A 144,179-nucleotide genomic window follows, 5' to 3' on the forward strand; every position below is an offset into this window, starting at 1 on the left:
CGTACCCACGCCCTCAAAGCGTGGGTACGGCCCGTACCACCATTGTAGTGGTGATGTAGGTGTACGCAAGGTACCCACGCCCTCAGAGCGTGTGTATGGCCCGTACCACGCGTACCCCTGCATCACCACTGCAATGGTGGTACGGGCCGTACCCACGCGCTCAGAGCGTGTGTACGGCCCGTACCACGCGTACCCCTACATCACCACTACAATGGTGGTACCGGCCGAACCCACGCCCTCAGAGCATGTGTACGGCTTGTACCATGCTTACCCCTACATCACCACTACAATGGTGGTACGGGCTGTACCCACACCCTTAAAGCGTGGGTACGGCCCGTACCACCATTGTAGTGGTGATGTAGGTGTACGCACCGTACCCACGCCCTCAGAGCGTGTGTACGGCCCGTACCACACGTACCCCTACATCACCACTACAATGGTGGTATGGGCCATACCCACGCCCTCAGAGCGTGAGTACGGCCGCACCACGCGTACCCCTACATCACCACTACAATGGTGGTACGGGCCGTACCCACGCCCTCAAAGCATGGGTACGGCCCGTACCACCATTGTAGTGGTGATGTAGGTGTACGCGCCATACCCACGCCCTCAGAGCGTGTGTACGGCCCGTACCACGCGTACCCCTGCATCACCACTGCAATGGTGGTACGGGCCGTACCCACACCCTCAGAGTGCGTGTACGGCCCGTACCACGCATACCCCTACATCACCACTACAATGGTGGTACGGGCCGTACCCACGCCCTCAGAGCGTGTGTACGGCCCGTACCACGTGTACCCCTACATCACCACTACAATGGTGGTACGGGCTGTACCCACGCCCTCAGAGCGTGTGTACGGCCCGTACCACGCGTACCCCTACATCACCACTACAATGGTGGTACGAGCCGTACCCACGCCCTCAAAGCGTGGGTACAGCCCGTACCACCATTGTAGTGGTGATGTAGGTGTACGTGCCGTACCCACGCCCTCAGAGCGTGTGTACAGCCCGTACCACGCATACCCTTACATTACCACTGCAATGGTGGTACGGCCATACCCACGCCCTCAGAGCGTGTGTATGGCCCGTACCACGCGTACCCCTACATCACCACTACAATGGTGGTACGGGCCGTACCCATGCCCTCAGAGCGTGTGTATGGCCCGTACCACGCGTACCCCTACATCACCACTACAATGGTGGTACGGGCCGTACCCACGCCCTCAGAGCGTGTGTACGGCCCGTACCACGCGTACCCCTACATCACCACTACAATGGTGGTACGGGCCGTACCCACGCCCTCAAAGCGTGGGTACGGCCCTACCACCATTATAGTGGTGATGTAGGTGTACGCGCCTTACCCACACCCTCAGAGCGTGTGTACGGCCTGTACCACGCGTACCCCTACATCACCACTACAATGGTGGTACGGGCCGTACCCACGCCCTCAGAGCATGTGTATGGCCCGTACCACGCGTACCCCTACATCACCACTAAAATGGTGGTACGGGCCGTACCCATGCCCTCAGAGCGTGTGTATGGCCTGTACCACGCGTACCCCTACATCACCACTACAATGGTGGTACGGGCCGTACCCACGCCCTCAAAGCGTGGGTACGGCCCATACCACCATTGTAGTGGTGATGTAGGTGTATGCGCCGTACCCACGCCCTCAGAGCGTGTGTACGGCCCATACCACGCGTACCCCTACATCACCACTACAATGGTGGTACGGGCCATACCCACGCCCTCAGAGCGTGTGTACGGCCCGTACCACACGTACCCCTACATCACCACTACAATGGTGGTACAGGCCGTACCCATGCCCTCAGAGCGTGTGTACGGCCCGTACCACACGTACCCCTACATCACCACTACAATGGTGGTACGTGCCGTACCCACGCCCTCAAAGCGTGGGTATGGCCCGTACCACCATTGTAGTGGTGATGTAGGTGTACGTGCCGTACCCACGCCCTCAGAGCATGTGTACAGCCCGTACCACGCGTACCCCTACATTACCACTGCAATGGTGGTAGGGCCGTACCCACGCCCTCAGAGCGTGTGTACGGCCCTTACCACGCGTACCCCTACATCACCACTACAATGGTGGTACGGGCCGTACCCACGCCCTCATGGCATGTGTATGGCCCGTACCACGCGTACCCCTACATCACCACTACAATGGTGGTACGGGCCGTACCCACGCCCTCAAAGCGTGGGTACGGCCCTACCACCATTATAGTGGTGATGTAGGTGTACGCGCCGTACCCACACCCTCAGAGCGTGTGTACGGCCTGTACCACGCGTACCCCTACATCACCACTACAATGGTGGTACGGGCCGTACCCACGCCCTCAGAGCATGTGTACGGCCCGTACCACGCGTACCCCTACATCACCACTAAAATGGTGGTACGGGCCGTACCCATGCCCTCAGAGCATGTGTATGGCCTGTACCACGCGTACCCCTACATCACCACTACAATGGTGGTACGGGCCGTACCCACGCCCTCAAAGCGTGGGTACGGCCCATACCACCATTGTAGTGGTGATGTAGGTGTATGCGCCGTACCCACGCCCTCAGAGCGTGTGTACGGCCCGTACCACGCGTACCCCTACATCACCACTACAATGGTGGTACGGGCCGTACCCACGCCCTCAGAGCGTGTGTACGGCCCGTACCACACGTACCCCTACATCACCACTACAATGGTGGTACAGGCCGTACCCACGCCCTCAGAGCGTGTGTACGGCCCGTACCACACGTACCCCTACATCACCACTACAATGGTGGTACGTGCCGTACCCACGCCCTCAAAGCGTGGGTACGGCCCGTACCACCATTGTAGTGGTGATGTAGGTGTACGTGCCGTACCCACGCCCTCAGAGCATGTGTACAGCCCGTACCACGCGTACCCCTACATTACCACTGCAATGGTGGTAGGGCCGTACCCACGCCCTCAGAGCGTGTGTACGGCCCTTACCACGCGTACCCCTACATCACCACTACAATGGTGGTACGGGCCGTACCCACGCCCTCATAGCGTGTGTATGGCCCGTACCACGCGTACCCCTACATCACCACTACAATGGTGGTACGGGCCGTACCCACGCACTCAGAGCGTGTGTACGGCTCGTACCACACGTACCCCTACATCACCACTACAATGGTGGTACGGGTCGTACCCACGCCCTCAAAGCGTGGGTACGGCCCGTACCACCGTTATAGTGGTGATGTAGGTGTACGCGCCGTACCCACACCCTCAGAGCGTGTGTACGGCCCGTACCACGCATACCCCTACATCACACTACAATGGTGGTACGGGCCGTACCCACGCCCTCAGAGCGTGTGTACGGCCCGTACCACGCGTACCCCTACATCACCACTACAATGGTGGTACGGGCCATACCCGCGCCCTCAGAGCGTGTGTACGGCCCGTACCACGCGTACCCCTACATCACCACTACAATGGTGGTACAGGCCGTACCCACGCCCTCAGAGCGTGTGTACTGCCCGTACCACGCGTACCCCTACATCACCACTACAATGGTGGTACGGGCCGTACCCACGCCCTCAGAGCGTGTGTATGGCCCGTACCACGCGTACCCCTACATCACCACTACAATGGTGGTACGGGCCGTACCCACGCCCTCAAAGTGTGGGTATGGGCCGTAACACCATTGTAGTGGTGATGTAGGGGTACGCGTGGTACGGGCCGTACACATGCTCTGAGGGCGTGGGTACGGCCCGTACCACCATTGTAGTGGTGACGGGTACGCGTACGCGGGGATTGGTGGACACGCCCCCCGAAGTGACAAGACCCTGGAGGTAATGTATGGACAGTATATGGTATTTTTAAAATTAGGTAGAGGTTATGTTTCCTGCCCCTCGCCCCCCCTTTGCCCCTGGGTGTTGTGCTGACCTTCTGCGGCGTGCGCGGCGGTTTCGGTGCACCAGGTCGTAGGCTAGGAGGGCCAGGATGACACGTAGGATGGGGTCCATGGCTGTCCATCGCGTACCGCTGCTCCTTCTTCGCGTCGGCCTCAATTTCCCGGGAGTTTTTGGCTGCCGTAAAAAATGATCCGTGCGAAGTGACGTAGGCACAAATCGTACTTGCTGGTCCGTAGAACGCTGCCTGACTCCGTCCGGACGTCACGTACGCGATGTCTCGGATCGGAATATTGGGTATTTTTTCGCCGCACGTAGTTTTTATGATTTGTACCCCTACATCACCACTACAATGGTGGTATGGGCCGTACCCACGCCCTCAAAGCGTGGGTATGGGCCGTACCACCATTGTAGTGGTGATGTAGGGGTACGCGTGGTACGGGCCGTACACACTCTGAGGGCGTGGGTACGGCCCGTACCACCATTGTAGTGGTGACGGGTACGCATACCCGGGGATTGGTGGACACGCCCCCCGAAGTGACAAGACCCTGGAGGTAATGTATGGACAGTATATGGTATTTTTCAAATTAGGTAGAGGTTATGTTTCCTGCCCCTCGCCCCCCCTTTGCCCCTGGGTGTTGTGCTGACCTTCTGCGGCGTGCGCGGCGGTTTCGGTGCACCAGGCCGTAGGCTAGGAGGGCCGGGATGACACGTAGGATGGGGTCCATGGCTGTCCGTCGCGTACGGCTGCTCCTTCTTCGCGTCGTCCTCAATTTCCCGGGAGTTTTTGGCTGCCGTAAAAAATGATCCGTGCGGAGTGACGTAGGCACAAATCGTACTTGCTGGTCCGTAGAACGCTGCCTGACTCCGTCCGGACGTCACGTACGCGATGTCTCGGATCAGAATTGTGGGTATTTTTTCACCGCACGTAGTTTTTATGATTCGTACGTAAATGGTATTTCTGTACGAATCGTACTTGCTGGTTTGTAAGGAGGATTTCCCGGGTACGAGTCGTACGGAGAATACGCTCCGTACAACCATTCGTACCCGGGTTTTACCCGATCAGAATCGGCACCCAAATCAAGTATATTTTTTTATGGTGCTGTAGCACTGTAGCCAGAAGGTGGTAATTTAAGGGGGTACGACAAGTCACACTTGATGCAGTTGACTGGCCCTCTTCCAACCCAGCAGCAGCATAGCATACTCTTTATTCAATAAATATAATCATGGAAAGTACAACAACTCTTAGTGTTATTGAACATGATGAAGACAGTTGATATTCCTTCATGACAAAAGGGAGAGGATGTTGCAGGGCATACATTGCGTCAGCTATGGAATGCTGTGCAACCTCGTTATGGCTGAAAAATAAGAGATTTTATGTTGATTTTTTTGACTCATCTATTCATGATGCAAATAATATAGGAGAAAATGTGTCAGGATGATGGCACACATTTTTATAGACTGAACAAAGTGAATTTTCTTCCTCAGCAGAACATGCTAAGCTACAAAAGCGTATTTCAAATGTAATCTGTTGAACGCAGCCTTGGCACCAAAGCACTTGATGCTCCTACTACATATATTAAACAGAAGAGAGACGCCCTCCGAAGCACTTGATCGAAACAGATTGTGCCCATGTGCAAACCTCTTTATTACATTTTAGGCAAGATACTCTTTGTAGTCCATGGAAACCCGACCGTGGCATGTGCTCAAGTTGACCATGTGTACCGAGACCGAAATAAAATCTCAAAATGCATCTTTTGTGACTTCTTTGTGCACCTACTCCAAGACAGACATAATTTAAGGCAAGCTAGTTTTCAAGATTCTGCTAGACAACTCTTCATACACAGGCATCAGGCTTGCATGCTCTTTAGAATGGCCATATGACCAAGCCCCGAACCACTCTTTTTCACTTCCAGAACCCAGTCAAGGCAGAGATCTTTTACCAGATCACAGTTATTACATGGTGGATGAAATACTTTCCACAGGTGGCTAGAGTAGACACAGAAGCCTGTGCTATGCAACCACATGCCCAAAAATAGCATGCATTGTGTTTTATTCTTGGGACAGGGGGACAGAAACCACAGCAATGTGCAAAAAAATGATTGCCAAATGACTATCAATGTTCTTTCTTTATTTCTGGCACTGAGTCAGCTAGCCCCGCCAGCTAGCCCCTATCAAAATGTTCTTGTTGCACTGAGCTAGTGACTCAGGACAAGTCACTGTGTAAAGTGAGTTGCATAGGAGTAGACATGAGTTATCGTTACTAGTACCAGTATTTCCATACGTGTTTTCCCAAACCACACTGTTTTCAGCTATTCTCCCTTTTGCACCCCAGAGATCTGGGAATGGAATTACAAGCATTTGCACCAGAGCAAGGCCTTTGAACACCCAAAGATGAATCATTAATGTCGGAAGTTTATTTAAAATTCCACAATGGCATGTAATATTTATCCGTCCCATGTAAAATTCATGCCTGTAACTTGATTTAGTCTATTGGTGCTCGGCATAACATTCAATGGCATAATTAGATGCAAGAAATTCCTTCATTCTCGAGCTTACATCCCCATACAATCGGCACACAGGCTCTATTAGACTCTTAAGACTGCATTATTAATAGGTGACAATGCCAGCCCTCTCGGGTTTCCCAGTGTTCACCACTCGCCCTTTATCACCAAGAGACATGTTTATATAATTCCACACTTGGAACCTGCTTCAACCAGTCACTCATTTGTTTCACTCACTCATTTATTTCTTTAAATTTGAAGACTTCACTCAATGTATATTCAGTTGCAACGTCTCCACTTTAACATAACATGCAATGCATAGGCAGAGGTGAAGGCTGCCTCGCCAGGCCACATTACATGACTGGGACAGATGCAATTCTGCACTGTAATTTCTGGATTGCACAGATTGGGAAAGCGAGTTCCCCAGTATTGGAAGGGTGGGCGTTGCAGTGACCAAGCTTATGCAAAACATTCCAGCTTCTTCCACCATCTGCAATGCGGCACTTGTCCTGGCAGCGATGCCAAGGCTTAGTTTCCATATAGGGCTTACCCGCTTGTAGATATAGGCAGGTTTCGCAGGGTTGCTTACGGTATGCAGCACTTGTGCACCAGGCTTTGAACCCCCTAGAGACGTTTGTTCACCCACTCTTTTGTTGGTATTTATTTGTTGTTTTTTACTTTAAAATGGCTTTTTAAAATGTTGTCGCTGATCAGCCGATTTTTGCAGAGAGAGCTTTTATCCTTATTAGATTGAACCACCATTTCTACTCTTGATTGCCACTTTAAAGACAACATTTTTGGAGGATAGGCTTTAGTGGTCCTGGAGTTACGGGGAATGCAGGGCAGGGAGACATATTTAAAGAGACCCACGGGGCGGATGCGCAGCTTCTAGCAAAAGTACTGTCTGACTATTTCTTTACACTCAATAACTTTTGTGGGAAATTAGTTATGGGGTCATTTTAAATGTTTGTTGTGTTTTTTCCTTAAAAATTCCTTTTTAAATTGCTCACTGGTGTGCTTATTTTTGGGAGAAAACTTTTATCTTTATTAGGTTGACCCACCATTTCTGCTCTTGATTGCCACTTTACGCCATTTTGGGTGGAGGCGCTTTAGTGATCCGAGAATTACGGAGGGAGAGAAGGGAGACTCATTTAAGGAAAGGGAGACACATTTAAGGAGACCCACAGCATGGACGTGCAGCTTCTAGGAAAAGTACTTTATGACTATTTCTTTGCACTCAATCCCTTTTGGGGACATTTAGTTGTAGGGTAATTTTAAATGTTTGTTGTGTGTTTTTTACTTAAAATTGGCTTTATAATTGCTCTTTAATCCGCTAATTAGCGGAGAAGTTTTATCTTCATTAGTTTGAACGCCATTTCTACTCTTGATTGCCACTTGCAAGACGTCATTTTGGAAGGAGGCATTCTACTGGTCTGGGAGTGGCGGGAAATTGAAGGCTTGGAGATACATTTTGGAGACAGGCAAAGTTTAAACCCTGGCTTACCTGAAGATTTTATCAAATTTTAGACCTGTTTTACTTTTTCCTGTCTATAATATTGGGACGCTCATTAATTCACAGCTGTTAGAGTATTTGGACCAGTTTAGGCTTCTTAATACCTCCCAACATGTTTTAGTGCGCATCATTCTACAGAGGCAACTCTTCTTGAATTCCATCAGAATTGTCCTAGGTAAAGGTCAAAACCCTGCCCTGATACTTTTGGACCTGTCGGTGGTGTTCGACACAGTGTTATACGCCCTGTTGCTACAGTGCCTTGCTGACACTGAAATTTGTGGCACTGCCCTGCAGTGAGTTCAGGCATTCCTTGCTAACACAAAACAAGTATTAACTGCTTCCTCTTTTAGTTCAGGAGACAAGCTGCTCAAGTACGGGGTCCCTCAAGGGTCATCTTTGAGCCTGGCTTTATTTAAAATATGCATTACCCTGTTAGCCTCCCTCGTAGAACCTTCTGGGATCACAGTTATCTCTTATGCTGATGATATGCAATTGATTCTATCTCTGGATAAAGATTCTTTGGGTTCAGAGCAAAATTCTTTTTAACCCAAGTCATAGATTGGATGGAATTCAACAATTTGAAATATAACACCAATAGACTGGAGATTTTACTCTTTGGAAAAGACAATATGTTCAAGGTCTTGGATTGGTGGCCTGGAGGACTTGTTGAAAGTCCTCCACCGGCCTTGGCAGCGAGGATCTTGAGTGTGAGATTTGACAAAGACTTGTCAATTTGCCCACAAGTTTCTGTGACAGGAACCTTTCCCTACCTATAAAGTAATTGAAGAAGCCCTTCAACTTTCTACCATTAGAGGCCTGCAAGAGTGTGGTACATGCACTCATAACATCAAGGATGGGCTACGGCAAAAGTCTCTAATTAGGTTTACCAAATACTTAAATAACAGGCTGCAAGTGGTTCAGAATGCAGCTGCAAGACTGGTGTACGAGCTCCCCTGCCAGAACTCTGTCTCTGACCACTTGAGGCAAATGCACTGGCTTGCTGTGCATCACCCTATTCAGTTTTCAGAGCTTTCCGTGAGACTGACCCTAAGTATCTGAATTGGAGAGTTAGTCATTACTTTACCCACAGATCACTCAGATCGACAAATGTAAATCTCCCTAACATACCAAAGCTTAGACTCGTCTTGAGAGGAGGTAGTTCCTTTTTAGTGTTAGCTCTTGAAGAGCTTGTAATAGGCTTCCTTTTATCATGAGACAGGAAAAAAAACAAGCGTAAGTAGGAAAAATGAAATACTTTGATGTTTTCATTGCCATTAGGCTGCTGCATTCTTCTCATCTTACTCTCAGACTCTAATAGTCTTTTTTTTAATTTCAAATAATTGTAATTGACATTTTATAAAGTAAACAGCACACGAACAATACTGAAGGAAATGATGAAATAGTCTCATAGTGGGGTATAATAAATGAGAAAGGGTATAGTACAATTTGTAAAAAGAGATGTGGCATCGAGGAAGCATTGATAAATCCTGATGTGCATGCAGTAGTTTCATAGTACCTAAGTATTAGAGGTAATTGGAGAGTTATGAGGTTTCATTAGAAGTCTTGTGTTTTGAAAATGCCTCAAAGTATTATTATGGTATGGAGGTAGTGAATGGAGAAACCAAAGGAAATGATGGACGGAGTGTTGAACATTGCAAGCACTCACCCCCAGTCAACTGATCTGGGTTTAATCCATCACCATTCTTTAGCCCACTCTGCCACCCCAGTTCAGACATGGCCATATGCAAATCAGTCTGACCCTGTGCCTCATGGGAACAGTCCAGCCCGAACTGCCAAGCCATGTCTTCCCTGGAAACAAGCTAACTAGGACCGGTTTCTGGCATTTCAGCCGTCTTCAGCCAGGCTTGCTTGAATCCAGTGGCAAAGTGAGCAAGGGACTCGCGTCTGAACATACCCTGCCAACTTATGGCGAACAAAGCAAAAACCAAAGGAGAATGGAGAAACAGAAGAGACAAAGGATAGAAGAGATATAGAGGCACGATAGGTTACAGAAAGAAGGAGAGGAAGTGTAGGAGGGAGGCTGGAAGATGGAGGGAGTGGGGGGATGGAGTGGGACAGGGGAAGGTGGTTGGGGGATGGGAGGAAGGGAGGGTGATATTGATGAGGATGATGTGGTACTGAAGATGGTTTCACCAATTTTCTTTTTTTCAGGGGAGTTTTTAGGAAGTTGTTTAAGGAGTTGTTAGCCCCCTGGTGAGTTGGACCCATTCCCGCTAAGTATGAGTAGAGTGTATTTCCGTTCGGCCGGAATAGCTTTGAATCCAATTGAGATTAGTATGTCCCATAATATACAATCTTCACAGTCTATGCAAAGTGATATGTCAGGGGGAGAATACTCAGTGCAATAGAGGAAAGGTTGGAGGTCCAATTTGTCTGAAGGATCTGCGAGATGATAGGCTGAAGTTCAGCCCAGTAGTTTTTAGTGTAGGTGCATTCAAGTAGCATATGGGGTGTGTGTCTCGTTGCATTACTGCAGCTCCAACAGGTATCTGAGTCTGAGAGGCCTATCTTATATAGTTTGGCGGAGGTACAGTGGGCTATGTATGTTGTCCATATTCTGCATTGGGCTTCTGAGGGTGTGATCTTTTTGGTTTTTAGGTTGGACCAAATAGATGTTCAGTTTAAGACCGAGTTCTGTATGGTATTCATATTGCTCAGAGTAGATTCCCATTTAGCTTTTAGCGGTTTAGTAAGGGAGGAATTTGTGAGAGTCAGTAAGGAGTAAAACCTGGAAGCTATGTGACCTCCCTTGGCTATGTTCTCCAGCGTGGATGGAAGGTCAGGTGTTCTTGGGGGTTTAAGTCTGGCAATAATAGTTTTAATCTTTAAAAATTGGTAGAAGACAATTTCATCAAGTTGAAATTTTGATTTCAGGAGTGATAAGGGAATGGGGTCTGAGGTTAGTCCAGGTCTCCTACTAAAATAATTCTCTTGTGTGCCCATTTTCCATGAAGACAGTTTTGCCCTGTGGTTTGAGGTTATTGTTGCGCAATAGTGATGCAAGTGTGGAATCGCGTGTTTTTCGTTTGGGAGTTTATTGTCGATTTCCCTTAGGGCCTGTTCTTTATGGGAAAGATTGTATGTGAAGAGTTTCATTCTTAATTTCTTGGTGGTTTTAAGGGAAATGAGAGAGAGTGGGCAGGCTAGATTTCTCTCAATATTAAGCCAAATTGGGAGAGGGATATTGGGTAGAGAAACGAGAAAAGCCTCTGTCTTGCTAGGTATGTTATTTAGAATCTATGACAGTCTGGGAGGTTTAGGCCTTCGAGTTTCCTTGTAAGGTAATGTTTTTTATAGCTATTCTCGGTCTTTTGGATTGCTACAGAAAGTTTTTGAATATAAGATCTATCTTTGTGAAGAAGTTGTCCAACAACTGAATAGGTGACATGTTGATTAGAAAGTTGATGAGAGACGAAATCATCATTTTGATGGCTTCAGTACTACCCCACCAGCTGATGAATCTGGTCGACCATTTATCTATATATTTTTTATGTTGAAAAGGGTGACGTTCTCATTATGGCCAAAGGATTCTCTGAGGTTTTGATTGAACCCAATGCCTAGGTATTTTATTTTGTCTAGAGCCCATTTGAGGCTGTGGCCTCTGATAATAGAGCTGTTGCAGTGAACGTTCAAGGGTAGAACTTCCATTTTGTCAGTATTAAGTGTGTAACCTGAGACTAAGGCATAGTCCATGGTAGTTGACATAATGTTGGGAATGGAGGAATCAGCTTGAGATGTGAATAGGAGGCTGCGTGGAACACAAATGTGTCAGTAATCTAAATTCTGAATGAAGCACCAGCTGCAAACAATTCACACCTCTAACTAACATGTAAATCTGGAGGAGATGCTAATCACCAACCCTCCGCCAGTCCCTCCAACCAAGGTCCCAAATGGCCTCATCAGCCCACTCATGACTGAGTTCCCTCAGAACTCTGGCTAGCCAATAGGGGTGCCTTAGCTGCGACGGAACCCTAATCTTCCCTTTTCTGTCCCCTCAGGAACACACAGATGCAGGTCCCCTTTGGACCAGAAATAAAGCTTGGCAAAGAATGCCCACACAAAGGGCAGTAAACAAAATACACAGAGCCACTGTGGAGACATAGGCAGCAGGTGAAGTGAACTGAGAAAAAATATAAAATAGCGGAAAAAATCTTACCAAGAAGTTGACAGCCAGTGCCGAGTGGAGCGTTTCCCCCCCCCCCCCGCGCTATGAGAGTTACGGCAGGCAGGAGGAGCAGCATTTTGCCCACTCTGAACCATCCTCAGAGTGTCACTGCAGGCTGAAACAGGGTCTGGTGGCAGATATCTGCCATCTCATAGGGGGGCAAAAGACACACAATTGATGGACGGAATGCAGAACAAATCAAAACTTTCTCCCCCAGTCAAGAGATCTGGGTTAAATCCATCATTCTTTTGCTCACCATGCCACCCCAGTTTAGACCTGGCCATATGCAAATCAGTCTTGACCCTGTGCCTCATGGGAACAGTCCAGCCCGAACTTCCAAGCCAGGTCCTCCATGGACTGGAAACAAGCATCCTAGGACCGGTTTCGGGGTTTCACCCCTCTTCAGCCAGGATAGCTTGATTCCAGTGGCACAGGGAGCCCGGCAACAAGATGGTGCAGCACTGGCCAAATGCCAGAAGTGCAAACCAGGGAGAGACACAGTCACCAACAGAGCCGTCATTGACAGCGTGGCGACAAACCCGAAAACACAAGAAAGCGAGGGGCCAAGACTCCCACCAGCAGGGCAACAACAGACATCAAAGCTGGCTCACAAAGCCATCATTATGTGCTGAGAGAACCTGGGGAAGCATGGAGCAAGAGCAGCTCAGAGATGTGACACTACTCACAGCTATTGGCAGCATCCAGCCTAGAGCGGAGGAAGAGAGAGAGACCTCGAAGGCAGGAAAGCGTTGTTGTCGGACATCAGACCTCCGCATGAGGGGGAAGGCAGCAGCCTGCCGCAGCAGAAGACATGCATTCTGCCCGCATTCTCCACCAAATGTAGAAACTGAAAAGATCTTTAGAACCCAAAATCATAACTCCGTTACAACCACCTGAGTGAAATAAAGAGAATTTACTTAACGTGCACGGGAGCCTCAGATCGGTGCTGAGTGCTCGAATAGCAAAAGTAAAACACAAGCATTTATAGACGCAGACCATAACATTTCATTATATTTGTCTGCGTAACAGGTCATGTCTAGGCCCTCATGTCCCGGCAGGTGGTGAAGAAACATTTTGTGCTTGGAAACTTTCAGTACATTGTTACACAAGAATACATTGGAAATCACCTTATGTGCACATGAAAAGTCCCCTGTATCTAAAGCCAGACAGTTAACTACTACATTTACGCCCAAATGCAATCACAGTGGTCTACATTAGCTGATGTGGCTGAATACACTTTTGAGGCCTACAGGGCCTGTTGCTAATGCAAGCAGGCTGAAATGGAATAACATGGAAATGTACTCTTCGTGTAAGCCTTGCAATGTGTCGTGTTACAGGCAGCTTACTAAAAGCAAAGTTCTAACTCTTATTTAAGACTGTCACATGATATCAAGCAATTATTATATTTGTATATAATTCCCATCATCATTGAATTATCACAATGTCAAATTATACAAAATGGATGCCACCATTGTTATCTAAAGTTAGCTTCCACACCATCTGCCACTTTTTGTAGACCAGTTTGAAATGGGATGCAGGAGATATAGAGAAATCTCGCTTATTTCTTATGAGGAGTGGTTCCAGTGTGAGTAGAAAAAGAAGAGGGGGCATCCCTGTGTAGTGCCTTGTTGCAGGCTGAAGCCGGTTTCCGTTGATGTTAATACAGCTTTCAGGATCCTTGTATAGTGCTAGAATCATTTTAGATAGATTGTGACCGAGATTGAATGCGGTACAGGTAGCTTGGTAGAAAGACAACAAGGCCTTATCGAAGGCCGCGTCTAGAGCAATCATGCAGACTGGTTGGTTGAGTAGTTGAGCTTTCTCGATGACATGACTGAAGAGTCTGATATTATCATCGCTGAACCTACCCTTAATAAATCCATACAGTGACGGGTGTATTAATGTACGGAGGATGGTTTATATTCTAAATGGCAAGGATTTTTGCGTATATTTTGCAGTCAGTGTTTATTAGTGAGTTTGAGGGGTAGTTCTTCAGAACAGAGGGGCCTTTGCTTTCTTTGGGAATGACTATTATTGTGGCTTTTGGTGCAGTTTCTGTGACCGTTGATGAGAAGTGAGAGAAGAGGTCTTCCAGGGTTGTGATTAGGGAGGGATCCCAGGTTTGGTAGAGGTAGGCTAGAAGCCGTCCGGCCGTGGTGCTTTCCCACCTTTGAGTAGTTTGATTGTACCTGTGATCTTGCTCTTGTTAATAGGTTTTTCTAACTGGGATTTATTTTTATTGTCTATTTTTGAGATGGGGATCGCATTAAGGTCTTGTAGGCAGGTTTCGTATGGAGTATGATTGGATTTAGTGTAAAGGTTGTGGTAAAAAGATTCAAAGGTGGCAAGTATATCCTCTTCCTTTGTGGAGTGTGTGTTGTCTGCATTAGTAATGGAGGTTATCCTGGGACGGCTGTAATTTTGTTTAAAATAGGAGGCTAGTATGTTTCCTGCTTTGTTAGGTGCAATTGCCCGGGAGCGACTAATTTAATTAGAGATCTCAAAACCCTGCACCTGCTCCAACTAGTATCCAAAACCACGCACACCAAAGGGCATACGCTAGATCCCATTTTCTCCAATGTTACATCTCTGTCATTGAATCCCCCCATCATTCTGTCCTGGTCGGATCACTATTTGATCACCTTCTTTTTTCCTGTGACTAAACCGTCTCTTGGTGCTTAGAATAGTCAGACCCTCCTCGCCAGAAATGGGCCAAGGCGAATTCTGAGAGCTTTACAACTACCTTGGCTACTTCCAATCCAAAAATTAATGAGGACATAGACTTAGACCTAGCGGCTCACAATCTTTACTCTTGGCTAACTGCGGCTCTTGATGGTATAGCTCCCATATCGTCCATACGCAAACCTAGAATGTTCTCTTCTGCACCCTGGTTTATTGAACAGTTAGCAGCAGCTAAGAAACACTGCAAACGCCTCAGACAAGATTGGTGGATAGATTACAGTCCGATCAGTCACTCTCATCGCAAATTAGCGCTGAAACGGTAACACAAGCTCATTAGAAGTTTGCACAAAGTGTTCTCAGCCCCAAAAATTGACCCAGAGGTTAAACCCACTAAAGAACTCTTCTCCCTACTTAAATCTTTATCCTCTCTTGAATGCATGTCTACTATTGTGACCTCGTCCCCACAAAATTGCAAAGTTATAGCTTCTTTTTCTCCTCTAAAGTTGCCAAGATCTGTGACACTTTTCCTATGGTGGCCCAGCTGGCAGGTTTTCCATCAGTCACGGACAACCCCAGCTGAATGGTGAGTCTTGACATCCCTTCTCTTGAAGAACTCCATACTCTTTTTCTGCTAATCAAGTCGGGTTCACCTCTTGACCCTACACCGATAACAATTATTTGCCTGGGCTCAGCAGTTATCCTCCCTCATATAAAGAAACTGATTACTATGTCCAATAACTCAGGCTTAGTTCCCAAAAAATGGTAACACGCTATGGTGCTCACCATTCGTAAAAAACTTGCTGGATCCATCTGTCTTGGAGAATCTTAGACCCATATCTCTTCTGCCCTGTTTGCACAAAAATTCTTGAAAAACATGTGACATGTGAATAACTTACTAACTGGCTTCATTGAATCTAACAATGTGCATCACTCCTCCCAATCGTTTTTTTAGGGCCAATCACTCTACTGGGTTGGCCCTACTCCTTTCTGGGGAAACTCTCAGACAGAATGCTAACAAAGGTCAGACTTCTGCCCTAATACGGCTGGACTTGAGTGCAGCTTTCGACACCGTCTCCCATGACCTCCTAATCTAGAGACTATGGGAATGCGGGGTCAGTGGCAAGGCGCTCATATGGTTTAAATCCTTTCTCCAGGATCGTACCTTCCAGGTTGTTCAAAAACCCTGCGCTTCTGAGATTTTTACTCTGCCACAGGGAGTCCCACAGGGCTCTATTCTGAGTCCTACGCTGTTCAATATATACATTCACCCATTGGCAGAAATTATTGACAGACACAAGGTACAAATGGTGTTGTATGCTGACAACACCCAACTAATTGTCACACTCTTAGAATCCAAAGGTACTTCAGCGTATCAATTCAAATCCTGCTCGGCAGAGGTCGCCACTTAGATGGCTGACAGTGGTCTGAAAACTGAAATCCTGATAGTAGGCAGAGCTCCCTCGATATTTACCTCAGCCTGCGGGCCTGACCCCCTTGGCTAGCTCCCGCAACCCAAACACAAAGTCAAAAATCTAGGAATGTGGTTTTACTCCAAACTCACCTTTGACAATCAGATCAGTAGCACTGCGGGCAAATGTTTTGGTACCCTGAAGGCCCTTAGGAAAATCTTATCCTGATGAAATCACGTAAAACCATTGTGCCCTCATAGCCTCTCAGCTGGACTATTGCAATGACCTGTAGCTGAGTGCTACTAAGAGCAGCCTGAACACGCTTCAGAGAGTATAAAATGCAGCAGCTCGGCTAGTACTCAATCTTCCTAGAAGATCTTCCGCCTCGGCAGCCCTAACCCAACTTTGCTGGCTCCAGTAGCAAAAAGAATCGGGTTCAAAGCCATGTGCTTTTGTCTTAGAATACTTCATCAGAAAGGTCCTAAATATCTTTGCTCCTTGATTCAACCTTATGTCCCTTGTCATGCTCTCAGATCTTCTACAGCAAAACTAGCCAGGGTGCCTAGGGCATTCAAAGCCAGACTCGGAGATCGCTCCTTCTCCTTTCAGGCTTCCAAAATCTGGAACTCTCTCCCCCACGATTTGACAGCTGAACCCTCTGAGAAACTTTTCAGAAGCAAACTGAAAACCTGGCTATTCTGTTCTTTCTAATTTTCCCTCCACATCCTCTCCGTCTGCTTCATCGGCGATCTTCTCTCTGTTGGTCCTTGGTCTCAGAGCGGGGACACACCCTCTGGTGTAATCTAGGCACTTTATAAATCACTTATTATTATTATTATTGTTACGTCCGCAGAAGGTGATACCTTTGATTTTTGTACACTAATGTGTGCTTTGATGTTCAATATTTTGTTAAATTCACATTTCATCTTCGTAAGTTGATTTAAGTATGATTTGTCTGGGCATAATTTAAGGTCATTCTCTGGAAAGTTTATTTGTTGTTCCAGTAAAGTTGGAGTTATCCTGTTTGTTTTTCCAAGACATTAGTTTTGTCATATGACCAGGTATGGTGGATTTCACGGCATCCCATACAATTTTGGGATTGGGACCTGGGTTTTTGTTCATTTCTAGGAAGTGAATAATTCAATTTTTAAGCTTTTTCCTAAAGGTGTGGTCTTCTGTTAAAAGATTGTTCAATCTCCCAGTTTTTGGCTTGTTTATCGGTATGGAGATGTTGTATGGTGGGATATGTAGGCATGGTCCGAAACCAGGATTAGTTCAATGGTGGGGCTAGAGGTGCTGGAGATGTGAGCCTCATCTAGTGGGATATAGTCTATTTGAGAGAAAGTTGTGGGGGTGGGAGAAGAATGAATAATCTTTGCATGTAGGGTTAAATAGCCTGCATACATCTTTCTGTTAGCGGTCCTTGCATAGATTTCTCATTTGTTCGTGAGATTTGCTCATTCTAAAGGGGATGGATGAGTTCCTATCTAGGGTTCTCTCCCATGGAAGGTTAAAGCCACCACTGATGAAAAGTCTACTTTTTGGAGGGATGTGTGGTTACTCCCGGTGCAACTGTAAATAGAAGGATGGAGGTTGTTGTTGGGAGCGTATTTTTTTTATATATATTTTGTAATTTTATATATTAATTTTCAGTCAACATAACACTGATACATTTAGACAGCTTCAAAATACGATTACAGTTGTAAATATATTGGTTACATACTCTAGTGCACAGGAATCAGAGCTACATAAATTTGCAAAAGTCATATGTATCGCAACCACTTTCCTCGTTGCATGAACCATGACAAAGGAGACAATCAGACTATTACTTTTCCTGAGTTATACATGTGCTGTTTCCCCTGTCCCTGTTATAGTTGGATGCGCACCTGATTCATCTTCCCCCGTGCCTTCAGGTTCCCCCGTCTCCTTGCCTACCAAGTATTGTTGAAATAGTCTCCAGTAGGACTTAGGCCGGTTCTGTGAAGGAAGGAGTTCGCTATATGTGTTCGCCTGAGTGTTGCATTATACCATTTCTTTGAGCCACTCTTCTATAGTAGGTATCGGGCCTCTGGCCCAGCACATTGCCACCCTTCTTTTGGCTAGTTATGGGCCTATTGCAACAAGCCAAAGCTGTTCCTTGCTAATTCCCTTATTATATCCCAGTAATGCAAGAAACGGATCAAGAGAGAGCGAAAGACCAGTGATAACGTTAAGAGTCTGAAAGATCTTTTCCCAATACTGCAGCACTCTTAGGGCAGTACCATGCAACATGCATAAAAGTGGCTTCCGTCTCTGAGCAGCGATAGCAGGCTGCCGAATCCCTTAGTCCATACCTATGCAACCTATCTGGATTGTAGTATATCCTATTTATGTATTTGAAATGAATAAGGTGGCGTCTGCCATTTAGTGAGATTTGCTTAGTCACTTCGCAGCAGTAGCATCAACTTTCGTCATCTATCACTCGGGCTAAGTCTTTTTGCCAGTCTTGCCATGGTTTTGAAAGTAGTGGCCTTCTGTTTTCTTGTTTAATACTGTATATCATTGCAACCACCTTAGATAAGGAGGGGTTCGTATACAGTGGGTGAGGGCCAGCATCTTCTCTGGCTCTTGCAGACTATCGCCTAGCAGACCTTGCATTGCATGTTTGACTCTGGTATTGTTTTAATGGCGAACGTGCTTGTCCCTCTGCTGTGATATCTTCCCACTTGCGCAGTTCGCCCTCCTTGAACAGATCGCCTACTTCCTCAATGACCACTCTTTTCAAGGCTTTGGATACTACCCTATCTTACCCCGTCGGGAGCCAGGTGAACCATTCTATTGGAATCCGGGGGTAGTACATAAGTTCTCCCACTTGTCTGTCTAGTAAATTTCATCATATGTGTATAGTAGAGTTAAGGGAATCTAAAATGCTGTGCATCCGTGACAGTGTATTAAATATTACTTGCGGTAATGTGATCTGGCCGGCAGCTACTTTTTCTATGTGTAAATGTGGGAGGTCCTGCGGGCCGTTCATCCATGCATTGGCGTGCAAACTTAGTGTTGGCCTGTAATATAATTCAAAATCTGGAGTGTTAAGTCCTCCCATGGAGTATGGAAGTGTGAGCGTTTCCCACTTAACCCGAGGTTGCTTACCTGCCCAGGCTAGCTTAATCAAGAGCGACCTGAGTTTGGCAGATATGTACGCCGGGAGAAGCATGGGCATATTGTGAAAGAGAAATAGAAACCGTGGGAGGATGAGCATTTTCATTAGCGAGACTCGTCCCAACAACAAGAGGGGCAATCTTATTCATTTAGTAATATCTTCCCTAAGCTTACCCATAGCTTTACTATAGTTGTCCATCAGCACTACTGCAGAGTCAGTGTGTACTTGTATACCCAAATGGCGAACCGACTCTGTGATCCACTGCAGTGGGAATTCCAGATGTACTGGGACTGTCGCTGGGGTTAACGGGAAAATTAGAGATTTAAACCAGACAGCTGCCCAAACCTGACAATTTCTGCGAGGACCAGGGTAAGGTGAGTCTCAGGTTTCCTTACATATACAAGCATGTCATCAGCGTATGCTGAAGAAATTAGTTGATAGCCTGGGAAACGCATGCCTCTGTGTCTGTGATACTCTCTTAATGTGCACAGTGAGGGTTCCGCAACTAGTGCGTACAGCCTTGGGGAACAGGGGGCATCCCTTGCGAGTACCTCTGGAATTGGAAATTGGGAATGTGACTCTATTCCCCAGCCTAATCCGCGCCACCGGGGCTTCGTATAGTACCTTAATTAGCTGGAGAAAGATTTCACCCACTCCGAAGCGTCGCAGAACCGCCTCCATAAATGGCCATTCCACAGAAGCAAACGCTTTCTCGGCGTCTAAGCGCACAACAACCACCTTGACTTCCGGGTTTATATGCTGGACCATGCCAAACACAGTTCTGAGGTTAAGGGTTAAATTGCGACCCGGAACAAAGCCAGCCTGCTCTGTGCCTACCAGCATTGGGATCAGGGGGGCCATGCGGTTAGCAAGTATTTTAGCAAAGAGTTTTGTGTCCACATTCAGGAGGTACAAGGGCCTGTATGACGAGCATCCAGTTTGGGTTTTCCTGGCTTGAGGATGGTGACAATTATAGCCTCTCGCATCGACTGGGGCATCTTTTTCTGCATTACCATCTCCTCAAATAGAGTGACTAGATGAGGTATGATCAGGTCATGATAAGCTTTTTAGAAGGCTACAGGTAGGCCGTCTGCGCCAGGTGCAGATCCCGATCGCATAGATGCCAGCACTACTCATATCTCTCTAGGTTCCAGTGGGGCCATAAGATGTTCTCTATGCGCGTCAGTGAGTCATGCCATCTGTATATGCGCCAAGTAGTCTTCCATGGCAGTATCATCTTGCGCTATCTTAGACTTGTATAAGTCTGCGTAGTAACGGCTAAACCTTTCAGCTATCCCCTTTGCATCGCGGACCAGCTCGTCCTCCTTGTTCACTATTTCCACCACAGTATTGTTGTCTCTTTTGGGGGGTTAATGGTTTGTCTTGCGGACAATATCACATTTTGAGGGGATAAGTGTGGTTCCCGGATCATTGCCACATCCACCTGGTGCTGCTTTAGGGAGGTTACTACATTGTGTAGCTTTCTATGGTCATTAAGACCACGAACATTCCACGTTCAGAGCCTTATTTTTTTGCTCGTTTCTTTCGGGTTCTTAACTGCGAAGTTTTGTTTCTTGATTTAACGCGTCTGCTTCCTGTATAGTGTGCTTCATTTTCATAATCTTATATGTACGTACCCCTCGGTGTAGGATTGGAACATGTACCCCCTAACCCCCCCACACTATGCCATACCAACCTACCCTAATCGAGATAAATCCCTCCCTCCCTTCATAAACTAAACACGCCTCTAGGGCGAAACAACAAATAACAACAATGACATCTGGTGTAATACACACAGGGCAGATGTTGCCGGCAGTCTAACTTGCACACCGCCGGTCAAGCCTGTGTCTAAAGGAACAAATTGTGCTTCCCTAGCTTGTTACATATAAGTATCTGCACCCGCCATAACATTAATCGGCCCCCCTCTCGCCTCGCTCTTGCACACAGCTGCATTTCTGCCGCACTGCCAGGTGAGTCAATATGGATGGGGGGGAGCCCACTAAAGCCCCCCCTGAGATACCCAGTCATTGCAGACTCTGCTTTGATCCATAATTGCTAGGTTCTAACCAGCCGGGTTTGCCTCCATTAGTCCTGAGGCGTCTCAATCAGAGGAGGAGACGGAAGAGAATAAGGCTGTGAGTACCTCCATTGTCCTTGGTAATCAGCAGCGTCAGTGCCCTCTGGCTTATTTTAGACATTTTTCACCTTAGCCACAACTTTCCCCCTTCAACGTGTGAAGACATCTGCATGGCACCCACTACCTGTCCCCCTCAGCGCAGCTTGCATCGTGTATCATTGTTCCTCTGGGTCCGGAGAGGCACTATCCCGCACCACCTGGGACCTCAGGGAGCCCCCATGACTTTTTTTTCTTCAAACTAATTTTTTATTGTTTTAGAATATATAATTGTACAGGCATCTCCGAACTATGCATGCAACAATATGCGTCTTATAGCTAGAAATTGGTAGAGTGACCATGGCCATGCTGGCGACATAGCTAACATATACACATGCATTTGTTTCATTATTCACAACAAGTGAAGCATCTATTAGGACAGCTAGACCCCCCTCTGCCCTCGGTCTCTTAAGGACATTCAGAGCCACCCGTCTCCTGCTAGTAACCCACAGAAACCCTGTGATCATAGATTTGAGTTGTGTAAAAACTTTCGCCGGTATCCAGATTGGTAAGGTCCTAAAATAATATAACAATCTAGGGAGGGTCACCATTTTGAGCAGGGCCACTCAGCCAGCTACTGAGAGAGGCAATGTGCTCCAGAAATCAAAGTTGCCTTACATTCCCCTGATGGCGCTACTAATATTTCCCTCCAGTAAGCCATTTTGTTTATGGTATATTTGCGTCCAGAGGTACGTCTAGCAGTGTTACTCCAATTTCACCCCGTCAGCAGTTTGGGGGGCACTATCAGTCGCAGCTGTGGGGAAAAGACAGGATTTCGCCCAATTCAACCTGAGACCTGCCACAGTGCCGAGATTATGGAGTGGGCGCTTCGTCGGGGAGCCCCCATGATGACCCTCGTCTTCCCGTTTTTATAAAAATTGCAGAGCTTGCTTGGGTTTGGTAAAGATATGTGCCTTTCCATCTGCACGTATCCTCAGTTTCGCTGGGTACACCATGTTGTACTCTAGATTGAGTTTCCCCAGGCGACGCTTCACCTGTAGAAATTGGCGACGTGCTTCTTGCACCTGCTGCGTGAAGTCTGGGTAAATGGATACGTCCATTTTCTCATATCTCAAGGTTCGTAGCTCTCTGGCCTTCCAAAGGGCCACATATCTGTCTCTGTAGTTGAGTACCCTCGCAATGATGGGACTTTGAGGGGGCACCCGGCACCGGTCTAGGGGCCAGGGATCTGTGTGCCTGTTCTATGATGAAAATTTCCAAAAATGTATCCCTACCCAGCAGTGTTACCAGCCGTCTCTCAACGAACAGTTCCATATTCTGGATATTAGTGGACTTCGCAATTCAGACTAAGGGAACATTGTTTCTCCTAGAGCGCACCTCCAAATCTTCCGCCTTAGCTTGCACACTGAGCAGCTGTTTATCTATTCTTGTGGTTGAAAGCAGATTAGAATTCAGGCAGTCTTCCGCATCCGAGGCCCTTTTCTTCACTGTGTCCAGCCAATCCGTGTGCTTGCCTAGGTGTTCAGATATCTGATCCATCCGAAAAGTGAGAGCGTTTATCTTCCCATCTATGTTGGTTAGGCTGACTGCATAGCCGAAAGAATTTGCTTTAAGTCCGAATCTGCCGCCGAATCCCCCACCTCAGATCCTGATTCCGAGGCATTTTTTTCTGTGGATTCTCCCGGGCAGACGCCGCCCTTCAGGCCAGGAGATGTGCCCCCATGCCCCCATTCTCCGCTCTCCCACCACTGCTTTCACTCGGATTTTCGGCGGCAATTGTCACCCCGGGCAATCTGCACTTCCAGGCAGGGGGCAAAGGAGGGTAATTATCGCCTAAGAAGCAGGATGATTAGTGATGTGTTAGTGGGCTCTCGGAGCTACGCTAAGCTGCGGCCATCTTTAAGCCAGGCAAGCTCCGCCCCCCTCGGGAGCATAGATATTTACCACAAAAAATGTATAATCATCCTTTTGGAGATTTGTAATTAGCCCTCTTCTTTCTCGATTTGCTTCACTGGATGTGATCTGGAGATCCGAGGAATTAGAGGTAAGGGTAAAGAGTCAGTTTTTCTTTTTTATGGCTGGGGCACAAGATAAATTATTCACCCAAGTTTTTATGTAAAAATATGGCTTCTTTCTCAGCTACCTTTGTTTCTTGTAGGAGGATTAGGTCACCCATAATCTTATTGAGGTAGTCTAGAATTTTCTGGTATTTAGTGGGGTGGTTCAATCCCTTCACAATAAGAGATAATATATTTATATTATGCATGTTTTGGGTACAAACAGTTCACAGTGAGAGATTTTAGTTATATAGTGATGAGGTAGGTTGGAATAAGGGTATCAATACCACCTAATGTACTGAGGGGGAGTTGGGGTTAGGAAGGGTTGGGGATGAGAGAGCAATATAGGGATGGTGGGTGGGAGAGTGGAGAGGCGTGGGAGAGGGAATGTAAGGGTCTGGAGGTATCTGGAAGGGTAGATGGTGGAGAAGTGAGAAAAGCAGGATAAAAAAGAAGGACACACTATCGAAGAAAGGGAGAATACGAGCTCAAAACTATGTACCTAGAGGTGGTATGCAGGTCTTAACAGGAGTTAAGGTGGTAGATGCCACGAAGGGTAGTGCCTAGAATCAGAGAGTTAAACGCCACGCCCTAGGTGTGGTATTAGGCTGTGGAGTAGAAAAGGTGGGCTTATCCTTTAGAGTGAAATGTGACGGGGTGTTGAACAGTCCACTGGATAGGTTGACACTCTTGCACATTTAATTCTGAAGACAGAGTGGGCCCTGGTGTTGCCTGGAAAGTTATTTCCATAGACAAGTAATATTGAATTATATCCATGTTATAGTATTTTTACATGTGCAAGTTTGAGTAACAATGTGTGTGAATTAATAACTTTGTGATTAATATAGTCATAACTGATTAAATAATTATGTTGCACTGGAAAAGAATTAATAGAAATGTTTATAAGTGTGATTAATAATGTACTTTAGTAATGCTTCATTGTCTTTTAGACACCATTTTATTAAAATGGATCCAGTTTCTGGTGTTATTGTTCATCCTGCTCCTGCTCATTCCCCCTCCCAATCCATGCTCCCTTGCGAGTCTTCTCTCCCTACAGTTTTCCACAGAGCACACTGCAATGTGACATAACTGATAGTTTCTTTATAGAGCATTTATTGTGAGTGAAACCTTCCATAGTGTTCCTGATGTAACATTTTGAAGGACACTTCTGCTGGAAATTCCGATACAGGCTTGCTAGCACATTACTGCATTTGGTCTTTGTTAGAGGATGTTTCGTATAGTCTTTTGGATCTCCGAATTCTGTAGCTGCAGAAGGAAATGGAAGATTCTTGATTATTTTTAGAAGTGGGCTAGTGTTATAGGTTTTATTGTGACGATCCATTTTCTGATTTGTCTACAAAGTGCTTTCGATAATCATTCTATGCTGAATCTGCAGTTTTCCCTTATTTATGCATTAAAATGTATATAAATCTTTGGTTTTATGTGGGTGGTGGTGTCTTTATTTTTCCACATGGAACTCTGTCCATTTGGGCAAGACTTTCATTTTCTCACAACTCAGTTAAATTAATGAATGACTACTTCCCTTATTAGAAATGCTGTAATGTTCTTGATGAACCTGACAATTATAGTACTTGAAATGATTTGTACTTTGTACTCTGTACCCATGCCTTCAGGACCTGTACTGAATTTACTTTGTATTGCCTATTCTAATTTCTTTTTGTAATAAATCTCTTTAACCTTTCATTGATCTAGAACTCAGTTCTTGAGTGGTTCCAGTCACTTTTTTGGTTTAATTCTGTTAATTTGTTGGGATTGATGTCGAGGTAGCTAGATTAAGTGTGCTGAAGTCGAATTGCTAGAGGCAATTGGAGTGATCAGAATATTGGGGTTCAGTAAATTATTCAGGTTCAGGCTACCATATCTATATCAAGAATTTTCGTCCATTGTTTACAAAACAGAAAATGTTAGAAATAGCTGTTCTGAAATATTCTGTAACTTGATGAATCTTGCGTGCTGTGTTATGTGTTCATAAATAAGACCCAAAAAAGAGCCTTTTGCTATATAGTTATTTGGCCTGTGGCAACTGCTCCTCACCATGTCCAAGCACTTTGTCCTGGAGTAGGTGTAATTTTGTACTGACATTTGCTCCAAGTAACCTTTGCAAAAACATTTTACAGAACGTTGCTTCCAGATTTCTAATGGACAGTGTAAAATTGCACCAGTGAATTTGATGTAATCCATAATGTGCGTGCATAATTGCTCCACCATTTCAGTCTATGTATTCTATCTCAAAAAGTGATCTGGCATGTAGATGCTAGATGTTATATGTGCACACCAACAAGAGCTAAGATATCGGAGTAATTCACATCTCCAACTATAAATCAAATATATATTGAATCTTAATTGTTGTATTTTTGGTGGTCCAAGAGGTAATGCTCCGCCACTTAGCCAACACTTTGCGAACTTTGCAATTAGACTTTAGAGTTTATTATTTTACGAGCTACTTCACTTTACAGGATTGCACAATAGTTTGCACACTTGAGTGCATACTCAAATTGTAGCGTGTTGGCCTGGGTTTCTGAGTCCTTCTTCTCAAGTAGGAGGACTATCGCTTAGGGGTAGTTTGTGTAGAGAGACATCCTGCGCTACAGGCTGAGGAACGTGAGGGTGCATGAAGTACAAGAGCCGCGTGTTCCTGCATACAAACACGTTTCTTGACAATGTAAACAGTTGCAGCACCAAGGTCACATTTGTAGCAAAGGATGAGTCGGCATGTCCTGAAGTCTGGAGATGACAGCATAGCCAGGATCAAGTGGAAGCGCAGAGCACAGCAATTTGTTAGATTTTTTCAGAATCCACCTCAGATATTCTTGGACTGTCAACATGAACTCTGCCCTGAAAGTTACTAATCAATAATTTGGCGGATCCCAATTAAACAGGCGCGGCACATTCAGCATCTCACAGATCCACGCACATTTGTTTCAGATTTGATGACACACTGAATCAGTTGCTGGTACTTTCTGGTCGATCAGAAAGGTCACGTCTATATATAGTTCCAAGTACTGGTGTTTTGTTACTTAGCTTTGTTTCAGTACACAACACTGTTATGTGTGAACCTTTGCAAAAACATTTTACAGAACGTTGCTTCCAGATTTCTAATGGTCAGTGTAAAATTGCACCAGTGAATTTGATGTAATCCATAATGTGCGTGCATAATTGCTCCACCATTTCAGTCTATGCATACTATCTCAAAAAGTGATCTGGCATGTAGATGCTAGATGTTATATGTGCACACCAACAAGAGCTAAGATATCGGAGTAATTCACATCTCCAACTATAAATCAAATATATATTGAATCTTAATTGTTGTATTTTTGGTGGTCCAAGAGGTAATGCTCCGCCACTTAGCCAACACTTTGCGAACTTTGCAATTAGACTTTAGAGTTTATTATTTTACGAGCTACTTCACTTTACAGGATTGCACAATAGTTTGCACACTTGAGTGCATACTCAAATTGTAGCGTGTTGGCCTGGGTTTCTGAGTCCTTCTTCTCAAGTAGGAGGACTATCGCTTAGGGGTAGTTTGTGTAGAGAGACATCCTGCGCTACAGGCTGAGGAACGTGAGGGTGCATGAAGTACAAGAGCCGCGTGTTCCTGCATACAAACACGTTTCTTGACAATGTAAACAGTTGCAGCACCAAGGTCACATTTGTAGCAAAGGATGAGTCGGCATGTCCTGAAGTCTGGAGATGACAGCATAGCCAGGATCAAGTGGAAGCGCAGAGCACAGCAATTTGTTAGATTTTTTCAGAATCCACCTCAGATATTCTTGGACTGTCAACATGAACTCTGCCCTGAAAGTTACTAATCAATAATTTGGCGGATCCCAATTAAACAGGCGCGGCACATTCAGCATCTCACAGATCCACGCACATTTGTTTCAGATTTGATGACACACTGAATCAGTTGCTGGTACTTTCTGGTCGATCAGAAAGGTCACGTCTATATATAGTTCCAAGTACTGGTGTTTTGTTACTTAGCTTTGTTTCAGTACACAACACTGTTATGTGTGAACCTTTGCAAAAACATTTTACAGAACGTTGCTTCCAGATTTCTAATGGTCAGTGTAAAATTGCACCAGTGAATTTGATGTAATCCATAATGTGCGTGCATAATTGCTCCACCATTTCAGTCTATGCATTCTATCTCAAAAAGTGATCTGGCATGTAGATGCTAGATGTTATATGTGCACACCAACAAGAGCTAAGATATCGGAGTAATTCACATCTCCAACTATAAATCAAATATATATTGAATCTTAATTGTTGTATTTTTGGTGGTCCAAGAGGTAATGCTCCGCCACTTAGCCAACACTTTGCGAACTTTGCAATTAGACTTTAGAGTTTATTATTTTACGAGCTACTTCACTTTACAGGATTGCACAATAGTTTGCACACTTGAGTGCATACTCAAATTGTAGCGTGTTGGCCTGGGTTTCTGAGTCCTTCTTCTCAAGTAGGAGGACTGTCGCTTAGGGGTAGTTTGTGTAGAGAGACATCCTGCGCTACAGGCTGAGGAACGTGAGGGTGCATGAAGTACAAGAGCCGCGTGTTCCTGCATACAAACACGTTTCTTGACAATGTAAACAGTTGCAGCACCAAGGTCACATTTGTAGCAAAGGATGAGTCGGCATGTCCTGAAGTCTGGAGATGACAGCATAGCCAGGATCAAGTGGAAGCGCAGAGCACAGCAATTTGTTAGATTTTTTCAGAATCCACCTCAGATATTCTTGGACTGTCAACATGAACTCTGCCCTGAAAGTTACTAATCAATAATTTGGCGGATCCCAATTAAACAGGCGCGGCACATTCAGCATCTCACAGATCCACGCACATTTGTTTCAGATTTGATGACACACTGAATCAGTTGCTGGTACTTCCTGGCCGATCAGAAAGGTCACGTCTATATACAGTTCCAAGTACTGGTGTTTTGTTGCTTAGCTTTGTTTCAGTACACAACACTGTTATGTGTGGACCGCATGTTTCATACCATCAGACTGTATGCTATCTCAAAAAGCCTCCCACATTATAAATCTAAAACCCTGCATGAAATATTCACCTTGACCTAAAACTATTGATTGTTTCCTCTCCTTTTTTTCCTTCAAGTGACTGTCTAAAACTTTCCATCCTCTGCATTCCTCTTTCTGAGTATAGCATATTCTGTTGCACGCCTCTCTACCTTAATCTTTGTTATTGTATCTCTGCAGATTGTCCACAACTTGTTTCATAGATCACAACCTCTCCTTTGAAACCATATCCCAGTAACCTGGGATTACCTAATTTCCAATAGCCCATCTGGTTATTTTACCAACTACTTGCATTAACCTACACCGCACCCAGTAATGGTCACACTTAACTCCTATTAATTGACTCTGCTATAAAGAAACTCATGTACGTTCATAAAATAATTTCCTCGAGAGCAAAGGAATAATCCAACAAACAAAAATATCTAATGGCCTTTGGATTAACTACCAAACAGTACAATGTTACATTATCAGATCAAACTGAGACAGAGGGAGGTGAGATGATTCCACCAAGATCACACAATGTTGTTTAAGTGGGGTAGCTGGGATGAACATTCAGGCCATCTGATTGTGATATCAAACACTTGGGCAATGTTTCATACAAGGACATTAGGATTTTATATGTGGTAGAGTGACAGACCTACTGGAAAGGTATACATCACTATGGGAATGTTAGAATGGAGAAGATGACTTCACAGGAACACCATGCAACAGAGCTGCAACACGGCAAACCAGTCATTGGGGTTCATTTTGTGTTTGCTCATAGTTCTGCCCAAGAGTGCTGCTTTAGTTTTCAATGTGTAAGAGTCAGAGTGAGATTGTAGACATATAACTGAAATGAAAACCCTGAGGAATAGAGACAGGTACACTGTACCAAATTCTGTTTGAATGTGAGGAGGAAGAAGTGTATTTGGGATTGCATGGAGCAAGTTCTGAGAAGCAGACGAGCACTTCACAAAGAATATTGTATTAGAGTAGGTACAAAGAACAGGCTGCAGAGTGTAGATGCAATTTGCTAATCTGGAAACTAAGTTCTCCATGACAGCTTCGCATCCAGCTCCTGGAATTACTAAAGATGTTGGGTTTCATAAATCCGCTATGCAAAATTACCATATGATTACCTTTTACCTCTGAGAGGGATATTTAATTCAGAAATTGGTGTTTCTTCTTCAATGTATGCAGTTTTTCTCACATTTTATGAGATAACATTTTGCAAGTTTTTACTTGCGAAGTGTGCTTAAGAAACGCCGGCTTCCGGCACCACTTTAACAAGACTGTGTTCATAACAATGGATCCAGTACATGGGTGTACTGACTAGGGGTGGGCGGAATTTGCGTTGTCGCGCTACGCCAAGCTCCGCGAACCGGTAAAAAATCTCCGCGAGCACACAGAAATTCCTCGAACACGCGGAAATACTTGTTCGCGATGCTTTATTCCTGTTCGCGAACGCTGTTTGCGTGCTCGGGGGAAAATATCTCACGAACACGCATTTTGAGAACACGAACAAGCAAAAAATTCCATGAAGCCGCAGAACGCAGAATTTTGGGCAATTCCGCGTTCTCCGCGGTATGCGAAATTACCCAAATTCCGCGAGCGGAATGGAATTTACCGCCCAGGCCTAGTACTGACTAGAGTTTCATCATTGCATCTTCGGGATGCAGGTCTGCCCTGCTTGTAGAGGTGGTGATACCTACACTCAAAGAGGGAGCTTTGTGTTAGTAAGGTAACCTTGTGGTTGTCAATAGGAGGGTGGCTGAGGGGGTAGCAAACCTTTGGTACCCTTGGCAGCATCTTTGCTATCACTGGTCTCAGGGGTCAGTGGCAGGAATAGAAAGTAAGTAGGGACATGAGAGCTGCTTTCTGCAGTTTTGATACATTGTCTTTCACGTTTTCTCTCTGCAATGTATAGGAAGATGCTGACATGTGGCAAACCCTGTGACGCCATCGGCTGCATGATGCCACTTCTGCCAACCCCTGCCATTTTGGTGAATGACCTCCGTGGATATGGTCCTTTAAACACAATAGCTTTAAATCTCAGGTGGTGATCATTATAAAGGGTGCCTCGATTATATACGGCCCACACAATATCAACCTACGGCTATATCGACTCTACAAGGTCACCTTATGTTTTATAAAGCTTGTCACTGAAGTTCTGTTTTTATCATATTCTAAATTGGACCAACGGCCAACCCTTTGGCCAGGCCTTGCACCCAACTGTGCTGTGTTGTGCCAACCCCTGCTGCACAGGGCCTTTGGTTGTGGACACACAACCCACTAAAGGTTAAAGTGGCATTCTGTTTAGGCGTTGGAATGATGCTTGAGCTAACAGTAAAAAAAATAAAAACCACTGAAGTATAACAGTTATAGTTTAGTGAAAAAAATTATAACGTGTGCCCCTATAATGCGCCACTTAGGACTTCATAATACATTACATATGGCATGTTAAAAAAAGTTTTTAAAAGGGACGAGAATGTAGGTTGGGCATTTGCGCAGGGGTGGGTGCAGGGTCTAGCGAAGGCAAGTGCATGATGGGGTTGCAAGTCAGGGCTTTAAGTGGGAAAAAAACCGGCGGTGCTATAAAAGGGGCGGGGCAAACCTCTTAAAGGGGTGTGGTCTATCCTAGTAGGGTGAACATGTGATCACATTACCCCCATTACAAGCGCACACGTAATGAGAATGGTAGGAGTAAAAAAAACAATAGCTAGATGAGAAATGCTGAAATCAATTATTTCCGCGACCCCTCCAATTATCCTACCTTCGAAAAACATGGCGTCCAAATCATTAAGTGAGGTCGGTTTCAACTTCTAAATTCCTGGTGCTGTTAGGGCTGGGGCAGGATCATGCAGTTCCTTTCTCTGCACTTCACTTGTTGCTGGATTGCACTGCAGTCTTGACACTCAGTGTGAAAGGTCAGAGCAGGGTTGTACTGGAGCAGGCTGCCTGTGGCCGTCTCTCTCCTAATCATGCCACGATGTCAAGGCTGGCACCACGACAACGTTGCTCCTGCGCTGCAAAAAGAGAAGGGAAATCCTAAGAGAAAATGGCTCTCTTGAAAGGATTTCCCTTCCTCCTACAACGCGGCTCACCTGGCATGACGTCATGCCGTGACCCCCACTACTCAGTAGTGAGCAAAATAAGCATGCACACATCGATGTGCATGCTCTCACTGCAGTCCAAGAAAAAAAAAAAGAAAACGGACTACATTTGCAAGGCCCGAAAATAGAGCCCGATAGAGACCCGTTTCGAGGCCCCCTGAAAATAACTGCCGATGCTCAGTCCCGGACCGACCCGGCCCACTTAAAGCCCTGCAAGTGATAGTTATGGCATGAAGCATATATACAGATGTGCAGATTGTAATATGCTATTTGGTTACTAGAGTTGAGAGAGTGGAGGGTGTAATGTCCCACTCAAGGCTTCTCCTCTTGTGATCCCCCCCCCCCTCCCCCACATTCAACAATGGAACAATGGTTATAAACAGCATAGAGGAGATTTTTATTGGCATCTTCTCATCGGTTGTCAACTTCTTTAAACACGCTTATAGTGCATACACCGTCTGCCATTCAAGAGTTGACAGAGCCATGCCCGTACAGGGAGTTTTTTGTATGCTGGCTGTGTATAGCTTATGTATACCCGTGTGCATGCTACTGTGACGTCCGGTTTCCTATCGCTGCTATGGGGGACTAATCCCTTTTGCACTCGATTTCCCAGGCCTGGAGGCTACCAGATTTGTCACCCACAGTGTGTTTCCTGGCCAAGTTCGCCCTGTAATTATGTGGTTTTAGCGCGTCCAGTAGTTCCTCCTAGTCAGACATTGCGCTTGTATGATATTCGGATCTGTAACACTTGCTACCTCCGGGCCATTCAGCCTCATGCTTCATGACCTCTTTGTCAAGTACTGTTTTAACCTCATTAAGTTACCCTAATACACACACACCTCCCACTCAACCAGCACACTACTAGCAGATGCTTTGCTGTCAGTAAAGTACTTTTGAATTGAAGTTCTGAGGTAACCCATAAAGGCAGCATCCTGTAGGGTTGTACCTTCCAAGAGGGAATGCAGGTCGGGCACTTGCCCCACTGCAGGGTTAACAGCAATGGGCTGTGATCTGATTTTGTTTTGCTCCAGTATTCTGTGGTCATTATACAGCGTCCCAGGAGTATGGTTTGCAGGAATATGTCTATTTGAGTGTGTTCTGAGTGTGCATAAGAACAAAAGGAGTAGCCCCTCTACTCGGGGTGCCCAGTCCACCACACATCTGTCTGTTCCACCTTTTGTTTCCAGGTTGCTGATCTCACTGGCATGGTGCTGGTTACTGTCCCAAGTAACTGGTGGATGCAGTCTGTCCAATTCTGTGTTGAAGACACAACTGAATCCCCCTCACTCTACAGTAAAGGGACATATTGAAGGTGAAATGTCAGGATGGACAGGTTGTCTAAGAAGCCTGTCTGCAAGGTGTTGGGGCATGGATGATGGGCAGTCTTAAAGGTTTTCTATCTAGAAGGCCCTCCACTATCACATGTCTGCTGCATGGGTCGACTGCAGACTTCATTACAAAAGGGACACCCAGCCTAACCAACAAGACCCCACCTCTAGCGTAGCTGCAATGGCATGTATGATATAGTTGTCAACTATATTGTTTTCTTGAAATGCTCTCCTTCACTGTCATCATCTTTTGATGTATGCTTATATTCTATGGCGCTTGGACAAGTTACCCACTCACCTCACATTTCATGTCATCGTAGTGCATTTCATATTTATGGACCTGGTGTAAGTGTACCAGCAGTAGGGTGACAGCCTAACTAAGTCAGTCCCTAGCACGCTCTTCCAATACTTGGCCAGTGGGTGTCCAGTCGAGGTCGCCATCATCAACCCAAACCCCTCCTGAGAAGTGATGTTTCATGATCTTGAATCTGTGGATCCCCAGCCACACCTCCCTGCAGCCTCGCCTTGCCAGTTCCAGTAGGCCACCCTCTCAATCAGCCTCACAGGCAATGTGTTCCGTTCAACTGCATTCCTTCAGGGTTTCGAGAGGCAGACTGGTTTAAGTAGCTACACTCGCTGTTCTCGCCCAGCTCCCTGAGGGTGGATGCCATCTTGGGTTCAGGCCTCTGGCACCATTTGGGGTCAACAGCATGTTATTCTTTTCATGCTGTAACAATGGAAGCTCGTTGTAGCTAGTCATACGGCCCATGGTTTTTTGTTCTCTCTTAAAGATGATGATGGAGGGGGAATGCAGGTGTATGACAGTTCCAATTTCCGAACTTTGAAGCAATTGTTTTAGTGTTAGTGTATTTTTTTTCATTCGGATATTCCACTTTGTTCCACAGTCATGGACCCAACATAAATGATCAATTTGTTTGTCAGGCTTTATAAACTCTGAGTGCAGAAAGTTCTATTAAAAGCTTGTAGGGTGTTATCAGGACATGAGTGATATGGTCATGGTTGTTGATTAGCCAGTTTGCCTCATGTGTCGCAGTTTCCTAAAAAGCCAGACTAGTTTTTGGGAGGCTGGTGAGAAGGACGTTTCTGTAGCTCAGTTTTAATAGTGCTAGGGATTATTCTAAGGTAACATTAGGGATTATGCTAGGATACTTATAGTTAGCACTATCTTTCCATAGGAAATGGGTTTTTTGGTATGCTAATAACGTTGGTGCCAGTTGACAAAACTTCACAAAACTTTCCCAAAAAGTCTCACCCACCTCAGCTCCTTCCTGGAAAGATTTTGGGGGATATGTCAAGCGGGGTTGAGAAAAGAGGGGTCACAAAACACATTTCCCCTCATGCAATTTGCCATAGGAAAATTGAACAGCGACTAAGAAAAAGAGGCTGACTGAATTACACCAAATTTGGCAGAAAGCTAGATCTATACCTAGAAAGTGTGCTTTTTAGGTCGAGCATGGGCAGCGCATGAACTGCTCTGTGAGGCATGCTGTGTTCAGGTAGAGACTTAAAGCCCTGCCCACTCTCCGCCCATATTTGCCATTGGCTTGTGTCATTGTCCACTGTAAACTGTGGCTGTTCATTGGCAATAGGCTTAGTAGTCCCTCCTTAGTACCGTCTTGTCTCATTTTGTAACCTCCCATGGCGACACCCCCTGTTACGAGTGTTGTTGCAAGTATTACTTGGTAGGCTTTAATTACAGCCTTCAAGCACTATTTCTCAAATAGCTTTGTCCTCCCTGCTGTTGCAGGCAGGTCACGCTCTCTCCTAACGCTTTTTAAAAACTTTTATAGCACAAATGCATTTGCAATGCAATAGGTCTCGTATTTGTGAGAGTTTAAACTATTGGCATTGTAAATGATAATGCCTTTTATTGATCTGCTTTAAAAACAACACATAAATGAAAGGCATTGTCATTTACAATGCCAGTAGCTCAAACTCTCGTAAATGCAAGACCAATTGTATTGAAAATGCTTGTTGCGATTTGCTGTAAATCTGCTCAGTAGGTTTTGAGAAATTAAGGTACAAAATGTATGTATATTTCATGCCACGAGGATTTGCGGATCCACAAACTCAGACTATGGGATCTGATTGGCTGGCTCAAAATGAGGAATAAGTTGTGAATGCCATTTTAGGGCTCAGGAACTCGGTCCCCATGTCATAGGAAATAAAACAAAATGATATGTATAGTGCTTCATTTGAGCCAGTGGCTCCGGTGCTCGGCACCGACACTTAATTGTGAATACTGGCACTATACCAGTCTGCCACATGGTGGTGCTATACGTTATTTAGAGATGAGCAAAACAACAGTTGTTTATTCATTCAATATTCATTCAAAACGATTAATTCCTGACACCTAAGCCAATCTTATAGCTTTGGGGGCCTGGAATAGTCTGAATAATCACACTTCTAGGAGTTTTATGTTTGGTCGTTACATAGGTATTGTTGTTGGCGGTGATGGCAAGGCAATGGGTGGCTAAACCTGCAGTGTCCTACTGGTGAGGGCCCTGGCATATATTCTATTACAAATTAAGTACTGGGGTAGGGGTACCCTAACGCCCCTGGGCCTTGATGGCGGGGGAGTCCCAGCAAAAAACATTTGTTTTGTCCTGAACTAGTATGAATTTGAGCCTCCCTTCTTCAAGGTGATATTCTGTGATGTCCTTGGCCTGTTATGGGCAACACAGGTCCCCCATGTCTTTCACAGAAATAAAAGGACAGAGGCTGGACAGAAACTGTTAAGAACTTTTGCATCTGCAATTGATTTCTTTAGCATTTGAGTGAATTTGTTTATTTTAAGGCTTCCTCTGGAAAGTGCCTTGTTCCAAAGATGAGTAAAATCTGGAATGATTCCCTTACAGAGGAAGCAGGCATTTCAGAAAGGTTGTTGGTTTTGAGGAGTTCCCCTTCTTTTTTTGCTTTTTTGTTTTGTTCAAAGAATTTGGCAAATACTGTATATTTTTCCAGAATGTTGGGTATCTCAAAGGGGTACTCCAAGGGTGTCAGAGTCATTATTTTTTGTTTTACAACAATAAGTTCTCAATTTGGAAGCTTGTTTTTGCTGAAACAAACTGCGGCGGTTCCTCTGAAGGCATTGGGGTCTCTGCCATGCAGATTTCTGAATACATCAGATTGTAAGTGTGCCAGGGCAGCATAGTGCATGCATCCGCTGCTCAGGTGGAACAGAGCTCAGCCTGCCAGGGTCTAATAGACCCTTGGTCTTTTTGAAGTTGAGTGGAATCAGCTCATCTGCGATCAGAGTTGCAGAGGGTGGTGGGCTAATTTGGGACAAATAATGAGGTCAAAGTTTCTGAATTTGGTTTGGGCCATACTTTATGTGTACCATCTAGATTTTTCGGATATTGAGTTGACCCTGGGGCTGCAAGTAGGTGAACTTAAATTATATGTATCTTGTTGCTATGTACAGTGCTTTACTGCTTTCCAGTGATAGGTTTGAACTTCACAAATACCACAAATAAAGTAAATTAATAATAAATAAAATAGAAGGAGATCTGGTGGTAGTTAACCTAGTCAATTCAAGTATGGCTGTTCACGTTCAGGGTTTCCATTTTATGCGCCATGTGCATCCTTGTTGTATGTTCGTTTGGGGAAGTGTTGTATTAAGTTGTCATTAAGGAAGGCAAGAAAGGTGCACACTGTTGGACCCGAGGTGTTGCCCCTGTTAGAGTTACGATTACAAAAGAATGGTTTGCCCAAGAATTTGATCATCTGGTTTGTAAAGAGACCTATGCATTGTTATATGTTTTTTTGATGAAGTGTTGTATTAAGTTGTTATTAAAAAAGGTAAGAAAGGTGCAGACTTTTGGATCTAATGTGTTGCCCCTATAACAATTACAATTGCAAAAGAATAGTTTGTCTGAGGATTTGATCATCTGGGTTGTTAGATGACCTATGTATTATCCTATACAGTAGCTTGTCTATCTTTGGTTGATGGTAAATATTTCCTAAACTTGTTTATTTAAATGGAAATATTTACAACTTTATAAGTAGACATATGAAATTAGGGAATAGCCGAGAGAGTATCAGTTTGCACTGCAAAGTCTTTCTGGGTATTACTGCGATTCCACCTCCCATTTTGTCTTTGCAGTTGAAATGGATGATGTTCAAGTCATTGTGAAGCACTGAGTGCATGATTGTTAGAGCAACGGAATTGAACAGGTTTTTTTTAGGATGAAAATTTACAGAGTGCATTCTTGTCTATGTCAATCAGCTTGATTTATTAAGCTATAGTGGGTCTGTAGTGGTTTCAGTGGTATTGGACAGGAACGCTTTAATGGGTATTTTTTGTATTTGGATCAGCTCACTTTGCTGACTGTAGGAGAGTAGGGTCTGCTATCCTATGGTCACCCCAAATTTTTGCTTTGCACTCGATTTCCCAGGCCAGGAAATGCTCTCCTTCTCTGTCATCATCTTTTGATGTATGCTTATATTCTATGGTGCTTGGACAAGTTACCCACTCACCTCACATTTCATGTCATCGTAGTGCATTTCATATTTATGGACCTGGTGTAAGTGTACCAGCAGTAGGGTGACAGCCTAACTAAGTCAGTCCCTAGCACGCTCTTCCAATACTTGGCCAGTGGGTGTCCAGTCGAGGTCGCCATCATCAACCCAAACCCCTCCTGAGAAGTGATGTTTCATGATCTTGAATCTGTGGATCCCCAGCCACACCTCCCTGCAGCCTCGCCTTGCCAGTTCCAGTAGGCCACCCTCTCAATCAGCCTCACAGGCAATGTGTTCCGTTCAACTGCATTCCTTCAGGGTTTCGAGAGGCAGACTGGTTTAAGTAGCTACACTCGCTGTTCTCGCCCAGCTCCCTGAGGGTGGATGCCATCTTGGGTTCAGGCCTCTGGCACCATTTGGGGTCAACAGCATGTTATACTTTTCATGCTGTAACAATGGAAGCTCGTTGTAGCTAGTCATACGGCCCATGGTTTTTTGTTCTCTCTTAAAGATGATGATGGAGGGGGAATGCAGGTGTATGACAGTTCCAATTTCCGAACTTTGAAGCAATTGTTTTAGTGTTAGTGTATTTTTTTTCATTCGGATCTTCCACTTTGTTCCACAGTCATGGACCCAACATAAATGATCAATTTGTTTGTCAGGCTTTATAAACTCTGAGTGCAGAAAGTTCTATTAAAAGCTTGTAGGGTGTGATCAGGACATGAGTGATATGGTCATGGTTGTCGATTAGCCAGTTTGCCTCATGTGTCGCAGTTTCCTAAAAAGCCAGACTAGTTTTTGGGAGGCTGGTGAGAAGGACGTTTCTGTAGCTCAGTTTTAATAGTGCTAGGGATTATTCTAAGGTAACATTAGGGATTATGCTAGGATACTTATAGTTAGCACTATCTTTCCATAGGAAATGGGTTTTTTGGTATGCTAATAACGTTGGTGCCAGTTGACAAAACTTCACAAAACTTTCCCAAAAAGTCTCACCCACCTCAGCTCCTTCCTGGAAAGATTTCGGGGGATATGTCAAGCGGGGTTGAGAAAAGAGGGGTCACAAAACACATTTCCCCTCATGCAATTTGCCATAGGAAAATTGAACAGCGACTAAGAAAAAGAGGCTGACTGAATTACACCAAATTTGGCAGAAAGCTAGATCTATACCCAGAAAGTGTGCTTTTTAGGTCGAGCATGGGCAGCGCATGAACTGCTCTGTGAGGCATGCTGTGTTCAGGTAGAGACTTAAAGCCCTGCCCACTCTCCGCCCATATTTGCCATTGGCTTGTGTCATTGTCCACTGTAAACTGTGGCTGTTCATTGGCAATAGGCTTAGTAGTCCCTCCTTAGTACCGTCTTGTCTCATTTTGTAACCTCCCATGGCGACACCCCCTGTTACGAGTGTTGTTGCAAGTATTACTTGGTAGGCTTTAATTACAGCCTTCAAGCACTATTTCTCAAATAGCTTTGTCCTCCCTGCTGTTGCAGGCAGGTCACGCTCTCTCCTAACGCTTTTTAAAAACTTTTATAGCACAAATGCATTTGCAATGCAATAGGTCTCGTATTTGTGAGAGTTTAAACTATTGGCATTGTAAATGATAATGCCTTTTATTGATCTGCTTTAAAAACAACACATAAATGAAAGGCATTGTCATTTACAATGCCAGTAGCTCAAACTCTCGTAAATGCAAGACCAATTGTATTGAAAATGCTTGTTGCGATTTGCTGTAAATCTGCTCAGTAGGTTTTGAGAAATTAAGGTACAAAATGTATGTATATTTCATGCCACGAGGATTTGCGGATCCACAAGCTCAGACTATGGGATCTGATTGGCTGGCTCAAAATGAGGAATAAGTTGTGAATGCCATTTTAGGGCTCAGGAACTCGGTCCCCATGTCATAGGAAATAAAACAAAATGATATGTATAGTGCTTCATTTGAGCCGGTGGCTCCGGTGCTCGGCACCGACACTTAATTGTGAATACTGGCACTATACCAGTCTGCCACATGGTGGCGCTATTCGTTATTTAGAGATGAGCAAACCAACAGTTGTTTATTCATTCAATATTCATTCAAAACGATTAATTCCTGACACCTAAGCCAATCTTATAGCTTTGGGGGCCTGGAATAGTCTAAATAATCACACTTCTAGGAGTTTTATGGTTGGTCGTTACATAGGTATTGTTGTTGGCGGTGCTGGCAAGGCAATGGGTGGCTAAACCTGCAGTGTCCTACTGGTGAGGGCCCTGGCATATATTCTATTACAAATTAAGCACTGGGGTAGGGGTACCCTAACGCCCCTGGGCCTTGATGGCGGGGGAGTCCCAGCAAAAAACATTTATTTTGTCCTGAACTAGTATGAATTTGAGCTGCCCTTCTTCAAGGTGATATTCTGTGATGTCCTTGGCCTGTTATGGGCAACACAGGTCCCCCATGTCTTTCACAGAAATAAAAGGACAGAGGCTGGACAGAAACTGTTAAGAACTTTTGCATCTGCAATTGATTTCTTTAGCATTTGAGTGAATTTGTTTATTTTAAGGCTTCCTCTGGAAAGTGCCTTGTTCCAAAGATGAGTAAAATCTGGAATGATTCCCTCACAGAGGAAGCAGGCATTTCAGAAAGGTTGTTGGTTTTGAGGAGTTCCCCTTCTTTTTTTGCTTTTTTCTTTTGTTCAAAGAATTTGGCAAATACTGTATATTTTTCCAGAATGTTGGGTATCTCAAAGGGGTACTCCAAGGGTGTCAGAGTCATTATTTTTGTGTTTTACAACAATAAGTTCTCAATTTGGAAGCTTGTTTTTGCTGAAACAAACTGCGGCGGTTCCTCTGAAGGCATTGGGGTCTCTGCCATGCAGATTTCTGAATACATCAGATTGTAAGTGTGCCAGGGCAGCATAGTGCATGCATCTGCTGCTCAGGTGGAACAGAGCTCAGCCTGCCAGGGTCTAATAGACCCTTGGTCTTTTTGAAGTTGAGTGGAATCAGCTCATCTGCGATCAGAGTTGCAGAGGGTGGTGGGCTAATTTGGGACAAATAATGAGGTCAAAGTTTCTGAATTTGGTTTGGGCCATACTTTATGTGTACCATCTAGATTTTTCGTATATTGAGTTGACCCTGGGGCTGCAAGTTGGTGAACTTAAATTATATGTATCTTGGTGCTATGTACAGTGCTTTACTGCTTTCCAGGGATAGGTTTGAACTTCATAAATACCACAAATAAAGCAAATTAATAATAAATAAAATAGAAGGAGATCTGGTGGTAGTTAACCTAGTCAATTCAAGTATGGCTTTTCACGTTCAGGGTTTCCATTTTATGCGCCACGTGCATCCTTGTTGTATGTTCGTTTGGGGAAGTGTTGTATTAAGTTGTCATTAAGGAAGGCAAGAAAGGTGCACACTGTTGGACCCGAGGTGTTGCCCCTGTTAGAGTTACGATTACAAAAGAATGGTTTGCCCAAGAATTTGATCATCTGGTTTGTAAAGAGACCTATGCATTGTTATATGTTTTTTTGATGAAGTGTTGTATTAAGTTGTTATTAAAAAAGGTAAGAAAGGTGCAGACTTTTGGATCTAATGTGTTGCCCCTATAACAATTACAATTGCAAAAGAATAGTTTGTCTGAGGATTTGATCATCTGGGTTGTTAGATGACCTATGTATTATCCTATACAGTAGCTTGTCTGTCTTTGGTGGATGGTAAATATTTCCTAAACTTGTTTATTTAAATGGAAATATTTACAACTTTATAAGTAGACATATGAAATTAGGGAATAGCCGAGAGAGTATCAGTTTGCACTGCAAAGTCTTTCTGGGTATTACTGCGATTCCACCTCCCATTTTGTCTTTGCAGTTGAAACGGATGATGTTCAAGTCATTGTGAAGCACTGAGTGCATGATTGTTAGAGCAACGGAATTGAACAGGTTTTTTTTAGGATGAAGATTTACAGAGTGTATTCTTGTCTATGTCAATCAGCTTGATTTATTAAGCTATAGTGGGTCTGTAGTGGTTTCAGTGGTATTGGACAGGAACGCTTTAATGGGTATTTTTTCTATTTGGATCAGCTCACTTTGCTGACCAGCTCGAGATTAATGAGATCTACCTCTTAACCTCTGACTAACAGTCCTGGAAAGCATGTTGGGTAGAAAGGTGGACCGTGGACCGAGGTTTGAACCTCTGAGTAATTTGTTAACTAGTCATTCCTTTGTGATAGAAAGTTGAAATCTAAGTTTTGAGTTTCTTGGTATTTTTTTAGGTTCCAGGCCTCGTCAGTGGGTGCTAACGCATATTATAGTTACCCTCTTCTGGGAGTTTGGTGCTTGGATTTGGATTATTGGGATCCCTGGCAAGCTACAGGGCCAATATCTTGATAGTCATTGTATAGAAAAGTCTAGTTTCACAACTTTGTACAAACTCTGTGTTACAAAAGGCTTGTATCTTCAGCCCTCGTGGATGGATGTCTGCCTTTGTGCTGTAGATCATATGTGTATTCACTTAATGAAGGAGCTTTCCTGCTATATGTTGAAGGTGGTTGTTGTGGTATGGTTGCTGTCCAGAGTCGCCCCTACAATGTGAGCTTTGCTAATGTTTGGCATGGTCTACCCAGTCAAGGGACATGAGGTGTAGATTTCATCTGATAGCCGGTGCTTGAAGGAAGAAAACAGATGTGTTTGTAACCAGAAGAGTTCATGGAGAGAGGAGACCAAGGTACCTCCATTGCTATCAAGTTCCTTGTTTAAGTGTGGAAGTTTCTTCTGTATTTTGTACGCCTTTTATGAGGTTACAGTGTTTGAGTTTATCCCTTTGTGTCTTCACTGTTCGTGAATTTATATTTGTACCTGTCCGTGCAACAGTATATCACAAAAGATACACTATACATTGTATAAACGTTCACATTAAACAAAATCAAAATGGCAAAAAATTACATAAGTAAACATTTTTGTAATCCTGTGCCAGGAATAATAGTTTATTCATAAGAGGGAAGAAAATATACCAATTGATGATGGATTGAAACAGTACAATTATGCATGTTTTCTTTGAGCTCAAGCTAGTCATGACTACTGAGTCAGGAATTGGTTAAAGCTTCGACTGAACGCCCTTTCGGTTAACAGGCTTTATCTCTGGCCTCTGCCCACAGCGTGTGCAAGGACAGCATAAAAACGTGCTTACATATTTTATGCATCACTTACAACACATAGAAACGTCAAGAATACTTGACCACCGTGGAAATATGTAACTTCTTCAGGCGCCATTTCTCCAGTTAGGGCTCAATTTTGGCCTGGAGATATATTTGTCCAAGGTTATGAATAGTGCTTTCACCCATATAGGCACTCTGCATAATCCCAGAACGTATCGGACGTGTTGTTCCAATTCTACACTTTTGTTAAGGTTTTCGAGGTACACACATCTTGGTGGTAGGTGTGAGTATTCTAGGATTTTTCAGTGCATAAATGTACATTTTTGTGAAAATGACTTGAAATATGCTTGGGTGGCTGTTTGCGTAAAATTTGTACGTGAGGTGGGCCCCCACATACAGAAGCTACAAAAGATACCTTCTCAATGTACTCAGCAGTTGACTGCATGAATATTATACCCGAGGTGTGCCCTAAGGTACACAAATCACTTGAGATACCTACTCAGTGATTTAGGTGGTGCAATATTGGACATTTTTAAATCAAACCAGAGATTCGTGTTAAAAAAATAAGTGAAAATTGGAAGTGTAAAAAAAAGAAATTATGACAAATATATGAAACCCAATAATCAGGAGTGTGCCAAATTGAAAAATAATTGTTGGCCTAGATAAATCTGTCCATGGGTGTTAAAATACAGGCGAAGTCAAAAAATGAGTGCGGGGAATCTACAGGGTCGACATGCTTACTTAAAATTCAGACCTGTGGGGTACATTTAAAATAATCCCAAACTCTGCCCCAGGTAAGGGTCTAGCAAATGATCAAATCTAAAACACTCACGCCGTTATTAGGAGTTCCCCGTTAACTCTGCAGGGAGATACCAGGACTGGAATTAACTACTTGGAATGGAATCTCCTTGTGAATCAATAGGGATTATACATTAATTCCCCCCCCGAATGGGGAATAACACACGGACCCGGGATTACCGGTCCAGTTCTGCATGTTTTCCCATACAGGGGGAAACAACATATCTAAATATGCCGACATTTACAGCCGACTTGTAGCAGGTGGTAACTGGTGCAGAGGTCTTTTTTCTTGGCCGGGGGTGGGATGATGGGAAGACAGAGGGCCGTTAACTTCTGATTGGGGGGGAGCTATCTCTGCTCCCCCATACAGATGTATCTAGGTAGGCTGCGGCGGGCATTTGTACATCTCTACTTGGTACTGCTGCACAAATGTAAGTTACAGGCCAGCAGACATACAGAGGTGATGCACAAATAGTGGCCAACCAAGCTAAGCTATCAGACTGGTGAGTCTTGAGACATGAGCTCTAATTCTGACATTCCTGTAGCATGTTTGCTCTATTTTAGGCACATCACCATATCCACGTGGGTCTGCTAATTTGCCAACGGTGCTAAAAGAAAAACTAGATCAGATTATTAAAAAAAGGAGAAAAAAAACTGTGGACATTGCTTCAACATATGGAAACTGAGGCCTTCCATACCATATCTGCTTGGCATTTTTTCAGCCAGCGTTTCATAAAGACAGCTCCATAATTTATAAGCCTGAGCCTCATGAATAAGGCAGCATTAGGAAGCTCGCAGACTGGCAGCTCTATAACATAGCGCATTCATAATTGATGAAATGTTATGCAGCGGTGCTGCAAACAATAGGGTGAAGGTCAGCCTGCTGGAAGGGCAAGCCGTACTGTACTTCCGCAGCCATGCAAAAATAACATACCTGGCTGAAATAAAACAACCAGCCTCCATCGCCGTTTAAACGTGGCCTGCTTTGGTTTGCCGAATACGCCGCCGTAAGTGCAAACCATGCCGCTAATTTGCCGTTCAGTCACACAGGTCTTTGTAGGGTACCTCACATCAGCTAGGAGCCGAATAGGACTAAAAACCAGTGGGGTTCTCGCTTCTCGGGGTATCCCCTATCCTCGCCGCCTATAGCTATTTTTTGTCACCTCTTAGCGCATCTCTGATCATCTGTGCATTTTTTTATTTTACAAAGTTTTGTATAGCGCGAACATGACACGAATCGGGTATCGGAGCGCTTTACATAGCACCATTTGCTTCACATGAAGACATTTTTGTTAGGCACAGGGAGATTAAGCGATTTTCCCAGAACGTTTAGCGTCATTGCCGAGACTCGAACCGGTTCCCCAGCTTCAAGGACAGACGCCCTAGCCGTTAGGCCAACTCCTCTTCCTAGTTCTTTTCCTAACAAAGTCGTTGTACCACAAGTGCATTCACAGATTGCTCGGTATATTTAACTGCAAATATTCTTCAGATTAAAAATTCTTCAGATGTCGCACGCTATGACAGGGCTCACCTGTAGCCATAAAATATAAAATAAGAAAAGGTATCTCCTAACCAATCGATATACATATTTACACATTTAGTATAGCTCTCAGTCTGAACTCTAAGCCTCTAGGCACTTCTGTCCTGTAACATAACTAATTACAGAAGTTTGCAGTGACATGCAGACTTTTAGACGCGTGTTCGCTAACCATTTCATTGAAACTCTTGATTGTTTTGTCTAAAAGACAAATGGGGCAGAGTTTCAGAAGACACCGCTGCGATTCAGTGTCAGCCTCTGGGTGAAAGTTGGGCTCCAGAGCAGAAGCTGGGAATAGCAGAAAGTCCCGGAATGCGGGCATTGCCAGCTTTAAGATCAGAAGTAGGTTGGTACCTGGCCAGAAACAGGCTTCTGGAAGCAACAACGAGCAGGGAACTGTTATGGAGTCTCAGTCTATGCCTAATATCATTGCGCCATTAGCTGGTGTGGAAAACAAATGTCACCCGTTTAAACCGAGACACTGTTTCTTATTTTTACTCGTGTCCTTTCAAAGATTATGACAGTTTTCAGCGATGACAACACGTGGTTCGCGATTGCCTCGTGGTGGTGAGGGTAATCTCATTTTAAAATAATATTTGTTTGTTTACATATGAATTTGAAATATTCTGTAAAGTGCAAACAAAAAAATAAAAATTTGAAAAGCAGTAAAGTGTACAAAACAAAACATCAAAACGCCAAAAATCTTCATTATTTTAATCAATGGTTCCCTCCAGAGACAGGTGCTACACTAATCCATTTTTAACGCTAGTAAAGATAGTATTCATGTTTTTTTTTTTAATATAAAACATGTTCTTAGGTTTTTATATTTTTTTGCAATCATAAAACATACGGTTCTGATAAAATCCTCAAACATTACGTACAAGTAGCATGTCATCCACTTATAAAAAGCTGGATCGCTGTTAACCATCTGTTCTGTCTACCCAATATGAAAGTACACCACCCCCCACAGGCTTTTCCGTGAATTGTCTATGTTCCATAGGCCTTAATTTCATCATCCAGTATCTGGGATATCCCACCACTGGGCTCAATGAGGATACCACTGTATTGCCACCAATTGGACCATATTTTATATTGTTTCTTAGGGCATCCTCCGGTTGTATATATGGGCCGTTCCAAACTAAAGTAGAAGTCTAGGCTCTTTCTCCACCCTCCAACATGTAGGTTCAACATCTTCCCGTGCTCTAGCAATGTCCCTCTTAGAATTCACGTTAATAACACAGCGACAGTAATAATTCATTGATATGAAACACTTTTCAATCTCAATTTATCCGTGATCTTAAGGGAGGCGTTCTTACAGATGATATCTTCTGAAATTAAACTACACTATGAATCGTTTGATTAAATGGAGCAGTCGCTAATGCTCGTGTTGTCGCATCAGATCCTAGGTAGACTAAGAACAGAATAGGGAGCGCTCTCCAAATAATTACTGGGACATTGGAATAATATCCATATTAAGGTCAGAAAGAGAATTTAATCATATTAAAGTTGATCCAGATGGGTACAGAGATTCTTCAATTTAGTTCATAAAGACACGACCAGACGCAGATGTGAGTCTTCAAAACACTTTATTCTTCACATATTGAACATCCTGTCCAGCCAATGTGTTTCTCCCTTCAATTCCGGAAATACAAATCTCTTTCTAATAATGTCACCATTTGCAGTATTATACTTGTAAGGTATAATATTTCAGATCAGTGATGGCCATTGGAAATAAGACCTCCGTAGCACGGTCTGGCTCCTGGCACGTTCACTCCTTCTCTCTAAACCGATCTACCGGATCTGGAATATTGTACTTTACGAGTATAATACTGCACAATATGATATTATTAGAAAGGTAGTTGTATTCCCTGAGCCACCTCTCTTATCTTTTCTATGGGGAGAACCTCACACATGCAAGTTTATTATTTAGTAGAAAATATGGATGAGACCAGGGAGAGTGGGTGGAAAGAGGGCATAATTACTACTAAATGGGAGAGGTTTAGCGAGGAGTAATGTAGGGTTTAGGGAAGATTAGAGAGGGGTTTGGAGACGTGCACACTGCATTTCTAAATTTACTACAGCCAAAAAGAAGAGGTTGAAAGGATGTTAGTGGAAATGGTAGAGCGTGGAATAATAGGACCCATAGAGACTTCCAGTTGGATTTCTCCGGCTGTATTACAAGCAACTCTGATGGTAGTTTAGATTCTGTGTGAACTTGTGCTCCCTGAACCAAAACATCATAGTTGACAATTACTCTCTTCCCAATATCAATGAGTTGGTGTTATTAATAGGCGGGTGGGGGGTAGGGAATTCAAAACTTGATTAGGCGCACCTACCATCAGATTAAGCAGCACGGAGATGCGAAACACCTCACAGCATTTATCACAATGGAATGGGAGTCCCAGTTTCCTAGAATGCGTTTAGCTTCACATTGGCGCCTAATGTTTTTCAAAGAATGATGGGTGAGATTTTAAAAGGTGTAAAGGGAGTGGTCTATTTTCAGGGCGATATTTTGGTCTTTGGGGAGACGATGGAGGGTCACAGTATGGTTCTAGAAAAAGTGTTGGATAAGATTGTGGATGTTGGTCGGACACTAAAGAAAGAAAAATGCTGATTCTGTGTTGAAGAAGTGGAATATTTGAGGTACACACTGTCAGCGTTGGGTGTCAAACCCAAGAAGGATCTCCTGAAGGCCATAAGGAAAGCACCCATTCCAACGAATAAAGACCAGTTGAGGTCCTTCCTTGGCCTTATTGAGTACTATGCGAAATTTATCAGGAATTTTGCTGAGAATACAGAACATATAAAGAGGTTATTGAGGAAAGGGTGCAAATATGTTTGGGCAAAGTATCAACAAAAGTTTTTTACCAACATTAACCCCTTCGCTGCGGCGGGAATTCCGCCGCAGCGCTGGGGGGGGGGGTTTGGGGGCAGCGCGGTGGCGCTGTGCTCATGACGGAGCCACTCCGTCATGAGCCACGGTTGAGCTGTGCTCATGACGGAGTGGTTCCGTCATGACTCCGCCCACTGCGCTAATCGCCCGCACAGGCGGGGAATCAGTGCAGCGTGGGAGGAGCGGCGGCCAACGGCCGCAGCATGACGGACCCACTCCGTCATGAGCACAGGGCACCCGTGGCTCATGACGGAGTGGCTCCGTCATGAGCGCTGAAGGGGTTAAAAAATCTGATTTGTTCTGCTTAGATTTTGACACCGTTTGACACCAGGCTCACGTCCATACTTACTGTGGATGCTAGCTCAGTGGGTGTGGGGGTGGTCATTGAGCTGGCGCGGAAACGTTTTGATTTATTTTAATCAGTTCAACCCGTAACTTACAATTGGGGTCTCCAGCTCATCACCAAAATCTTCTTCTCTGCAGTGGATCTTTGCTACCGTTTTAGAATGGTGCAGTCATTAGTTCAGTCAATAATGAGAGTTTTGGATCAGTTCATAAATATTTATTTACTGATAAGAGTTTAGTATATAGTTTTGGTCTCGTTATTCAAATTAGTAAATCAAATAAATCCGTTTACAGAAATATCAAATTCATGGCTGGAGTCAATTAAGTGAATTACAGCGTGTTTCATAAAGGAATTTAATCATTACTCTACTCTAAGCAGATCGCAACCTACCAGAACCCATAAAGAGTCCTTTTGGAAAAGAGCAACATTTAAAGGAGCATTGAAATAGAATCAGATTGAAGCCAAACTCCTCTTGAAGAGCAGTTCCAGAAACTCGGCCGAGTCTCTTCCCTTAAAACAATATAAGAGCTACAATTGTTCAAGGAATTAATTTGTACAAAAGAATACAAAAATCAATAATACTACCGTGGCACAATCACTCCATACAAATAGGATAAGAAGTTAAGACACAAAAGAGATAATGATGATACTGTGCCCACAACAGTTCTTTGAAAAATCATTTGTTATTGCAAAATATTCATAAAAGCATACCTAATACAAAAATACAACATAAAATATATAATTGGTGTTCACAGGTTGCACAAAACAAACAATTACAAATACAGTTCACAGTGTAAATGAAGGACAATGGCAGAGGGAAAAGAATACAAGAATAAATCAGTCTAACAACAGGAACAAAATCCAGTATATGCTTGCTCTTTAATTTGCCTAAAGAAGGCATTGACGGCGTTTCAACCTTATTGATTTTTTTGGTCATCATCAGGACAAAGAATAATTGTTGGGAGCAACCAGCACATTCAATCTGTAACTAGAAACAACTGAAATTGTTGGGGTGCCAAAGCATAAAACAGACCACGTTGAATTGAGCATAACCGAAAACTAAGTCCAAGTGTCATGCATACTGTTATAAGTGTGCAAAGATAGTAAAAAATCCATCACCAAAAATATACTTGTAAATCAACCAATATTGCCATAAAATGTCATATCCCCGAGAGTGTATACTAGATCAGGGTATCAAGTAGTGCACCCCAAATGCCACACAATACATTGGTGGTGAATTAACCTACTTGTAAAGACTTAATCAAAAGTAGGTCAGGCAAGAAAAACTCTGGGCCAAATATATCTTTCCATGATCCCTGCAACGCAAGTGTATCATAATTACAAGACAGCCCAACTGGACCAGTGGGCAGTCAGTGTCAAAAAGAAACTTTAAAACACAGCAAAGAACTACAATGTCATAGCGATGTCATAGTGATGTGAGAATTGAAAATGAATGAGAGTCCTAATAACAACTTATGGGACCTCCTCCAAGCGCTAGTTACTTCACAATATATGAGCCATTTAAAAAAATAGATAAATTATATAATAACCAATTTGTTTAGTCATAGCTTAAGATAAAACACTTCAGAAAAAGAAGCGTACAGCCATCACAGTTACAGAATCTCTTACCTGTTGAATGAATCAGACTGTCACTAACAGAATTCTCAGACCATCTCAGTAGATCTGAACTCGGAGCAGCGTCTAAAGTAGCACTGCTCCCAATAGGCAATGATGAAAGACTGCGTGTGCCATAGCGCACCCAGTCAAAATGAGCTGTTCACACATAAAAAAATGTAAGCAGCAATAAATGCCAAATAATAGAAAGGATTATGGGAACCACTTCAAAAATGAAAAATTGTGAAATAGATTGAAAGTGAATATCATGAGCCGTGGCGCAGTGCCCATGAACGGCAACAGGAATGCTACCATAACACCTACAATAGTGTGACAAGTCCACTGTATCATAATATCAATATCCTAAAGGAACAATAAACAAATACTTAAAGTTAACCCTTTCGCTGCGGCGGGAATTCTGCCGCAGCGCTGGGGGGGTTCGGGGGCAGCGCTGTGGCGCGGTGCTCATGACGGAACCGCTCCGCCATGAGCCGCGGTTGAGCTGTGCTCATGACGGAGTGGTTCCGTCATGACTCCGCCCACTGCGCTAATCGCCCGCACAGGTGGGGAATTAGCGCCGCATGGGCGGCGCGGCAGCCAACGGCCGCAGCATGACGGAACCACTCCGTCATGAGCACACGGCGACCGTGGCTCATGACGGAGCGGTTCCATCATGAGTGGGGAAGGGGTTAAAGGGAACCACATACGCAACGCATATGCACCACATAAACACTGTCATATGCCCGTGTCAGATGTAACAACAAGATATTGGAGCTCGATGTTTGCAAGGGGACACCACGGCAAGGTCTCAGAAGAACCCAATATAATTTAATTTACTAAAAACGAAGAAGGGCTGCTTCATGCTTAGTTGTAGTGAGCATATTCTAAATAAATTCCCCATAAGAAAAAATACTGGAAGTAATTATCGCGAGCCGCGGTGGAATGTGCATGCGCGGCAACATGCGTGCCACAATAACGCATGAAATTGCGCCACAATTACAAGAGTCTTATATTGTGAAAATCCTGAAGATGCCCAACTAGTTAGGTGATACAAAAAACATTCCTTAAAATAAAAAGGACAGCAATGTGCCATGCTGTACCTAAATTTACTAAAAACGGAGAAGAGCTGATTCAAGCCTTATTATAGAGTAATAAGCATGTTATTATTAGAATACTCGTGCATAATAGAAGAAAGAAAAGCATTCAAGAAATAAGAAGTCAAAGAGTAATACAGACCTGTACATATTTTTAAATAGAACAGAGCTTAGTTAGCCATGTAATTTGTGTTATGTTAGGCTCATCAATAATGATAAGTAGGGGAGGGGTGTATATACAGAAAATTTGACATTTCATTGGTGCGGACATGTCTGTATGCATTGTAAAAAACAATATATCAGTGGCAGTTTAGTACATTTCTAAACCTTGGAAGAACTATGTACCCAATAACATCTATAGAAAACATGCTAAAAACATGCAGCAAACATATATATGCAATCAGAATATACTTCGTAATAATTCAGTGCAGAACAGAATTGCATTCCTCCAGTGTGTTTAGACCTTTATTAATGCTGTCACATTTCAAGATCCAGCGACATTCTGCTATATTCAGCATCATTTGCATATCACCACCCCTAGAGGGGTTTCTTATCAATTCCATAACCTACCATCTAATCTCATTCAGAGAGTGGGTATGGTTAAGAAAATGTGACTCCAGAGGTGCATTAGGAGTTCTACACCGTATGCGACTCTTATGTTGTGATAGTCGAGACTTCACTTTTTGAGTTGTCTGTCAGCATCAGCAAACAGTTGCAGTAACATCTGTTCAAAGTTACGGTAAGAAAATAGTCACAGCAATAGCAATAACCATTAAAGAAAATAGACACCTACAAAGTAGTAGGAGACAGAAATCACCGTCAGCAGTAGCTGACAGCAAATAGAGCAAAAAGTGCTATAAGAGAAATAGGGATAGTCATAGAAGAATAGCCTGGACCAGTCTGCACAACAGTGACTTAATTCTTCCAAGGAACATGTATATTATAAACACAAAAACATATGTAACAATCCATGCTGGTGTTAGATCATCTTCAGCCAATGAGGAAGGATCGTCTGAGGGTCTGCTGCTTCTTCCTTCATTCCTACAGTAAACGTATGAAATCAGCAAGGTGCTATCTACAACTGTCAACTTAGTTGCTAAAAATATGTAACAATGAACTATTCTAATGGCGCAAACATTCAAAGTCAAAGTCAAAAGATTGCTTTATAATCGGTTAAAAATTTTAAAACCATCAAAGCACAGAACAATGTTTCGTAGTGCAAATAGTTACAGTTACAAAAGTCAAATAAGACCACTAACACAAAACAGATTAAAACACCATTTACAACATTTCATGAATAATAAATAATACAGTACGATTGGCACCTGGTCACAATAAAAAGTATATCATCCGAATAATTCTACAATTTTTACAAAACCATAAAACCATTACTGCTTCATCAGTCCACATTCTCCAACTATTAAAAACAATACTAATAAAATATGGGGAGGTTACTAAAAGGACTGCGCCCTATTTCTACACCTAATGGCCCCTGTGATGTAGCTGGCTACCCTGAAACATACCAATGGTGACCCAAGCATTTGCAGACAAAACCAGTGCGGGCCTCACTTGCTCAAAATTACAGTTCTTAAAAATAGGAAGAATAAATTTCTTGCGCTGCAAAGAGTAAAACTTACAAAAAAATACCAAATGCAACGTGTTTTGTTCTGAGGTATTATCGCAAGGACAGGGCCCCAGGGTTCCCTCTTTGAAAAAACCCTTAGGGTAAGCCAAAAGCCAGGGAAGCATGCCATGCTTGAACCTTATTAACAAAAACAGATGAAATGGTTTGTTTATGTAGGTCAGGTATGGCTGGATCTCTCTGCCTATACTTAGCGTGACAAACCTCCTGACTGCCGGCTTTCCCAGTTCACCTCCTTCCCTCAGTGACATTACTCTACTCAAGAACTGAGTCTTAAAGGCCTTTATCTCCACTTTACTCAACGCACTTGGTTTGTCAAACAATTTGAGGCAGCCAAGTGACTCCAAATTGATTTTAATGTAACGAAACCATGGAATAGACATGGCTTTGTCAAGAGACAAACAGTCTTGGATAATAAGTTGACTTAAATTCGGAGGTTGCTATGCCCAAATTCTCAACCAACCTAATAATGGAGCCACGGAAATTTGATCAGTAAGATAGCCTGCCCCCAGGTCTTCGTGTATATTAAAAATAGGAGCAGATGGGGGAGTGACAACAATTTCCGAAAAAAGGCATTTTCTACTGTCTGGATTTCAGTCGTAGCCTTGTAACCCCATACCTCGCTACCATATAGGGCCATAGGAACACACTTAGCTCTATATATCTTCATAAGAGCGGGTAGGGGTTTACACCCCAAACGTTTTGCAAAGCCCAACAACACTCCTGTCGCCCTAGCAAGAATATTCTTTTTCTGGGCGTGTTGCATGACCCACGATCTTCTGTCATCAAAGACAATCCCCAAATATGGGAAAGTCTGCACTTTTGTGAGCTCCTGCCCATTACAGTAGAATTTAGCCTTTTTCGCCCTCCCACAACCAATTGACATGGAATGTGATTTTTTTAAAATTTATTATTAAGTCTAAAGAGACCATAAAATCATGAAATCTGTTTAAAAGGGCTTGTAGGCCTCTCGCGGTTCTTGCCAGCAGAACCGTGTCGTCGGCATACAATAATGCGGGAATCAATTTTGAGCCGGCTCTGGGAATATCCTTACTGGTCGAAATTAGAGCCACATCCAGATTATTAATGTAGAGCGAGAAAAGCAGGGGGGCAAGAATACACCCCAGTCTTACCCCTCGCTTTACCTGCCATGCTTCTGACAGACTCCCGTCTTCCTTGTAGCGGATGACTGCGGTAGTGTCCTCGTGAATAAGCGCCAGGAATGATATCAACACGGGATCAAGCCCCAATACCACTAGGGAGGCACATAATTTTTGACGATTTACAAGATCGAAAGCAGTGGACAAATCCATAAAGGCTAGATGTAAGTCCCCCTGCTTAGCGACCGTGTACTTCCCAATGATAAGATGTAAATTGAGGCATTGGCCCACTGTGCCCTTTCCTTGTCTGAACCCGTATTGTAAGTCGGAAATTATGAGTTTATCTTCCAACCAATTTGTTAGACGAACGAGAACTACTTTACCCATTATCTTCATAGCAGAGTCCAAGAGAGAGATGGGCCGGTAACATGCCGGATCTTCTCTTGACCCTTTTTTAAATAATGGGACTATAACTGCTTTGCCCCATGACATAGGAGCACCCGCCTTTGATACTACATTAAAAACAGAAGTTAAGATCTTTGCCCAGTACCTTGGATCTGCCCTATAAAGGTCCGCGGGGACGCCATCCGGACCTGGAGCTTTACCTTTTGCCATTGACACTATGGCCTCCAGGACTTCATCATCCTTAAAATGAATTTTTGAGGCCTGTTTAGTATCCCCGTAATTTACTGGATTGAGTTGATGAATCTCAGAATAAAGGCCACTAAAGTGGTCCACCCATCTATCTGGCGGGATAAGATAGTCTTTGTTTGTATTCTCCAACTCATCAAAAAGTGGACTATTGATCACCTTCCAGAATTGAATGCTATTTTTCAAAACACTTGCCTCTGACAATTCATCCCATGCCATATTTCTTAACTGGATTTTCCATGCCTTTATTGCTTTTTTATAGGACCTTCTTCCCTCTACAATCTTACTTGAGCCTTTTCCACTTTCTTTCAGTGCCGACAGGAGTGCGATATGAGCACCAGAGCAAGCATGATCAAACCAATTTTTTAGTTTCTTAGGCCTTGGTCTCCCGTGGCAGGTTAATTTACCCACTACCTGTTTTGTTATTCTCTCGAAAGCACCAAGGATTTCCACTGGTTGTGACTCTGTCAACAAGCATAGACTTAGATCCTCGTTATTACTGTTATACAAATTCTCGAGGAAATCATCCGGGGTAATAACATTCCATCTCAATCGTCTTCCCTGATTTTTAGAGACTAAATTTAAATTAGAAATCATGGGCAATGGATTATCCCTCATTAGAGCCTTGACTTTAATTTCCATAGTGAGAGGATTGTGATCACTTAAGGCATTTTGAGTGACACAAAAGGCACCTATTAAGTCCTTCAAAAGACAAGACACAAAAATATAGTCGATCGTACTATAATGGCCTTGTCCGGTGAATGTGGGGGCAGGAGACAAAGATTCTTGTACAGGGGCAAATAAGTGAAGGGCGGATACAATACTCTCTAGGTACATCCCACCCTTAGAGTGTTCAAAATGGGTAACCTCTTGAGGACAAAGATCATAATTAATATTTTCAAAACAATTGAGATGACATACATGGATATTAAAATCGCCAAAAAGTAAAAGAGAATAAGGTGTAACATTATTTGCATCATACTCGTCCAAGAATGTAAACAGTGCTTTTAGGTGCTCCAGTTCATCAGACCTAGTGAATGAGTTATAAAAATTCACCACTAATAATGACGGCAAGTTGGCACCTTCAAGTTTAACCGCCAAAATATTTGGAGAACTAGTCACTAACAACTCTGTACTATATAATAGCTTGAGACTAAATAATAACAAAAGACCCCCCCCGTGATCTCCCCATAGTGGAAGGCACGGCATATTTATTAAAAGACTGGTACCCATCCAAATAATAGGGGTCTTTAGGCTCCCACGTTTCTTGGAGGGCAATTATATGGTGGGTGGAGAGAAAAGCCTTCCAATTTATATCGCCTCTTTTAGATCGCAAGCCAGCTATATTCCATGATAAAATCATAATTTTATTCGTTATTGGGGTTCCCCCCCATGCCCCATCTCTTGTGACACGATATTCTCCAAATTCAATGAAAGGAGTCGAAAATCAACATCCTCTCTATTTACAGGTACCGTAACAGTCAAATTACCAGTTACGATAGGAGGAACTATATCACTCCCATCCACTTGAACCTCCTCAGCGGTCAACTAGTTAGTTTCATTACCACAAGCTCTCTTTAGGGGTATAAATCTGTCACTGTAGCCATTAAGGTCAATACTGTCTTTCACAGCCAACACCGTGGGTAACAGAGATCCAGAGTCATTTGAAAAAAACACTCTAAGTTCATTGTTAAAGGCCTGAACTCTATCAGCACTGAGTCAATCATTGACATCTAAAGTGCTAAGGGCCTCGAATCTATTACTAAGAACCAATGTACTACTCGCAGGGACAAACTGAGAGATGTGCCCTCTATTTCCAGCCAACCCCGAATAATGGGGTGGATAAAAAAAAACAGCGGGAGAACATTTACATAGTCCTGATGTATTCTGATCGACCCTGCCTGCCTCAAGATGTGGTCTACTAAGTCGGGAGAGTTAAAGCTCACAACGCAGTCACCCTTCAACGACTTGTTGGTCTTCCCCACCCATGGGACCCTTCTTACCATTTTAAAACTTTCAAAAAGGTGGCTCCCTAATACTGTCTTACCGGCTAAGTAGTGGAGGGCTTTATTTTTTAACGAGGACCAATGCTCTTCCCTACCATCATGAGTTTTCGGAACATTTGCCAAAATTACAGTATACGGACAGGCCTCCGGCGGCAAGTGCAGAGGACATTCCCTTGAAGGATACTCAACAAGAGGACTTAGTCTCCCTGTCGGGCCCCTAGGCCCCGAACTATCACAACCATTAGTTCCTAAAGCAGGTGGAGGAGGATTTATAGGGCCTACGACAGGGGTCGTCATAGACTCAACCAACTCAGAAACTCTAGTTGCTACTACACTTAAAGGGTGCATCTCGGGTGGATTTTGCCTTGGCATCGATGCATTCTGGCCCGCTATATGACGTTCAATGAGAACAAGTCTGTCGTCAATCTTATTGAGTCTATCCATGACTGGCAATATAATCGCTCTCAATAAGCTTTAACAGTTCGGCCGTCTTAACCCCCGTAATATCTACTTCCCCCTGGTCAGTACACTCATTACACCCGTGACACTTATCAACCGTGGCCTGGACAACCACACTACCTTCCTGTCTGTCCAACCCATATACGGAATCTTTGTTCCTGGGTTGTTTGGCTTGTTGCCGACTTCCTTTGGGGGCGTTATTAGCTTTTATTTTCCCTTGGCTATTTTAGTAACAGCGACAGGCGGGGCGTGTAGCTGCCTAGTACGTGTGACTGGCGGTGAAGGAGGGGGACTAGAGATATTCATAGAAGCAGTAGAGATTACAAAGCTAGGCTCTAACACAGACCCAATGGAGAGATGACATACAGACTGTACGGCGCCTAACCCTAAGGTAATATCACCAGGTTGTTTTACAAGATTAATCTGGGTTAATGGCTCCAAAGATAACCTCCTTTCCACCATTTCAATTTCCCTGGAAACGACGGTTTCTGCTTTTTTACAAAAAGCATCTAATGTCCCCGTACCCCCCATTGCAGGGCACTTACTATTGTTTTTAGCCATGGTATATGAAAGGCAGGAGCAATAATCAGAACTCGCTATATAACGACTAGCAAGAAGACAGAAGCCTCCAAGAAACAACACACCTCCACTTCACACTAGTCCTAATTAAACTTATGTGTTAGAAAGCATGCCCAGCCCAACCTCCTTCAGCCCCTAACGGCTACAGGCGTGGCCTTGAGCGCCTCCTAGCCTCCTGGCGCACAGCACCAACAACGTCCTGCCCCAAGGGCTCCTAGGGAATGCAGTTCTCGCTGGCCGGGCGGTCGTCAACGCTCTGCAACTCAATGTCTTTCTTGGGGTGATAAGAGGGATGGCCCAGCCCTGCCTCTGTCTGCCCCTGACGGCCACAGACGGCCCGTCCTTTGCCCGGGCTTAGCCCGCGCGCGGTCCCGCGACGTGGGAAGTGTAGTTGTTTTTAAAGCGCTTCCAGGTGCGAATGTCGGTATGGCTGGTTCCGGGATTGGGGGCAAAGGATCCTGGGAGTTGTGGTCTCCCCTCCACACAGCGGCCGCGAGGACACCAAACGCGGCGGCGGGAGGGAGACCCACACTGCAACAAGGACGTCGAGATAGGGGGGACCCAGGCAGGTAGGCAGGAAATTCTCGCTTCAGCCCCAGAGACAATTATTTGCCAGCACCCGCTCCACCGAAAGTGTAGCTGTTTTTAAAGCGCCTCCAGGCGCGAATGTCAGTATGGCAGGTTCCGGTATTGGGGGCAAAGGATCCTGGGAGTTGTGGTCTCCCCTCCACACAGCGGCCGCGAGGACACCAAACGCGGCGGCGGAAGGGAGACCCACACTGCAACAAGGACATCGAGATAGGGGGGATCCAGGCAGGTAGGCAGGAAATTCTCGCTTCAGCCCCAGAGACAATTATTTGCCAGCACCCGCTCCACCGAAAGTGTAGTTGTATTTAAAGCGCCTCCAGGCGCGAATGTCGGTATGACAGGTTCCGGTATTGGGGGCAAAGGATCCTGGGAGTTGTGGTCTCCCCTCCACACAGCGGTTGCGAGGACACCAAACGCGGCGGCGGGAGGGAGACACACACTGCAGCAAGGACGTCGAGATAGGGGGGACTCAGGCAGGTAGGCAGGAAATTCTCGCTTCAGCCCCAGAGACAATTATTTGCCAAACATTCTAATTGTAACCTACAAGATTAAGTCATGAGATTTATGTTTTCATGTGAGCATTATTGTTTTAATACACTATTCTGTATTCAGCATTGTAAATAGGTGGCAGCTAGAACACTAACTAAATACGATCAGAACATGTAGCTTAGGAAAAGAAGAAATACATTTTCAAAGTCAGCATATTCTACAGAGATGACATGTTTAAGCAAGTCAAGTGTTAATCTTTTATCAAATAGTATTGCATAGTTCACCATTTCCTAAAAGCATGTATTTATTAAAGAAGAAAATTAACTGAAAGAAAAAAATCTAGAGGCCTAGTCTGGCCTAGTAGTGTAATTACACTAGAAATTAGTACTTACTGCAAAAATCATGTTGCACGTGTAAGAAAAGGCACATTTTCCTACGTTTCATTCTATTAAGCATTTCTGTGTTAATATCTAATGTAAATGATGGCACTTACTTAATAATAATAATCCACACTTGTAAAGCGCGAACAATCACCCGTAAGGGTCTCCAGGCGCTCGGGGCCATCGGGAAGATTAATCAAGCTATTGCCCAGAGTCACATGGTGCTGGGCTAATCTGCCGCCGGCGATCGAACCGTGATCCCCAGATTCCAGAGTCAGTCGCCCTGGCCGCGGCGCCACACCTTTTCTGCCTATGAAGCTAAATTCTCCTGCTCTACCATGCATAAAGAAGGGGAAAAACAATGTCTTTTGCCTCTTGTTCTTTAACTGATTCAAATAGGAATTATTTGGGTGTAGAAAAGGGAAATTAGCTGCTGTATGGGCAGCAGAATACTTCAGACTCTATCTGTGGGGAGTTTCCATCATTCTGCACATGGATCATAAATCCTTCTTGAAGATTCTGTCACCGGGCGGTGCAGGAAAAAGGATCTGCGAGGTTGGCTCGTCTAGTGGCCCGCAAACTGGAATACCAATACAAATTGGAGTACATTCCGGGATGGAAGAAAGCACAGGCAGATGGGTTGCCTAGATTGCCCCGAACATGGCAAGAGTGAAGGTTGAAGCTTTTGACAAGAAGGGTGCTGTTGCAAGGGTGGAAGACTGGGTGGAATTGAGTCAAGGAGCTGTTGGAAAGGAACAGTGTTTTGAAAGCATGAGTGGCAATGAAGTATTGCAGCAGGTAGTGGATATGATTTTGAAGGGAGGCAGCAAGAGAGTACGATGCCTGTGGCTGTAAGACCATTTGTTAAGATTCTGGGTGAGTTGTCTGTGCGCGAGGGTAAACTAATTTCTAGAGGGGATAAGTTTGTTTCTCCACATGTCTGAGATTTGAACTTTTCAAATTGGCACATGAGCGCCACTTGGGGCAGACCCACACAAAGAAGAGGTTACGTGAACATTTTTGGTGGCCAGGAATGGATCAGAAGGTTGAGGGGTGGGTGGTGAGGTGTGTGGATTGTAAATACGGAGAAAAAAGTTTAAAAGCAGGTGAACTATCTGTCATGGGAGAGGTCATGGATCCAGGGTTGCCTTGGCATTCTGTTTGCTTGGACTTTATTGGACCTTCGGGGGTAGTTGCCACTGAGCTTAAATTTGCTCTTGTGATTGTGGATGTACATTCAAAATGGCTTGTACGAAAGTTCATGCATGAAGGCACAACGAGAAACACCATCAGGGTGTTAGGGGATATTTTCAGAGAAGAAGGATATCTAGTGAAACTAATCACTGATTATAGGACACAACTAACATCTGAAGAAATTACACCGTATTTACATTTTTGTGGTATTTTACATTGTACATCATTTTATACCCCCCAAGCAAATGCGGATGTGGCGTAATGGCCATAGCTGCCAACGTTGGAGCTGGGGAAACAGGTTTGCGTCTTGGCGTCAGCTCAACATCCTGTGATTCTGGGCAAATCACTTAATCTCTCCGTGCCTATTAAAAAATGAATGTGTTCCTTTGTAAACAAACAGGTGCTCATGTAAAGTCTCCAATACCTTTGGGTTGAGTTTGTGCTATATAAAATTACAAACAAAAATGATTTTATCGAGAGGGTCAACCGCATGATGAAGGGGGTGATTCAGATAGCGGTGGAAAGGAGAAGCGATATCAAAGGAAAGGTGAATGACTTACTGTGGGTATATTGCACAACAGAGAATGGGGTATCAAAGAAGGTTCCATTCAGTGTGATGAAGACGGAAAGCAAATACAAAAATGTTTCCTGCATGGATGAAATCTTTGACGGGTCAAAAGGAGGAAGACAATGAAGAGGTGGATGTTTATGAGAAGAATGATGGAACGATAAAGGCGGTGATTTGGTGAAGGTGAAACCAGGGTGAATTGAAGGTGATCTCACAAAGTTTTGTAGTCCCTTTACAGTGAGAAGTGTGCATGGTTTATGTGTTACCTTGGAGAATGGGGAGAGATGGAATATGAGTAGAGTGGCTTTGTATGGGAGAGGTTCTAGTGATGATACAAAAGCAGTGGAGAGTTTCCACAAGGATGGACTGCATAATTGTAGTAGTTTCATGATACTGGATGTTAGTGATGTGTTGGGGAAGAAGGTTCAAGGTGGTGGTGAGAGGGAAAGGTACATTGAAGGTGGGGGTCGATAAGTAGGAGATTGGAGGTGGTAGGTTGCCCAGACACAGAGTTCCGCCCCAAGTATCTGGAAGGTTATTTTAAGCAAAGGTTGGTCGCACACTGCTCGTCACACCAGCAAGTTGCCCCAAAGGACTGTGGTAGATGTAGTGGCGACGGCGGGTACGCCTATGCCACGATGTATAAAGAACAGTATGTGTTGCGTTAGCCATCCCTGGACACGTGTTTCGAGGTAGTTGCCTCTCGTCAGCAGGGAGCAGGTCAGTGTAAAGGGGTGCCGTGTGGACTGCCAAAATGTAATTAAAACAGGTCAAGTACCTCTCATGGCGCGCAGGTGCAGATCCAAGGCTCGTCAGCCCGTTGGCTCAAGGGAGCCGTAATAAATTAAGCAAAGGTTGGTCGCACACTGCTCGTCACACCAGCAAGTTGCCCCAAAGGACTGTGGTAGATGTAGTGGCGACGGCGGGTACGCCTATGCCACGATGTATAAAGAACAGTATGTGTTGCGTTAGCCATCCCTGGACACGTGTTTCGAGGTAGTTGCCTCTCGTCAGCAGGGAGCAGGTCAGTGTAAAGGGGTGCCGCGTGGACTGCCAAAATGTAATTAAAACAGGTCAAGTACCTCTCATGGCGCACAGGTGCATATCCAAGGCTCGTCAGCCCGTTGGCTCAAGGGAGCCGTAATAAATTAAGCAAAGGTTGGTCGCACACTGCTCGTCACACCAGCAAGTTGCCCCAAAGGACTGTGGTAGATGTAGTGGCGACGGCGGGTACGCCTATGCCACGATGTATAAAGAACAGTATGTGCTGCGTTAGCCATCCCTGGCCACGTGTTTCGAGGTATCTGGAAGGTTATGTTTGTGACACGTAGAGTGTTGATGTAACTATTTACGTTTGTGTATCAGTTTCTTTTAATTTAAGTTTAGGTTTATAAAGAAAGCAAGCTGTGTTGTATCTTTGTTTCTATGTTGTCTACACTTATGCATGCGGGTTAATGTGCTTAGGCTCTTCAAACCAATAATGCTGTATCACCTATGTTCTAGGATGTAGGTAACTGTGACACAATTGGAATCTCTCTGGAGTCACTTGTCTGCTGGCTGGAGAGAGAGCACCAACCGCAGTCATCCATAAATGCAATAAAGTTATGTGTTTGACCCTCTACTGACTCTGTGACTTTGGATTACAAGATTGCACTCTTCATAATAACTCTCATGCTGCCTCCCACTCAATCTGCCAGGAAGATGAGTAACACCAGTTATTCCGAATGGATTATCTCTCGCTCTGTTCAGTTTAACATTAGCGTTGTGAAAAAGACCACCTTATCCAAAACAACTCTTAAACTTCCCAAGCTTTTAAAATGCACCAAAAACAAATTGTGCCTACCAAATGTACAGGTGGGCGAACCACTTGAAAGCTGAAGCCAGGCTGTGGCTCAGCTCAAGGTCCTCTTGACCACTCGAGCCTAAAACAAGCTGAGGTTTCATGTAGCTGCTACCTGCCTCTCAGGCTATCACTTCATGTGCCAGGAAAATAAAGACAATGATTTGATTACAAACCTTTGATGTAAAACAGACACGAGAGAAACAGACACCCATCTAGTGGCCGAATTACACAGTGTAAAACAAAAAATCCCAGGTTCCATGCCTGACGAAATTGTGTGATCCTGAGCAAATATTCTTTCACTTTTTTCTTCATTTTCACATTTGAGAAGCCTTATAATACATGCGTTGAGGATGTGTGCTATAGAAACACTTATGTTTTTGTTTAATAGACTATAATGTTGCTCTGTCTGCAATAAACATCTACACCCCTTATATAGCTTACACAAGACAGCTGACTTGCCTCTTAGTTCACTAATGGCAAGGGCCAGTGGAGCAGAAGTGCTTTCAGGTTAGTGTTTTAAAACTATCACTTTTAATAGATACTCCTCAATGCAGTGATATAATAGAAAAAAATGAAGCAACTTCATATTTAATTGCTTGTTGCATTACTTACATGCCAATATTTTCGTTGCTCGACTCGTGCATGGGCTCTTAGAGCCAAGATAGACTCTAGGGAGGGAGAGTTGTGGCGCAGGGGGCAAGGCTGCTGACTCTGGAGCGCAACGCTCACGGTTCGATCTCTGCAGCAGCTCAGCACCATGTGACTCTGGGCAATAGCTCACTTAATCTCCCTGACAGCCCCCAGCGCCTTAAGACCCTTAGGGGTGAGTTTGCACTTTACAAATACTGGATTTAGATTCAAGCTTGACTATTCCTGTTAATTTGTTGGCTCGCCAACCTTTAACCAAATGCATATGTCACTTTAGGAAAGTAAGGCCTGCAGTTCTCAGGTTAGCTTGCGTGGCTTTTGAAGGGGGGAGAACCTAATTTACAAAAAGCCTCTTACCAGGTTACCGAACTAGCTAAATGATACCAGAGACCAGTGCAGTATAATACCCTTGAGGCTCTCGAAAAGAAGATAATAAGTAACCCATTGTAAACAATGGCAACTGTTCATGTAAAGGGCTCATACAGCATTCTGGGTCTTTGTTCTAGCTATATAAAAATCACAAATATAAATAAATACATGGAAGCTGTTAAATGGTATCTTTGCTTGAAATGGCCCACGGTTTTACGGGAATCGTTAATTTCGACAGCCTTACTCCCACCTAGGAACTCACAAGACTAACGCCGTCACGCTGCCAGATCACAGTAGGAAACAGATCTTTTTAACACTGAAAAGTGATATCCAGAGTCTATGCAGGGATTCGCCGCACAAAGGCAACATCAGTATGTTGGACGTATCCAGCAGTTTCCGTGGCTGCTGCGCCTTCTGCCTGGGAACCGTGACCCCCTCCTTGGCTTCGCCCAGCTGTGTGTGTGTTTGTGTGCTTTGCACATTCCTCCGCTCCCTCTCACATTGCTCCACTCTCACTTCTCGCCCTGTCAGTTGATTCATTTGGCTTCCACGGCCCAGACTGACTGGCGCCAGTCCCGTGACGTCACCCATTCACGCAGTGGTCCAGCTGGCGCCGTCAGGGCGGTCGCCAGGGCAACGTAGAACGCCAAACGCACAATGACTTCCAGCTGCAGTATTGTGTATACAAAACGGCACGCCTACGCACGAGACGTGCGTGCACAGCGTGAAGGATACGCATCAGCTTACCTCGGCGATCATGAGAATATAGCGGCCATCTTGAAACGTTCTTTAAAGTGTGCAAGTTTTGGGAACTCTGGTAACAAACTCCCGCTAGGGACCGCCTACATGTATATGCAAAATAATAATACACATGAGCTGTAGTGTATACCATGCCATATTTAGAAAGCACAATTTAATGAGAGTAATCGATGTCCGCTCAATGGCGGATATCTGCAAAAGCCTTTAACGGAGTCTGTGCGAATTTTGCGTGAAAAAGAGCGATTTTGTCATTTTTTTAAAATGAAAAAGAAGGTTGACTGCCGAAATTTGGCCGCAGAGTGAACATACTCTATCTGGTGCTCTCCGCTGTTATCGTTATTGACGTTGAAGTTGAAGAAGGGTGGTGTATAGGTGTGACTAACCATCCCCCCAAAAAAGGTAGCCGCGCCTGGGCCAGCAGGAAAAACATCCATCGGGCAAGCAAATGTATCTCGCTGTTAGGACCTTTTGGCTTTGCAATGATTTTTGGCAATGCTGCACAGCCTCCCCATGATGATTTTAACATGTTGTTGTTTTTTTTTATTATCCATTGTCAAGAGGTCATTTCGGCACCTTAGAACACATGATAAAGTGCTTTCTTCCTACATGTACTATTATTTATGTACTGATAAGGGGAACAATTACCAGCTTTAGGTGATTTCTCTAATTTTAGTTCTGGCAGTAACATCAAGTCAATAAACTTTATTCAGTTTATATCAAAATAAACCATACAAACAATGCATCAAAAGCTTTCAGAATTTAAAATGAACCATAAAAAATATAGATAAAATTCATTTTAAAAATACATCAAGTCTATCCTATAAAAGAACCAGTTTCACATTTATAAAAACACTTTTCAAAATTAATTAAAATTCTGTTCTGCTTTGTCAGTTCATGAGCTGTTACAGTACATTCTTGTATCATTTCATTTTCAATATTAATTAAATTCTGTCAGGAATAGAGGCGAGGATTATGTGTAACTTTCTTCACTATTTATTAACAGCAGATTCAAAGTTAAACTAAAAAACACTGTCCACACTACAACTCCCATGAGTCCTTGGGAGGAGTCCATGGTAACCCTAAGCCAATAGTAGTACAGTCCGTCCAAGCATATAAATCCCCGTTGCCTGCAGTCCTTCCTCTTTCCTCACTGCTGTACCAGTTAAGTCCCTCTTTTCACTCACATCTCTGTGGGGTGTCATTGTGTTTGAGGGGATTAAAACTGTTATGAGCATTGTTTAGACATATTGCCAGTTGTGTTAGGCACTGAGTGCATCTTGCTGTTCTTACGGCACTTCATTGACTTGCTTTGGTTGCTCAGCAGGTTCTGGTTTGAGCGCTTCTCTCCTTTGGTACTGATGAAGCGGGTTACCAGCTTGGGTTACTCACACATACCATATACTCACTTGGGCCTGATGGAGTGGGTAGTACAACATTTTGTATACCTCCCCCATTCTGCATGAAAATACTAATTGAATAATCTATTAATTATAATATTATTAAATGAGTTTGCATGTATATTAAACCAACATTACTAATAACCAAATTACACGTGGGATTGCATATTGCATGGCTAAATAACCTTAATGACTAAAATACGCACGCATACTAACAGTAGTATATGTAGTAAATAGAATACTGCATGATATATGTTGCTTTTGTAATGTCTTGTAATGTTGCCCAGGAGGAAGACCAAAAGGGTGAATATAAATGCTTTAAATGTCGCTATACGCTAGATAAATACAAGCACATAGAGGGATTAGTAAGGGATTAACATTAGATTTATTAATTCTATGCATTAATTATTCTTTTGTGTTTGTTTGGCTTAAGTTGGCGTTTGGGCCTAAAACCCCAAATGGCCGCCGACGTGACACGACGAAGTGGCCACTGTCCCATGAGGTGCGGCGTGAAGTGCGCAGAAGCGACAAAGTCTTCCAGACCCCGTCGTGAACTATGATCTCCGTGTACTCAAGCAAGGACACTGTGGGAAGACGACCAAGACTGAAGACAATAGATTTTCAGTAAAACTGGAAAAAACTGACTGATCGCAACCAGCCAATCATAACCGTGCTGAAATTACAAAATGTATCTTCTTGATTTTATTTTATTATAAAAGTACATGGTAGAATAGAAAGGGTTACGTGATGTTCGCGCTCTCGACCGTTCCCTATATCGACTTAATCGACGACGCTACTCGTGACGCTATTTAGGCGACTGACTGCGTTTTCCTGAATCCTAGATGGTCCGGATGCTGCCCAATTATCTGATGACTGCACATTTTTCCTAATTCTATGGGCACTGATAGATGCTTGCACGTCTCTGGTCTTTTGCCGATCTTTGAGACTGTAGCGTGCTGAGCAAAGAACCTTGAACTTTGATCTGCTTAGACGAATGACGACAGATTTAAGTATGCAGACCTAATGACTTAGAGGACTCCAGATAGCCAGATTAGGTAAATATGATGTTCTGCGATTTATTTGAAATTTGATATACATTTTCCAAATGCGAACTTAACGCTTCAATTTTTTTTAGATAAACAGAGATTGATTAACAAGAAATGAGTTTGTGGTTTATTGAGAAAAGTAAGATCTAAATCTTGAAAGTGTTTTAGCTGGTTCTAAATCACCATCAACCAACCCAACTATAAATGATCCATTGATCATTGTGGGAGGAGTGCCTTGATGTTTAGGATTGAGATCTGTAGGTGGAACGGGTATTGATGTACATTGTTGTAAAATAACTTTTCTTTCCTATAGGTTATAAGGTGTTCCCCTCACATGTCGAGCGCTTGAACCGCTCATCCCTCCTGCTGCGTGCAAGACCTGTACATGGTTAGTGTGAGTGTTGGTGTTATGGGCCCCACCAATGACTGCATGTGTGAATGAGTAAGTGCGACAACGGGTCTGTGATGCAGGGAGGATATCGGTACGGGTTTGCTTTCCCCGTTACCAGGGTTTTTGCTCTCCATCAGGCCCATAACAATCATACAAGTAAGCTAGTAAAAACCCGCTGTCATCAGTTTTGTGATTTTCCTGTAATTTGATATTCACCTTTACCACATCATACCTACTCGATCTCCTTGTCAATAAATTTCCTTTGCTCAATGAATCAGGTTGCTGAGTTAGTTTAAGGTAGGAATGACATTAACTTTACCTTTGAAATAACCACAAGCTCGAAAAGTTTTAAAATCTTTATCTAAACAATAATTTTGTGAGTCAAAGATCAAGTACATTGCTAACATCGAGTTTCATTCAGGAAAGAAATCAAGTTCAGTTCAATAATAAATCTCAATAAAGTATTTTGATGAAAGTAACTGCAGAGGGTGGAAAAAGAGAACAGGTACAAAGGCAGATTTCACAGATTTATATTTACCTAGGTTGATAGATGAACCCAACTCCTTGAAGATGGGACGGAGTCCACCAGGACAGGTGGAAAACAGAGGATCAGGACAGGTTCAGAGCTAGGAAGGTGACCTCTTCTAAGTGCTACGCCAGCGTTGCACCCCTCCCTGGCTCTGCTCTCCTCATTCTTTCTTCCGCAATTCCCCTTCTAGATGATTGGTTTATCGATCAGTATTTCGGTCTCTCAAGCAGGGTCTCTGGCATCTGCAAAGTCTGAGACAGCGTCTCGGACAGCGTCTGCGGCAGCATACGTGTCGGGTCAGATTCAGTCAGACAGACACAGAACTAACTAACTTACATCAATTATACTATTCTGTCTTCGTGTACCACCCCCCAAATGTTTCAATGTTGTGTCTTCCCCTATTCTGATTGGGCAGGGCAAGGAGGTGAGTTCATCACACCATACTAAAAGTAATATTTTCTTAAGACCATTGTTCTATGTTTCCGCCCCTTAATTTACTTTCCCAAAGCTTTATTCCCACCCGCATTTCACATTATGATCAATACATTTTGAAACATTATTTTAAGTTTCTTCCTGTGGCTGGGTCAATAGGTTGAGTTCTCAGGCGTCTCTCTTCAGTGTGGCCTTGCAGTGTGGACTTGGCTGTGTTTCAACTGTGTCAACATGGTTTCCGGCAGGTTTCTGTGCGCATGCGCGCTGGTCAGGTGGGGTAGGGATTTCAGTCACCCTCCGAGGCCCACATACGAACTAATAATAAAGTCAGAAAAAGACATCTTAGAATGCGAATATAAATGAATTCACTGTATACCACCTATCTCTACTATATCCCCTCTTACTTATTTTAATCTTTCGCATTAGTGTTTAGTAGAAATTATAAGGTTTAGTTTAAGCAATAGCATGCGCCTTATCATGTGAGTTTCAAGCGGCCATATGAAGAGCTATTGTGCAGCTGCAAAGTTTCCCCCAAGCATAGAAGACGTCATACCACGTAGATGCAGTAGACGCATTCGCAGTGAAGTTACCGCGTTTTTGGCGGCCATTTTAAGACACTCGGGTTACTTGTTAGTAATGCACATATAAAAGCTTCTCCTAGATACATTTTATCGTCTGTAATGCAATATTAGTATTTACAAAACAGATTGGTTACGTGATTACATGTTATTTGAGAGGATTGCATACGAGCAAGTCTCTTTTATACGAAACCTAGCTCCATCAATCCCCTCTCTCTGGCATTTAATGCAATCACTAATTTCTACGGAATCAGATGCCAACTTTAGCACATCTCAATTTCTTCTTCAACCCTTTAATTTCTTTCTATTTCCTTTTTGCATTGTAATCCTCTTATTCTTTTGTAAAAGTCTCCTTTTAATTCTTCCAGCTGTATTTCTTTCAGTTTTCTTTTCTTGCTCCTTTCATTCACTTCATATCTCTTTTCCCTTGGCAGCATTTGTGCCAAAACATTATTGCCAATACTAATAGTGTTATTCCCATTATGGGCAGTATTATTTGACCTAGAATACCTTTGTCTATGTTGGAAAACCCACTACCTATGTTATAAATACTGTTTGTCAATTTCTTCCATACACTTTCAACTTCCAGTGGTTTTAACTCTTCTTCTAATTTCGTAATATTTTTAATATATCCTCCAATTTCAACACTTTTATCAGGAATATACGTGCAACAATGTTGTGTTTTCAATACTTTACAGACTCCGCCCTCTTTTGCCAATCATATGTCAAGAGCAAGTAGATTTTGCATAACCATAGATCTGACCGCAACTAACTCAGTGTTAATCATCAAGAATCCTCCAGCAGTGTCAGTAGATAACCGATCAACTACTGTAGACAACTGACACATTTTCCGTGAATTTAGAAGGACTCCCACTGAAGGTATCAATGCACCAAAATGTCACCTATTATTTCAGGAAAACTAGCTCTTTTTTACACGTGATAGTCCATTATTGTCTTCATTGCTTCCAGTGATCCTTTTAATGTAATATACTTTAGGGAATACTGTTCCAAAATACCAACTCCCATACCAATGGTCTGGCAGCCTAAAATAGGCTTTATTGCCACACACATAATAGATTCCAGGAAATACTGGATCTGTCCCTCCTTTTAGTCTCCATCCCCTAGTTACTAAGAAAGTATGTTCACATTCACTGGAACCAATACACATTGTTATATTCAGTCTTTAACCTATGGAGACAGATTTTTCCTTTCTTTTCAAAGTCCAAGGACATAGCAGCATGAATCTTGCCATTTTCTTAATGTCCTTCTTCCTCAGCTCATTTAGGTATCTGAGGTTTAGGTTCAGAAGCTCTTCTTTGGAAATCCTGTCTCCTTGTCTCAACTAAATTCAAAAATATTTTCTCTTCTTCATGTCATTTACAGGTTAAATTGTGCTTATGTGCTTCAGCTATATCTAGTGCTTTTGTGGTTAGAAAATATTCACCCATAAACTGTGAGTCTCTCGTACTAAGGACAGGGTTCATGCTCTTTCGCATAGGAACCTCAGAAAAAATCACATCTACATTAGAATAATAATATTTCAATTTCCCTGTTCTGTAAAATAAGCTTGCTAAAACACTGCATGAAATACCATACGTCAATGGTAAATGATGATATGTTACTCCTTCTGCTACAGTTGCGGATAATTTCATACATATGTAACAATCACTAACCTTCATGGTCTCTACATATTGTACTAATAGGTTTGTAAAAACATTTAAGTCTGTATCATTCTTATTCACAGCGTGATGTAAATCTAACTCATCTGGTGCTTCTAATTCTACACTATTTTCTTTGATAGTAGCTACCCTTTCATGTGTATTAGTGCTATTCTGTGCATTTGTAACCATCAAATAGGGAATGCCCGCTGTTAGTACCTAGCATATTATAAGTACTAAAATTATGCTACATATACATATTCTACAACATTTCTTTACACAATTCGGGTTTCCAGCATTTCTATTGTCAGCCATTTTCAAATGGGATAAGAAGATCTCTCTTCTTTACTCTAGTATTTTAACTTTGTGACAGAATATAAAGGGGAACATTCTTTTCAAGTTGGTCTCACTTCTTCATCAATTTGTTCTGCATTTAAGCTTTCATCATCTTCTCCAATTATTTCCAAATTCTTGAAATCTTCAAGAATAACGTAGTCCATTCAGGACCTTTGAATTTGTTATTTATTATTTTCAATCTTGGGCTTCTTCGTTTTGGTGTTTCAGTTGATGGTCCAGATCGACTGGATACTTCGTCTACTTGCTCTGGTTCTTCTGTTATGGTTTTGAAATGGTATTTCAATCTCTTGATAATGCCATGCCAATTATCATCTTTTCTGATTCTTTTAGTTTGCACTGCACTTTCACTTTCTTCAAGTGTTCTTTTATTTTTATTAGTTTGTGGCACAACTTGATTATTTTTGTCTTCCGAATCCCTTTCTACCTGACCCTGTCCAGGGCTTATTATTTTAATGTCATTTACCTGGATGCGTTCTTCTTCCCTAGTCTGACCCTGTTCAGGTTCAGTTTTGATTGGTTTTTCTTCGTCTTTTACCTGAACTTGTTTGACTTTTGCTATCTGGTCCTGCCCAGGTCTTTATGCTTCTTGATTTTCTTCTGCCTGAATGTGTTCTCTAAAACCTAACTGTCCCTCCTCAGACTCTGGTGCTGTGACTTCAATTTCATCTGTCTGAGTAGATTGTACTTTCTTTATCTGGTCCTGCTCAGGTTCCCTACCAATCGTCTTTTCTATTTCCCGAGCACGTTCTTCTGTACCTATCTGGTCCTCACTCTTTTCCTGACTAGCTAATCTAGTTTGGCTTCTGGTTCTTACAATCCCTTCTGGTATATCTACTATTGGGATCCAATCATCCTGACTGGTGCTCGGTTGTTCTTGGTCAGCTACTTCGGGATCTATTAATTTGGATCCTTCAGCTGTGCAACCTTCAGCCCCCTCACCTGCTTGAGTCTGTTGAGGTTCTTCCTCGTCAGGTACTGGTACTCTTTTAGTATGGCTTGCATGATTCCAATTAGACAAACCTGCACACTTTACTGCTGTTGTTGTAACCAATATAACCTGATGTGGTTTGTCCCACTTTGATGATAGGCACGATTCTTAAGTGTTATTCTTCACTACAACACAGTCACCGGGATTCAGATCATGTGCTTGGTTCAGCTGCCTGGGGACTGCGTCTTCTCCATCCTGGTGAGATATAGAACGCACTTGGTCAGCCAACTCATTGCAATATTCCAGTACTAAATCATGTTATATTCAACAGCTTGTGTCCTGGTATACATGCCTGCCTCATGGCTCTTCCCATGATTATTTCATGGGGACTCAATCCGGTATTCTTGTCTGGAATACTTCTAAGTCCCATCAGAACAAGAGGTAAAGCATGAGGGCCAGTCCAGTGGAGTGGATGCACACACCTTTCCCAGCCTTGACTTAATTGTGCTATTCAATTGTTCTACCACTCCAGATGCCTCTGGGCGGTATGCACAGTGCAGTTTTTGTTCAATTTTAAATGCTTCACAAATTAATAGAATTATTTCATTATTAAAATGAGACCCTCGGTCTGATTCAATAGTTACTGGAAAACCAAAATGAGGTATAAGCTCTCTCAATAAGAGTTTGGCCACTGTCAAGCTGTCATTCCTTCTGGTGGGGAATGCCTCCAACCACTTTGAAAATAAACAAACGATGACAAGTACATATTTTAATCCTCGACAAACAGGCAACTGAATGAAATGACGATTCTCCAATTATCATACAGAGAGAATCTTGATTTCATTAAAGACAACGGAGGCTGATATTATGCATTAACTTTTATTTGCTGCCTAGACATGCAGCCCTTTAAAGTGTAACCATTACATCATAAATACAAACATTCCAAGTAACATAACAAAGCACCATAGCAACCAGCTATCTTCCTCTTAGAGCTGCAAAACGTTAGGACAACTTCTTCCATGTTAAACGACGTTCTGAATTTACAAAGAAGTGGAGTCTGAAAAGGAAAAGAATACTGGTAGAACAATTTTTCACATATGTTAAAACAAGTACAAAAAAGAATAATCAAAGAACATTAGATCATACATCCACCAGGGAGTGGTGGGAGGGATGATGTCAGCCTCCGTTGTCTTTAATGAAATCAAGATTCTCTCTGTATGATAATTGGAGAATCGTCATTTCATTACAAGACCAGAGGCTACATTATGCTTTGCAATGCTACATTGCTTACATGTTCTATAGGCTTAAGACAACATTTAACAAAAGTGGAAGCATTAGACCAGTCTGCTGCTTTAAGGATATCCGAAAGTGAACCTCCACCCCAGTAAACCTTGCTGGCCATAGCCCCACGGGAAGAATGAGCACCAAATTTGGATAGGTCTATCCCTGCTTCCAGCATCACCATTCTTACCCATCTGGAGATAGTAACAGAAGAGACTGCCTTGTAGGGTTTAACAAAGGAAATCAATAACTGGTTTTCATTCATGGGTCTAAAAACACTCATTTTTTGCTCATATACCTTCATGCAACTTACCACACAAAGTTTGGGAAAGTAAAAAAAGAAAGGGTAGAAAATATTCTCAGACATGGTTTTGGTTCTTTTCCAAATTTCAGATAATACACCATCAGGAGAATAAATTCTATTAGATATTTCCAAGGCTTTAACATCAGACACCGTCTGAAAGAAATAAGGCAAAGTAAGGTAGATAACTTAATGGACAGTTGTTTTCTTGAAAGAGAAGAATTATCAGGCCAAGAAGAAAAAAGTTCAAAGACAAGATTCACGTTCCATAATGAATCATATTTGGCCTTAGGTGGACGTTGGAGTCTTATTCCTTTCATCACTCTATGTATTAAGGGGTCAGTACCGATAGAGAATTCATTTAACAAGGAATGCCCTGCAGAAATTGCGGATCTGTAACAATTAACAGTTCTAGAAATCAATTTGAAGCCTTATAAAGGGACCGTCAGCGTTTCCGATTTTCTCCATACAGACTATTGTTTTCTTGCCTGGATTCATTTGTTGGCATGTTAAGCATCTTTGGCAAAGACTCTCTGCAATGTTCCTGAACCTTGGATTAAACCAATCTCGTCTGAAGAGTCTAATCATTGCATCTCTGCCTATGTGGGTGTCTCCATGATATATCCTAGCCATGGGTGCAAGCATACAGTCTGGCAATACAGGTCTGTCATCTAAGTAAACCCATACACCATCTTCTGCCCTTCTCTGACAGCCAATTTTCTCCCACTCTTCTCTTTCTTTTGTCTCTGCTTCCTCTTGTAGTTCTCTTACTTCTCTCCATGTTTGTAATCCTGACAGTAGCATAAGTTGGCAGCCGATTCCACAATTTTCAACTTTCCTGTTTACTGACATTCGATATTTTGTGCCGTGTTGGGCAACCTGGTCAGCATAACGATTTCCTGCAGTCACACAGTCATTTCCTGACTGATGTGCGACACATTTTACCACTGCCACTTCCTTTGGTAATTGTATTGCTTCAAGCAATTCTTTAACAAAATTTCCATAATTAATGGGAGACCCTGAAGAAGTCAGGAAGCCTCGCTGCATCCAAGGCTGGCCAAAGTCGTGCACAACCCCGTAATCATACTGACTGTCAGTGTATATGGTTACTTTCCAAATTTTCCCATTTTTGCAAGCTTTAATTAAAGCTATCAATTCGGCTACATGTGCAGACTTGACTCCGGGTAAATAGGATGCTTCGACTATTCCAGTCAATGTACACACAGCATAAGCAGCACTCAAACCTCCTTCCTCATGACGCATACATGAGCCATCTACAAAAAGCTCATGTACGGCATCTTTCAAAGGCTCATCCCGTATATCTGGACGGGGTTTAGTACTGAGTTCTGTTACATCAATACATTTGTGTACGGCTTCATCTTTCACTTCTTCATTGTATGGATCTGGTAACAAGGTAGCTGGGTTAAGAACAGTACACCTAATTATGGTAACATTCTCTGCTCCTAATATGATCCTCTCATATTTTGTCAATCTACTTGGAGTGAGATACTGAGTTCGAGTTCTTGTTAAAAGAATTTCAGCTGCATGGGGAATGTACACCTTTACAGGGTGTCCCATTACAATAGACTCGCTTTGTTCCAGACTCATGCACGTTGCAGCCACAGCTTTTAGGCATCCCGGCAATGCGGATGCTGCAGGATCTAAGGTAGCAGAAAAATATGCCACATGACGTCGAATTAGACCATGACTCTGTGTTAAGACTGAGAGGGCACCATTATCTCTCTCACAACAGAATAATGCGAATTCTTTTGAATAATCTGGCATACCTATAGCTGGTGCTTCACATAAACAATTTCGTAATTTCACAAAAGATTACATGCTCTGATCAACCCGCTCTATTGGGTCTTTTGCTCGTTTCTTTGTCATTTGTATCAAAGGTTTTGCCAATAGAGAAAACCCAACAATTCATTGCCTGCAATATCCCACGACACCAAGGAACATTCTTATTTCCTTTTGGGTTTGCGGTAGTTTCATTTGTTTTATTATTTTTATTCTCTCAGTGGTCACTCTCCTTAATCCTCGTTCTATTTGGTGTCCCAAATATTTTACTTTGTTTCTGCAAAATGTAGCTTTTCAGGGGAGACTTTATGTCCACCTTTGGCTAGATGGTTCAATAGGGCAATGGAATCTGTTACACAGTCACTCCTTGTTTTGGATGTGACCAGTAGGTCATCAATATACTGTACCAGGACTGACTCTCGGGGTAGTACTAATGTCTCAAGAAATTTTTTCAAAATTTGATTAAAAATATCGAAGGACTTTCTGTGTACCCTTGCGGAACGCAATTCCAAACATAAATACGATCCCCAAATTTGAAAGAAAATAAAAACTGACTATCAGGATGCAATGGAATGGAGAAAAAAGCATGGCACAAATCAATTATGGTAAACCATCTTGCATTCTATGGTATTTGGTATAAAATCACTGTACGATTGGGTACTATTGGGCAACATGGTACAACAATCTTGTTTATCTTTCTTAAATCTTGAACTATCCTATATTTTCCGTTTGGTTTCTTAACCCCTTCGATGCTCATGACGGAATGGTTCCGTCATGAGCATCGGTGCCCCTGTGCTCATGACGGAACCATTCCGTCATGAGGCCAGGGGCACAAAATCCCTCTGCTGCAGACAGCAGAGGGATTTCTATTAAATGCCTTTGACCTTGGGAGCTGGGGAAGAGCTTCCCCAGCTCCCGAGGCCCCCTCCCTGGTTTCTGTGCAATGAAGATCAGCGCGCACGTCGCGCTGTCTTCATTGCATAGAAACCGAAACTGAAATGAGCCTTTAGGCTCATTTCAGTTTCACTTTGTATGTGCTCAGGGGGCTATCTCAGCCCCCCGGGCACATAGAAAGACGGGAGAGGTATCATTGGAAAGGGGAGAATCTCCCCTTTCCAATGGTACCCCTCCCCAGTGGATCCCTGCTTGGGGATCGCCCCAGGAGGGCGATCCCCAAGCAGGGATCCACCCACTAGACACCAGGGAGGGGGGAGCGGCCCCGGGGGGGGGGGCAAAAAGCCCACTAGACACCAGGGATTTATTTTTTGTTGTAAATTGGGGTGGGGGCTGCCCAATATGGGCATGCCCATGCCCCCACCCACCCGCCGCAAAAATGACAGCCTTTCTGCCCCCCCGGGGGGCAGATGGGGGCATTAGCCCCAAATCTGCCCCCCCGGGGGGCAGAAAGCCCACTATACGCCAGAGATTTATTCTTTCTTGTAAATTGGGGTGGGGGCTGCCCAATATGGGCATGCCCATGCCCCCACCCACCCTCCGCAAAAATGACAGCCTTTCTGCCACAACTTTCCCACACCAAAATGTGTGAAAAAAGTGATTTTTTTCAGCTAAAATTGAGGTTTGCAGGGGATTCTGGGTAAGGAAACTTTGGGGAATCCACGCAAGCCATACCTCCCTGGAAGCCGCCGGGTGTCTAGTTTTCAGAAATGCATGGGTTTGGTAGGTTTCCCTAGATGGCCGCCGAGCACCGGGCCAAAAACCCAAGTGACCCCCCTTGCAAAACCAGGTGGTTTTGCGATAGGCCATTTTGATGTCGCCTCACTACGTTTTGGGCCCTTGCCTGCCGCGGGTACTTGGGCCTCCCACACAAGTGAGGCACCATTGTTACCGGGAGAGCTGGGGGAATGCTGGGTGGTGGAAATTTGTGTGAGCCCGGTGATGCCACAACTTTCCCACACCAAAATGTGTGAAAAAAGTGATTTTTTTCAGCTAAAATTGAGGTTTGCAGGGGATTCTGGGTAAAGAAACGTTGGGGGATCCATGCAAGCCATACCTCCCTGGAAGCCGCCGGGTGTCTAGTTTTTAGAAATGTGTGGGTTTGGTAGGTTTCCCTATGTGCCGGCAGAACTAGGGTTAAAAAACTACAGCTAGTCACTTTGCCAAAAAAGGGTCATTTTTCACTGCAAAATTGAGGTGTGTGTGGCCACGTTGCGTTTTGCGCCGTTTCCTGTCGCGGGCACTAGGCCGACCCGCACAAGTGAGGTACAATTTTTCTCGTAGGACTTTGGGGAACGCGGGGTGGGTGGAAATTTGTGGATCCACGCAGATTCCAGAACTTTCCATCACAGAAATGTGGGGAAAATGTGTTTTTTTTGTCAATTTTTTACGTTTGCAAGGGATTCTGGGTAACAGACCATGGTGGGAGGCACTCAAGTCACCCCATCCTGGATTCCCCAGGGTGCCTAGTTTTCAAAAATGTATAGGTTTGCTAGGTTTCCCTAGGTGCCGGCAGGGCTAGGGTTAAAAAACTACAGCTGTTCACTTTGCCAAAAAAGGGTCATTTTTCACTGCAAAATTGAGGTGTGACCACGTTGCGTTTTGCGCCGTTTGCTGTCGCGGGCACTAGGCCGACCCGCACAAGTGAAGTACCATTTTTCTCGTAGGATGTTGGGGAACGCGGGGTGGGTGGAAATTTGTGGATCCACGCAGATTCCAGAACTTTCCATCACAGAAATGTGGGGAAAATGTGTTTGTTTTGTCAATTATTTACGTTTGCAAGGGATTCTGGGTAACAGACCATGGTGGGAGGCACTCAAGTCACCCCATCCTGGATTCCCCTGGGTGTCTAGTTTTCAAAAATGTATAGGTTTGCTAGGTTTCCCTTTGTGCCGGCAGAGCTAGGGTTAAAAAACTACAGCTAGACTCTTCGCAAAAAATGTGTAAAGTTTCAGTGTGAAAATGTGGTGTGTTCACCTTAGGTTTTGAGCCACTTCCTGTCGTGGGCACTATGCCTACCCACACAAGTGAGGTACCATTTTTATCGGGAGACTTGAGGTAGTTCAGATTTGTAAAGCAACTGTTATTACCTATTGATTTTTGATGCATTTCTCCCTTCCAAATGAAAGACATTGTGTAAAAAAAAAGTCATTTTGAAAAATGACCAATAATTGTCATGCAAGTATGAGTATTCCCAATTTCGAAAATGTGCAAATATGCACTGTTTCTAAACTCTGTAATTTGTTCCCATTTCAGAAATACATAGGTGTCTTTCATACCAATTTTTCCATGTATACAGTTTCACACTATAATTGCTATATACCCGGAACTAAAAAAAAAACATTACAAAATGCTGCTCAGTTTTTTACTCTGGGTTCGTTGGGCTCTTGGTGAACCGACAAGTCCTATATATCCCCACAACCATGAAGGTCCAGCGGATGTATGGGACATTGCTTTCTAAGAGATGTCATAATTAGAAGAAGTTACAGGTGAAAACGTTGACACAAAAGGCTGCTTTTTTCAACTAATTTAAAATTTTTCCTATATTTAACTGTTAGTTTCTATAAAGAAACCTTGATGGATCTACACAAATGACCCCTTGCTGAATTCAGAATTTTGTCTACGTTTCAAAAATGTATAGCTTTCCAAGATCCATTATTGCTTTTCTACCAATTTCTACCATTATCTGGAAGGAGGGTGAAAGCACAAAAAATTGCAAAAATAGGGTATGTCCCAGAAAAATGTCAAAACTGTGTAAAAAAAGTTGGATTTCTGACAAAAATCTGTCAGCCCCACAAACCCTTTTTTGATATCATTTGCAGAGAAAAACCCAGACGCTTTCATTTGCAGCCACTTTTCCCCATTTTTCACAAAAAAATCAAAATTTTGCTGTATTTTGACTAAATTCTGGGAACCCTCTAGGAGAATCTACAAACCCTGGGTACCTTTAGAATCCGCATGATGTTGGAAGAAAAGGACGCAAATTTGGCGTGGGTACCTAATGTGGTCAAAAAGTTACAGGGTCCTAAGCGCGCACTACCCCAAATAGCCCAAAAAAGGCTTAGCACAGGAGGGGAAAAGGCCTAGCAGCGAAGGGGTTAATGCCAATTATAGGTGAATTACAGAGACTACTCATAATTCCTTTTAGTATGCCTTGCTCGACCATTCGATCAATTTCTGCTGCAACACCAGCTTTTATTTCAGGACTCATCTTGTATTGTCGAGTATTTTGATAGACCGCACCTTCTTTCACAGTCACTTTAACAGGGTCTACATCTGTCATCAACACTACTTCTTTTCCTTTAAAATCCAACATTTCAGGATTCACTGTTGTTTTGACCTCATCTGGTAAGTCATCTTTGGTCATTCCAGAATATAATGAATCTACTTCTGTTCCTTGTTTTGCTAGCATGATTTTATACACTCCGACTTCTTCTGGGGTCTGAATAGCAACACCATCCGGTGTGCAATTATGGTGCAATTCATCTTGCACAAAAGATCCCTTCCTAATAAGTTCACAGGACAGGAGTCACACACTACGAACTTATGCATTTCTTTGAACTTGCCAATACATACCTCCATTGGTTTTGTAATTGGGGTCCTAATTTGTTTATTAGAAATGCCTACTACTTGGGTTGCTTCTCCCGAGAGGTGTAGGTTTGGGATGTCTGCTGTTCTCATAGTAGAATGGGTAGCACCAGTGTCCAACAAAAAGGTAATGTAATTTCCTTCCACCTCACCATCCATATATGGACCTGACTGATCTACCGGCAAGGATGCGCCAAGTACGCACTCCTCTTCCTTCCCCCTGAGGCACCATCATAAGGTGCTGTCATCAAAGTAGGAATCCTGCAAAAGAAATTGCGATGTTACAAAACTTTTCTTACCACTTCCTTCTTGAAATACCGTGTCTGTACTGTACTTGGCTTGACTCACAAAATTGGGCAAATGGGCAGGTGGCAATTGACTCTGTAGGTTTACAACCTGCTGCGGGTGACTCATTATCACCTCATTCTATGTCTGTGGATTTAAATTTTGATTTGGGCCATTATTATTCTGTATATTGTTACACTTGTTCTTCCAATGCCCCAATTTTCTGCACCCATGCCTATTCTCTGCTCAATCGCCCTTTTGGTTTACCCCCACTATTATCACTATGACCTTGCCCCCTTCCTGTATTTCCTGCCTGATTCTGTAGCTGGAGTTTCTGCTGTTCTGCTAATTTCACTTGAGCCCACATCACTTTCTTCTCTAAATTCTTTCGTCTGTTGTCAATTTCGTCTCCACAGTATTTTGCATATTTTAAGATCTCATCTATGGACTTCGCTTGCCAGCACAAATTATGCTGCTTAATCATTTCGGATATTTCCTTTCTTAACCCTGACACAAACCGATACACAAAATGAGTCATGTCCTTATCCCCAATACTCTCAGATCCACTATACTGTTTGAACACCTGTAGGAGACGCTCATAGTACGCATGTACAGACTCATCTTTTTCCTGAGTTGTTCGATCTATTTTTATCCAATCTGTTTCTTTTGGGGGAATTTTCCCTTTTAAGAAAGTGATTACCTGATTATATTTCTTCATAACCTCTTCTGATGGGGCTCCTGTCTTTTCATTTCTTGGGTACTCATCACTAGGTCAATCGACTGTAATTTTACATTCAGTCCACAAGTCAGCAGGCACCACTATGTCAAAAAGACCATCCAGATCCTTCAACAAAACTTTCGAAACCTTCAAAAACCTTTCAACCTGTCTATACCATTCCACTGGTTTTAATCTCAATTTTGGAAAATTATTTGTAAATGATAAAATATCCTGTCTTTTCCATGGGACATGTACATAACCCCCTCCTGGAACTTCTCTCATTGGGTACAACCTTTCTGCCTTCTCTGTTTCTTTCATTAAATATTCAGATGTCACTCGACTCGTTTGTGCTTCCTCCTTTTTCTTTGCCCATCGGACTTTCCATCTGTCTAAATCTCCCCATTTCTGCAATATTGTCATCAATTTTTTAACCTGCAATTTTCTTCCTGACATGTTCATGTTTTCCAAATCTTTATCAGAGAATTCTGCTCTATATGGTTTTTGCAGTACTTTGAATCTCCCTATCTCTATTCCCATTTAGAGGCTAAATTCACTAATTTTTCATGAAATATTTTTGTGTTTCGGGTTATGCTTCTGCAAATGAACTGCAATTCTTCCTCGCTATAGGTGTCTAACCTATCCAGTCCTACATTCCCAGCTATCATTTCTTCTAATTCAACTCTTAATTTGAAAATATCTAATATTTTCGGTGGTGCGTTTGGTTTCTCTATTTCTTGTACCCATCTTTCTATTTCTTCTGGGGTTACTATTGTGGCACTTTTTGTCCCTGTGGATGTCTCTATTCGTACTTCTTTCGAGCAACCTGGTGTGACTCTCCTGGGTATGTCATTTATTTGCCCGCTTATCGGTAAGTCCATTAATGAAATCACTGATTCACACCCACTAGCTTGGTCGTCGATTATTATTTTCTCTTTTCTAGGTTCAATAATGAGCGTAGTCATGACGGGTGTTTTAGGACAATTTGATTTATCCCCGTACAATGGGACAACAGGACCTATAGTAACTGGTATAGTCAGAGCTTCCGGTTGCGTGTTTAACTGAGTAATTTTCTGTATTAATTCACTTCTATTTTTATTTATTGTTTCTTTTTCTTTTTCTTGTAATACCCTCTCCATTGTTCTTTCATGTACTACTTATGGAACTAAAGGTATATCTAGAATTGGTGCACTCGGGGTTGCTCTATTAGGTCCTTCGTGATAAGGTGGAGTATTTTTCATTAAAATATCTTCTAAATAATCATCTTCTGAGCCTCCACAACCTGTCATTGTTAAGTGCTTTGTTTTCTCTGTGCATTTTCCTCCAACCTGTTCCTCAGTCGTTAGTACAGGATATAATCCTTCAGCCACCATGGCTTGTCTCCACTGTTTCATCTGACTATCTCGGATCTCACGGGGAAATTTTGGATAATACCTACTTAGGTTTCTGTTACTTCGTGATCTATCGCGCTCAAATGCTTCAGTCTCCTATTCTTCTAATGCCTCGTACTGTGTTAATCTGGGTCTCGGTTCTAATTCATTTATTCTAGTGTGTAAGTTATGTAAAACTCTCCCGTTAAATGTTCCAAATTCAGGGAAAGCTAATATTCCCTCATCTTCTGTGTGCTCATTCCAATTTTCTAACCATACACAGGTATGATAGCCTTTTCCACCACCATGTATGATGCGGGCGTTTTTGGGGGAGGGATATGAATTCCTTCTCTAGTTTTAATGGGTTTATACTTCTTAAAATAATTTTTAATTTTCTGCGTAAATGACATTTTCCTCTTTTCTCCGTACATTGCGTGTGAATTCTGGTTAAGATACTGTTCGTAAGCAAATCCAATAAACCTTCTATTTGGACGGGTCCCTATTAAAGTCGGATCAAACATACAAGTTCCACTATCTATTATTATTCTTGTGATTTCTATGTTTACAGGTAATCAAATGTTCGCTTTTACTTTATCAATTGACCAACACCAGCACAGCTTCTTATTTCTTCTTACCAATCCGATTCACGTCAGTGCAGCACTCGCAGCTGATGACCCCTCCTTTACAAGGTAATGCGAAAACTTGATTTCTTCAATTTACGTGCAATTTTGATTAAGTAACAACATAGAAACATTCGCTACTTTGTCTGATCCTCTAGAATAGTCTATTTCTTTTGCTGCGAGTAAAGTTCTCAGGCGTCTCTGTTCAGTGTGGCCTTGGCTGTGTTTCAACTGTGTCAACATGGTTTCCGGCAGGTTTCTGTGCGCGTGCGCGCTGGTCAGGTGGGGTAGGGATTTCAGTCACCCTCCGAGGCCCAAATACGAACTAATAATAAAGTCAGAAAAAGACATCTTAGAATGCGAATATAAATGAATTCACTGTATACCACTTATCTCTACTCTATCCCCACTTACTTATTTTAATCTTTCGCATTAGTGTTTAGTAGAACTCATAAGGTTTAGTTTAAGCAACAGCATGCGCCTTATCATGTGAGTTTCAAGTGGCCATAGTAAGAGCTATTGCACAGCTGAAAAGTTTCCCCCCAAGCATAGAAGACGTCATACTACATAGATGCTGTAGACGCAATGTGCAGTGAAGTTCCCGCGTTTTTGGCGGCCATTTTAAGACACTCGGGTTACTTGTTAGTAATACACATATAAAAGCTTCCCCTAGATACAGTATATCGTGTGTAATGCAATATTAGTATTTAACAAAACAGATTGGTTATGTGATTACATGTTATTTGAGAGGATTGCATACGAGCAAGTCTCTTTTATACGAAACCTTGCTCCATCAGTACCCTGTAGGTCCACTGGGGGTGCAGTTTTGCACCGTCCGCAGCCTGTCAGGCACATCGCGGCCGGTGAGGCAGCGCACTAGGAATTAGTAGTGCTCTACAGGCTAGAGAGCATGTTAAGGAGTTGGGGTGGCCGTGCAACCACTGTTAAGGCTCAAAAAGATCACTTGGAGACTCCTCCCTCCCAACCCTTGCAAGACACCGCAATCGCTAGAAGACCTAAGGCCTTGGGCCCTATATATATATTTGATATAGGGATCCTACTCCGATTTAAAAGCACCTGCTAGGGGGCTGCCCTCTATAATTTTATAGGGTGAACTTATTAATCTGGTGCTCACACCCTCAGAATACATGGATCCATACAAGGATCACAATCATTCTCTAGATCTGACCTGGGAGGAGGAATGGCCCCCACAGCGCCATCTCCCTGCAGGGGTGGACAAGCTGCTGTCACAGGCAATTTCAAAGGCGTTGGCACCCTTGCAGGAAAGTGTATACAAGCTCAAATCCCAGGTCTGTGGGGGTTCCTGGATCCCCCAATTCGGGGGCAGGGCCTAGCGGCGTATCCACTTCCCTCTCTATCAAGGCCCATAAATGTTGGTCAGGGCACCTGAAAGGTTTTGACTACTTAAGGGACGACTTCCGTAAGAGTGCAGGCACGTCAAGTAATGCACTCTAACGGGAAGAAGTCTTCCCCGGGGATACTGTCGACACTGTTGCTCCTATTGCTGATCCCGATGAGGGGTTCTCTGATCTGGGGGAGGGTGGAACGGATGAGGATGGGTCCTCAGACGAAGATTTGGGTAGGCCTTGGAACCCCGGTTCAGCGGCCTCCGATTTCTTTGAAGGGGACAACACCTCGTGCAACATGTTCGAGCCATGGTGCCCCAAGACCCAATGGTGGTAGAGTATGTGGCCTGAAAAAACCCCCAACCTATGAACAAAAAAGGCTAAAGTTGAGCAATACTAGCAGTGTGTGTCATCGAAAGTCGCACTAGTGTGTAATAGTATTGTAGTATGGCTCAACTTATTGTGACTCCACTGCTATGTGGTCATAGAAAATTGCAAATCAACAAAAATCAAAAGGAGCATATAATTATATAATCAATTTAGCTCAATTAACAACACTACAACAAATTACGAGCGACATTGTATTACTTACCTGTAAATATATTATTATTTGAACAGCGGGTACTATATCACCTAGCAACTCATTATCTTGAACCCCCACTGGATATGGTGCTTCTTTGACACTTCTTCATTTTGTGCAACATTAGGATTTTACTAACAACTCAAGGCAGTGCCCCTCTGTTTTTCTTGGTGGCTGAATGTGAACAATTGGGTCTTTCTTAAATATGGGGCATATGGGGAACCAGGCCTACAATTAAGAAACCTGTAAAAATAGCCATTATATGGATCACATGGCATTTGTAAAATGATAATAATTATATGAAATTGTTTTTTTGTTGCTCATTGTTTTTAATCTAGTATTGTACATAGGTAGGGAGTCTTGTGTAGTATGTTCATGAGTAGTAAGAGGATAGTATATTTTTGTTAGTCACTGTAAAAGATTTGGAGATCTCAGGCATGCTTCCCCTGTCTTCTGCAACTCTCAAGGATGGATCCGCTGCGACTTGCATTGTTCCCCAAGATCCTGCGGGATCCCCATGGCCATCCTCATCCTATTGTATTACAAGGCCACCTTTAGCTCATGGCGTGGAGGATTTCTGGTGCCACTGGGAAGACGGCAGACTTTCGGATGAACTTATTCCAGGAGGCATGGCCCCAGGCACCACCAAACTATAGAAATCAGCTTGGCCACAATAGGTTTGTTGGTGTGTGGAGAGATACCTGGATCCTGTGGGGGCACAAATTACAGATGTCTTGAATTTTCTCAGGGAACTGTCTAGCTCCGTATTAGCTTATTGCACAGTAAATTCCTTTCGCTCAGCTATTTCAGCAGGACACATGCCCATTAACAACCCCTAGTTGGGTAACACCCATGGGTGTGCAAATTACTGAAGGGTCTCACAATGTCTCGACCCCAAAAGCCAAGATATTCGGGCTTGTGGTATGTGAACCTGGTGCTGTGCCTTTTGGCGGGCTGGCAAGATAATCAATATCTAGGAAAGAGATTTCCGCAAAACTGGCCATGCTACTCTGTCTCATCTCTTGTAAGGCAGTATCTGATGTCAGAGCCCTAGATATCACAGCACGAGTCTTTATCCCGGAGGGGGTGACATTCATCATTTCTAGGAGGACCAAGACTAATACCAGGTCGGTAACTTATTCAGCTTTCGAAGGCTCTCCTAAGTTTTGTGGTGTAGGTGTATGAAAGCTTACAAGGAGATGACGATGGAGGTTAGACCTCCTGTTGAGAAACAGCTGCTGATTGCTATTAGGAAGCCGTTCAGGGTCGTCTCTTCTCCTTCAATTGTCTGGTGGGTAAGATGGATTATGGCGGAAGCCAGGGCCGACGTTCACCACTTTGGGGCACACTCAGCTAGGGGGCGTTGGCCTCCAAAGCCATTAAAGTGGGAAGTAGGTTGAAAGACATAATGAATGCAGCAGATTGGTCTACAGAACCCACATTTAACAGGTTTTACTTTAAACCAATCCATGAGGCCGTATCTTTGGTGGTAAGTAAGCTTTAAACATGCATAATCCTCGCCTCTGGTCCTGACATAGAATTAGAAATTTACTAGCTATAGTTAAGGAAACTTTTAATTCTATTAAGGACGTGTAGGCGAGGATTATTCCACCAGGAATATATTGAGAATATTCTGCCCCCCACTGGTCTGTATTACAGGAGGTATAAATATTTTTCTTTCCTGAGTATAATCGATGGAACTCTACCACTGGTGGCTAAGAAGTATCAATCTGATTATGTATTTCCTTGGTATGTTATTGTATTGGTTTCACTATGGATTCATGCTTGCTCTGATGAACCTTTTGGTTAGCTTTTCTAATCTGCTTATCATGCGTGGATTGTATTCATGGATATGTAAAACTTGATCCACTGAATGAATGAACTTAATAGGTTATTTTTATTCATAGGCTCTTATTCCAAAATGGAGTGACACCTTGTGACTTAACTTCCTGCAACAAAAAAAGAGGAAGGACTGCGGGCAAAGGGGATTTATTTGCTTGAACAGATTGTACTGCTATTGGCTTATGGTTACCATTGACTCCTCCCAATGAATCATGGGAGTTGTAGTGTGGACAGTGTTTTTTGTTTAACTTTAAAACTGCTGTTAATAAAAAGTGAAGAAAGTTAGGCATAATCCTCTCCTCCGCATCCTTAATAGAATTAAGCGTTTCCCTCACTATAGCTAGGACATTTCCCAGTTTCCCTTACACAAAGGACCTTTGAGAAACCATGGCTAATTGATAAGCTGACACATCTTTTAGATTATACATGATCTTAAAGGCCTCATAATAACTGGTATTACTTTTTTTCAGAAAAATGAGTTTGAGATATTGCTTCCTAGGTGGAAGATAAAGCTGCAAAAAAGTGTGATGTGCTGAATCGCCAGTTCTGATTTATAGTCACAAGGACATTTGTGGGTCAAGGTACTCCACCCATCCTTTTTTGGAAATGATACCATGCAGTGAATAATAAGAAGATGTAATCGAGTTAAAAGATATCTTTGGTAGGTGTTACTGGTTAGATTGAGATACAGTTTACATCCATGCTGATCATTCAATAACAGATATCATTCCACCGTGACCTTGCAATCAGACATTTCTCTTTCTTGGCAGACTTTCAATAGATGATCCTTGAGGTCCCTTTTGGAGTAGTCGATTATAGCCTCCAATTGTACGCAGGGATACCGCCCTGTCTGTCCAAACCCCCTTAATGTATTCTCGATGTATCATAGCCAGGAAATCTTATGTGCCTGGTCAGACCTAAGCAGTCTTTTATGATTAGTCTGATAAAATGTGTCTCTTCCTTAGACCAAACTGAATACCATAGAAGGAGGGGTTTGGTTTATTTTAAATTTTTTTATTTTATCACCAGCAAATTAAATACATACAAATTTCATGAGGATAGAGAAAAAGATAAACATCAATCTTAGGGTTAAACATATGACATAAAAAACTGTAAATTAAATTAAACAGGTTACAAGATGACAAATTAATTATTATAGGAGACAATTATGAGTAACCCGAAACATTAAGAATCTGTCTTTACAATATTCCGATAGAGTGTAAGTAATATACTATATACATTAAATTTCCTTCCTTCCATCTTTTAATGGGGGCCCAGATGTTTCCCCCCAATCTTCTTGCTCTCAATCCCTTTATTTCATATACCCCTTTTTTTAAATTGTAGGTGGCTAATAGCCTTTCTAGCCATTGCTGAAATCCGGGTGCCAGGGGATCCAACCAAGCTGAGGCGATACATATTCTGACCACTGCCATAGCTATAAAAAGAAAATGACGGTGGTCTTATGGTGCATCATGGCTACTGACTCCCATCAGTATAAGTTGTGTTGTAAGGTTCGTTTTTATGTTCAGCCATAACTTCAGGAAATTTTCAATTTCACCTAACCAGGTACCTAATAAGGGACACAACACAAACATGTGCACTATGTTGGCATCAGTACTATTGCAGTGGGGGCATGTGATACCATCCTGCCCATCCCATTGTGCAATTCTAGCTGGGCTGTAATATAATAAAATCTGCGTTTTGTAGTGTTGTGTCTGTAATCCTGCGGAGAGTAGCACAGTCTTTCCAAGTTCCAGTGAATCTAAAAATATGTCATCCGTTGTGCCCAACTTCTGTTCCCATTTAGACCCATATCTCTCGAGATCATCATGGGTAAGCAAAATCAATTTCGAGTAAATTTGGCTGATTGTGAACCCATCATCACACCAAACCGTATCCACAACACTATTATTGTTGAAGCCCCTTGTGCCTCCCTTCTTTTGCGTTAAATAGCTCCAAATTTGCAGATATTTGACAAAATCCCCAGAGTGTATCACAATTCTGCCTTGACTTTCACTAAACGATATCATCCCCGATGAGTCTAGCAAGTCTCCTATCAAGCCAATACCTGCATCCCTGCATCCTCCCATCTTGACATAATATTATCCCTAAAGATCTCTGGCATTGTTGGATTTTATAAAAGTTGTGTATAATAATTTAGCCTACCAAGCCCGATTTTTCTTTTAACGGCAACCCAGATCTTGAAAGCAGCATGCAGAGTTTTAAATCTAACCTTTTTGTAGTAGCTTGGCTCACTGTAATTCAAAATGCTGCCCTGAGAGGTGTCACCTATCAGTAGCTCATATACGTCTTCAGTCCCGTATAGGTTCCTCTGCTCTTCCCTTTTCCCACCCAGAAGCCCCCGCATGTATTGTAAAGCGGTGGCCCAGTAATACAATCTTAGATCGGGAACCCCCCATCCTCCTTGCTCCCTTGCTAATGTCAAAAATGTTAGTGGCCTTCTAGTCTTACCATTTGACTAGATAAACCTGTTGAGCAGGTTTTCCATCCCTTTGAACCAGCCCTTCCCAAACTCGAGGGGGATGGCCCTAAAAAGATATAATACCTTGGGAAGAAATAACATCTTAATTACATTACATCTGCCTACAATCGAAAGATGAAGATTGTGCCACCTGTCAAAGTCATTTTTCCCTTTCTTTTTTACTGGGGAGATATTTACCTCCACTATTTGCTCAAGGTCAGATGTTGTCGTGAGGGTTTGGGGGTGCCAGCGGACGTTGCTAAGTTAGCATTAGTTCGTGCGTTGCATCACCGCCATCTTGCCGCTTATGCACACGACACTACATGCCTTGGTTCCCGTAAACACTTTTGCGGGTGCTGCTTCACATGGGAACTGTCTACCTTTCACTATTTCTGTTGTGCTCTGAGTTCTCGTCTGTACTTTGTGCTCAAGGCCAGAAAACAACTCCACTGGTTAATCGGCTTTAGTCCGTCCCACACACATATATACGTAACATGGAACACAGCTGTGCTTCTGACTTTCTGGGTGCTTTTAATATTGCACGGGATGCAAGTTAACAACACTTGGAGAAAACCTTTCCAGAGGAAGAGCTGTGCTTGTCCGTAGATGTAAATCTTATCATCTTAGACTTGAGGTAGGGGGTTCCGCTGTCCAAGCCCAGAGGTCTTCCACTGATATAATAAACATAGCTTGTAGGACGGGGAGGGTGGTAAAGTGCTATAAGGCTTAATCCACTGTCATTATAAGATGCTATCCCCGTTTGTATTTTATGGAATTGTAACCATGCTGATTACATTGTTTTTATGCATTTGTTTCCTAGTGTTAGCAAGTGTACTGCATTACAGAGCATGTTAGTTGAAATATATGTTTTAAACTATACAGTGTCTCTGGTTACTCACATTGTGAACAGGTATAAGTATCTAATTGAAAGAATGTCTTGTTCCCACAAATTCTGAGAGGCCCTGAGTCGCATGTTCTAGGATATCCAATCATTGGTAGCTCCGCTGTAGTACGGAGAACGAATGGGATACTATAGCTAGCCAGATAGGGGTTCTGGGCACTGAGGCGTGTTTTTGGTACATCACAATACACCGAAGTCCTGGTTTCATGTGCATAGTTCTGTATATGTGCAGAATCCCTGCAACAATCTGTCCTAAATATGTAGCAATATTTGTGACCCGTGTATCCTCCAAGACAACCAACTATTAACCCAAATGCTACATGCCTCAGCTTCTTTACCTATTGCAGTAACTGCAGCCTGGGGATCAGTTGTAACAACAGCCAGGTCGTCCGCATATTCAAGAATTTTAGTTTCCAACTCCCGAAATATCGTTGGTTTAATTGTTTCGTATCCTTCAATTCTTCGGATCAGTGGGTCAATATATATAGCAAGCAGTAACGGGGAACAGGGACACCCAATCCTTTTTCTACCCAATACTGTTCGAGGGTGCCCCACAGATAGTTCCAGGAGACCCTATCAAAGTATTGAGAAGTATCAGTGCCATAGGCTCTCCTGAGACGGCTGCGGCATCAAAAAATGTTATTACCCTACGCACATGCTCTGTAGTTCCTCTACCGGGTATGAACCCATGCTGTCAGGGATGAATCACTTTGCTAATGATTGAGCTTAATCATGAAGCAAAGATTTTCGAGAAGATCTTAGAGTCACTGTTCATAAGAGTGATAGGTGTGTATGAGCCTGGTTCCTGTGGAGGTTTGCCTTTGTTTAAAAAACGACTATTGCTGCCTGGGCCCAGGACTCAGGTATAGAGCAACCCCCTTGCGCCTGCCTGAACGTTTTTATCATGTCTTGTTTTAATAAATGATAACACTTTTTATAAAATTCCAGGGGGATCTGATCTGGCCCCCTGCCTTCCATGATGGAAGATTCTTCTGGGTATTATATATTTCCTCTTCTGTCAAACTCGCCTCCAAGACTTCTATATCCTTAGCGGTGAATTGCTCTATTCGGATATCATTCAAATATTCCCTGACGGAGTCTAGTAACAGGTCGAGTTCCTCCTGATAAAGTTCGCTATAATATTTATGAAATTCTTCCCGTATACCCAGAGGTTCTTTGACCCATCATCCTCCTCTGCCTCATCCGTACTGCCAACATATGTCCCACTTGCTCGCTGAGTTAATAGCACCCCTAGCGCCATGCCAGATATTTCTCGGCCATCTTGGTCATTAAGATTCCCACAATTTCTGCTTTAGTTACCGCTATTTTATATATCCAACTCTCAAAGGGCGCACCTCGCGCTATTGTCCTGGTCAGTTCCTCTTCCAAATCTATCAGTGCTTTATATAGCGTATCTGATCGTTCTAATCCATTTTTTCGCAGCTCGGCACTGTAGCTGAGCATCTCCCTCTCCTGACCCCGGCTTTAAATGCATCCCAGACCATTCCACTGCTAGCACTGTCCCTATTAATTTCCAAAAACCCCTTGATCCAGGAATTCATGTAAGCAATGTAGTCTGGGTCTTCCAACAAACCTCTCTCAAATGTCCAGATTGATTCTTTTCTTTCAACCCCCCTGAAATTAACCGTCAATACAAATGGATTGTGATCTGATATCACACGGGGGTGATTTTCTATGGCACTGTCTGAGACTAAGTGATTTGAAATAAAGAAATAATCTAATCTTGCTACCATTTTATGCGGTGCAAGGAGGGTTTTTTTGCCTACAAGATGTGATTTCAAACCATAGGAGGGGTTTGGTTTCTATCACATCTTGCAGGAAAACGATTCCCAGTTCACTATGTACAGTGTTGTCCGGAGTTGATTGGGGGACAGTTAAAAGGCTTCTAAAGAATTTATTCTCCTGGGTTTGGATGGGTCCATTATTCTCTACCCCCCATATACTGGTTCCATAGCATGCCGCTAAAAACAATTTTGCCTTATATGTGTTTAATAGCTCTCGAATTGGCTTTGAGCCTAGTTTGGAGGCAAATCTAAATATTCCTTCATTGTTTCTAGTCTTATTAGAGATACATAGTTCCCTGTAATTCCACGATCACCCTCCCTCCCCCCCTTGGAGGAGAATTGTATTCCTAGATAGTGAAAAATATTTGTACTTTGTATTTTGCTCCTCTTAACCTCATCGATGCTCAGGACGGCTCCCGGCCGTCATGAGTCACGGTAGTCGTGGGCTCATGGCGGCCGGGAGTCGTCCGATCATTGCCGCTCCGCCCACGCGCGGCTAATTCCCTGCCTGTGCGGGCGAATTAATTGGTGGGCAGAGTTCGGACAGCTCCTGGCCGTCATGAGCACACGCCCACCGTGATTTATTACGTCCGGGAGCCGTCCTGGGTACCTGAGCGCCCCCCCGCATCGCGGCGGAATTTGCCGCGCATGGAAGGGTTGTGATATTGTTGATCTCTCTTCCTCCCACTTATATGTAACCCAGAACTAGATGTTAGAATTGTGAAGATGTTCTGTTCTAGAATAACATGAGGCGTTGAGAGTAAAGATTCTAGTGAGAGTCAGTTGAAGAGGACTGTTGGTGGATGAGGTGAATAAATCTGCTTACCCAACGTTAACTGGTGTTCCTGCTTCTTCTTCTCCTGGAGAACACCACATTTATTTGGCGACGAACGGGCCTAACGGCACCTCAACACTGATCTGGTTGCATTCTCCACCTACGTGTTTCCAAGTGACGGCGGCCACTACATTGAAAGTGGCATCCCTGTCAAGAAGAAATCCGAGCTGTTGACGGTGGGGAAGAAGACGAGTGATTTACATAACAGCTGAAGGTATTGTGGGCCAGGTCTCATTGTATGCGCAAAGTGCGTTTTGCACTTAAAAATAACTTTATGTGAGAGTCGGCCTGAAGATGAATTAAGCTTCATCAGTGCGATTGTGACGCGCAAGCCTGAGTCTCGCGAGTGTGAGACATGAACGCCATCTCATCATGTCCTCAGAGTGAGGCTTGACTCTGTCCACTCAAACGGGATAACGTCACGAACAGAAGCCATTTTGTGTGTGTGGGATGGCACACACAGCTTAACTAAAGAATACGGCCAGCAGTATTCGTGGAATGTTTGGAGCGCACCGCGTTTGATGAAAAGCATAGCGCGTAACCATCGGAACCTTTAAAATTGTTTTCGTTTTCCTCTGCAAAAGAAACGCGAGCATGAGCGCGTTTACACTATACATTTAAAAGTGTAGAAGTGACAATAACCCATTGTCTAGTGAATGTACTTATGTGAATATTCCTAAAAAGGGAGAGGATTTCTGACTTGAGATGTGGTATAAATCTTAGTTCTCTGACAACTCTTGTTCAAGGCATCATCTCTGCATACAAAAAAAAAAAGGATAAGTGAACAACTTATATTTTTTGTTTGGTTTCTGGCAAATATTGGAGTGTTTAAGTGCACTATTTCATCCTGTGTTTTCGGTGACTGGCACACCTTTGGTAAAAAAAAAAAAGAGAGAAAAATGAGAGAGCCAGTTACATCCGAATTTAATTAGAGTTTATTTGGTATCATCAAATTTTTTTTTTTCACTCTTTGGTGTACCATCACGTTACTAGCTTGGTTTAAGAGAAAACAAGTTAAGGAGTTTTTAACTCATTCTTTATTGGTTTTATTGCTTGGCTTGTTTATTTTACATGTAAATAACATTTTACTTAACAGGCAGTTTCAATACGAGAATTATAATATGCAGAATGTAACGCAGCCTCCTTTCTTCTTAACAAGTCCAAGAGAACCTAGTGTGAAATGGCAGAAATGGAAGAAAATCTTTGTAAATTATGCAAGGGTGTGTGGTACGAATTTAAGTGCGGAACGTAAACATTCACTATTGCTACATTGTCTTGGGGGTGAGGGACAGGAAGTGTTGGAACATTTACCTGATCTAAGTGCTGCAGAACAAAGAAATCTGAATGAATATAAAATATGTATTTTACAATTAGATCGCCATTATTTGCCAAGGTTGAGCACTATAATGGAAAGGTATCATTTTGGACTCCGAGAACAAAAGAAAGATGAGTCCGTTGAAGATTTGGTATCAGCTCTTAGAAAACTTGCATCCTCTTGCAAATTTGGTTCTGCTGTAGAGGGGAGGATCAAGGATCAGTTTGTTCTAAAATGTGCACATGACAATATCAGAAAAGAACTATGGTTGAAGGACGAACCTCCGTTGGAAGAAGTTATAACTATTGCTAAACAAGTCGAACACATGATGAAATGTGTGGATGAACTGCGTGGTGAAAAGAGTAAACTTGCCACAACTGAAACTAAAGTGGAAGAGGTTGTATGTCAAGTACAAAAGAAAGAGTTGAAGGATAAAGATAGAAATATCCCTGTAACTACCAACGTTACTAACTCCTCGGCTGGTGGCAAGCCTGTTTATTCTAGGTGCGGTCGATTTGGACGTCTTGCAAATTCGCCTTTTTGTCCTGGGTTACGTGTTGTTTGCAACACCTGTGGTCGGAAGGGTCATTTTGCAAAATGTTGCAAAAGCAAAATTAGTAGACATAACCGTTCCGCTACTAAAAATCAACCTGATGTAAAAGTGGTCACCTTCCAGGTTGATGTAAGAAAAGCTGATCATCCTTCTCATATGGTGAATTTTGAAAGAGTATCTCTCAACGTTAAGTTTGACTCTTGTTCACATTTGACCATGATCGGTGAAGATGTCTTTCTTCAGCACTTTGTTAACAAAGTCAAACTTTCTAGAAATTATCTTTCGCCAGTGGGTTATGGAGGTTTGCCTATAAAAATGTCTGGATATTTCTTAGCCACTATTGAGCTCTGTGGAAGGATGATTGCAGGGAAAGTATATGTGGCTAAGCATGGTGATTCTCTCATGGGTTGGCCCCACCAACGTTTACTTGGGGTGCGTTTGAATCCTAACACCTCTCCACAAGTTCAGGTACAAGCTGTTGAGGATTCTTCTCTCGCATTTGTGGAACAATTCTCCGATATATTTAAGGACACTCTTGGTTGTCTCAAGGGGTACAAACACCACATTAAAGTAAGAGATGGGGCGGTACCAGTGGTTGCCAAAGTAAGAAGAATCCCGTTAAATGAACAAGCTGGTGTACAGAGAGAAATTGACAAATTAGTAAATGCAGGGATCATTGTACCGGTGGAGGCTACAGAATGGTTAGCTCCCATAGTCGTAGCCAAGAAGTCCAGTGGGGAGCTGCGCTTATGCATCGACTTACGCGCTTTGGATAAGGAAGTCATTGTTGATAAGTTTCCTTTACCCAACATAGACAAGATGGTTAGTACCTTGGGTGGCACGAAATACTTCTCGACTTTAGACTTGGCATCAGCCTATCATCAGGTTGAATTAGATAATTCTTCTCAAGATCTTACTGCCTTCGTAACTCCCATGGGTACATTTAAATTTTGTAGATTGCCTTTTGGGCTCATCTCAGCGGCTTCAGTGTTCCAGCGAATTATGTCCAACATTCTCAAAGGCCTTACTGGCGTAAAATGTTATCAAGATGATCTTTTGATTTTTGGTAACTCTATTCAAGAGCACAATGTTCGTGTATTTGCTGTACTGGAACATCTTAGAAAAGCTGGTCTTACTCTTAGATAAGACAAATGCAAATTTGGTTTGGAGGAAGTAAATTATCTTGGCCATCGCATAACTGGCCATGGTGTTTTTCCTAAGAAAGAGTTGGTAGATTCCATCATGAGAATTTCAGAACCAGTTAACAAGGAAGAACTTTTATCTTTTCTTGGCATGGTGGAGTTTTACAGTAAATTCATTCCGGACTATGCTGGTAAAACTCATAATTTGAGGAGACTCACTGTAAAAAAAAATTGTATTTCTGTGATCAAGTGAGTGTGAGAAAGAGTTTATTTCAATCAAAGAGGAACTATGTAAAGCTCCTGCTCTTCATGCGTTTGTGCCTGGTGATCCTACTTTCATTATGACTGATGCTAGTGAAAAAGGATTAGGTGCGGTATTGATTAAAAAAAAAAAGTTGTTTAGATTGTCTGATTGCCTGTGCCTCAAGATGTCTCAGGGGGTCCGAGAGAAACTACTCAGTTATAGAGAAGGAGTCATTGGCCATATTTTGGGCTTTAAGAAAATATAGGAATTTGATTTGGGGAATAAAGGTTAATGTTTTATCTGACCATAAGCCTTTAAAGGAGGTGTTTTCGAAGAAAGGTCTTGACTCCATTTCATCTAGAATCAAGAAATGGATTATTTCTCTTCAAGAATTCAATTTTGATGTGGATTATATTCCAGGGGTCATCAATAAATCTGCCGATTGTCTTTCTAGATTGGTTGATGTCAGTGGGAACGTTGAGGATGATGTTCCTGAGGATGAGGTTATTAATGTATGTGAGATCACAGACAGTACTGTTACTGAGGATGATTGGAAAGTGGAGATTAACAAGGATGATGAGATAAAAAAAAGTAATTTAGATGTTGAGAAAAAATAAGTGTTTGGAGAAGCCATGGAGCTTGATTTCTGATGAGCTTTCAGTTGTGGATGGTATGCTTGCTAGGGGGACGAAGTTGGTTCCACCGGAGGGCATTAGAAAGAAGTTACTCAGTTTTGCCCATGTTGGCCATTTTGGGATTGTTAGAACTAAAGAATTGATAAGATTACAGTTTTGGTGGCCTGGCATGGATATTGAGATTGAGAGGTTGGTTCGCGAATGTGCAGAATGTTGTGCTAGCGATAACATTTTAAAGACAAAACAAACTCCCATGGTTTGCAGAAAGTTACCCAATCATCCTTGGGATGAAATTTCAATTGACATTATTGGTCCGTTACATGGCGCGAGTGATACTCCCTATTTGATAGTGGTTTTTAGATCTCTACTCCAGGTGGATAGAGGTGTGTGCTGCTATGGAAATTTCCACTGAATGTGTAATTATTTTTTTTACAAGATATTTTCAAGAGAGAGAGCTTTCCCAAAAGCATTCTCTCTGGCAATGGGCCACAGTTCTGTTCGAATGAGTTTAAACGTTTCCTTGACCACTGTGGTGTACGTCATAAAAGGTGAGCGATTTATCATCCTTAAACGAATGGAGCAATTGAAAGGGTTAACAAAACTCTTAAAGAAAGTATACAACTGGCGAGAGCCAATGGTCTGAATTGGAAAGAATCACTTCAAGACAGAATCACAGCTTATCGTGTTTCTCCCCATTCGACCACTGGAAGATCTCCCTTTGAACTCTTTAAAGGGAGGATCCCCAACACTTTATTATGTCCTGGTTGGATGAAGTTAAACAAGGGTTTTGTTAATAATCAGATAGGGGATTGGAGGAAAAGAGAGCTGGACAAACAGTCTTTGAGAAAATCTTATTTTGATGAAAAGAAATGTGCCCAATTCCAGGCGGTGAAAATTGGTGACCTGGTCAAAATAAAAGCTCCTGTTGGTTGTCAACCATGGTCAAAATATACTAATGCCAGACTGGTAGTTAAAATATTCAAAAATGCTGTCAGAACTAGTGATGGGAGGATTTAGAACAAGAGTCGTATTGTGGTTATAAATTCTGATGTTTCACCTGATCAGACTGGTGATAACAGACTTGACTCATGTTCCAAATTATCAAATTTTTCATCTTCTTTCTCTGGCTCATCTGGTGTCTCGAATTGTGTTAGAGAAAGAAGTGAAAGGTTGCGGAGACTTCCTGTGTATATGAAGGACTATGTTTAGTTTTAACTTAGCTCATGAAGAACAATGCTTAGTTCATTCAGGGTCATCTTTTCTAGCACTGTTTCATGCATGATATTTAGGTATTCTTAAATGTGTTTTTACTAAACCTTGTCTAATTTTGATTTTTAATTTGCTATTTTCTATTGTTGAGGGGGAAGATGTGTGATATTGTTGATCTCTCTTCCTCCCACTTACATGTAACCCAGAACTAGATGTTAGAGTTGTGAAGATGTTCTGTTCTAGAATAACATGAGGCGTTGAGAGTAAAGATTCTAGTGAGAGTCAGTTGAAGAGGACTGTTGGTGGATGAGGTGAATAAATCTGCTTACCCAACGTTAACTGGTGTTCCTGCTTCTTCTTCTCCTGGAGAACACCACAGGGGTTAATACAAAAATATACTAGTTCTTCCCCTTGTTAGACCACAGTTCATTGTAAAGGTATTTTTTTCATATAGTCTGCAAAACAGTTAATTAAACTTTGCTGGCTATTCGGGGTTAACACCAATATCACCGCATAGTCAGCAGGGACTTTAAAATACCAGTTAGGCCAGAATAAAATCTGCCAGGTGGCAACTCTTTGCCAATCCAACGCACGTAAAGGGGAAGCAACATAGGTGGGGGGATGCTGGAACAACACAGGAGGCAAAGCGGATGTTGGGAATCAACACTGGTGGGGGTTTCAGAAGTATCACTGGGGGTATGGGAAATAAAGAAACACGAGCGTCTGAGAGCAACACAGAGGTCATGAGTAGGGGGAAGAAATGCTGAGGGCATGGGGCAAATGGGCGAGAGATACCAGAATGTGGAGTACGGAGGTCGGGGAAAAAAATCAAATGGGCAAAAGGGAGCATTTGTAGCCTAGGGTTGCCATCTTTCCCCAAGAAAGCAACCAACCATTTGTTCATTTTTAAGTTTCTGCAAAGATCTGGACATGATACTTAAATAAAACTTTAAATTAAATTGTCTATTTCAATTTGAGCAAGGCCTTTCTGGCTTTGTTTACTTTAAGTATCAGGGGTTAATAAGGCAGAACATATTTTAAAGTGCTTTTTTCTTATAATTACTATTTAAAGTATATACTTATAAGGGGAAATATACCAGCTTTAAGTGATTTTCCAAATTTTTGTACCGCCCAAGAGATTAAAATACTGGTCATGCCTGTAAAAAACATCCAAGTATCAATCCTAGCTGGGAGGGAGTAGAAGTACATAGGCGAGAAGGCAAATGCAGGTGGGGGAAAACAGTAGGCAGACAGCTGGAAAACACATACACACTCGTAGAGGGCTTAAAAAAATAAAAGAAGTAGTGCCTGAAGTAGCAAGCAGTGTAAGGGCATGGTAATGCACCCATGTTCCAGGGTAAGAACAAACAAATGAAGAGGAATGAAAGCTCACACATGCTAATGTAAGAATCAAGCAAATGGTAGTGACAATGAAGCCAACCAATGGTAATGAATAGAGGGCTCTAAGCCCACTGTAAGCTAACAATCTCCCCCAAAAGACAGCACATGCAGAGTCAAGTAGGCGAAATTTAACAATGGTACACAAAGCAGCAGTGATAGCACCTTGCAAGTTTCTCCTAAAGTAATCTTAGAGCAGGATTCTTTATTCTAGACATTTCCTTGCTTTTACACACACCTGCTGCTTTTTCTGCAGCCAGTTATAGGTGAGCAAGCTATCAAATGAGGAAATCCTAGTCAGGGAACTGGGTTTCCATTTACAGCCAAAATACAAGATGAGCTACTGAATGCAAGTCTGGTTTCATTTTGTAAATAAAAAGTTTATGTAACTAAGACATTCATGTTTCAGTTTCATTTAATACTATGTGGACTGACAAATATTAAAAATTGTACTTTCTAATAATTTAAATGATCAATACTTGTATTGATAAATTAAGCATGTAGGAAATCAAATTATTATTTGGAGTACATGACTACCCACCTCAGGCAATAATCATAACCCATGTCAGGGTGAACCCTCAAAGTCACTAAATTGACCTGAGCTCAACCTTCTGGTAGCTATAGCACATAGCAGACAGGCTTAACTTAGGCAATGTGTAAAATATTTAGGGAGTACCAAAACAGTAATAAACTTGTAATTTAAAACAATAAAAATCACAGACTGAATTAGAAAGATTGAGTAAAATTTTATAAATAAAACAACACCAAATAGGCAACAATCCAGTAAGGAGAACCAGAGATATGAATTTTTATATTTTTAAAGCGGAATAGTACCAAGAAGCACAACACACCAATGATAGTTAATAGTCACAGTAGACCTGGACCAGGCATCATTTGACAATGGCTGCAATGGCGCATGGGTTGGAGACACCAATCAGGTTCGTCCTGATCGAACATTTTGCCTTCTGACTCCAGTGCTTCAAGTCCCAATCCACCACCGTAGTACACATGTAAAGCTCCCTAGGACCTCAGGGGAGGTACTTAGAGAGTCACATCGTGTAAGGCAGATGTCCTGTCCAAGTTCAGTTGCCACTGGTCAGCTGCAGTTAAAGGCCTCCTGTAGCTTATTGTGTCCCTGTAGCTATAACAGGAGACCCGCCTTATGACCCTCGGAGACCATTTCTTTGTCCTGGGTACAAGAGGGAACAGGTCCAGTCCTTCAGGGCTCCTCTCAGGTCACAGACAGCAGGTCTAGTCTCTTCTGTTTTTCCTCAGTTCCAAAAGGGTTCTGAAGGGGTTCCTGGAGATGCGTAATTAATGCCTGGTATGAGCTAGTGAGTGTTAATGACTTCTGAGCACACCCTAACCATTGGAGTGAATGTTCTAGGGACCGACCCTATCTATTTTGGGAATTGTGAAGGTGGCTAAAGTCTTCAGACACTCTAAACTTGGGCTCTGATTGGGCTGGGTGTATGTGGGGAGTGTACTATGTTAATCCTAGTACCCTCCCACATCTGACACTAAAATTCAGTTTGAGGCCATCACTGTAACCACATTAAACCCAGAGACAGAAGTCTGGTAGAAGAAAAGTAGGGGTTTGCAGCACCAGACACAATTATTGTTTTGCCATCTTCTTTCCCTTAATTTAAGAAAGTAAATCCCCTAGTGTTATATGTAAAACCCAGGGACAGGCATGTGGGAGGACAAAGCCAGGTTCATCAGCAACCAGACAGTGGATACACAAGAATTATCTTGGCATTCTATTCTTTGTATCTGACACAAAGTGTTATATGTAACTCCAGCAAAATTGTCAAGCATTCTTTGCCACTGAAGCAGGATTTGACACTGTGATATAAAAAATGATGCTCATAGGTCTCCCCCTTCGTATTTTGGGAGGTTCAGAGGCATCATTTCTTGCCCATTCAGGTCAGCCTATTGTTTGTTCCTGGGAAGAATTTCATGTCCTTTTCACACCTATTCAAATGCTATTTACTGGCTGGCAGATGTGGGAGAGCAAATGCAAATTTAGCCTCCAAGAACTACAGACAGGGAAAACGTAATTTTCTAAAAGTTATTTTTCCTTAATATTTATTACAAATCCAACTTCACTATTATATTGGATTTTTGAATACCTATTACAAAGTAATTAATTGTTTCATTATTTTCCCAACTAGTACTACTCCTGAGATGCAGTATTAGGATTTTAATCTGTGCTCTGGTTTCCACATGTCTTACTATCAAAAGGGTTTATTTGACAGGTCAGATTGCAATTTTACACTGCTATAGTCAGACTAAAGCGGTAGGCCTGAAGCCTGTTACTGTAGTGGATGGCACAATAGGTGCGGCAGTCAATAGTGACATTTAACTTACAGGCGTAGGTACATTTTGTACCATATACTATCAACTTATAGGTAGGAGAAATAGATCAATTTGACCATGTTTAGAGGGACATTACAACTGGTTAGCAAAGTTAAAGTTCACAGAGGTCTAACGCTAGCAAATTATAGGGTTTAGAATTTCCTATAGGGCAGCATTACACTTTAATAAAGTATGCATATAGGTATTTTGCATGTAGATAATAATGGGCAAATTGTCAGTGTTTTGAAACTTTTTTCATAGTCTGCAATTTATCTGTAGGAAGGAATTACCTCCAAATTCGGCAGCTCTTTACACCTCACTTCGTCTTTTGTCAGAAAATCACATGAGCTTCCCGCAAGACCACAAAATCAAAAATAGAGTCCAAAGATTGGTCGAGAGGCCCTTTTTTCCTGTGAGCCTTCATGCTCTAGTGGGAGTGAGAAGTTCCCGTGAGTACAACGAAAGCGAGTGCTCCGATTGGCTGGCTGTTGGAATGTTAGAAATAAAATGGTCGCCATTACTGTCTAAGGTGAAAAATTGGAGGTGTTGTTAGAATGAAGCAAAAAAGCTACATAAAGGGGTAGCAGAAAGGCATGATGTCTCGCTAGATTTAGAGAGGAGACATGTAAGGGATAACTACTGTGATAAAAATAAATGTATACTGTTTTTCACAAATTTTTATGATCTTGCAGGACTCTTGGGGGATCGTGAATAGTAAAAAGTAACAAGTTCTGAATACACTCCATTAGTAGGAATGGTTATTGTCGTCATAGTTTTTAAGAGAAATATTGTAAGAGATAAGAACTGTGATGAGTAGATGACTAATTCCTATTTTCCAAAGAAGTTGCAATCTCGTGAGACTCTTGCAGGATCATGAACATTAGAAAGGTATAGGTGATCTTTGAATACACAGTAGTGTACACACTTGCTACTGCAGGAAGGAATATTACTTGAGATGGTGTTTGTCAGAGTGTACTATTTACGCCCACCGGTTTTATAAGAGTTGTGCTTAGGGTATAGTCTCTATGCACACCCATTATCAGAGAGAGGGGTGTTATCAGGTAGGACATTCCCTAGACAGAGCACACTATTCACTACTGTGATCCAAAAGAGAGGTCTAAGCTACTACACACACCCGTCATCTGAGAGAGAGGTTTGGAAGGGGAGGGTAGTCCTTGCACACACCCGACTACGCACAGCCATCATCTGCGACAGAGGTGTGACAGAAGAGGCTAGTCCATGTATACACCTCTACTATGCACACTCGTCATCTGAGACAGAGGTCTCACTGGAGAGGCTAGTCTTTCTCCGCACGGCCTACTACGCACACCCGGCATCTGATTGAGAGGTCTGGAAGGAGAGGGTAGCCCTTGTACACACCCTACTACGCATAGACATCATCTGAGACAGAGGTCTGATAGAAGAGGCCTGTCCGTGTACACACCCTAATACATGCACCTGTCCTTTGAGAGAGAGGACTTAGTGAGGAGGCAGTCTCTCTCCATACACCCTACTACGCAAACCCGTCACCCGAGAGCTGCCATTCTTTGTGCGCTCTAGCTGTTCGGCCAACGCGCCTTAAATGAGAGACTGGGCGCAGACGCTCAGATCTTAGAAACTGCCTCTGTGGGGAGTATAACTGATCAGCTCTGTTCACGCTGTCTTTTTAATGCAGATAGCATTTTAAAAAATGACTTGCCTGTTCTGAAATCTACTGCAGGGAATACAAGGAAGGGTGCATTTTAACATCAATTCTCCTTTTAAAAGTTGGCTGCTTGAATTTTGCTGCGGGGAATTGTTGGGAGTTGTCGGAGGATAGGGCCGAGGGAAGTGAGGATTTTCTTCCTTGGCACTGTGACATTAGAGCTGCCGTTTTTCGTGCGCTCTAGCTGTTCACCCGGCACGCTTTAAATGAGTGATGAGGTGTGGATGCGCTGCTGGTGCGCCGAAGGCACGACTCAGCTAGGCCCATCTGCGCCCGTGAGCGCCCTTCCTGGACCAGGGGCCAGGGATGCTGCCCTTACCCCGTCAGATAAAGTAATTTATACACGTGGCTAATTACTAGCACTTTGTACTCCACCATCTGCTTCCTGTATGCATGCCTTTGATCTTAATCTTCCATCACAGTTTTGCAACCATTGCGGTTGGTTAGTGCAGCCCAGAATGATTCATCCCCAGGGATCCCCGATATTCTCTCCAGTAGATTAGCATTTCTATCTAGCCAATTGCCGCTCTCTCGGACACAATGTTTCTCATATAGGCTTGGCTGTCAGAGGACTCTGGGTCCGATGTCGCTCAAGCTCTCCCCAGGCTACTGCATTGTAAGGCTGGATAGGCAGGGCAAAGCTGGCGGGGGAATAGCAATTGTCTATAGGGAGTCACTTAAATGCACTTCATCTTTGACCTCCATCTCTGATTGTAAGAGCTTAGCCTTTTCTTTAACTTTAGGCCCTACCGTCACTTTTGCCGGAATTCTCCTATGTAGACCCCTACTCCCCTGTACCCAATTCCTTTAAGATCTCCCCAAGTTAGTTGCCACATTAGCTGTGGATAGGACTAATTTCATTTTACTCTGAGACTTCAATCTCCACATGGATGACCTGCATGATAGTGCCTCTAAAATGTTTTTGCACTATATGGTCTCCCTACAGCTGTTTCAGCTAGTGAAGGGACCGTCTCATGATAAAGATCATACTATTAACCTGGTGTTTAGCAATATATGGGATCTTAAGGCCCACTCCCCTCTTCCTCTGACTATGTCAGACCCCTTTCTTACCCCCTTACCCTCCCCATGTCCTTCCATCCCCCGCCCCTCCTCCCCCGGCTAAACGGCTGAAATGTCCTTGGGCCAAACTCAACTTGGAGAATTGGCTGGAGACCTTGGAAACCTCTAAACCTAATCCATCGGATAGCGTCGATCTAGCTGCTCACCAGTTTAATGAGTGGCTGATCAACTGATTGGATGAGGTTCTTTCCATGAGTTGGCATAAACATGTCCAGCGATATCACAAGTCCCCCTGGATCACGGCCCAGTTAATGTCTTGGAAGAAATAATTCAAGTGACTAGAAAGAAGATAAAGGAAGACCTATATAGGATCAGTAAAGCTGAATATAGGAGCTCCATTAGGCTGTAGAATGCAGAGATTAAATCATCGCAAGCTGCCTTCTACTCCACAGAAATACCTAACTCTTCCAACGCCCCTAAAAGACATATTTAAGTTTCTCAGAGACATCACAGAACCCTTGGCAGTCAGCCCCACTTTGGTCTCATCACTTGAGCATTGTGATGAATTGGCATTTTTCTTCCAGAAAAAAATCATTACATTTATTCCATGTTTTCAAACATCTATTATCCGTGCGCCCTTTGACCCGGTAATTTCACTCGGGGGAGATGCTCAAGAGCGCTCCCTTTCAGGTTTTCCTGACCTCACCATGAGTTTAGTAAAGGAGTTCCTAAATACTGTTAAACCCTGTTCGCCTTTGGATCCTGAGACCCTCCACATCCTCCGTCAAGGGTCTGATGGTGTTGCTCCTGTACTGACTGAACTATTATATCTTTCTTTGGCTTTTGGACAGGTCTCTCTCCAGTGGAAGCATGCGATTGTCAGACCACTCCTAAAAAAATCCAACTTTGAACTCTCCAATCTGAGTAATTATAGGCCTATCTCCCTGTTACCTGGAGTTGCAAAGCTTCTAGAAAAACATGTTAATAAAAACCTTTCCACCTTCCTCGAACATAAGGAACTCCTTCATCCCACCCAGATGGGCTTCTGCCCTCTACACAGCACGGAATCAGCACTGTTGGTGGTGGTCGAGGAACTCAGGCAGCTCCTTGATCAAGCAAGATTTGCAGCTATCATTCTATTAGACCTTAGTGCTGCATTCGACACCGTGGACCATCCCACTATCTTGCAGAGGATTTCCAAAGTCGGTATCGTGGACAGAGCATTCGATTGGCTCTCTTCCTTCTTGGAGAATTTTATCTTTTAGGTTCAGGATCAGTTCTGCCTTTCAATCAGTTTTTCAATCTGCTGCGGAGTGCCTCAGGGCTCCTCCCTGAGCCCCACTCTGTTCAATCTTTATCTATGTCCCCTCGCTGACATTGTGCAATCTTATGGGTTGTCATTGGTTTCTTACACCGACGACACCCAGTTGGTTGTGTCAATCTCTGTAGATCATGCCAACTATCTCTGATTCCTTGTCTTCAGGAAGTAGCCAGCTGGACGGCTGGTTGCAAATTAAAACTCAATGAAGATAAAACAGAAGTCATGATGCTCGGTAACAATCTCAGCAACTTTGCTCTAAGCCCCCTCCCAGACTGTCTGAGCAAACTGCAGACTCCCAAAAACTCAATAAAGAGTCTTGGGATTTTGCTTGTTTCTGGTTTTACCATGGACCATCAAGCCCAAAAACTTGCTGCCAGCTGCTACGGCATCCTAAGACTATTGTGGAAAGTCTTTAACCTACTGCCTTCTTCCTTCAGGTGAGTGATCATTCACGCCCTCATGCTCTCCCAGCTTGACTATGGGAATACCCTCTTTTTGGGCTCACCCCTTATGTCGTCAGGAGAATGCAGATTGTGCAGAATGCTGCTGCATGTCTCTTGTCTTACACTCCGGAACACCAATTGGCCACCAAGGCTCTGGAAGATCTACACTGGCTTCCAGTGGAACGCTGAGTGCAGTTCATAACTCTATGCATTATGCACAGGCAAATCCACAAAGGGCCCTTCCTTGTTAAAATAGTTAGCCACTCCCTATGTTCCTTGGAGAGCCCTCAGATCCTCATCATCCCACCTACTGAAAGTTCCCAGGATTTGCAGATCCCGCTGGGGCGGCTGATCCACTTCTTTTCTGGACCCCCTGACTTTGGAAGACTTTACCACTGGCGTCTACTGGAGGATGAACTAGAGAATGAACTCTTGTTCCGCCAAGGCCTTAAAACCCTGACTCTTCTGTGACTGATCTTCCTCATCAGTTCTGTCCCACTCCCTTCAGTATCTATGGCAGCACTGGGAGGCCTTCGGGTAGCGATGCACTATATAAGATCTCAAGAATAGAAAGAGAGAGGTCTGGAAGGAGAGAGCAGTCCATCTACACCCCTTACTACGCACTCTTGTTATCTTTTAAAGAGGTTTGGAAAGAGAGGGAAGTCCATGAATACACCCTACTATGCACACCTCTCCTGTGAGAGAGGGGTCTAAGGGATGAGGCCAATCTCTCTTCACACCCTACTACGCATACCGGTCATCTGAGACAGAGCTCTGTGTGGAGACACCTGCTATATAAGAGATAGGTCTCAGTGGAGAGGATACTCCATCCCACATGCTACTATTGCCCTATAATTTTGTTGCAATTCTGAGACAGTAGCTCACAAGCTTCAGGGAGTGTAGCTTGCTGCATTGACGAGTGCGATCTCGTGCTAGGCTTGTGAGACCCGAGAAGAAGTTACTGAGCCTGCCTCAATGTGTTTTACGATCCTTCAAGCTTTTCCTGAGACCCACATGGAAAATTACTGGGCATGCCACAAGGTGTTTTACGATCCCAGGAGAGTCTCGCAAGATCTATTGGGCAGGTAAAAATAGGTCCAAGGCTCAAATAATAGTTACCATTTTTATTACATGGTGGAAGAAATGCTGTTATGTTATTGGGTGCAGAACCAGAGATAGTTAACATTGTACTCAGTGATTTGGAGGAGAAGGAAGCCTGTTGGAGTTATGCTGAACAGAAGTTAATGAATTGGCAACTGAGACTGAATGGTGTATTCAGCTGCATATAAGAAACTGCTTTAAGTTCAGGTAATTAAAAATATACTTTATGAACTTTGTTGAGGAATGTCAGTAAGTGCACTACTGTTGGTAAACTTATTCTATACAATGTTTAGTGAGTGAAAAGCGGTTTGTAGATGTGCATGTTTTTAATATAGGTTTTGAGAGGTAGAGTTTAGAATGTAGAGCCAGATCACTAAGTATTGGACATTGTGTTAAAAATTAAATGTTCAGTCTGATTATAGTTGTAATTAAATGAGGCAGTGTTTCTGAAAGTATAAAACAAATCATCTGCAATCTGATAATACAAAGCCTTGTGTTTTTATACACCGTACTGAAAACATATTGTATCCCTATGAGATGTTTGAGTGGCGATATTGCTATTTCTAGATAAAATACTGTGCTCACTGTTAGGAAATGTGAGTCTAGAGAAATGTGTTACTTTATAAACTGATATGGAACCAAGTTTGATGGAATGTTATAATTTAATTGTGAAAAATTGCACTGGTTGAAGGTGTTGCATTCTTTAAGAGGAAGTAATATGAAGATAGTGGTACAGTACATATAACTATGTGCTTGTGGGTTGAAAATGTAAACAAACTTTAGAGTATATAGTGATGTATCACTTTTCTCAATTATTGATCAGTATGTAACATTCCATTTTTGGGTTTTCTTCTCTTTATTAGGTGGAAAAAGAAAAACAGAAGTACCATGCCAATAAATATATGGAGGAGAAAAACATAAATTGTTAACTTCGGAAGAAAAATGGAACAGTAACTCTGTGGAAAGCCAGGGAAAACAATATTTCACAACTAATGTTGTTACTGCCTACAGTGACATTTGTACCCTTGAAATAGCTTGTTCTGTACAGCTCTACTTGTTTTTGATGACACAATGATCTGCTTACTTAACAGCAAAAAAGTGCTTTATGTAGACAAGAAGGGTTGTTATCTGCTTGAGCAAGTGTAGATTCCTGTAATGGTGTAACACACTGGTTGTTTCTAATTACCTGGCTAAACTCCTTTTTGCATTTTTTTTAAAGTGACCGTTTTGCCACGTGGCCTGCCAGGAAAAGACTATTAAAGCAGATATTGTTTTGCAGGCTGGTGTGGCTGAAACAAAGGAGAAGAAGATCTAAGTACATCAAAATCCAGTAGGCAAAAGAAGCAAAGGAGTGAGGATTTTTATTTATAGCTCAGTTAGGTTTGTTGTTTTATTTGTTTCACAGTTGTTGTTGTAGTTGGTAATGTAGTTGTTGTTATTTGTAGTGTTGTTTTTTTATGTAATAAAAGGTTTAAAGCTACTACTGATTTTTCCTTAATAGCTCTTAAAAGCTTTTTATATTATTGCAGTCTTACAATGTTTACTTAAAGTGGAAGTTCCATCTTTAAGAATGTAGCTGTGCTGCTTGATGTATATGTATGTATAAGGTACCATAGAGAGATTAGAACTTCATCCCACTGTAGTATAAAGATTTTTATACAATAGAGAGGTTTTGGCACAGAGGCACGTGCATCCTCATAGTATACTATGCACGTCTATCAGCTGGTAGAGATGGCAGTTCTTTTGCACATCTTAGTATATATGCTTGTCACTCTGTGATGCGTGATCTTAGTGTGTGTGTGACTGTATCAGTGTGTGAGTGGGTGTGTGAGAGGCTGTATGGGTGTGTAAGTGCATGCATGAGTGACTATGGGTGAGTGAGTTGATTTCTGACTAGGTCTGTAGGTGTGTGAGTGGCTGTGTCAGTGGTTGTATGGGTAGGTATCTGTGTGGTTTTATGGGTGTGTGAGTGAGTTTGTGAGTGGTTATGTGGGTGTATGAGTAGCTTTATGGGTGTATAAGTAGATATGTGAGTAGCTGTGTGGGCAAATGAGCGGGTGTGTGTGACTATGTTGCTGAGTGAGTGGGTACATCTGTGACTGTATGGACGAGTGAGTGGCTGTGTGAGTGACTGTATGGGTGAGTGAGTGGATATTTGAATGACTGTATGAGTTAGTGACTGGATGTGTATGTGGCTGTATGACTCAGTGAGTGGCTGTTTCAGTGAGTGTTTGGTTAAATGAGTTGGTGTGTGAATGGTTGTATTGGAGAGTGAATGTGTGAATGACTATGGGTAAGTGAGCAGATATGAGAGTGCTTGTAGTGATGTGTGAATGGGCATGTAAGTGGTTGAATGGGTGTGTGAGTGAGTGAGGGCTTGTATGGGTGAGTGAGTGGCTGTGTTGAGAGGTTATATGGGCATGTGAGTGGGTGTGTGAGTGCTTGTATAGTTGTATACGTCTGAGTGTAGGTAGCTGTATGGGTGAGTGTATGACTGTGAGTGGCTGTGAAAGTGGGTGACTGGTTGTATGAGTGTCTCTATGGGTGAGAGAATGGTTTTGTGAGTGGCTGTATGGAGGAGTTAGTGGTAGTGAGTTCTGGTATGGGTCTGTGAATGGGTATGTGAGCGGTTGTGTGGATTCGTGAATGAGCGCATGAGAGGTTATATGGGTGTGTGAGTGGTTATGTAGATGATATCATCAGTGATGTCATTTGAGATGTCATCATTGATGTCACTGACCATGTAATGAGTGATATAATATGTGAGGTCATAAGCAGTGTATTGCGGTGGTGTAAATTATAGTTAGCTCAGGTAACTATAACTGCTGAATTTCTGTGGCTTTGTACGAGTGAAATCTTAGTCCAACTATACCATCCCTGTAACCTTTGTTTTTTTCTGTGAATTTCTATAGTCTTTAAAATTCTATTTCCTAACTATAACGTCGCTGTAACGTTTGATTTTTTAAAGATAATTTCTATGTTTTTTAACTAGTAGTCAGTTTGCAGAGTGGTGGAGAAAGGGGATGGGCCTCCAATGACCTCTCATTAATTCCGCTGTGCAGGACTTACCAGAGATAACAGGAGGGGTTGTTGGCCCCCAAGTAGCCTCAGGAGCCAAGGGGACTTCATCTCCCAACTAGTAGTGCCCCAAGAGGCACCTTTGAAGAGTGGTGGTGAAAGGGGACGGGACCTCAGACAATCTCTCAGCAAAATGTGGGACTTACTGGAGGTAACAGGTGGGGTTGTTGGCCCCAAAGTGCCCTTACCAACAAAGAGGACTTCATCCCCTTCCATGTTGTGTGCCAGGAGGCAATGAAGGCAATATGTCCACAATTTTTAACAACAACCACAGACCACGGTGTACAAAACAAAATTATTTCATTTATTTGTTCATTTTGTTGAATTTTTTCATTTTTTCATTATTCTTTTTTGGCAACATAAACAAATATCATAATATAGAAACACAATTGTGACTAACCTTAACAATGTACGGACAATTCATCTAAAAGACATATATGTGACATACATTCAAAGACAATCAAAAACATTATGACCAATAAAACTAAAAAAACACAAACAAGCACTTTAAACAAAGACAGCAATATAATAGTGATTAAAACCATGGGTTGTGCAATATACATATGAGACCAGCGCCTACGCGCGTTTCGGAGCACACAGGTTGCTTTAGAGGGCTCCTTCTTCAGGGCTACTTTGGTGGTCTTTCAAACAACAAAAGGCCTCTAGGCCTAGTTAGGTGTCCAACCTCGCAAGGTATAGTCACACAATCAATGATAACAGCCGTTGGTCTGTGGGTAAAAAGAACTTATATGAATATGTTGTCATGATTTTAAGTTAGCTAATTTCTTTAAGGAGGTGGGAGGAGCTTTTAAAGAGAATGAAACGTTAAGGGCTCATATGGGCCCGTGATGAAAGCCAATCACCTTAGATGAAAGAGAATAGTGAAGGAAGTAAGATTCCAAAGACCCATCACCTGGATATTGGACATAGGAGGATGTAAACATAGAATATATGTACATACTTGTCTTACATCGGCTCTCTTTTAGTAAGAGGGTACAGGGAAGACAGCAACTTCGTTCTTTGATTTGAATTAATACATGAGAGCTAGGGAGATAGAATAAGAGACAGACACATGTTGACTCTTCTTTAAAAGGTTGGTAAATGCTAATATGTACAAGTATGGGAAATTCATAAGCAGAGAGTGCTGGAATTATAAGGGTAGCGCTAGATCTAAGATTTCTATGTCCTAGATGACCCTAGTTGGGGATGGAAACACAAACTCTGTCAAGCTGCGCATGAAAGTTTAGAGGACATGTCTATACAAATGCATCTCTACACTCTTGTAGTGTGAGAGACAATAGCCTACTGGTATTTCTTAGCGCAAAGCGTAACAGGGAGCGTATGATACTGGAGGCGCTTCTGCGGCACTAACTAACGTACTTACTCTGCCGAGGTAGCATGAGTTTACATGGCAGTTAGGGTCGGTACTTTCAACACTGCCATCTATTAAATCCGGGATTGATTGAATGGAAAAAATAAAAATGGTCACATTCAGAAGTACTATTTATGTGGATGACGATCTACGCTGTAGGTAAGCTGCCCAGTATAGTACCTACAATATCGACCTTATCCTGATAGAGTATTACTTCCATCGGTATTTTCCTATTTAGTTTATATATTTTTACTTTTTCAGGTTACTTCTGAATGTGACCATTTTTATTTTTTCCATTCAATCAATCCCGGATTTAATAGATGGCAGTGTTGAAAGTACCGACCCTAACTGCCATGTAAACTCATGCTACCTCGGCAGAGTAAGTACGTTAGTTAGTGCCGCAGAAGCGCCTCCAGTATCATACGCTCCCTGTTACGCTTTGCGCTAAGAAATACCAGTAGGCTATTGTCTCTCACACTACAAGAGTGTAGAGATGCATTTGTATAGACATGTCCTCTAAACTTTCATGCGCAGCTTGACAGAGTTTGTGTTTCCATCCCCAACTAGGGTCATCTAGGACATAGAAATCTTAGATCTAGCGCTACCCTTATAATTCCAGCACTCTCTGCTTATGAATTTCCCATACTTGTACATATTAGCATTTACCAACCTTTTAAAGAAGAGTCAACATGTGTCTGTCTCTTATTCTATCTCCCTAGCTCTCATGTATTAATTCAAATCAAAGAACGAAGTTGCTGTCTTCCCTGTACCCTCTTACTAAAAGAGAGCCGATGTAAGACAAGTATGTACATATATTCTATGTTTACATCCTCCTATGTCCAATATCCAGGTGATGGGTCTTTGGAATCTTACTTCCTTCACTATTCTCTTTCATCTAAGGTGATTGGCTTTCATCACGGGCCCATATGAGCCCTTAACGTTTCATTCTCTTTAAAAGCTCCTCCCACCTCCTTAAAGAAATTAGCTAACTTAAAATCATGACAACATATTCATATAAGTTCTTTTTACCCACAGACCAACGGCTGTTATCATTGATTGTGTGACTATACCTTGCGAGGTTGGACACCTAACTAGGCCTAGAGGCCTTTTGTTGTTTGAAAGACCACCAAGGTACGCCCTGAAGAAGGAGCCCTCTAAAGCAACCCGTGTGCTCCGAAACGCGCGTAGGCGCTGGTCTCATGTGTATATTGCACAACCCATGGTTTTAATCACTATTATATTGCTGTCTTTGTTTAAAGTGCTTGTTTGTGTTTTTTTAGTTTTATTGGTCATAATGTTTTTGATTGTCTTTGAATGTATGTCACATATATGTCTTTTAGATGAATTGTCCGTACATTGTTAAGGTTAGTCACAATTGTGTTTCTATATTATTATATTTGTTTATGTTGCCAAAAAAGAATAATGAAAAAATGAAAAAATTCAACAAAATGAACAAATAAATGAAATCATTTTGTTTTGTACACCGTGGTCTGTGGTTGTTGTTAAAAATTGTGGACATATTGCCTTTTTGAAAGATAAGCGTAGGAAGTTCTGTGTTTTGTGCATTATACTTATCCCTGTATTCTTCCACGATCATGAACTTTACCAGGGTCCCTCTTCTGTAGTTCCTTTCGTGTGCCAGGAGGCCCCTTTGCAGAGTGGTTAAGAAAGGGATGGGGCCTCTGACAACTTACCCCGGGTTCAGCCTTTAAAAAAAATATTTTTCTCTTATATGGGGGGGGGGGGGGGGTAGCCCCCATTCCTCGGGCCAGTTTTAGCCCAGGGACCCCTTCTTCTGGGGCCAGGCCTTTTTGCAATGGTGGAGGGGGGCCACCCAGCCTCACTCCGTGGCCGATATTGGCCCCTGGGAACCCATCCACCTGGGACTGGCCTTTGAAAATATTTTATGTTATATAGGGGAGGGGGTCACGCAGCCCCCCTCCCCGGGCCTATTTTGGCCTCAGGAACCCCATTCCCTTGGGCCCGGCCTACTTGTAATAGTAGAGGAGAGCCGTGCGGCCCCCCTCTCTGGGCTGATTTCGTCCCTATGGACCCCATTCGTCAGGGCCCAGCAATGTCTGCTGGGTACCCCCAGTCTCCACTCCGACCACAGGGGGAGCCCGAATGTCCCTGAGGGAGCCAGCATTGCTTTGAGACATAGGGAGCTGCTAAACTTGCACCTCCTTGTGTCTGAAAGCAATTCTGCTCTAGTCCAAGCAAGCAAGAGCCCTTGCTTGCTGGAAGCAGGGCGTTTGCTGTGGCTTGGCGGGAGCGGTAAAGCTCCTGCCAAGGCACAGTAAACAGCTGTGTCCCGGGGGTGGGCACCCTGGGACACAGCAGGAGGTGACACTGGGGGTGGGGGTCACCAGGGCCATCCGTGACTCCAGGAGGGGGGCTGTGCTACCCCCTCTTTTCTTGTATCAGGGCCTGCCCTGGGGAGGTGGTGGTCCCCGGGATGGGGACAGCCCAGGAGAGGGGCTACACGACACCCTTCCCACTTAAAAAAAAATAGTTTGGCCCTTGGGAGGTGGTGGTCCCTGGGGCAAGTGGGGGTCCATGAGGCCCCCGATTTATTTTTTTTTAGACCAAGGGAGGTGACAGTCCCCGGGGTAGCAGGGGAGGCAATACAGGCCTCCCCCACATTAATTTGATCATTAGCCTCAGGTAGGTCAGTAAGGCATCCCCATCTGATACAAAAAACAATGGAGGCATGCCTCCGGGACCTGGACCATTTGGGGGATAATAAATCAACAACAAAAGAGTGAACAAGGGAAGGAGCAAACTAAGAGTAACAGCGTGGGCAAAAACCAAAATAATGTGTTAAAAGAACCCTCACTCACCAACCTAGTTGGTGACATGCTTCATCATCGGGTTCCCACCAGAGAGGCCGAATGCCTCTCTGGTGTGCTACAACGCCTGAACTACAGCAGAGCTGGTTTTTGAATGAAAAGGGAGTGAGATTTAAAAGGTGAATGGTTTTAACCAATAACCAATTTAATCCTGGTAAACCAAAGACCGAATAAAAACAAGTGAGTTGGACAGGAGCCGGCCAATTAGGTAAGACAGGGCTCGTCCGAATTAAGGGGAGGTCAACATGTTTCAGCTTAACATGCCCAGTCGGCTAAGCATTCATCAGGACCATGTAGAACACCACGGCGGTATGCACACGCTAAGGTGCACCCTAACCAGTGGCGTGTTTAGGCGGTAAAACTCACTGTTCTACCGCAAAGCCATCCTACAATTCAGGGGCTAGTAACGCCTGTAAAAGAAAAACAGACATACCACACATAAAGACATATAGAGACAGACACTTTTTGTCGCTTGAATTATTATACTTTACGTGATTCAGGTGAACACATATGGTAGTCCCGTGCTGTGAAGCAGGAGTGGGTGTCAAATAGCGATTTGTGGTCATGAAACGCCCACAGTGGAGTGTAGTGCTCTATGAGAGGCAGAGGACCTATAAATATATTGTTATGTTTCGTTAAGGTCCTGCGCACTAGTTGTGCCTGTGAAGAGATCAATCAATATATTGACAGATCGACACGCGATGTGCAGTCGAAAAAGGCTATTTAGCCGTTATGTATGCCGAAAGAATAGCAGACTCGTGCAAGTGAAATGCATGCTGAAACGAGCGCACGTAGTGTTTGCCAGGCGCCGTTGCTCCAGTGCATGACTAGCAATAAAAGAATGATAAAAACAACAACAACAGCATGGAAAAAAGGGGGTGGGAAGCCTCTTACTCAGAAAGTTTGTACTGCTTGCGTCATGGGTCCGAGAGGGGGGTAGTGAGCTATAGTATCTGTGAGAATAGATAAACAGGAGAACCTTATTTGTCTAGATACTTATAAGCAAACTACACTGGGACCAAAGGGATGCGTTAGTAGAGAATTTCCACTTACTTCCATGCTCGCACACTCCCGCGAAATACCTGGTTCAGTCCTACTCGGCCCGGATATTGGTGAGTGTAAAGCGAACCCGGAAGAAGTACTAGCGCGATCCCGTCACGTGTTCTAAACAACGCAAGTCACGTGATCTAAACAACGCACGTCAGCGTGTGATGTCATCCGATAGGGCGTGTTGTATCGGACGTGCTCCCATACCTAAGTCAAAAGGGATTGGACCCCAGTGAAGGAACATTTTTCTTAGATTTCAGGCCCGTTTTGTGTTAAAAAAAGGGGAAACTAGGGACAGTGGTGACATAAGGTTTCTGCATGTAAAAAAATGCGTGAACACTAAGAGCATTGTCACAGCAAAAACCGCTGACCCTGTGCGAGATAACTTGTATTGGCTGATAACTACTAACTGTTTGTGAATGGCACGTTGTGTAAAAAACATTAGTTGATCATAAGTCTTATGTCAACTTACTAGTTCACCGATATCTAAGCTATTTAAGAGATAATCTTGGTGAAAGGCACAGAGAGAGACACACACACCCCCCATGATCTGGCGGATGGATGGCAGAGGGATACAATGAAATCGTAGACTATGCTGCACGGAGGCCATCAGGGTTTTATCCTGGATTGGTGTAATCAAGTCAGCACTTCAGTTTTTGAGAACGGAGTTCCACGGGATATTGTCATTCAGACCTGAGAGGTGAGTCGAAAGACGATAGACCCATCGTTGTTCTTTCTCGAAGAGTAACTGCTGAGTGTTTGGTCCAGGTTTCAGTTTCTCAATGATTGACCACTTCATGTCATTTGTTGTGTGATTGGCCAATAGAAAATGTTCTGTCAGTTTGGTACTTAGTTTGCGACAGCGAATAGTACTGCGATGTTCGCAGATGCGCTGTTTTATTTTCCTGCCTGTCATTCCGACATATCTCAATCCGCAGGGGCAGGTAATTAGGTAGACCACGTCTGTGGAATTGCAGTTGGTATGCGTTCTCTGCACCCATTGTTTTCCTTGTTCAAGTTCAAGATACTTTGAGGGGGAAGTCAGATGGCAAACACTGCATGAACCACAGGGGTAGTGGCCAACAATAGGGGGAAGGCCCCACGCACTGGTGATAGACAGATGCTGATCTTTGTCTAGTGTTTTTGGGCGAGTATGAACCAAAGCATCCTTCAAGCTTCTCGCTCTTTTATAAGAGAATAAGGGTTTCTCCCAATTGTGTTTGTTGCTTGTCAGGATATTCCAATGTTTCCTAATGGACTTACTGACTGCGTTAGATGCTGCATTGAAAGTGGTCACACATGTGAGAGGTAAGGAATTCTGGTCATCTCTCACAAGGTCTTCCAATAAAGCCTCCCGGTTTTGGTTACGGGCCCGCTTATTACTCTTCGAGAGGATCTTATCAGGGTAGCCACGGGCTTTCAGTTTCCAAGTAAGTTCCTGCGCTTGTTTTTTGTATACAGAAACTTCGCTGCAATTCCGACGAAGACGAAGGTATTGGCCGAAGGGGAGGTTTTCCCTCAACGGGCGAGGATGGTAACTGGAAAAATGTAACAAATTGTTTTTTGCCGTGGACTTGTGATGGGTTTTGGTTTGTAAGGTGTTGCCTGTTCTGGTGATGACCACATCCAGGAAAATCATCTCATCTTTGTTGTGTGTGTGGGTAAATCTAAGATGAGGATCACAAGTGTTTACCCAGATAAAGAAATCCTGGAGGCATTCCTCAGAGCCCTGCCAAATAATTAGTACATCATCTATGTATCTTTTCCAAAAGAAAAGGTTTGGCAAAAAAGGGTTATGTGGAGCTAGGATGAACTTGCTTTCAAAATCGAACACGTACAGCCCGGCTACCGAAGGCGCAAAAGTGCTGCCCATTGAAGTACCTGTTGTCTGCAGAAAAAGGTCTCCCTTATATTCGAAAAAGTTCCTTTTTAATGCGAGATTAGCACAGCTGACAACGAAGTCTCGTGGGGTGGTGTAGTTCCAGCTGCTGGACTCGAGAGTGCGCCTTACGACATTGATGGTGTCGTCCTGAGGGATACAGGTGTACAAACTTTCTATATCCATTGTTACCAAAAAAGATGCCCCATCTGGGAGAACAATCCCTTGAAGTAGTGCTAACAGACTCTTAGTATCTTTGAGATAAGTGCTGGTCGATTGGATAAGAGGTTTCAGAAAAAAATCACAATAACGTGATAGGGGTTCCAGCAATGAACCGATCCCGGACACAATTGGGCGGCCAGGGGGGGGTGTTCTGTTCTTATGAGTTTTGGGCAGGGTGGAAAAGTAAGGGATCTTGCCTTCACTGGTAGTAAGGAAAGTTGCTTCCTGTTTGGTGATAAAGCCATTAACTTCGGCGTCCTCAACCAAATCGTGAATAATACCTTGGAGTTCCAAGGATGGATCCGTGGTCAGGGGAGTGTAGCTAATAGGATCATCCAGGAGACGTCTGCATTCCCTGTCATAGGCAGTAGAGTCCTGAATAACTACTCCGCCACCCTTGTCTGCTGATTTAATCACGATGCCCGTATTCGATTGCAGAGAAAGTAATGCTTGAAATTCGCCCGTCGTCATGTTCTTGAAGCGGTTGGGTTCGATGAAAGCTTCAACATCGTTAGATACTGCCTGCTCAAATGCCGTGATTTCAGGCGGAATAGAGTGAGGAGGAGGGGTAAAGGTAGATTTAACCTTAAATCCTGTATCGCTCGACGGGGATTGGGTGCTGTCCAGAGGTTGTTTTTCAAAGAAGCTCTTGAGCTTCAGTTTTCTGAAGAAGTTAGAAAGTTCGCATCTCAGCTTGAAGCGATCAAAACTGGCCGTGGGTATAAAGCCCAGCCCCTTTTCCAGGACCGAAGTTTCGTCGGCCGTGAGTGTCACTGACGAAAGGTTCGTGATCAAACTCGTTGATTGCTGGGGCCTGCTCGTTGAGTCTTGCTCCTCGTATTGTCCCCCACTGCTTCGTCTTGTTGCCAGTGGACTTGAGTGGAACCTCTTCTTCGGCCCCGGCCTCTCCTGCCCCTCTCTAAAAAAGGGGGGCGGTATTGGTTCTGTTGGAACTGTGGAGGTGGAAAGAAACCGGGGTTCCAACCCATCATCGGGTGGAACGGGGGGGGTTGAAATGGTGGTTGTTGGTAGGGAAGCCAGGTCTGATTGTTGTGTTGTCGTCTATTTCTTCCTCTCCCCCGCTGCCGAGCCTTGTAGCTGTCACTGCTTGAATCACTTGCAGTAGAACCATCAAGTGAGCTGTCAGTGCCGAAGTCATTCTTGGTTGGTGGGATGTAGTCTGGGCTGGTATAAGGGTATGCTCGTACATAGGACCATTTCGCCAGATCCTTCTGGAATTTCTGGGCTTTGGAATGAGTGAGAGAGTCTTTATATTCATTCATTTCTTTATTTAGTTCGTCTAGCCGTTTCTTATCGCCAATTAGTGTTGATTTGAAATGGGTTTCCGTTAGTTGGATTTCTACCATTATGGCCTCCGAGAGCCTAAGTGCTGTTTTAATGATTAGCACCAGCCAATCCCTGGTGCAGTGCCAGGCGATTTGGGCCCATTCCTTCCTAAATTGTGCGTCATCTAGGAAAATGCGGGGGGCATTTGTGACTAGTAGACCCTTGGGTGCTATATTATTTCTGAGATATTCAGTAAGAATTGTGCCATGAAGGATAGTGCGTATCCGCCCTCTTTTCTGCTCGCTTAATTTATCCCACTCAGTAGTTTGTGAGATGGTTTGAGCAATCGAGGGATCAGAAAAAAGTGAGGGGTCTGCCAAAAGGGCATCTACTTCCTCATTTGAGTAAGAGAGGCCCAAATTATCCATGATGCTGTGTTGGAAGAGTCGCTAAATAAAAAGGCAAAACGTAGGGAAAATACCCTCGCAGCTGTGCGCTGCAAAATATCAGAATAACAAAGAGAGGGTGAGGGAAAATCACTCTTGATCCCCCTGGTTTATAGTAAATCAACAACAAAAGAGTGAACAAGGGAAGGAGCAAACTAAGAGTAACAGCGTGGGCAAAAACCAAAATAATGTGTTAAAAGAAACCTCACTCACCAACCTAGTTGGTGACATGCTTCATCATCGGGTTCCCACCAGAGAGGCCGAATGCCTCTCTGGTGTGCTACAACGCCTGAACTACAGCGGAGCTGGTTTTTGAATGAAAAGGGAGTGAGATTTAAAAGGTGAATGGTTTTAACCAATAACCAATTTAATCCTGGTAAACCAAAGACCGAATAAAAACAAGTGAGTTGGACAGGAGCCGGCCAATTAGGTAAGAAAGGGCTCGTCCGAATTAAGGGGAGGTCAACATGTTTCAGCTTAACATGCCCAGTCGGCTAAGCATTCATCAGGACCATGTAGAACACCCCATTTGGGGGATAAACAATAGAGAAGTGTGGGAGTCAGAGCTTATCTTTTAAAAAAGATTTAGGCTGGAGCCATGGCTCCAGCTTGACTCCCGACTAATTGTTGTTGTTGTAACAAAGTATTTGTGCCTTGGCAGGATCCCTCTGGGATTCCCCTCTATCCCCAGGAGGCCTAGGGTGTCAGGGTATTCATACCCTGTCCCCTTCTCTTATTTTGTAACAATTTCTCTGGGACTCGGCTGAAGCCGAGTCCCAAGATGGCTACCAACCCTTCCTGGTATGAAGTGTTGGCAGCCAATCAGATTAGAGCACAGGGGCTGTCAGATCCTCAGAGCCCTCATATATACAAATTTGGATTTTTGTTATTGTCTCTACAACTACTGAATGGATTTACACCACATAATAAAAAAAACTTCCCTGGACCAATATTCTACCTTTCTGCCAAATTTGGTGTAACTCCTTTTAGCAGTTTTGGGCTGTAGCCATGCCTAAGGTTCCTAAGGGAATTAAAATGGGGAAAACACCTTTTTGGGACCCCCCATTTTCTCGGCCTATGCTTTACTGATCACCATGAATCTTTCAAGACAGCAGCTGGAGTGAGTGGCATACTAGTTTTGAAGATTACGTGAGGATTTGTCTAACAACGCCAAAGTTATTGGCAAATGAAAAAACCCTTTTCCTATGGAAACAACATCCTAACTAATACTACCTACTGGTGATCGCCATATAATGTGTAGGTGATATAAGACATTTATGTTTCAACTGTTATTTCCCTACATATTCACACAAGGTTAGGGAGTTAGAGGATATTCAGGCTGGGGCCACCCTCCAAAGCCTGACACATGGGAAACAAAATAGGGGACCCGGCCACTTTCAACGTGGAGTTCCTAGTTAGGATTTGGGCTCATTAATATCTCATATAGTCCTACTTTTACCCTGTTTTTAATCATACCGACTAGGGGTAACAATAAAAGCAGCATCACCCACTAGTCAGGTATTTTTAATCATACACTTCCTCTACCTCACTCCTCCCCAGCAGAACATTCTGCCTCACATAGCCTTTTTTACCTGTGCTCCCGTGTAGTCCATCTGGTCGAAGCATGCCTCGTTCTGCAGTGGAACGGGAAGGACCCTATGATGAAGCATACCACCAAGGGGTAACCCTGGTGGGTGAAGGTTTTCCCACAAAAGTGAGAGTACAGGAATAACTAGGAACTCCACGCATAAAGTGGCCGGATCCCTTATTTAGTTTCCCCTGTTATTTTCCTACTTCATTCTGTGATTACATTGGGTGTATCTAAGGAATCTGTTTGACATTAAGATTTCTGTTGTGACTCTCTTGTCATTTAGAATGCAGGAACACATACATCATGGTTAAAATGGCGCTTATAGTGTCCATGTATTGTGCCGTTCACGGTCTAGTGGTTCCTGAATAAATGAAATTGAAGTCCGACACAGCTTTGGCAAAATGGTGGTGAGATAACAATATGAGAGTTTAAGGCGTAAGCTGAAACGCATCGGTCATTGTTTCCTTTTGGTTTATGTCATGTAGAAGAAAATATAATAAGAAAAATGGCAAAATTAGGATTTGTTGCAGTGACACGTGTTGGTTCCCTGGTGCTGCTGATTTTGGACCACAGCAGCAGGAAAGCTGATAGAGTAGGTTTGTTAGGAGTTATCTATATCTATCTATCTATCTATCTATCTATCTATCTATCTATCTATCTATCTATCTATCTATCTATCTATCTATCTATCTATCTATCTATCTATCTATCTATGTATATATATATATGAGGTTATTGTGCGCAACTACGAAGACCAGAAGGCCTGAAAAGTGGCCACGCCCACTGGGGCGGTCTGAGTGAATATAATGCAGCTGCACTTTACTGGTCCTGTGGTACATAATTTGCCGTTGCCATTGAAGAAGGGTCAAGAGACTTGAAACGCGTCTGGCAGTGAATGGCAGTAATATTCTGATGACGTCTTTTACATCTGTGCGCAGCCTGCGTGATTAAATAAAGAAGCAATCAAACCTAGCTGGTGTGGCTCTTCCATAAGGGGCAACTCTTGTTTGTTTGGATTAAAGCGGCCAGCTCCGGTCGCGGAAGAAGCCCCGCTGCGAGCGCAGCGTTCCCGAGGTGAGGCCAACCTGACGTCACCATAAAGGGAGGTAGTCTTCTTCACGAAGGGGCGAAACTGCAGCATGATTGTTTTTAAAGATTGAACATCACCCCACTGTGATTCTACTGTGACTTTTATCGTTTGCACCACAGGACAGACTCACTTGAGGTTATTGTGTGTGTTGGAAACCGGGCAACCGGGTTAGCAGTCACCAGGTTCCCAGCACAATGGTAGCTTGGCTCGAGCGGTTGGGGGTCAGGCACCGTGTTAAGCGTACGTCACACCCTCACAATAACCATGCGTTCATCCGTTCCAAAAACGACACTACACCGTAAAAATTATGCAAGTCAAGTTGAAAATATATATGTCTTTATCTTATTTTCTCTTAGTTGCAGGTTTCATTACATAAATACAAGACAACAAGATTTTTCTTGAAAGAGCAGGTCAAATAAATAATACTACATTGGAATTTCAATAGATAGGTTCAGGTCATAAATAAGCAAGGAATAAATAGATGTGCAATAAATTCAGATGGCAAATAAATACAGTCAGACAATAAATATAGTGCAGGAATAAATTAGTGGATGACAATAAATAAAGCACTTTCAATAAATAAGGTAAACAATCAATGACAGTGACAATTCAAATCATTTACATGAGGTCACTTGGTCTTACTTTGCCCATACACAACTTAAGGACACTTGGTTGGCATGGGGGTGTCCCACCTAGATTGATCAAGGCTGGGGCCTAAGCTGAGGCAGAACAAGAGTAACCTAAAGAACTGGCCCTCCAAACCACACAACCCTTTATGGTGGTCACTGTACCAGTCTCAGTTCACCCCTGGCACTCCCAGGCTAGTTCTAGCACCCCTTTAGCCCCTAGAATGGTCTTTTAGGGCTCCACAGGGCCTCAGATACCCCCTCTACCACTTACTGCCCTTTTCACGATGATCGGCTCCGCTCGGCGCCGTGTCGACGCCGTGAGGCGGCCTCGGATCGATGCCGTTGGGCGGCCTCGACTCGATGTCGCTGGGCGGTCTCGACTCGGTGTCGCTGGACGGTCTCGACTCGATGTCGCTGGGCGGTCTCGACTCGATGTCGCTGGGCGGTCTCGACTCGATGTCGCTGGGCGGTCTCGACTCGATGTCGCTGGGCGGTCACGACTCGATGTCGCCTTCCGGCGTCACAGGGACTCGGACTCCCCACTTCCTGGTGTCTCCGGAGTGCGATCTCCACTCCCGACCTCCGGCGCGCTTCACCTCGGTTTCCGGCGACTCCGGTGGGCGGACTTCACTCCCCCGCCGACGCCTCACCTCGACCTCAGGTGACTCCCGACTCGAACTCCGGCGCCTCTCCACGACCTCCGTCGGCGCCCTCACTCGACCTCGGGTTACTCTTTACTCGACCTCCAGTGACTCTCCACGACCTCCGTCGGCGCCCTCACTCGACCTCTGGCGGCTCCGGGTACGACGTCTGTTTTCTGTCAGCGCCGCTTCTCCACCTCAGGCCCCAGGTCCCCAGGCTTCTCGACGTCAGGACTCCAGGAGGACACTGCTGAACAGGTCAGGAACTTGCTGTTCTTCTTCTTTAAGGCCTGTTCCAAATATTCAGTCCTTTAAGATGGTTCTTCTGTTCTTGATCCCACACAGGGCTTTAGGTTGGGCTTGGTCAGTAGAGACTAGCATCAAGGGTGGGTTTCTGGACCCCACTCCAAGCACTGGTTTCCACCTCTGCTGCCTTACTCCGACCTCCTTCTATCTCTGTCCTCTCTCTTCTCCAGTCAGTTGCCAACTGCCACTCTGAGATGGCCTCCCAACATTCTAAACTGCCTCTCCCTGTCACAGGGTTCCAGAATGTTACGGAAGGTTCTAGAAATCTCCAGTGGGTTCTGATGATGTCACAGGTGACAATGGGTGGCCACCATTTTGTGTCTCAGGCCCTCAGACAGAAGTTCCCAGGGGTAGGGAAAATGGCTCCCTGACCCTGCATCAACACTAAAAAGTCTGGTGGTTCCCAAAAAGGAAAAATTATAACAGGGTTTGAGGCAAATTTGGGACAAAATAAATAATGATGAGGAGGGACCACCCAAAGGGCTGACAGGTCTAACAGTGTGCAACTACGAAGACCAGAAGGCCTGAGAAGTGGCCACGCCCACTGGGGCGGTCTGAGCGAATATAATGCAGCTGCACTTTACCGGTCCTGAGGTACATAATTTGCCGTTGCCATTGAAGAAGGGTCAAGAGACTTGAAACGCGTCTGGCAGTGAATGGCAGTAATATTCTGATGACATCTTTTACATCTGTGTGCAGCCTTCGTGATTAAATAAAGAAGGAATCGAACCTACCTGGTGTGTGGCTCTTCCATCAGGGGCAACTTTTGTTTGTTTGGATTAAAGCGGGCAGCTCCGGTTGCGGAAGAAGCCCCGCTGCGAGTGCAGCGTTCCCGAGGTGAGGCCAACCTGACGTCACCGTAAAGGGAGGTAGTCTTCTTCACGAAGGGGCGAAACTGCAGCATGATTGTTTTTAAAGATTGAAGATCACCCCACTGTGGTTCTAATGTGGCTTTTATCGTTTGCACCACAGGACAGACTCACTTGAGGTTATTGTGTGTAACTACGAAGACCAGAAGGCCTGAGAAGTGGCCACGCCTACTGGGGCGGTCTGAGTGAATATAATGCAGCTGCACTTCACCGGTCCTGCGGTACATAATTTGCCGTTGCCATTGAAGAAGGGTCAAGAGACTTGAAACGCGTCTGGCAGTGAATGGCAGTAATATTCTGATGACGTCTTTTACATCTGTGTGCAGCCTGCGTGATTAAATAAAAAGGAATCGAACCTACCTGGTGTGGCTCTTCCATAATGGGCAACTTTTGTTTATTTGTATATATATGAACTGAAGGGCATAAAACACGGAATAGCACAGACTGAAAACAATTCAAAAATCAATTTAGCTTGAAGGATTTTCACTGTTGCAGTTTTCGAAATAACTATGATTATGCTTTGTTTAAAGAATGTATGGTCATCAGCCCATATGCTTACTTGTACCCAATCGCTGCACAATGTAGTGCATCTTCTGTTTTAATGAATATTTGTTTTAAATAGAAGCACCAATATGGCGCATTTCAGGTTGAGAAAGGCAGCTTGTCTGCCGAAGCGCGTTCCTGTTTGTCCATAGCCTGATGTAACCTGCGCAACAAATGAGAGAATCCCCATGATGACGAGTGCTTTCTCCTTAATCAGCTTTGGTTGTGGATTATTTCTTATATATCTAATATATATAAGTAGGGCGGGTACCAAGGGGGCTGTGAATCCTGGTGACCCCAACCTACCAAAACCCGAATCCTAAACTATTGGAGGAATGGTCAGGGCTGATGGCTACAACTTGCAAACAAATTTTGGGTCTCCTCTCAAAATATGCAGCAACTGAACTACAGCAGATTGAAGGGGAATTGAAACATCTGCGTGATGCGCTCAGCAAATTACCATCTCAGGAAGAGATTGCCAATTTCATCAAGGAGATGACAGTGAGATTGACAAAATATGGGGATGGCATAAAAGCAAGAAAAAGATGAAAATTCTTACGAGATCGAAATAATACTGCACAAGGGCGTATCCTCACTTTCAGTCAGAAGTACGACGCGATCAGAAAAGATTATAGAAACATTGAGGCACTTTGAGTACAAGAATCGGAAACCTCTGGATCTAACTCAAAAGCGTCATCGGATGATGAGGATCGAGCAGGACCAGAAAGAGGACCTTTTACATCTTTGGAGGAATACTGTTTTGTCCAACTGAGCCTCAGTTCCTCGAAAAGACCGGCACGGGGAAGAAGGAAAGGAGGAGGCAAAGATCTAGAAAAGGAAGGAGTAGACATCAACACTAAAATCACATATTTTGGTATTGACTGGGTCCCTGTGAATGCGAGAGGAGGAGATCGGAAATGTCATCTGCGACGCCTGGAATCTGAATATATTATCAAACTTTGCAGCAAGACCCCAGGAGGCCTCAACCATGAGGAGGACCTCCATATACATTTAGGCTAGCAGGAGTGCTGCGAATTTTTGACTGTGCAGATAATTGCCGACAATGAGTCGCATTAAATTGCCAGCAACAGCGCGTAGCCTATGTCCCTCTCTCTCTTTTCTCTCCTCTATTTACGTATGTCCTGAATGTGCCAACAATGATTTGAAATAGTATCTTTAGTGGCCTTTGTGGTAGGAGCGGCTGCTCCATCCATAACAATACTGGCCAAATTTTCTTATCCTCCTTCCCTGCACCGCTGTACATATATATTTTGGGTGGTTTTTCTTTCCCTTTAAGTGACCCTGAGTGGGCCTGACATGGTGGTCTTATTCATTCTGATTTAGACATTAGTTTGGTCTCAACTTATTAATATTGGCACTGGCCATTAATAATGAAGAACTTCCATTAATCAAATAGTTGAGCCCTAATGCACATCACTTACTGCGCAATCTCAGTCACACAATAGCAATGAATTATGAGCTATGACAGTATTTCAATCTGCCACCAGGCACATTGCGCTATGTGTGTTCTTTGCGTTTATGTCTGTTTATTTACATTCAAAATGCTTTTTCGCCGTATTTTTAATAATATTGAATGTGCACTTGAATTAATTTAACTTTTTGCACATGCATTTCAAATGGTTTAATGTGACATAAGAAACCCTTTCAAAGTCTGTTTTTTAAATGTCAAATTTATCAACTAAAGTGCATTCTGTTTTCTATGTTCATTAACTCACAGGAAGTGTTCTTAAGCTCACTCCCACTTCCGGGTCACTGTATGACTTTTTGACAAAGACTGTGTTGTCAAAACGCGTCGAAGTCAATAAATACAAATTTATTCACGATTTGCAAATCTTGAGTGCGACTTCTTATACTGGAGCAGCGTGAGATGATTATAATATATATCTATATATATATCTATATATATATATATATATATATATATATATATATATATATATATATATATATATATATATATATATTCACTGAAAAAACCATAGGTTTCACACACTTTATAGTTAGGAATTATCATTTAAAAAACCTTGCAAATTCACTTAAAAAACCATAGATTTCACACATGTTATAGTTAGGTGGACATTTCTCTCGTAAAAAACCAATAAAATTCCCCCGTTATAGTTAGTTCAGATAACTATAACTCGCGCGACCGCAATCCACTGCTGATGACGTCACATATTACATCACTCATGACATGGTCAGTGGCATCACTCATGACATCACTGATGACATAATCCTTTTGATAGAGTGGCGGTCACGCGAGTTATAGTTATCTAAACTAACTATAACGGGGGAATTTCATTGGTTTTTTACGAGTGAAATGTCCACCTAACTATAACATGTGTGAAACCTATGGTTTTTCAAGTGAATTTGCAAGGTTTTTTAAATGCTAATTCCTAACTAAAACGTGTGTGAAACCTATGGTTTTTTCAGTGAATTTGTACGGTTTTTTAAATGCTAAGTTATGTATCTATTATTATATTTTTTATATATTTATTTTACAATAAACTACGTTTTAAAAAAAAATAAAAATGTTTTTTTCTGCCTTCGGGGTCCTTCAGGGACCCCCTGACAAAGGCTAGGGGGTCAGGAACTCTCTACCCTGCCCCCTTTTCACGTTCGCCACCTTCCTTTTTCACTCTCGCACTCAAAACAAACAAAATGGCGGCCGACACTTCCTGATTTCGACTGATTCGAACGTTGAATGACATATAACCACGAATCAGAATTACACTCGCGCACGTTAAGGTGCACGGCTATAGATATTTATGTACTTTAACTGCAATTTTCTCAGGAACTAATGAACAGATTGACTCCATATATGCAAAAGGCACATCCCTGACCTGAGGACTACCTCTTTGCCAAATTTCAAGTAATTCTCTTCAGGCGTTCGGGCTGTACCTTCGACTAAAGGTCCTATGGGAAAATGCATGGGGAAAACGAGTTTTGGGACCCCCCTTTTTTCTCGGCCCCCGCTTGACGAATCCCCCCGATACTTTCAGGGTAGGAGCTAGCGGAGCGGAGCGCCCCATTAGTTTTGAAAATTTTGCGAGGATTCGTCAACCGGCGCCAAAGTTATTCAAAATAGAATTTTGAGATTTCCTATGGAAACACGGTCTTAACTATAACTATCTACTGGCCACCGCCAGTAGATAATATATATATATATTCACTGAAAAAACCAAAGGTTTCAGGGGCGTTATAGTTAGGAATTGGCATTTAAAAAACCTTAGAAATTCACTGAAAAAAACGTAGGTTTCAGGGGTGTTATAGTTAGCTGGACATTTCCCTCGTACAAAACACTAGAAATTCCCCTGTTATAGTTAGTTCAGCTAACTATAACTCGCGCGACCGCAATCCACTGCTGATGATGTCACATATTACATCACTCATGACATGGTCAGTGACATCACTCATGACATCACTGATGACATCTCAAATGACATCACTGATGACATCATCCAGTGAATATGTGTCTTTCTGAAAAATAAATATTTTTTATATATGTATATCTAAAGGTTAATGGAAGAATAAATGGGTAAATAAGTGTCTAAATGGATGTTTTTTTTAAACATAATTGTATAACTGACTTATTAACAGTATCTTAGTGAATACAGTGATGTAATATGTGACGTCATCAGCAGTGGATTGCGGTCGCGCGAGTTATAGTTATCTGAACTAACTATAACGGGGGAATTTCATTGGTTTTTTACGAGTGAAATGTCCACCTAACTATAACATGTGTGAAACCTATGGTTTTTTAAGTGAAATTGCAAGGTTTTTTAAATGCTAATTCCTAACTAAAAAGTGTGTGAAACCTATGGTTTTTTCAGTGAATTTGTACGTTTTTTTAAATGCTAAGTTATGTATCTATTATTATATTTTTTATATATTTATTTTACAATAAACTACGCATTAAAAAAAATTGCTTTTTTTTTTTCACCGTGCATGCACCCCGTGATTTTTAAAACAAATTAAAATGTTTTTTTCTGCCTTCGGGGTCCTTCAGGGACCCTCTGACAAAGGCTGGGGGGTCAGGAACTCTCTACCCTGCCCCCTTTTCACGTTCGCCACCTTCCTTTTTCACTCTCGCACTCAAAACAAACAAAATGGCGGCCAACACTTCCTGATTTCGACCGATTCGAACGTTGACTGACATGTAACCACCAATCAGAATTACACTCGCGCACGTTAAGGTGCGCGGCTATAGATATTTATGTACTTTAACTGCAATTTTCTCAGGAACTAATGAACAGATTGACTCCATATATGCAAAAGGCACATCCCTGACCTGAGGACTACCTCTTTGCCAAATTTCAAGTAATTCTCTTCAGGCGTTCGGGCTGTACCTTCGACTAAAGGTCCTATGGGAAAATGCACGGGGAAAACGAGTTTTGGGACCCCCCTTTTTTCTCGACCCCCGCTTGACGAATCCCCCCGATACTTTCAGGGTAGGAGCTGAGCGGAGCGCCCCATTAGTTTTGAAAATTTTGCAAGGATTCGACAACCGGCGCCAAAGTTATTCAAAATAGAATTTTTGAGATTTCCTATGGAAACACGGTCCTAACTATAACTATCTACTGGTGACCGCCAGTAGATAATATATATATATATATATATATATATATTCACTGAAAAAACCAAAGGTTTCAGGGGCGTTATAGTTAGGAATTGGCATTTAAAAAACCTTAGAAATTCACTGAAAAAACCATAGGTTTCAGGGGTGTTATAGTTAGCTGGACATTTCCCTCGTACAAAACCCTAGAAATTCCCATGTTATAGTTAGTTCAGCTAACTATAACTCACGCCCCCGCAATGCACTGCTGATGACGTCACATATTTCATCACTCATGACATGGTCAGTGACATCACTCATGACATCACTGATGACATCTCAAATGACATTCTAGACATGTGTCTTGTTCTATGAGTATTAAGTGCAATCATGCACAACAACACTTTCAACACAAAGTGGTCTGCATGATGAGGTTGTATTTACATGGAGTATAAAAAGTGCACAGAGTGCCTTTTCCTCTCTTTGTAAATATGAAAGAGTATCTTACACAATAACTAGGTTACAAAAAGTGACATATTTCCAGTTTTAAAATTCCTTGCGAATGATAAAAGGTAAGCACAGAGTTTTGTCTGCAAAGATGTTCAAAGAAGAATGATTGAAATGATTTCGGTCCTTCAATAGCTAAAATAGGAAATATTATGAACCCCTCAAATCTCTTTTTTAGCAGGTCACATGATATCTGATTATGGTCAGATTTCAAAACTACAAAGGTATAAACAGAGTGTTTTTAGAAACATGTTTCAACTTTGTAGCTTCTTGCAGACATCCTCATTCTGCATATTGAGGCTTAGTTAAACTTACCTTCACAGTAATAGGAATAAAAAATGGTACACATTTTTGTCACATTTTCATTCCAATCTAAATTCATAAAAATTGCTTATTTTAAAATTTGGATCTGTGAAAGAAAAGGAAAAAAAATATATAACATGTAATAATACATTTTTTACAACACAGCATAATTTCCACAAAGTATTTTTTTTGCCTTTTTTGCTGTTCTCAGAATATATTACATTTCACTAAAAATAGTGATTTCAATCGTACTCATCACTTAACAGCGGGCAAAAAAAAAAACAATTTCAAAGATTGATAAAAATCCCCAACATGCTATTCTCAAAAAAAAAAAACAAGATACAAATCACAGAGATATAAGATGCATACAGCTAACAAAATTTTATAAGTTTAACTTACAAAAACTGTAAATGTTGTCACTTTAAAATGTTCACTGAATCTAAGGATGAATTTTTGGAGGATGCACCACACCCACAACGTTTTCCTTCAGTGATGTGGAAATTTTCTACTTTTCTCGAGGGCCAAACAAAGACCAATGCCACCTTCGTCACGCGCAAGATTTGCAAAAGAGTTCTGTTACGAGGGGATCCTAACAAAAAATACTCGTGCGGCACAGCAAGTATGATGAAACACCTAAGGACCCTTCATCCAAACAATCTTGCATGAGAAGAGTGCAAACAGATGAGAAACACTCCTGTTCTGTATCTGTAAAAAAAATTAATCACAAATAAATGTATACTAATAACTTTCAAATTTATACTATTCCATTACTGTACAAACACATTTTATATAAAAACTGTCTAAGAAACTATAGCCCTGAACCACAAGTGTGACGATGGTTAAAACACTACATGCATAGTGCATACTACTTTGAAGCAGTTCATGCCCTAAAGCCTACCTCACTAAAAGACTACATGCTAACTGACTGAATGATAACAGTACTATAAGGAGACAAACTGGGTGAGTGACAGGGTGTTTGCTAGAAGTGTATGAATACTAACTAAGGAATTGAAGGTGTGAAAGACAACTGTGTAGGTGATTAGAGGACTGCATCCATACTGCATAGGCATTTAAAGCAGTCCATGTGCTAAGGCCTGGCTCACTGCATGACTACTTGGGTATTGACTGAATGTTTAGAGTACAGCAAGGAGAGTGCCTTGGTGAATTTATAAGTGGTAGGCTTTTCGCACAGGGAATGGATTAGTACTTGGTACTGAATGGGTCACTAGAGGAGTGCAAAGGGAGTGACAGGATGTTTGCTGGACTGTATGGATACTGACTAGGGAATTGAAAGTGTGAAAGACAAGTGTCTAGGTGGTTAGAAGACTGCATACATAGTGGATAGGGGTTGAAGCAGTCCATATGCTAAGGCCTGGCTCAGTGCATGAATACTTAGGCACTGACTGAATGATTAGAGTACTCCAATGATAGTATCTTGGTGAATTTATAAGTGTTTGGGTTTTGGCACATGATGCTGAATGGGTCACTAGAGGTCTGCAAAGGGAGTTACAGGGTGTTTCCTGGAAGTGTATGGATACTGACTAGCGAATTGAAAATGTGAAAGACAAGTGTATAGTATGTTAGAAGACTGCATGCATACTACATTGACATTTGAAACAATCTATGTGGTAATGTATGGTTCACAACATGAGTACTTGGAAACTGACTAAATCATCAGACTACTGCTAGCTTAGTGCCTGGGTAAAACTTTTAAATTTTCAGTTCTGGCACAGTGAAGAGAATAGTACATGGTACTGCACTTTAGTGTCAAACCCTGACTCATTTTATCAATGCATAAGCAAAGAATACCTTCTAAAGCTACTAAAACCTGACAACATGACTGATTTTAAAATCAAATACACTATGTTACCAAATGCTTCGCTCACAATCCTTACCCAAAGGTACACAGACTCACAGTGTGATTTTAGACAAGCAACACTATCCCTAGCAGTTTACCAAAACTCATTCACTAGTCTAGAAGAGGTAATGGTACTGCACACAATCTACATATTTAAGTAAAGCACATTAGTGTCAAAGCATGACTAATTTAATCAACGCATAAGCAAAGACTGGCTTCTAATGCTACTAAAACTTGACAACATGACAGGTTTTAAAAGAGTTATCTGCTAAAAAATACACAATGTTACCAAATGCTTCTCTCACAGTGGTTCCCAAATGCACACAGACTCACAGTGTGATTCTAGACAACAACCACTATACCTAAGACTTTACCAAAAATCATGTACTACTGTGGAACTGATAAGGGCACTGCACACAATGTACATATTTCAGGACTGCACTTTTCTGTCAAAGCCTGACTCATTTAATAAAAGCATAATCAAAAACTGGCTTCTAATTCTACAAAAACTTGACAACATGACAGGTTTTAAAAAAGTTATCTGTCAGAAAATACACGATGTTACCAAATGCTTCTCTCATAGTGGTTCCCAAATACACACTAACTCACAGTGTGATTCTAGACAAGCACCACTATCCCTAGGAGTTTACCAAAACTCATTCACTACAGTGCAAGTGGTAAGGGAACTGCACACAATCTACATATTTCAGGACTGCACTTTTGTGTCAAAGCCTGACTCATTTAATCAAAGCATAAGCAAAAACTGCCTTCTAATGCTACTAAAACTTGACAACAAGACAGGTTTTAAAACAGTTATCTGTCAGCAAATACACGATATTACCACATACTTCTCTCAATCACTACAGTGCAAGTGGTAAGGGAACTGCACACAATCTACATATTTCAGGACTGCACTTTTGTGTCAAAGCTTGACTCATTTAATCAAAGCATAAGCAAAAACTGCCTTCTAATGCTACTAAAACTTGACAACAAGACAAGTTTTAAAATAGTTATCTGTCAGCAAATACACGATATTACCACATACTTCTCTCACAGTGGTTCCCAAATGCACACAGACTCACAGTGTGATTCTAGACAAGCAACACTATCCCTAGGAGTTTACCAAAAATCATCCACTACTGTGGAAGTGGTAAGGGAACTGCACACAATCTACATATTTCAGGACTGCACTTTTGTGTCAAAGCTTGACTCATTTAATCAAAGCATAAGCAAAAACTGCCTTCTAATGCTACTAAAACTTGACAACAAGACAGGTTTTAAAACAGTTATCTGTCAGCAAATACACGATGTTACCAAATGCTTCTCTCACAGTGGTTCCCGAATGCACACATACTCACTGTGTGATTCTAGACAAACAACACTATCCCTTGCACTATACTAAAACACATTTCTTCATCTAGAATAAGTACTTCATTTTAGTATAGATACATAATATAACTAATTTCACAAATTCATAAACAATGACTGGTTTCTAATTCTACCAAAATATAAAAACAGCACAGTTATCTGTCTACAAACACATGAAAAACACAAATGCTTATCACAGAATGGTTTCTACATACACACACTGTCAATAAAATTTGTAGAGAAAAAAAGTACTCCCTACACTTTAGCAGGAGAAATACATTAGTCTGATTAAAATGAAAATAGTCTACATACATCCCCTCACAATTAAATAACTCACCTTTCAAGTTGTTTTGTAGATTAAAAAGTATATCAGTAACTCACCATATTTTCTTTTACAGAATCTGTCACTGCTGTGACATCATCAGCAGTGGATTGCGGTCGCGCGAGTTATAGTTAGCTGAACTAACTATAACGGGGGAATTTCAATGGTTTTTTATGAGTGAAATGTCCAGCTACCTTTAACATGTGTGAAACCTATGGTTTTTTTAGTGAATTTGCAAGGTTTTTTAAATGCTAATTCCTAACTATAACGTGTGTGAAACCTATGTTTTTTTAAGTGAATTTCTAAGGTTTTTTAAATGCTAATTTATGTATGTATTATTATATTTTTATTTTACAATAAACTACCTATGTATATAGTTATAGATTGACTGTATCCTGTAATATGGAATGGCTCAGCTCTTTTTTTTTGGATTTGGATAAAGTTGAACAGCATAGTTGGGTGAAAATAAAGTTCAGTTGAGGTAGGGTCATATGTAGGTTCAGGGAGCTCTCTTATCAACCGGGGTCAAGGTGGATTGTTGTCTTTCAAAATCTGTTCAATGTTGCATCATCCTGTGTGAGTAAAACCATACAGAAAGGAGGAGAGTGGCAGTCATATCTTTAAAATATTTATATATTGACCCTGTTGCACTCATTTAGTTATGACTAGGGAATTAACAGATACTGAAATAATTAGACGATACATTATCTGCTGTTTTAAATGAGAAAAGGACAGATGATGCAGGTTTTAGGGTTACTCATGGTGGTCCTGTCCTAGACTGGGAAGAGAACACTTCCTAAATGATGTGTATTCAGGAGGAGTTGGTAGTGGACCCTGGTTTATTCTCAGACCTTAGTTAAGAAAGTCATTGAGGATCCTTGAGGGCCGAGGAGAGAAGCAGGTGTGGGGGATATTGAGAGTCTCTTGTTTTGTGAAACCAATTTTGGGCTAAACTGAGGATGAGTCCCTAGAACAGCCTTAATTCGATGTACATGTAGGTATGACTGTCGCAAGGATTAGAGCTTCGATTTCACTTTCTATTCTCAGTGAACTGAGGGCCACCAAGAATGCCACCTTCACTGCTGAGCGTTTAATAGAAGTATGCATAGGCACAAGCGATGGTTGCATTATCCCAGCTACAGTCGTCTTCAGGTTCAAATTGGGTAGATATGCGGACTTGGTGGTACATCATTTTAAATCCTCTAAAAAGGCAGGTGTACGTAGTGCGAACATTGAGGGATAATCTGCACTTTGCTAAAATGCATTGAAATAGAAGCAAACCCTAGTGAGCATCGACTAATAGTAGTGACTATTGATGGATCGTATGAAGAAATGTTGAGAAAGGTAGCGATTGCTGGATATGATACCCTGCATTGAAATGTTTCAATTATTCAGCATAGCCTGGCTGCATAGCTGCTCTTCAGCCCTCCCATATGATTGCATCCATATATGACAGAGACTTAAGTATCCACGTTCTAAGACTTCAGAAGCCATGCTCCAAGTTCAGTGTCTTGGGATAAAGATGGCTGAGTTGACCATTGTGCAACATTGGTAAATGAGGTAAAAGCTGTCGTTTTTTGGGTGGTGCTGCTAAAATGTGTATTTGGTGTATGCGCAACAGCTGGTATTTCTTTGTGGGAGCTATGGGTATTATGGACATTCCACCTAACCAGAAAATTTGTGTTCTCCAGGGATCGGAAACCCTCTTTGTGGCTGCATGTTCTACTGTTGCGGCACTGGTCTCCTAAAAAGTGAAGGTGATGTTACCAAGGACGTTGGATGTGGAGATGTGCCTGAGCAGGACACCTGCACACACAGCCCTTTCCAATATTATCATGTTTTTGAGGAGAGGCAACTGAGGGATCAGCCCTATTGCATTTTTGTTAGTGAGGCAAATGGGAGTGGTTTTAAATGGAAGGCTTTTCATATTCCCAGCTGTTTGGAGAGCAAAGAAGTGTATCTATTCTCTGCAGTGTCTAATTCGTAAAATAAACACATGAGCGCAGGGGTTTAAAGATTTTTCTCAGTTGACCACCACCAGTGCTCCATGATGCTAATGTGGCTGAACACCTTCTATCGACTCATGCAGATTGTTTTGCATGCCCGCTTTCTGCCTCTTTCTCTGTTTTTCTATTTTACCATCGCTTCTTTTTCTCCTTTTTTAGGTCTCGGCTGCGCGCATGCGCAGTCTCGCTAGCGAGATTTAATGAGATGTGGGTATTTCTGTAAGGGGCATTAAGCCCCACCCCGCTTTTCCATTGGCTGGCGTCATCGTTTATGCTAAACGGTGGCCAACCATTGGAAAAGAGGTGTCAGTGACGTATTTGCTTGGCTTTTCGAACCGCGTCATTTGGATGGACTCGCTTGCTTTGCGTTGGTCGCAAAAGGTTTCCTATCTTTATGGGGCCAAACACTTGGCCCCATAAAGACAAGAAACCTTTTGGCAGGCGAGGCCGGCAGGAAAAGCCAAGCAAATACGTCATGGGTGGGGGAGATGCGCGGGGCAGGCTTGCTGGGGTCGGGAGTGCGGCACAAGGGGGGGATCAGTGTGCGTGCAGCGTTGACCTTTGGGAGCTGAGGCGAGCAACTGGAGTGACAGGCCCGGGAAGAGAGGGGGTGAGCGGGGGCTTCCCTCCTGAAGACGGCGCGGGGCTGACCTGTGGAGGGCGCTCGGACGGGGATCTCTGGGAGCTGGACAGGGCCCGGCTGACCGAGGGAGACCGGGGACCTTCACTCCTGCAAACGGTGCAGCGCTCAGTGAGGGGCCCTGGGAGCTGGCAGAGAGAGGTGAGATCGGGGACTTTCACTCCTGTCAGGAGGACATTGTTAGAGGCCCATCATCAGGGAGCCTGGGCCGGATGTCCTCTGCGGCCTTCCGCGCGCGTGTTAAAGGGTTCATCATGTGGAAGAAAGGATGCACCGCAATCCTTTCCAAACTACTAAATGCTGCAAAACGGACCCGGAGAGCGGAGCCTGGAAGCAGCAGGAAGCGAGGGGGCCCTGGACCCCGGTGCACTGCGCCCCTTTTGCTGCTGTTGGCTTAGTACACACAGCATCTTCAGGGTTCAAAGGTCCCAGTGTCGGAGCTAGATCCGAGAGGTGGGGGAAGGGTGTGGGCGAGCCTCCACCGGACCCAAGTCTCGATATTGAGAGGCCCACAGTGAATAAATACCTCCTCGCCCATCCGAGCTGCGAGGCCTACTGAAACGATACCGCTGAAAAGGTGAGCGTTAAAACAGCGAGGCGGTGTGGCAGTGCAGAAAGCGGGTCACGAGTCATTTGAACACCAGGTACCCATGACCGGTTGAGGAGTTAATATTTCGGACCCACGTTCTCTTCTTTCTAAGTACATTAGGGGGTTAAGTAAACCAGATACCAGCAAAGTCACGAGAAGCCACATGCCGCTCAGGGTCAAGTTAAGCTCCAATATAAAGTTGGCTTTAAGCCCTTTACAGGACAGGTAAGAAAGAGTCCATCTGACAGCCGTGGTTTTCCATCCCCCGGTACACTCGCATTTACGCAAGTTTAAGCTATTGGCATTGTAAATGACGATGCCTTTTATTTATGTTTTAAAAACGAAAACACAAATAAAAGGCATTGTTATTTGCAATGTGAATAGCTCAAACTCGCGTAAATGCGAGACCTATTGCATTGTAAATGCTTGTCTGTCTTTCCTGTTCTGAGTCGAGGTCTGATGGTGACTTCCTGTCCCCCAAAGTAAGTGATAGTATCTGCTATCTGCATCCATCTACACACTTTAAGCACTGAATCTCTTTCACTGCTAGGATCCCAGCTACCAGCTCCCAGCCTCTGGGTGTGCAGCATCCACGGAGAGAAAGGTGCCAAAGATCAGCCCCCCTAGCAGCTTAGCCGGGAGCATTGTCCCCGCCTTCTTTGCCATGTCTCAGACAGTGGCGTAACGATAATTGAGGGGGCCCCCTCCGGACTCTATCAGGAGCCCCCCAGCTGAAGTGCAGTGCTGAGGGGCCCCCTGGAGCTTGGGGACCCCCCGCACTGCGGGGGAATGCGGGGGCTCTTCAGGGCCGGACTGACTACCGGGCGTTTTGGAATTCTGCCTAGCAGGGGGCTGATTTCACTGCTGTGGGGGCTGATTACGTTCATGGAGACCTGCGTGTACTTCGAAATAACTAAAGCAAAACGAATTTCGTTCAGTACACGCAGGTCCCCATCAACGAAATCAGCCCCCAGCTAAGCAGCATTCCAAAACGCCCTGGGGCCCTTTGTTACGCCCCCGGTCTAAGAATATTCTACCCACTTGTCCTGTCTCAGAATATTCTACCCACTTGTCCTGGCTGAGAAAAGGCCAGAGTAGCACCCCTAGTAAATTGATACATCTCTTTTCAAAGTTTAGCTTTAGATATCAGAAATACATGAGGAACTTTCGAGATGCACAGCCGAGTAACAGCGGAAAACCTGAAAAACAAATTTCCTGATTTATTTGATGCTATTTCCAGGGTCACAGGAATTATGCGGCAAGGGAGGACAAATTATGGAGCACGGTTGGCTAAATTATGCTGAAAAAAAATCAAACTATGTTTCGTACCTCAGCACATTTTGTGATAGTATCAGTGCATTATTTTGTCATTTTGACACATTAGCAATCTGGGCAAAGGTTTCAAGTACTAGTTTACACAGATATATATCAATAAGCAACTGAAAGGAGACCAGTCAACTTCTGGAAAGGACCTTGTGCTGCACAGCAATGTGTTGCTGTGTTTTCAGTAACTTTTGATCCTTTTGAGCTAGAAACCAAAAAAATATATTACAATTCTGCAGCAGACGAAAGATTATTTGGCAAATCCATGACTATGTGTAAAACGCAGCGGCCGTAGAATCACATATTTCCAGTGGCCCTGGTAGAAGTGGCTTAAGTGATGTGTAGCGCTTTAATAAACTCATTCACAAAAAAATAATATTTGAGCTAGGTGACATAAACCTTCAGAAAATTGTTATCCTTTGCAGCGAAACTGCCAATTTTAAAATTTGCTGCACTTCATAAACTAAAGATCCATGAAAATGAATTTTAAAAATATGTTAGTAACTAATGCATTAAGACCTAGCGAGATGAACAGCCAGAGCATTACTAGATTAACAAATACCATGAGCCATCACATAAATAAATGAAACCCACGATTTGTTTTGCATCCATAATTTCACATCTATTTTAACTGCATTTATTTTCCAATCCGCCCCCCCCACCCAGACTGAATTGCCTTCTGAACAAATGACCTCAATTACAAGCTAGACAATAACCTATTACCATTAACAGAGTAATTTCCAGAGGTTCTACGCAACAGTGGCCACAGCATGCCACAGAGGCGAACATTAGCCATGTCTCAGGAGGTTCAAGTGATTTCAAGTCTCCTGTACACGACGAGGTGATTTCCTAATTCTGACTCATGCTTTGTTTTAAATTAAAGAGGATGAAAAGCTCAAGCTATTTCACCAGCAATTACATAACTGATGGCTCGGTTTGTTAGTGACTAAATATTGTGCTTTACTTGACCAAAGTGACATTCCTTTCTGAGCTTTTTCTGAAGAGGGTGGGACAGGTAGGGCAGGATGTCCAGCCTTTGATCTGGAATTCTGTCCAGGTTTAGCACCTTTTCACTTTATTAGCATGATATGTATAATACACTTGCTAATAGGGACTTTCTGCCAACCCTCTTCAGCTATTGGTCTCTTTGGTGTGTCATGCACATATTCTTCCGCATGCTGCATGGGTCGGACCACTTCAGCCATTGGTTAACAGCACTGTGAGTGATGGCAGTCTGCTTTCACAAGGAGCACATCCACACACAAAGCACTTCCCTTGATTGCCAGGCACTATGAGAGCACTATGTGCATTTTGAAACCCAAAATATTTTTGCAAGTTTTTTATATTGCTACGGGTCTGGCAGCTGCCACAACAAACACGCTTTACAAAAATCACAACATAGCAAAACAAGCATTGACAAAGTCTAGAGGCTGACACCCAAAGACAGATTATTGTGGTTTTGGGGGTATAGATCGGCCTAAACAGCATTCCGCGTTGTTGTCATCTCTGCAAAGCTGAAGCATAAACTACTGGCCATATAATATTAAGGCTTCGATCTGAAAGAACCGTGTGCTTGCATGATTTGCGGCAAAGACTTTGAATTCCCTACCTCTACATCTCAGGAAATCCCTGTCACTGCCTCAATTCAGGAAGGACCTCAAGACCCGGCTCTTCACTGAACCTCAGACCCTCCTCACCACCCTACAGTGCCTTGAGACCCTACTAGGTGAGTAGTCATGCTTTACAAGAAACCTGATTGATTGACTGATTGATTGATTGATTGATGACTTTGCTTAACTCAAATCGCTGCCTCAGTTGATATTCCTTTGCAATTTTTAATTGTTTCAATTGAAAGAGTTTGGGGCATGTTTTATTTTATATTGCACAGCTCTGTATGCTTTTTGTTTTGTTTTATGGTTTGAATATGTAAACCAAATAAAACGATTCCTTGATTGTATAAAAAGAAAAAAAAATGCTAGAAGCACGTTTACTAGTCTGGCTACCTTGGAACAATCTTTCAGAAAGTTATTTACACATGCAAAAGTAAACAATTAAACACATGCAGTGTAAAACAGATATATGGTACAAAAATAAAAATAAATAAAAAAAAACTGGTGAGTCATTTGAAAGCTACTGAACAAGGTCAAATAACAAGAATAAAAGTAGCTGCAACATTAAAGTCGGTTTGATAATGTAGACGCCTGCACGGCCATGAACGCCCACGCTTGCAAACCCATATAAAGGAACTGCCTCAGTCCCAAATCGCCAAACAAAACAAAGAGTGCTATCAACTATGGTGACATTGACAGCCTGCCAGAAGAGTGGCATCTCCGCGTGATGAACAAATATCTGTCTGATGGAGGAGGAAAGCACAGATGAGAAGCAAATCCCAGCAAATAACACTCCATAATATTCCCAAAGATGGATACATAGGTTTTACCTCAGCAAGAACTTTATCAATAACCTTCTCCAGCTTAGCAACATCCTGTGGACAACATGGCGGCTGACAGGAACGCTGGCCTTCATATTGTTGCTTTGTAATGTAATGTAATGTAAAGTGCACTTGTATAGCGCGACTGTCACCCCAAGGGTATCCTGGCGCTTAGATTACCAATCAGCGGATATCAGAACTGGGATAGGCAAAAGTCTAGTCTCTAGGGAACAGTCTGGTTTTCAGTTCCTTCCTGAAGCGTGACAAGGTGTTCAGTTGCCTAAGCTCCGGAGGTAGTGCATTCCAAAGTCTGGATGCTGTAAAACTGAAAGATCTGCCCCCCATTCGAGCTTTATTAACATGGGGAACACAGACCAGATTTGCAGAAGAAGAGCGCAGGGATCTAACAGGAGAGTACCATACAAACTTCCTTTGTAGTACTTTAGGCCCAATGTTGTGTAATGCCCTGTAGGCAACACAAAGTGCCTTAAATTGAACTCTTTGCACAACGGGCAGCCAATGTAGGTCCTTTTGGGCTAAGGAGGCAGAAGCTCTATATGATCTATTTAATGCCAACTTAGCTGCCATAGTCTGTACTCTTTGTAATTTCTTTGTCAAAGAGGCTGGGGCACCCAAAAGGAGTGCATTACAGTAATCTATTCTGCTTAGAACAATGCTCCGTACCACTTGGGAGTATGGGAGATGGGGCAGATTCATTATTGTGAGACTCCTGATGAATGGAGGTGGATAGTGGATGTACCGGAAGGCGTTGAGTTCTGTCATTAATGGAAAGTCAATATAAATAATTTTTTAAGAAGGAATATGAATGAAGTTTAAATATGAACTTGGATCTTATCAATTTGTTTAACAAAGCGAAGGAGTTGATTTCCTATAGATGTGTCCTTGTGGTTGTAAATGAGCTCCCAAGGACCAAGGGATTACTAAAGCGCACTTATTAAATTGAGTAAAATGGTTGACAGAGAATGTTTTAATGTAGTGACAATATGAAACGAACATCTTATATCTTACCCAAAAAGAAAATAGCACACTCTATTGCTGCAGTGATACATATGAGACCAAAGGTTTAATGTACAGAATCACCAGAAACAGAGCAGGTATTTAAAAAATATCCAGCTGAAAAGCCAAGTGACAAATCACTGCTGCACATCGCACAATACATCCCATTTCTAAACACATCACAGGAGATCACCTTGCTGTGAGCAACTTTTACAACATAAGTAGTTCCCCCTCAACATCAGGGATCATTGAATCCACTCAGTTCACCAACAAGAACCCTCATAAATATACTTTCAGATACAACTAACAGCTAAAGGGTCGACATCGAAGGAGGGGAACCAGGTTTGAGTCTCGGCAGAGACACTCAGCATCCTCTGATTCGGGGCTAATCACTTAATATCTCGGTGGCTAACAAAATTAATGTTTTCATCTGTGACACAACTGCTGCTCATGTAAAGAACTCTGATACCTTCCGGTTGAGTTTGCTCTATATAAAAGAAAATGCAAGCTATTTACCACTGTTAACTTTTAGTTGTTCGGCCCACCTATGATTTACTGTCTGGTACAGGTACCTACAAGGGAATGTGCTTTGCTAAATAGAAACAATTTAGAATATCACTAATGAATCCCAAATAGTGGATTCCAACGTATAAATGCAAATAGTTTTATATAATCAAGAGTGAATAATTCACATACAGATGGGTGCTTTTTTAATAGGACATTTATAATCATATAGATAAAGTTCAAGGGTACAGTACAATCTTAACAAACACAGACGTGACAGAGATTAACAATCTTTCAAATAGAAAAAAGCTACAGTTCCCACTTAAGTAGAATACCAATTTCTGATTCCTATTACACACAATAAATTCTTCCTGTATATTAGGCAAAGAATTACATGCAACGTTATTGTAGAAGGAAGTAGGTATGTTGCTCGACATTTCGGTCTTCATACGCTCTGCATCTATAAGACCATCTTCAAGGGTAGGGTGGTCGACCTCGAATCTGGGGAACTGCGTTCGAGTCTCGGCAATGACGCTGAACATCCAGTGATTCTGGGCAAATCACTTAATCTTCCCGTGCCTAACAAAAATGAATGTGTCCTCATGTAATGCAACTGGTGCTATGTAAAGCGCTCTAATACTCGATTCGGGTTAATTTCTCGCTTTATAAAACTCTGTAAAAAAAAAAATATATTCTTATGTAGAGAGAGGACCCTTTATTAAGGAACTCTATCAGGGTAGAATTTGCAGGTAAATGATTCAAAACCAATTACGCAATTTGTACTGTCAATCAGTTAATGTAGAATGAAAAAAACCAAGCGCGTTAGAACACGCGTCTTCATTAAACTTGACGCCGTCAAAGATCGGCGTGTCAATCCGGTTATTTATAGGAGGTGAGAGGCGCCGTAATCCTTCAGCGTCCTGGCATGGTTAAAAACTCTTTGATTTACAGCATACTCCCAAACCTTCACTGGGACATGGCATAATGCTTCCAACCTGGTTGGCACTATTATCTACAGACCAATGCAAAGACACAGCTACACAAACTGCATTCTGCTAGGTAAGTCACACTCTTTGTACACTCAACTTTCACAGGCATCCCCCAACCTCCCAGGAATCCATACTGCGTCCCTTCAGGTCACAGAGGCTACCTATTGAAGTCATGGTGGTGATATCCTGCCACATTGCAGCCAACAAGAAGCAGAGGAGATTCAACATAGCTCGTTTCTGCACATAATACACCATTGTAAGATCCACTAAGGTACTCAGAAAGCACTTCACGTGCCTCCAATCAAGAGATATGCATGAGCCGAGAGCACATGTTAAAATGAGGGAACTGGCTGCAGGCATACCTTATACAATGTATCATGGAAATTTACAGAAAACTTAAATTCCTAGCTTATTTGAAGAGCCCATGCTTGCTTCACCACTACAGCAGTTTAGATAATGGACAATCCAGGTCTCGTCACAACACCCATATCGTGGAAGTGCTAGTGTAAGGTCAAAAAGCCGTGGAACGGTGTCCATGTGACAACCTGCTCCCCATTGTTTCATTGTGGCCAACCAGGTATGTTTTCTGGCTTAGGAAACCAGTGTCACAAGTCCTAGATCAATGATTATGGTATTATGGCCTCTCCATGATTATGGCATGTTGCCCTCTAACAGAGTGGTGTGCTCTGTTTGGGTTTTGTGGTCCACCAAGCAGTACTCCTTTAAGCTTGGAAGACTACTGTCCTGGTGCTCAGACTTTAACACTGCCAGCTGTAGTGGGCAAGTGACTGTGTTAGCAAGGCAGAGACCCTTGTTATTTGAGCCTCATCATGGAGATTGCCTCTCTGTTCTCCCTGCTAAATATGCGTCGTATGTCTTAGCTGGGCTCCTGTGTACCATTGGATTATATGTTGTGTGTTCATTTGAGTGCTAGGTTACATGTAAGGTGGGAGGTCTGAGGTGGGATAGCCAGGTTACAATTCCCCACTGCATGTAAGAAGCCCCTGAATTCTTGGATTGCCTCATAATGTTAGAGGAGGTTGTAAATTGTTGTTTCCCCTGGCCTGCGTATCCCTCTGTGCTGTTTCTTGAGCTTCCCCCGCTTCTTGAATTCACTCCAAGACTAAATGTATCATTTGGCTTTCAATACACATTCTCAAGAAAGCATTTTAATGCTTTTGCTGACACTACAAACAACTTCCATCAGATGTATGTGATCCAGCGGATTCAATCTCTCATACTGTGCCCGATAATTATTTC

This window comes from Triturus cristatus, chromosome 5_2 (assembly GCF_964204655.1).
Source record: "Triturus cristatus chromosome 5_2, aTriCri1.1, whole genome shotgun sequence".
NCBI lineage: Eukaryota > Metazoa > Chordata > Amphibia > Caudata > Salamandridae > Triturus > Triturus cristatus.